The sequence below is a fragment of the Zootoca vivipara genome, chromosome 5, assembly GCF_963506605.1.
Source record: "Zootoca vivipara chromosome 5, rZooViv1.1, whole genome shotgun sequence".
Lineage (NCBI taxonomy): Eukaryota > Metazoa > Chordata > Lepidosauria > Squamata > Lacertidae > Zootoca > Zootoca vivipara.
The window spans coordinates 6,602,003-6,703,087 of NC_083280.1; the positions used below are offsets into that span (position 1 = coordinate 6,602,003).

The 101,085-nt window shown below is 45.0% G+C and overlaps 1 protein-coding gene across 1 annotated transcript; it reads left to right on the top strand.

The window, feature by feature from the left end:
• Positions 1-19,364: 19,364 nt before the first annotated feature.
• LOC118093816 (cytochrome P450 2J1) lies at positions 19,365-69,807 on the top strand. Its single transcript, XM_060274302.1, has 18 exons — positions 19,365-19,616; positions 24,837-24,999; positions 28,136-28,285; positions 28,488-28,648; positions 31,152-31,328; positions 32,835-32,976; positions 36,684-36,871; positions 37,319-37,460; positions 40,148-40,311; positions 50,205-50,306; positions 54,297-54,459; positions 54,735-54,884; positions 55,857-56,017; positions 57,917-58,090; positions 64,242-64,383; positions 66,964-67,151; positions 67,488-67,629; positions 69,574-69,807. The coding sequence occupies exons 1-18, from the start codon at positions 19,449-19,451 to the stop codon at positions 69,777-69,779; spliced, it is 2,883 nt and encodes a 960-aa protein (XP_060130285.1). The 5' UTR covers positions 19,365-19,448; the 3' UTR covers positions 69,780-69,807.
• Positions 69,808-101,085: the final 31,278 nt, after the last annotated feature.

Below are 101,085 nucleotides of genomic sequence, written 5' to 3' on the forward strand. Positions count from 1 at the left end.
TCTTATCCTTTTATATTCTATCTATATCTTACTTCTTAATAAATTTATAAACTTCTAACTATACTTTTCTCTTACCATTGTATTATTTACAACCTCTAATTTTCTCCCTCACTTCCCTTATTCCTTATCTACTATACCCTTATTCTTTAAATAAATTTTAAATTTCATCCAATCTTCTTCCGCTGCTTCTTCGCTCCGATCCCGGAGTCTCCCGGTCAATTCAGACAGTTCCATATATTCTATCAACTTCTTCTGCCAATCATCCACTGTTGGTCAGTTACACAATCTGGTCTCTGAATCCTGTTGAATTAATCTCTATATTATTAATAATTATGTCATGTTTGATGCACACATCTTAGAGATTTTATTTTTGATTCAGCAGTTTATAAAGGGCAGAATTCAATGCACTTGTTCCATCAGCATAAGCACTTTTGTTGCACAGATAAAGTGCTTCCCCTTAGATTGGTCTGGAATATGCAGCTGGTGCAGAATGCTTTGGCTAGCTTGTTGAATGAATAACATACACCTCTGCTGAGGTAGTTGATGAGCTACCAGGCCATGTTCAAGGTCTTATTCTTAACCTATGAAGCCATGAACAACTTGAGACCAAGTTAACAGAATGAGACTCTGTAAGGTCTGTAAGGTCACTTACACTTATTACAGAATGCAATCGGGTGAAAATGAGCTTTTTTATTCTTGTTCCTGGGTTGTGGAATGCTCTTCCCTCTGCCATATGTGAATCATATGTGTAGTTTTGTTTCGTTTCTGTATTTCACGTAACACACACTGCTAAGAGATGTTTAAAACAGCAAGCATTTTAGAAACACCGTATTTTTCGCTCCATAGGACGCACCTGACCATAGGATGCACCTAGTTTTTAGAGGAGGAAAAGAAGAAAAAAAATTGCTTTCTTGAATTGTCCTAGGCTTCTTTTGCAAAGGGGGAACGCTCCATTTTTTAGGATCAGATCAAAGTTGCTGAGTTTCCTTGCAAAGGGAAAAATCCTGTTTTTATGGGGTTCAACTCACAGTTCTGCAGTTTCTCTAGGAAAGGGACCCATTCATACAGTTTCCAGACAGATAATCTAATCAGCCAGTCACATGTCTCCCTCTGCAGACAACAACTGAGGCCTAGGCAAGGGGCCGGGAAGGGAGCTAGCTCGCTTATCTCCCTCCCCAATCTCTTGCAATCAGCTGCTGAGCAGGTTCCTTTCCACGTGCTCATTCCCTCTTGTTAGCCTTTAGCTCTTTCTTTTTTAAAAAAAGCACGACCTGCCTTTAGCCCCTGGGCAATTTGGCTCCAGGGACCACGCATTCGCTCCATAAGACATAATTTCCTCTTACCATCTCAGGACTATTTAATTGCTCATCCTCTAACATTGTGTATGCCATCAAATGCCAACAGTGCCCTTCAGCTCTCTATATTGGACAAACAGGCCAAACCCTACGCCAAAGGATAAATGGACATAAATCTGACATCAGGAACCAGAAGACAGAAAAACCAGTAGGAGAACACTTCAATCTCCCAGGACATTCTATACAAGATCTCAAAGTAGCTGTCTTACTACAAAAGAATTTCAGAAATAGACTGGAAAGAGAAGTTGCTGAATTGCAACTTATCACCAAGCTCAAAACCATGGAGGGACCTGGTTTGAACAGAGATATCGGATTCTTATCTCATTATACATGATAAGCGATCTTCAGCCATCTCAACCCTTGCTTTTTCATGCAAAACCATTTGCAGTCGTTTGCGGTCATCAACAGCTATCAGTCAGTCAATCACCCATTTCCACCACCCTTCTGAGTGATCCCCCCTCCCCATCCCCACCCCTCCCCACCCCTTCTCTACATAAGTGCCTGGAAACTTCCATTTCACTGTATCTGAAGAAGTGTGCATGCACACGAAAGCTCATACCAAAATAAAAACTTAGTTGGTCTTTAAGGTGCTACTGAAGGAATTTTTTTTATTTTACTTAGGAGGAAAAAAGTGTGTCTTATGGAACGAAAAATAAGGCACTTTTAAAATACATACATACATACAAGCAAGGCATCCTGAATACCAATGCTCATGCTGTGTACAGGGATTTCAGGGGAAGAGCATGGAACATTGGTGACTGGTCTCCTCTCCTTCCCTCAGACCTTCTCCTTGCTCCTTGGTTTCTGCCCCATGTTTACACACATACATTACTGCTTTCAGATTTTAGACCATTTTATTCCTCAAGGAGGGATTTGAATGAGGAGAGGAAAAGAAAGGAGTAGAATAAGGAGTAGGGAAGGCATTTTAAAGCTTGGCAAGCAGCATGGTCAAAGGAAAGAACAGAAAGATGCATAAAGGGTTAATTGCTTGCCACGGGTGTAGTGGTCAATCCAAAAGTCCAGGTTCCCTTCATGACAACCCCCAAACCATGCCCCTTCTACAACTCTGCAACAAATATGAAATACTGATCAAAGCACAGATTATGACTTCAATAAGAAGCCACCATTTTCCTTCTCCCCCACCCTGCCTATCCTTGGTGCCGCTTTGCTGAACGTCCAGCCTGGAAGAGTTCTGGCGGACTCCCTCTCTCCCTCCCAAAAAATTTTTTGGCCATGATAAAGGGACTCTGGAATCGTTTAAAATATAAATGTCAGCCTGGAACATTGCTGCTGCTGCTGCTCTGCCAGGGAGTGTTTGGGAGGACTGCTCCCCCTGAAGCCCACTTCCACCTGGGGCTTGGGGCGGGTCCCCCACTCCTCCACAGCTTTTGAGGCTCCTGGGAGGCCTGGAACATCACTGCTGCTGTGAGTACTGGAAGGACTGCTCCCCCTGAAGCCCACTTCCACCTTGGGCTTGGGGCGGGTCCCCCACTCCACCACAGCTTTTAAGGCTCCTGGGAGGCCTGGAACATTGCTGCTGCTGCTCTGCCAGGGAGTGTTTGGGAGGACTGCTCCCCCTGAAGCACACTTCCACCTGGGGCTTGTAATTCTGATGTGTTTGTAACTTTTATTGTTTTTGGTTTTTGTTGTTTATCGTTTAGTTTGTTAGTTTGTTTTCTGTATTGGTTTTAAATTCGATTTTAAGGGGAGGGGTTAATTTTAGTTTGTAATTTTCTGTCTTTGTTTGTATTGTTTTATTGTATTAGTTTGTTTTCTGTATTGGTTTTAAATTTGATTTTAAGGGGAGGGGTCAATTTTAGTTTGTAATTTTCGGTCTTTGTATTGTTTTACTGTATTTTTTTATTTACATAGGTTTTAGGGAGGGCTTTTTAGTTGGGTGTGGGAATCTGTTAAATTTTAGTGTATTTGTAATTTTTATTGTTTTGGGTTTTATTGTGTTTTTTGTGTTTTTCTTTTGTTCTGTTCTTGCTGTTTTTTACAGAGGTTTTATTTTGTTTTTAAGGGGAGGGGTCAGGGCTGCCCGGGAGGGGGTCCCAGCAAGCAAAATGGCTGGGGCAGATTCCACAGGGGGTGATGCACTGGGACAACCGATCTCAGTGGTCACGGGTAGGAGGAGGAGTTACGCTAAGACCAGACCATGTCATTACCGAGGAGGCAGACTTAGTCGTTGTCTGAGGACTATCCCTGCCTCCGGGTCTGGTCCTGACCGGACGGATATTGGAATCAGCAAGGGATACCCACATGACCTGAAGGTGCTGCTGTGCAATGCCAGGTCGATGACGAATAAGACCACTGCCATTCACGACCTGATTGTGGATGGAGGATTTGACCTGGCATGTGTGACAGAGACCTGGTTGGATGAAGCCGATGGGCCCGTTCTTGGCGCTGCTTGCCCACCAGGTTTCTCTTATGCACAGCAACCCAGGCCATCTGGGCGGGGAGGGGGGGTTGCAGTGATTTTTAGGAAGTCATTAGTTTGCACCAGGCGTCCTATTGGTAAGACTGAGTTTTCTGAGTGCATGTTCTGGAAGTTGGGCAATAGGGGCAGTACAGGATTCCTTTTGGTGTACCGACCTCCCCGCTGCACCAAGGATTCCCTGCCCGAGCTGCTTCAGGTCGTGTCGGATGTGCTCCTGGAGACACCTAGCTTGGTTGTCTTAGGGGATTTTAACATCCATGCCGATACGACCTTACAAGGTGCCGCTCGGGACTTCGTGGAAAGCATGGCCACCATGGGGCTGTCCCTGAATAAGTCTGGCCCAACTCATAGCCGCGGACATGCCTTGGACTTGGTGTTTACCTCTATGGATGTTGGTGATCTGACATTAAGTAAAAGCGAAACAAAAGAAGTGCCATGGTCAGATCACTTTCTGGTGCAACTGGACTTCTCCACAACCCTTCCCCTCTGCAGGGAGGTGGGACCGATTCAGATGGTCCGCCCCCACTACTTAATGGATCCAATTGGCTTCCAGAGAGTGGTAGGGGATGTTTTATCCCATGTCGATGGCCTTTCAGCTGATTCCCTGGTGGCCCGCTGGAATGCGGAGTTAACCAGCGCTATTGACTGTCTGGCTCCGAAGCGCCCTCTCAGATTGCATGGAGCCCGGACAGCCCCGTGGTTTTCCCCGGCGCTGAGGGCGATGAAACAGTCATTGAGACGGCTAGAGCGCCGGTGGCGTAAAACTCATTTTGAATCAGACCGGACACGGGCTAGAGCTCAACTTCGAGCCTACCAAGTGGCAATGGCGACGGCGAAGAGGACCTTCTTCACCGTCTCCATCGCATCTGCAGAAAACAGCAGCAGGAGACTCTTCCAGGTGGTTCGCAATTTAGCGGAACCACCTGCTCCATCCGGGCCCAGTACGGGCCACATGATCTCCTGCAATGATTTTGCAAAGTTTTTTGCAGATAAAGTCGCTCAGATTCGGGAAGAGGTAGACTCCACCGTGGGAGCAGGGCCGGGGCGGGGGAGTGCTAGAGTCCTGTCTAGTCAAGTTTTGTGGGATCAATTTCAATCTGTTACCTCCGAGGATGTGGACAGGCTGCTTCGACGAGTGAAACCAACCACCTGTCTCCTTGATCCTTGCCCATCCTGGCTTATAAAAGCTAGCCGGGAAGGGCTGGGCGATGGGCTTCGCGGGTTGGTAAATGCTTCTCTCCGTGAGGGAGCCTTCCCAGACCCGCTGAAAGAGGCGGTTATTAAACCGCTTCTTAAAAAACCATCTTTAGATCCGGCCAATATGGCCAACTATCGCCCAGTCTCAAATCTTCCATTCTTGGGCAAGGTGATTGAGCGAGTGGTTGCTGAACAACTTCAGGCACGCCTGGAAGAAGCGGACCATTTGGATCCCTTCCAGTCAGGATTCAGGCCTCATCATGGGACTGAAACTGCCTTGGTCGCACTGGTCGATGATCTCCGGCGGGCTAGGGACAAAGGTAAGAGCTGTTTCCTTGTTCTGCTGGATCTCTCAGCGGCTTTTGACACCATCGACCATAACATCCTTCTGGACCGTCTAGAGGGCTTGGGAGCTGGGGGCACTGTCATGCAGTGGTTCCGCTCCTTCCTCCTGGGCCGTGTTCAGAAAGTGGTGGTGGGGGATGAGTGTTCAGACCCCTGGGCTCTCACTTGTGGGGTGCCTCAGGGTTCTGTCCTCTCCCCCATGCTTTTTAACATCTATATGCAGCCGCTGGGAGAGATCATCAGGGGGTTTGGGCTGGGTGTCCATCAGTATGCTGATGATACCCAGCTCTACCTCTCTTTTAAATCAGAACCAGTGAAGGCGGTGAAGGTCCTGTGTGAGTGCTTGGAGGCGGTTGGAGGATGGATGGCGGCTAACAGATTGAGATTGAATCCTGACAAGACAGAAGTACTGTTTGTGGGGGACAGGAGGCGGGCGGGTGTGGAGGACTCCCTGGTCCTGAATGGGGTAACTGTGCCCCTGAAAGACCAGGTGCGCAGCCTGGGAGTCATCTTAGACTCACAGCTGTCCATGGAGGCACAGGTCAACTCCGTGTCCAGGGCAGCTGTTTATCAGCTCCATCTGGTACGCAGGCTGAGTCCCTACCTGCCCACTGACTGTCTCTCCAGAGTGGTGCATGCTCTAGTTATCTCTCGCTTGGACTACTGCAATGCGCTCTACGTGGGGCTACCTTTGAAGGTGACCCGGAAACTACAACTAATCCAGAATGCGGCAGCTAGACTGGTGACTGGGAGCGGCCGCCGAGACCACATAACACCGGTCCTGAAAGACCTACATTGGCTCCCAGTACGTTTCCGAGCACAATTCAAAGTGTTGGTGTTGACCTTTAAAGCCCTAAACGGCCTCGGTCCGGTATACCTGAAGGAGCGTCTCCACCTCCATCGTTCTGCCCGGACACTGAGGTCCAGCTCCGAGGGCCTTCTGGCGGTTCCCTCACTACGAGAAGCCAAGTTACAGGGAACCAGGCAGAGGGCCTTCTCGGTAGTGGCACCCACCCTGTGGAATGCCCTCCCACTAGAGGTCAAAGAGAACAACAATTACCAGACCTTTAGAAGGCATCTCAAGGCAGCCCTGTTTAGGGAAGCTTTTAATGTTTAATGGATTTCTGTATTTTAATGTTTGATGGATTTCTGTATTTTAGAATTTCTGTTTTGTTGGAAGCCGCCCAGAGTGGCTGGGGGAACCCGGCCAGATGGGCGGGGTATAAATAATAAATTATTATTATTATTATTATTATTATTTAACACGTAGCCAGTGTAACCCACCTTTTCATCTACTTAGATGAGTGGGTGATTTTCTCTTTGAGAAATTCTTCATTATTCGGCATGCAGAGGGCTGGTGAAGAGGTCCCCAGCAGACACCATCATTGCCCCTGTTGTGAAATAATTGCCCGAGCCTCATCTCTGCCTCTTCATGTTCCACTACATGACTGATTACAGGTAGGTAGCCGTGTTGGTCTGCTGTAGTCGAAACAAAATAAAAAAAAAATCTTTCCCGTAGCACCTTAGAGACCAACTTAAGTTTGTCATTGGTATGAGCTTTTGTGTGCATGCACACTTCTTCAGATACACTGAAACAGAAGTCACCAGACCCTTATATATAGTGAGAGGGTGGGGCGGGGTATTACCCAGAAGGGTGGTGGGAATGGGTGATTGGCTGGTAGGTGTGGTAAACCTGTTGGTTTGAGCCTCCTGGATGTAATCAGGATGTAATTTGATGACAGCTCCACTCTTGTTAATTATAATGTCTGAGTTGTTCCTGAGATTATCTATGGCTCTCCTTTCAGCTTGGTTTATATTTTGTTGTAAGCAAAACAAAATCTAAACCATGCTGAGTACAAAGGCAAAAGAGGAACCCTGCTGGATCAGGCAAGAAAGGCCCCGTCTAGTCCCCCAAAAGCCTCCAAACAGGAAACTGAATGCAACAGCAATATCCTCACTTACAATTTCCAGAAAGTCATATCCCTAGCCACAGCATAGGCAGAACATAGCCCTTGTGGTTTGTACCCATTGATAGTTTTACCCTCCATGAACCTATCTGATTCTCTTTCTGAGCCATCCAAGTTGATTGGAATCACTACATCTTCTGGGATCAAATTCCATAGTTTAATGGAATTTGCTACCAAGGAGTGTGGTGGAGTCTCCTTCTTTGGAGGTCTTTAAGCAGAGGCTTGACAGGCACATGTCAAGAATGCTTTGATGGTGTTTCCTGCTTGGCAGGGGGTTGGACTGGATGGCCCTTGTGGTCTCTTCCAACTCTATGATTCTATGATTCTAATTCTGCAGAAATGCTGTAATGGTCCGAATTTAAGCCACTCCCAAGTATTGACTGCACACCAAAAATGAGATCTCTGGAACCATGACGTCTCTACCTCTAAGTGTGTGATTCTAAGGCACAACCAAGTTTTATGCTAGCCAGATTTGAGGGTGGGCACTAGAGCATACATATAATGCCCAGGGCAAAGATGGTGTTTTCAATTCCCTTTTCACTCAGTGCACTCTGCCTATGCTCAGAGATTTAGAGAAACCTTTTTAAATGATTGTTTGGGAAGTAATTGGGTTGCTTGGTTTTTTTGGGGGGAGGGTTAGGATAAAAGGTCATGCTGCTTCTGCTTGAGCAAGATTTTGGTGCTGTGGGTTAAACCACAGAGCCTAAGGCTTGCCAATCAGAAGGTCGGCAGTTTAAATCCCCGTGACAGGGTGAGCTCCTGTTGCTCAGTCCCAGCTCCTGCCAACCTAGCAGTTCGAAAGCACGTCAAAGTGCAAGTAGATAAATAGGTACCGCTCCGGCGGGAAGGTAAATGGCGTTTCCGTGTGCTGCTCTGGTTCGCCAGAAGCGGCTTAGTCATGCTGGCCACATGACCTGGAAGCTGTACGCCGGCTCCCTCGGCCAGTAAAGCGAGATGAGCACCGCAACCCCAGAGTCCTCCGCGACTGGACCTAACGGTCAGGAGTCCCTACCCTGGAGTATAATGTGAATTTGAAGTTGACTGGGAAGTTAAGGAGGAGGAGGTTAAATCAGCCATGATTGAGTGGGCTCAAGACCTTGGCTATTCCATTGAGATGTCCCAATGGGAAAATCTTTGGAAGGTAAATTGGAAGTTTACCGCCTGCTATTCCACAAGAGAAAACCTGCAAAAAATGCTGTATCTCTGGTACTTGACACCGCATAAGCTTTCAAAAATCTACAGGAATGAGAAGCAGTGGCACTATGTTTCATATATGGTGGACTTGCAGGAATGTTAAAGGGTTCTGGAATGATATTCATCTAGAACTTTAAAAAATGGTCAGTGTAAATTTCCCTTAAAAACCAGAATCATTCCTACTGGGCATCACTGGTACTGATATTCCTAAGGATATAAGAAAAGTTTTTTTGTATGCAACCGCTGCCGCGAGAGTGCTTATCTCTGGAAAAATAACAAAATCCCTACTAGAACCGAATGGCTTTTTGAAACTGAGAGAATACACAGAGTTAGATTCCCTCTCTGAAAGAATTAGAGATAAGCCCATACAGGAGTTCATATTAGAATGGGATAATTTTAAGAAATATCCGGAAAGTAGCTGCTATAGTCTAAAGATGGTACAGTAATAGCCTTTGAATGATTTCTGTAATCAATGCTGGTGAAGGAAAAAGACTTTAATATAGCAATGATGGTTTATTAAGTAACAATGACAAAATTATGTAATATGTGTAATTAAAAGGATAGCTGTATGGAGAGGATGGGAAGTCACAGGTTCATGAAGAAAATACATACCGGTAGTCGAAATTGAATGTAACTTTGGTAATCAACGATATGTTTATTTGATTGAACAAGACGATTATGATTTCATGTTGTACATTGGTATAAATGAACAATAAAGCAAAATTTTAAAACAAAGGGGGGAGGGAAGAATTGTGATCCTGTACAGTACATTTCCCCCAATTAATTTGAGGATAATCCAGTAAATGGTGAAAAAACCTCCCCCAAATCACTGCACTTTGGGCAGCGGATGCTTTGCATTGGCGGTGGGAGGTTTTCTGGCAGATGAACCAGACTTCCACTACTACACTCCTTTCTATGCCCCCTGGATCCCACTGTACCCTTTGGGTTCCAGAGAAGCTTGTGGCAAAATTTTTGCTCTCTTTTCTTCTTCTCATTTGGATGGGATTTCCATGCTCTGAAGGAATACTACTTGCTTCTGATAACTTCTTTGATGTTGCTTATTAAACATGCTGGCTGGCACCTTCTGAGCCCTGGTGGTACCTTTGCTGATCTGTGGTATACATTCTAGCTGAGCACCTAATATTGCAGTTTGAAAATAACTCCCTAGCATTCTGAAAATAGGATTTGGCCTGATGCCAAATTAGATCATTGTTCCATCTAGCTCAGTATTATCTACACTGACTGGCTGTGGCTATCCAGAACCTCAGACGAGACTGTCTCCCAGTTGTACCCAGAGATGCCATGGATTGGACACAGTACTATTTTTCTAGAAAAATAGGTGCCAGAACTCACCCAAACTCCTCCCTCCTCCTCCTCCTCTTCCTCCCTCCTCCCTCCTCCTTTCTTCTTTAGAGAACATGCCCAACCCAACCTTGAGATGCTGGGTCTTTTGCATGTACAATAAATGTCCTACCACTGAGCAACAGCCATTTCTCTTTCTTGGGCAGTGGCTGCTACTTTAAAAAATAATAATTTTATTTTTTATTTTGACAAAGTGATAATAATAAATACATAAGAATAAAAATGTGCACCCTGTTAGAAAATTCAACAGTTTAACTGCGCTGCAGAAAGCGTGCTGGGGAGACTACACGTTTTGGAAGTAATCAAAAAGAACATAAAAATATCTTCCGCTTGGTTTTAATTACAAAAACAACAGAAATTACATTAACTCTACAAAACATGACCCACCCACCTGGGTACTGAGAGAGGTACACAATGCTCTTAATATACTATACCCAATTGCTGACAGAGCTTAATTAACACAAACTTAAAAGCGCCTGCTTTACTGCCTCATAGCTGTAAAACTAGGTCATTATATTTACTCTGGCCTTTAATGAGATACACACCTTGTGAAACAATAAGGAACCTTAAGACTTAAACCATTCAACACACCCTACTCCCAAGACCATTCCATTGTAACTATCCAACCTCCCAAAATTTCAACACCTCTTATGATAGTTTGACCCCTTTCTGTTTTAGCAGCACAAATTCTACAAACACCTTCCGTATCTCCTGCATATTCCCCATCTTACCTTAATAGCACATGTTAATTTATCATTAATAGCTATATTAAGGGCTATTGCCATGAGGTCCTGGCTGAGGTCTTCATATGGGCATTTGCACTGGGCCTTTGCCATATGCAATTTAATTTCATAAATGTATGATACATATTTTTTCCAATGTTTCTGGCAGAAATCAGTCTTACACTAGCCAGAATTCTAATTGCAATTCATATTAATCAGATTTAAGGAATTAGCTTTGGTGGACAGAGTGCTTGAACAACTATGGATGGAGGCTCGTAACATTATACAGGAGGCAGCAACGAAAACCATCCCAATGAAAAGGAATTGCAAGAAAGCAAAATGGCTGTCCAAGTAGCGGGGGAGAGAAGGCAGGCAAAATGTGAGGGATATAGTGAAAGATACAGGAAATTGAATGCAGATAAAAAAAAAATAGCAAGGAGAGACAAGAGGGCCTTCTTAAACGAGCAATGCAAAGAAATAGAGGAAAACATCAGAATAGGAAAAACCAGAGATCTGTTCAAGAAAATTGGAGATATGAAAGGAACATTTTGTACAAGGTAAAGGTAAAGGGACCCCTGACCATTAGGTCCAGTCGTGACCGACTCTGGGGTTGCGCGCTCATCTTGCATTATTGGCCGAGGGAGCCGGCGTATAGCTTCCAGGTCATGTGGCCAGCATGACAAAGCCGCTTCTGGCAAACCAGAGCAGCACATGGAAACGCCGTTTACCTTCCCGCTGTAGCGGTTCCTATTTATCTACTTGCATTTTGACGTGCTTTCGAACTGCTAGGTTGGCAGGAGCTGGGACCAAGCAACGGGAGCTCACCCCATCACAGGGATTCGAACCGCCGACCTTCTGATCAGCAAGCCCTAGGCTCAGTGGTTTAACCACAGCGCCACCTGGGTCCCTAGATATGAAAGGAACATTTTGTACAAAGATTACCATAATAAAGGACAAAAGTGGAAAGGACCTAACAGAAGCAGAAGACATCAAGAAGAGGTGGCAAGAATACACAGAGGAATTATACCAGAAAGATATGGAGGAAGGTCTCGTACACCCCAGGTAGTGTGGTTGCTGACCTTGAGCCAGACATCTTGGAGAGTGAAGTCAAATGGGCCTTAGAAAGCACTGCTAATAACAAGGCCAGTGGAAGTGATGATATTCCAGCTGAACTATTTAAAATTTTAAAAGATGATGCTGTTAAGGTGCTACACTCAATATGCCAGCAAGTTCGGAAAACTCATCAGTGGCCAGAGTATTGGAGAAGATCAGTCTACTGTTGAGAGATTCATTCCCCATGTGCAGAGGCCCACGACCTCAGTTCCAGCAGAGGACCAGCAGGTGGAACTGCTAAGGTTGAGGCAGTGCAACTTTTGTCCTGTGAGGTTTGGACTGAGTTCAGAGGCAAAGACTTTTGGACACCAGCTGCAACGGCCACGGCCACCGGCAGCGAAGAGCAAACTCCTTGGGGTGCATAGCACCAGGGCTGTGGAACTGAAAAGTGTTTTGTTGTTTAACGTATTTTTCATTCCAGGTCATGAAGCCCACCTGATACAGCATGGCTTGTTCTGTTTCAGGTCATAAACAGAACGCACCATCCAGAAGAATGAAAGCATCATTGTGAATGGCTTGTTCTTTACCATGTTGTGATGTGATACATGGGTGTGTGTGTGTGTGAAATGGTTGAAGAGACATGTGATGTTATGTCTGCTAACCATTTTTTTTCATGCAGGTTGTACGCATGAGGCTCCCAGAGTGCAAATGTCTGCCACAATTTATGGTCAGGTGTACCAGTGGTCAGAACAATGCAAAAGGGGGGGAAGAGATAAGGGTATCTCACAGAGGCACCTTCTTGGTAATGGAGATGGTGATGTTGACAGTGACAGAGTGTACCTGGAAAAAGTCAAGATGCCAGTGACAGGGTCTGACATGTGGGTTCCAAAGTCACACAGAGCGAAATGCTCAGCAAACATAGCAAGGTTTTCCCCTGGATAGGAACTGTGACAAACCCGGAAAAAGCCATGACACCAATGGATGGGTCTGACATGTGGGTTGGGGTGTCACGAGGCAGGAAGCATAGATTCTTCCTGTGGTATGAAGGCATGTGTTGTTGTTTAGTCGTTTAGTCGTGTCCGACTCTTCGTGACCCCATGGACCATAGCACGCCAGGCACTCCTGTCTTGCACCGCCTCCCGCAGTTTGGTCAGACTCATGTTGGTAGCTTCGAGAACACTGTCCAACCATCTCGTCCTCTGTCGTCCCCTTCTCCTTGTGCCCTCAATCTTTCCCAACATCAGGGTCTTTTCCAAGGATTCTTCTCTTCTCATGAGGTGGCCAAAGTATTGGAGCCTCAGCTTCACGATCTGTCCTTCCAGGGAGCACTCAGGGCTGATTTCCTTAAGAATGGATAGGTTTGATCTTCTTGCAGTCCATGGGACTCTCAAGAGTCTCCTCCAGCACCATAATTCAAAAGCATCAATTCTTTGGCAATCAGCCTTCTTTATGGTCCAGCTCTCACTTCCATACATCACTACTGGGAAAACCATAGCTTTAACTATACAGACCTTTGTCGGCAAGGTGATGTCTCTGCTTTTTAAGATGCTGTCTAAGTTTGTCATTGCTTTTCTTCCAAGAAACAGGCGTCTTTTAATTTCATGACTGCTGTCACCATCTGCAGTGATCATGGAGCCCAAGAAAGTAAAATCTCTCACTGCCTCCATTTCTTCCCCTTCTATTTGCCAGGAGGTGATGGGACCAGTGGCCATGATCTTGGTTTTTTTGATGTTGAGCTTCAGACCATATTTTGTGCTCTCCTCTTTCACCCTCATTAAAAGGTTCTTTAATTCCTCCTCACTTTCTGCCATCAAGGTTGTGTCATCTGCATATCTGAGGTTGTTGATATTTCTTCCGACAATCTTAATTCCGGTTTGGGATTATGAAGGCATGAACAGAGTACTAAAGCCTCATACGGAATTGATTTTACTCACTAGGGATGTTGAGTGCACTGCAGGATGGGGAGGAATTCTATGTGTTTTCCTAGGCCACCCCTATGCTGGAGACTTACATAGTAAGGCTTTCACTGTTATAAATAGCAAGTATGCTCAGGTGATTTTCCACTGATACAGTGAAGGACATGTGCCAGGTGCGCAACTTAAAAAGAGCTACAAAGGGTGAAAAGCCCACCAAGTATGCTCAAGAGTTTACTAACACTAACACGCTGTTGCAGATTTACAGTATATTCCTGCGTATAAGACTACTTTTTAACCCAGGAAAATCTTTTCAAAAGTCGGGAGTCGTCTTATATGCCGGGTCGTTTTATTAATACAGCGAGTATATCCCAAACTCTATATTTTAACTGGAAAAGTTGGGGGTCGTCTTACACGCCCAGTCGTCTTATACGCCAGAATATATGGGTACCTGTGGTTAGTGGCTCAACACATGTCTTAAATCTCACGGTCCAGAGAAGGGTACAGAGTTTGTCCTCAAGAGACGGTAAACTATGCCCATAGGCTGTAAGGGTAGACACCATTTCCCTGAAGAAGGAAACTGGACCACGTCCAGAGGCCATGTGTGCCAACATTGTTTCCTGAGAGAGGAACGTGGCTAGGGTTTAAGTCCCAACAAAGCCAACTGTGTAATTTCCTGATAGTCAAAAAGGCTATGACGCCAAGACTAGTCAGAAGTGCACGATGGTAAGGCCCAAGGCCAATCAAGTTGCTGGTAGTTCCAAAGGTTCATAAATCGGGGGGGGGGGGGTGTTGAGAGATTCATTCCCCGTCTGCAGTCATAGGATTGTTGTCTGTCATATGACTGTATGTGTTTTCATTCCACAGAGTGCAAGTGACGTAGGCAGGATGTTTGTCTTATTGTGTTCCTAAGTGGAACTGTTGTTCCTTTGTTCTTTCTCTTTGCTGTCTGTGAAGCTAGAGAGAGAGAGCCATGATGAAGAGCTCCATGTGTGTTTGTATGTAAATAAAGTAGATTAGCAAACATGCTGTGCTACTGAGTTCTGTTACACTACTGTGCAACCTCTGCGGATCCCTAAAGTGTGCTGGTGTCTTCTGGCACCAGTCGCTGTGATGTTTGGGCTGGAGAATGCTTATGAAGCTCCTGAACCATTGCCCAGGAAGGGGAGAACATGCCAGCTGGGCACATGTCTCTGCAAGGGTCCTTCTCATAAGTAGGCCTTTACCTGACATCTACATCCCAATCCCAAAGAAGGGCAGTGCCAAAGAATGCTTCAACTACCACACAAATGCGCTCATTTCACACGCTAGCAAGGTTATGCTTGAAATTCTACAAGGCAGGCTTAAGCAGTATGTGGACCGAGAACTCCCAGAAGTGCAAGTTGGATTTTGAAGGGGTAGAGGAACCAGAGACCAAATTGCAAACATGCGCTGGATTATGGAGAAAGCTAAAAGCTAGAGAGTTCCAGAAAAACATCTACTTCTGCTTCATTGACTACGCAAAAGCATTTGACTGTGTCGACCACAGCAAACTATGGCAAGTTCTTAAAGAAATAGGAGTGCCTGATCACCTCATCTGTCTCCTGAGAAATCTCTATGTGGGACAAGAAGCTACAGTTAGAACTGGATATGGAATAACTGATTGGTTCAAAATTGGGAAAGGAGTACGACAAGGCTGTACAGCCATACCTCGGTTTAAGTACGTTTCGGTTTGAGTGCTTTCAGTTTAAGTACTCCGCAGACCCGTCTGGAATGGATTAATCCACTTTCCTTTCAATGGGAAAGTTCGTTTCAGGTTAAGTACAGACTTCCGGAACCAATTGTGTACTTAAACTGAGGTACCACTGTATGTTGTCTCCCTACTTATGTAATTTATATGCAGAATTCTTCATGCGAAAGTCTGGACTGGATGAATCCCAAGCCGGAATTAAGATTGCCGGAAGAAATATCAACAACCTCAGATATGCTGATGACGCAACTTTGATGGCAGAAAGTGAGGAGGAATTAAAGAACCTTTGATGGTGCTTTGATGGTGTTTCCTGCTTGGCAGGGGGTTGGACTGGATGGCCCTTGTGGTCTCTTCCAACTCTATGATTCTATGATTTTAATGAGAGTGAAAGAGGAGAGCGCAAAATATGCTCTGAAGCTCAACATAAAAAAAAAAAAAACTAAGATCATGGCCACTGGTCCCACCACCTCCTGGCAAATAGAAGGGGAAAAAATGGAGGCAGTGAGAGATTTTACTTTCTTGGGTTCCATGATCACTGCTAGGGCTGTCTCAAGCCGGTCGGGCGCCCTGGCGCCGTGGCACGGAGATTGCTCCGGCGCCCCCGCCCTGGTAGGTGGGCGCAGCATGGCTTCCGCGCGGCTTTGCCGTGCAGCGCCCTCCTGCTGGCCTGGTGCCCTGGCACCCTGCGCCACCGAGACTATCCCTAGAGCCGGGCCTGATCACTGCAGATGGTGACAGCAGTCACGAAATTAAAAGATGCCTGCTTCTTGGGAGAAAAGCAATGACAAACCTAGACAGCATCTTAATAATAATAATAATAATAATAATAATAATAATAATAATAATAAAATATAATTTTTATTCATTTCCCATTAATAAAAAAAAAGAAAAAACATCATAGGCAAATTTTACACATTTACATCCAATAAAGAAAAAAGAGAAGAAAATATAAAAAGAAGAAAATATAAAAAAGATAAAAAAGATAAAAAAGATAAAAAAGAAAAACATGAACGGAAAAAAATTCTCTTGATTCTAACAATTATCATAAAAATTTGGACTTCCCCAACTCCCCCCCCCCCCCCGGGTTCCCTAATTATTATCATTAAAGCAGTTTTCACATTATTTCAATACATCCATTTAAATTTATGACTTTACACATATAATCATATATTTATTTATTCATTTTCTACTCTTCCAAATCCTCAACTTAATCCAATTCTAACTTATCATTCTTATATCTAATATTTCTTCTCTTAACTTATTATTTTTTACCAGGAATGTAATATATTTTGATTCTTAAATAATCTATCCTCCTTCCTTTTAATTATTTTATTTAAACTCATCCCCCCTACTTCTGAAACTGAATCTCCCGGACAATTCACTGAATTCCATTTGTCGTACCCAATTCAAACCATACATATCCATCCATTAAAAATAATCTTTACATAATCATCCTACTCCCACCCTTTCCCACATCCAACACCTATATTCTTTCCACAGCTTCTGCCGCCCCTTTCTTGCTGCACCTATTGCCCAACCCTTCCCCTCTTCCTTTGCACTCTCTTTTTGCTCTATATCACGAAACCATTTCTTTTTTCCCCTTTCCCAGTGCCCTCCCTGAACCCCCCCTCTCACTGGGAGTTCAGCACTGACCACTGTCTCTTTTTTGAGGTCTCCTTGAAGTATAACTATGTCCTGCCCCACATCTGCCACTTGTGGGGTATTGTGTTCTTCATATTCCTCTTCTTCCAGAATTTGTATTAATTCATCTTTCATTTCTTCATTGTTTTTCGAGTTAAATCCTTCCTCATTTCCATTTTCTATAATGTCTCTATCTCTCCATAGTCTGTTGATCTCTTGCAGCTGTTCTTTGTTTTCCTTTAGTTCCTGTTTAATATCTGTAAGCACTGAGAAAATCTTTTGCAAAACAAGTTCTTGTGCTGTTGCTGTGGCGACGTCCTTCTCCTGCATCTCAAATTTCATACACATCCAACGAGTTAAGCGACCGGAAATGGCAGGGATCAAATTCCAACACAAAATTCGTCATTTTTTAGGCTGAACTGGGTGCACTCTTCTTCCATTTTTTATACATATTCCACAAAATCCCCAAATCCAAATCAATAATTTCCACTAGTCAATATAAAAGTCCAATTCTTTATTAAATCCAAATACTTTCACTGAACCATCCAGGGACTCAGGTCCAGCTTTTAGAGGGACTTTCTTTTGCCAATGTCACTATTTTGCAGGCAATCCAATTTAAATCAAACCTCTCCCCTGTGCCTGCTACAGAGGAGCTCTTAAGTCCACTTCCTGATAAATTGAAGGTTTCCGTCCCTTTTGACAGCTAAGAGCTAATTGACTGCTTCGCTGTCTCTCAGAGGGTGGCAATCAACTTCCTTTTTAAATTGCCCCGTCTCCAATTCTTCTTTTCAAATCAAAGTTTTTTCCACAGGCTTTACCAAATAATCAAATTCTTACTTTAAAGGAAGAATCCACCGCTCTCCTCTGCCGGCTCAGAGCTTCAGCCCGTGAGGGAAAAAATGACGCTCAAAATGGCTCCTGCGTCGCCTGGCTCTACTCTCTCCGGGGCTCTTCTCGAACTTACCGGGAGGTAAAGGGGCCGCAAATGGAGCACCGCTGAGCTCTTCATCCCGAGAACGCACAATCTGGGGCTCTTTTGGGGGGCTGCGTCACCCTCGCGGCTCTCCCCCCCCTCACGGAGCCAGGCTGCCTCAGAGACTGCTTAAAAAGCAGAGACATCGCCTTGCCGACAAAGGTCTACATAGTTAAAGCTATGGTTTTCCCAGTAGTGATGTATGGAAGTGAGAGCTGGACCATAAAGAAGGCTGATCACCGAAGAATTGATGCTTTTGAATTATGGTGCTGGAGGAGACTCTTGAGAGCAGTACATGTGAAAAGGATCTAGGAGTCTTGGTAGACCACAAACTTGACATGAGTCAGCAGTGTGATGCAGCAGCTAAAAAAGCCAATGCAATTCTGGGCTGCATCAATAGGAGTATAGCATCTAGATCAAGGGAAGTAATAGTACCACTGTATTCTGCTCTGGTCAGACCTCACCTGGAGTACTGTGTCCAGTTCTGGGCACCACAGTTCAAGAAGGATACTGACAAGCTGGAACGTGTCCAGAAGAGGGCAACCAAAATGGTCAAAGGCCTGGAAACGATGCCTTATGAGGAACGGCTTAGGGAGCTGGGTATGTTTAGCCTGGAGAAGAGAAGGTTAAGGGGTGATATGATAACCATGTTCAAATATATAAAAGGATGTCATATAGAGGAGGGAGAAAGGTTGTTTTCTGCTGCTCCAGAGAAGCGGACACGGAGCAACGGATTCAAACTACAAGAAAGAAGATTCCACCTAAACATTAGGAAGAACTTCCTGACAGTAAGAGCTGTTCGGCAGTGGAATTTGCTGCCAAGGAGTGTGGTGGAGTCTCCTTCTTTGGAGGTCTTTAAGCAGAGGCTTGACAGCCATCTGTCAGGAATGCTTTGATGGTGTTTCCTGCTTGGCAGGGGGTTGGACTGGATGGCCCTTGTGGTCTCTTCCAACTCTATGATTCTATGATTCTATGATTCTATGAGTCCCATGGACTGCAAGAAGATCATACCTATCCAATCTGAAGGAAATCAGCCCTGAGCGCTCACTGGAAGGACAGATCGTGAAGCTGAGGCTCCAATACTTTGGCCACCTCATGAGAAGAGAAGACTCCCTGGAAAAGACCCTGATGTTGGGGACGACAGAGGACGAGATGGTTGGACAGTGTTCTCAAAGCTACCAACATGAGTCTGACCAAACTGCGGGAGGCAGTGGAAGACAGGAGTGTCTGGCGTGCTCTGGTCCCTGGGGTCAAGAAGAGTCGGACATGACTAAACAACTAAACAACAACAATTAATCAGACTTCCTCTCATCTGAGTCACACATGTAAGAATGATTAAAGGGTTTGACTGTGGCACATGACTTGGGATCACATTCCAAGGCTACTTGGATATGATGTCAGAACACTTGTCGCTTATTTCTTTTTAATGAGAGAGTATATAAAGAGAGAGAAATGTCGATTTCTCTGAGGAAAGCAAAAACTCCTTAGAGAAAGAGAGCTGAACCTAACCAGGAATCCCAAAAAGTATCAAGGAGAAAGAGAGAAAGCAAGGGAAGGATGGAAATAGGGGCATTTTTAATAGTTCTGCTGGTGGTTCTTCTGATTCTGCGCTTCCTGAAACAACTCTGGTCAAACAGGCACTATCCTCCTGGACCTCTCCAGCTTCCTCTCATTGGAGGCCTGTGGCGGATTGGGGTGAAGCTTCATGATGATACTTTAATTAAGGTACTTATTTCTAACTCAGTCTAATATGAACAATTGTTTTACCTATTTCCCTTCACAATTATGATATTTAAGCTTAAAGAATAGTAAGGATTAAAACAGGAAATGTCATGGCTACAATCAAGCACAGAATAAAGTGTGATGAAACATTTACTGAAACTGGATTTAATTAAAAATCACCCAAGGTTCCATTGCGAGAGAAACGTCATTCATATTCAGGTCACACAGAATTTTTATGAACTATTTTCATGTGTAGTAATGTCAAGTAAAAGGTGGCTAAATAAAAATTTAATAAATGAAAAATTCTACAAAATAAACAATTCATTTATTTTTGAATAAAATCAGTGAACTAGGTAATCTGAATTTGTTCATTCCAGGCACTGCTGCTATGTTACATACAAGGGTGTTAGTATAAAACCATACAAAAGTTGAAAATGTGCATTCAAAAATTACCAATTGTTATAGGAATTCTATTGTTATAGGAATTCTACTGTCCAACCACTGTCTGGTTGGACAGTGTTCTCGAAGCTACGAACATGAGTTTGACCAAACTACGGGAGGCAGTGCAAGACAGGAGTGCCTGGCGTGCTATGGTCCATGGGGTCACGAAGAGTCGGGCACGACTAAACGACTAAACAACAAATAGGAATTCTAAAGTCTAAAATATAGAATAAATGTTGATAATTGCACAAGGTAAACACACATACGTAAGTATATAAACCACATGTCTAAAATAGTACAGGAGAGCAATCCCAAAGCCATCTTGGCTCTCCTAAAGAATCTCAATATTTCCTCTGCCTCCTTAATCCCCCTTGCTTGAGAACATGTAGGCAGATAGCAGTCAAGAGATGTTCCTGAAGGGATTCCTCTCCTATATCAATGAACCTCCTTTGTATTAATTGTCATTGTTTGCCCAGATGCTCTGCATTGAGGAATGTCTGACGGGCATCCACATTGTCTTATCAAATGCTAATGTTTTGTGTAAACTGTGTCTGGAACTATGTAAAACTTGCTAAATACTCAGGAATATCACATCTTGGCTTGCCTGAGCCACAGTAACCCCACCTTGTGTGTAATGCAATTTCTGACTGTGTAGAGGGCATAGTTTGCATGTCGACCACAGCAAACTATGGCAAGTTCTTAAAGAAATGGGAGTGCCTGATCACCTCATCTGTCTCCTGAGAAATCTCTATGTGGGACAAGAAGCTACAGTTAGAACTGGATATGGAACAACTGAGTGGTTCAAAATTGGGAAAGGAGTACGACAAGGTTGTATATTGTCTCCCTGCTTATTTAACTTATATGCAGAATTCATCATGCGAAAGGCTGGACTAGATGAATCCCAAGCCGGAATTAAGATTGCCGGAAGAAATATCAACAACCTCAGATATGCAGATGACACAACCTTGATGGCAGAAAGCGAGGAGGAATTAAAGAACCTTTTAATGAGGGTGAAAGAGGAGAGCGCAAAATATGGTCTGAAGCTCAACATCAAAAAAACCAAGATCATGGCCACTGGTCCCATCACCTCCTGGCAAATAGAAGGGGAAGAAATGGAGGCAGTGAGAGATTTTACCTTCTTGGGCTCCTTGATCACTGCAGATGGTGACAGCAGTCACGAAATTAAAAGACGCCTGCTTCTTGGGAGAAAAGCAATGACAAACCTAGACAGCATCTTAAAAAGCAGAGACATCACCTTGCCGACAAAGGTCCGTATAGTTAAAGCTATGGTTTTCCCAGTAGTGATGTATGGAAGTGAGAGCTGGACCATAAAGAAGGCTGATCGCCGAAGAATTGATGCTTTTGAATTATGGTGCTGGAGGAGACTCTTGAGAGTCCCATGGACTGCAAGAAGATCAAACCTATCCATTCTTAAGGAAATCAGCCCTGAGTGCTCCCTGGAAGGACAGATCGTGAAGCTGAGACTCCAATACTTTGGCCACCTCATGAGAAGAGAAGAATCGTTGGAAAAGACCCTGATGTTGGGAAAGATTGAGGGCACTAGGAGAAGGGGACGTCAGAGGACAAGATGGTTGGACAGTGTTCTCAAAGCTACGAACATGAGTTTGACCAAACTGCGGGAGGCAGTGCAAGACAGGAGTGCCTGGCGTTCTATGGTCCATGGGGTCACGAAGAGTCGGACACGACTAAACGACTAAACAACAACAACAACAGAGGGCATGTCCTCCTTCTGCATGCCAAAATGCAAATCCATAAAAGAGATGTTTCTTTTTGGTTCTGGTCAATCTTGTCTCCTTACAAGGAGTGGAGGGAACTCTGTTGCAATGAAAAAAATAAATATCTGCCTTGCTTTCACGGCATCCTGCCTCCATCCATTCATCTCTTACCCATCATAGACTTAGGGGACTCAGTCCCTTGGGGAGTTGGGCAGCAAAAGCCAACCACACCTATTTTTTCTATATCACAATTGAAAAGATAAGTTGTTGTATACTCAGTTGCGGAAAACCCTCTTTGTCACCTGGGACGATACGCCGAGGGGCGCATGGACGCCGTGCGCGAGTTGCAGCTCGTACCGATGCCGCGAGCGGCACCCATACTGACCGCTCCACAGCTGGGGGGAGGCAGCGGCCCATCTTGTCACCCCCCCATGGTGGCACCTGGGGTGATCCGCCCCCTCCGCCCCCCTCTTCGTACACCACTGAGTATACTGTTACATGTTATGTGCTTCCTCAGCGTATGTTTATAACCAATCAGAGAATTAACATGAAAAATCTTTACCTCCCTTCTTTCAAATCTTCTAGAGCCATCACTTCTGGTGTATATGAACATTATATATATATATATAAACCCACAGCACTGACCACAAACACATAAGAAAATGCATTTTTAAAAGAGTGAGCACAAAGATTACTCTGCATTCATGGCAACACTTCAACAGATACAGACCTGCATATGCTATTCCAGCTGTTAAGCCTGAAAAAGTCTTCATCTTGTTCATTGGAAATGCAAACACTTAAAAAAAAAGCCATTCAAAGACTAATATAGCAAATTGCATCTCTGCAGTAAATGCTAATCTCCAGGTAACACTCCCAGCAAGAGCAAAAGGTCAGTTCTGTGAAATCAGCATCAGAGAGTCATTTCAAAGCACCAGCTGCAGCTGTGAGACTAATGGCACTGAGACAGGAAGGATGCACAGGATTTCATCTTCATTAAAAGGTTCTTTAATTCTTCCTCACTTTCTGCCATCAAGGTTGTGTCATCTGCATATCTGAGGTTGTTGATATTTCTTCTGGCAATCTTAATTCCAGTTTGGGATTCACCCAGCCCAGCCTTTCGCATGATGAATCCTGCATATAAGTTAAATAAGCAGGGAGACAATATACAGCCTTGTCATACTCCTTTCCCAATTTTGAACCAATCAGTTATTCCATGTCCAGTTCTAACTGTAGCTTCTTGTCCCACATAGAGATTTCTCAGGAGACAGATGAGATGATCAGGCACTCCCATTCCTTTAAGAACTTGCCATAGTTTGCTGCATAGCTGCCAAGTTTTCCCTTTTCTCGCGAGGAAGCCTATTCAGCATAATGGAAAATCCCTTAAAAAAAGGGATAACTTGGCAGCTATGGTTTGCTGTGGTCGACACAATCAAATGCTTCTGCGTAGTCAATGAAGCAGAAGTAGATGTTTTTCTGGAACTCTTTAGCTTTCTCCATAATCCAGTGCATGTTTGCAATACTTTCATATTAGTTTCTATATTATTATGTGTGTTGTTTGTATCTGCCAGATGAAGGACACTTATCTCTGAAAGACACTGCACAAAACAAGCAGCTGAGCTAATGAAATAGTTTATTGCAATATACTCTGGAGTTTGTCCTCCCACTCTTTCCATGTATGATGCAACATGGCCTAGAATGCTATGCACTTCTCCTCTTCTAACAGATTAATGGACAACAAGTTCACCTGGCAGTGTAGCAGGAGATCATTCCCAGGAAAGCCATGGGACTTTTGTAGCTCATATGTGGAAAGACACGAGACAATATTTTATTTTGTTTGTTTGTTTGTTTAATACACACACACACACACACACACACACACAATAATAATAATTTTTATTCAATTTTCCAATTAAACAAAACACACATACACACAAACATACACAAAAATAAAACTTATTAATTCCACCATATATTTCTCATCTAATCTCCTTTTGCTCCGCCGAGCTGTGACTTCCCTCCCTCCCTCCATACGGCTTTGTTATTTTACTCTTATCTCGCAGTTTTTTGCAAACTCAGTTCAATTTCGTAGGATTAATTTCAGTCCTGCAAGTGTCTTTAAACTTGTACAGTTTTTCTCCATATAATCAATGAATTTACTCCATTCTCTCTGGAACTTTGTCTCTCCCTGGTTTCGGATCTCACAGGTCAACTTTGCCAGTTCAGCATAGTCCATCATTTTTGTCTGCCACTCTTCAATAGTCGGTACATCCTGCGTTTTCTACTTTTGGGCTAGTGTTTAATACATTTATAAGCCAAATTACTCAGACATGTATTTCTTAATTCCTTACCACTTAATTCCATCCTCTTTTTATTTCCTCACCACATATTTGTATAGTGGCTCAACAACTTTGGACTACCCTGCCTAAATTTCCCTAAAAATTTCAATGTGTGGGTGACAAAAGAAATTCCACATCAGGTACGACCTTACCTTGCTACGCCTCTGCTGCTGTGACCCACCGTGGGTCATAAACCTGACCCAGTGCTCTAGCCAAGCTTATACCAACCTGATGTGCTCCAGACTACAATGCCCACCTGCCCCAACCAGTATGGCCAATGGTCAGGGATGATGGGAGTTGCAGCTTTACAGCATCTGGTGGGCTACAGTTTCCACATCCCTGCAGAAAATGTTTTTATGATGATGATGATGATGATGATGATGATGATGAAGAAGAAGCCTCTGGCAATGACTGGCTCATCTACTTGCCTGTCACCAGATGGCTGGAGACTATGAAGTGCCTCTCTGCTGCTCTGATCCCATGCAGGGAAAACACAGGCAGGAGGGAGTAAAACAAAGGGGTTGGAATGAAGGAAAGAAAGAAAGAAAGAAAGAAAGAAAGAAAGAAAGAAAGAAAGAAAAGGAGATGATGGCAAGAGAAGAGAACATAGTGAGATCCTGCAGAGGTGAGGAAGGCTGAAGCTCACATATTAAGTTGAAATAACTATCTGAACATAGTATTCCTCTTCTCTCTTTTGACCCAAATGGTAGATGGCAAAGCAGTATGGAAACATTTACACCATTTGGGCAGGATATCAACCCTTCATAATACTGTCTGGATTCCAAGCAGTGAAAGAAGTGCTCATTGACCACTCTGAAGAATTCGACGATCGACCACAGACTCCTTTCCTTATGGATATAGCAAAAGGAAAGGGTAAGTAGTGAAGAACGAGAAATTCTGCTGGTACTTTCCCCGAAGAAAACATTTAAGTGGCTGTCTGGAAAAAGAGAACAAAGGTTTTCTATTAATGTTGTACTCAACAGGAAAGGGGTTCTATGCAGTGCCAGTTCTTATCAGAGAAGACCCACTGAAATTAATGGGCATGGCTAATGTGGGTCTATTAATTTCCATTAGTCTACTCTAACAAGTGCTTTATGGAAGTCAGAATTGTACTGCACTGTGGTTAGATTGAACTGCAGGTAGAAGCTTGTTTCCAGTTGCTTGAACTCTCCGCTCTTTCTGCTGATGGCTTTGATGTCTACATCAGATCAGTACATTGCCAAGGCACAGCTTACAAGGTGTAACAAGTATAATAAGAGGTAATAGACACACAGCTAAATGCTAGCTAAGATCAGTGTTTCCCAACCTTGTGCCTCCAGCTGTTTTCGGACTACAATTCCCATCATTCCTGACCACTGGTCTTGCTAGCTAGGGATGATGGGAGTTGTAGTCCAAAAACAGCTGGAGGCACAAGGTTGGGAAACACTGCTAAGATGTTGATCCAACTAGTGGTAAGTCCCCCCCCCACTTCCTTTTGAAGATTGAGGTGGGTGACTGGAGTCCAAGGAATGGGAAGCAAGTGGGCACTCCTTCAAATGGGTTGGGCTTGCAAGGTGTGTTCATCCCTGGCATCTCCATGTCCTTAATGAAGGAGACATTGTTGGTGCCAGCTTGGCACCCAGTTCACTCTTAGCCACCTCCTCGGAACAGAGAGGCTGCTCACTGGCAATTCTCACTGGCAATACTGCCGAACAGCTCTTACTGTCAGGAAGTTCTTCCTAATGTTTAGGTGGAATCTTCTTTCTTGAAGTTTTAATCCACTGCTCCGTGTCCGCTTCTCTGGAGCAACAGAAAACAATCCTTCTCCTTCCTTCAAATATATGAAAGGATGTCATATGGAGGAAGGAGAAGGATTGTTTTCTGTTGCTCCAGAGAAGCGGACACGGAGCAATGGATTAAAACTTCAAGAAAGAAGATTCCACCTAAACATTAGGAAGAACTTCCTGACAGTAAGAGCTGTTCGGCAGTGGAATTTGCTACCAAGGAGTGTGGTGGAGTCTCCTTCTTTGGGGGTCTTTAAGCAGAGGCTTGACAACCATATGTCAAGAATGCTTTGATTGTGTTTCCTGCTTGGCAGGGGGTTGGACTGGATGGCCCTCGTGGTCTCTTCCAACTCTATGATTCTATGATTCTATGATTCTATGATTCTATTTTGCACAGTGGTTCTGATCCTCTCTCCAGGTCAGTTTCATAGAATAGAACTGGGTGATGGTATTTCAACCCCTTGGCGGTTATGCTCTGGTTTCTCACAGGGTACCATTTGGTCCCCAATGCTGTTTAACTTCTACATGAAGCCTTTGGCAGCAGTGATTAGCAGATTTGGGGCAAGATGTCGTCAACACACTGATGACGTTCAGCTCTATTACTCTGTAACATCTGAATCGGGCAAACCCATGCAAGCCCTGGATGGGCTGGATAAGGTGGTGGGTTAAATGAGGACCAATAAAGTGAGTCTGAATCCTGGTGGAAATGGAGGCATGTTAGGTGGGTGGTTCTCTAGATAATTGATCACTTGCCTGCTATGGATAGGGCTGTACTTCGCCAGAGAGAACCGGCTCATAGTCTAGAGGTCCTCCTGGATCCATCTTTGTTGCTCGAGGCCCAGATGATCTCAAGGCCGTCTACCACCTTCATCAGGCAAGGCAGCTTTGGCTAGTAAGATAGCTAAGGTAATTTCTGGACCAGCAGAGCCTTACTGTCATCCATGTGTGGCAACCTCCAGGCTGGATTACTGCAATGTGCTGTATTTGGGGCTGCCCTTGAGGTTAGTTGGGGTGAAAAATGCAGTGGATCAATTGTTCATGTGGGCAGGATATAGCCAACATTTTAGCCACTGTTGAAAAAATTCCACTGGCTGCCAATTAGCTACTGGGATAAGTTCAAGGAGGTGGTTTTGGTGTAGAAAGGCCTATACAACTTGGGATCAAGATACCTGTAAGACCATCTCATTCCCTTTATATATCATCAATCACCATACTCCACAGGTGATGGTCTTCTGCAGACACCATCTTATTAAGAGGCTAGGGTTGCCATATTTGGAAGAGCAAAAAAGAGGACACATTTGCCGACTTCTGATCAGACTTTTAACCCAACATATGGCAAGCTAGCTTAGGTGCCCTCCAGTAAACTTTGTATTGACCATTCATAATGATTTGTGCTCAATACTTTCAAGGCGGTTATACCCAACTCCATTTTCAATTGTGCCTGCAAAGAATTTGAGGTTGTCATACTGGCTAATTTCTATTCAGCCATATCGCTTAACTTCCTGATGAAAACCTCAAATGCACAAACTTTACATTTGTACAGTATTGTACAGTATTGCCCTGCTTTCACTATTTTATAGCTTCCCCACAGAGTAATAATGTGGTAGCATTCAGGAAGCATCACAGAACTAACAAAGCAGAATAAATTGACCATCAATGTACTACTGTCATGTCAAGAATATGCTGCAGAATACATCCTCAATAAAATACCATTCTGGCTTGGCCAGTAGAAAAATACATCACACATCAGCCAAATTATATCTTTAAAAACAGTGTGGAAAACTTAGCTTAATTGGGGTTGTGACTGAAAATAACAGCAGGTGTTTACTGTTATGAGAAAACTCATGTGATATCTGCAGGTTCAGTCTTTATGGCAGAAATTGGCAGAGCTGTCCAGAAATCTCTCATTTTACGCAGGAACTTCTGGGACCACCTGATTTCTGTTCTATTATCCAGCCAAAACGTTTGGGTGAATAACAAATGAATTTCTGAATGACAACAGGAAATAGAAAGTGAGATTCTGTTAGGCATTGTGTGAAGCAAACAGTGCTGGCCTATATTGCAGGGATACCTGCGAAATACACTGAGACAGACTTTGCATCGTCTTGAAATTGTTTGCCTCGGAGATACTGAATAGCTTGCACATTCCAGGGCATGAACTTCAGTAAACAAAGTTTCTTCTTGGCTGGTAACTTAATTGTAACATTAATTTCTGTAAGGAAGAATTTCTCACTGATTTTTCATAGGTATTGCATTATCAAATGGTCACACCTGGAGGCAACAGAGACGGTTTGGAATAGTTACTATGCGGAAGCTGGGGCTGGGGAAGAAAGGCATGGAGCACCAAATAGCAGAGGAGGCCCATCAACTCGTGGAGGTTTTTGCACGTTCAAAGGGTATGTGATGAAGGGTGATGGTGCTGAGCTGGCATATGAAGATATATTTGTGTACTACCTCTGTCCATTTTAGAAAGGAATGTGATATGTTTTTCTTTGTTCCAAATGGAGATCCCAGCAGTTTCTCTTGGCCACCATGAAATCCCACTCTCAGTATGAACAGGAGCAGCTGAACTCACATTAGTATAACTTTATTTTGCAGGTCAACCACTAGACCCCTCCATGCCCATCGCTAATTCAGTCTCCAACGTGATATGTGCTCTGGCTTTTGGGCATCGGTTTGATCTTGAAGATGAAAGGTTCCAGAAGCTGATAGAAGCCATGGATTTTTCCCTAAAATTTCTAGGAAGCATCGTTCATGCTGTGAGTAGTCGTTTTCATTCCTGCTGATTCAGAGAGGTCTCCCGGGGACCTTATATTCCCCACTCAGCATTCTGGAATCCATTATGATAGAGGATAGAGTGTTGGAGAAGTGAGACTAGGTTTAAATCTAATCTGAGATAAGGGCTATTTTAACAGCCTAATCAATTTCTTACCATGAATATAAAAGAGAGAGTAATGAGGCTATGTCCACCAATTGGGACTCTTGGGAGGAAAGACAGGATAGAAATGGGACAATGGCCTTCAGAACAAGTCATCAACAAAATTATTCTCTCAGGAAGGGAATTACACTATGGCATAGCGTGGGCAGAGCCATGCAGCCTGTTGCCCTGGACATGACCAGATGCTACTATGACAGGCTCCCTCATGATGTTGGAGCCGTGAGAAGGCAAGGCATCAGATGATTTCCCCTCTTTCCTTTCTCTTTCTTTACTATAATGTGTTTCTCTGTCCCATTTTCTTCTGCTGGCTGCAAGGAGCCACCAAAAGGCAAACTTTAACACTTCTCCTTCCCACCCTGCTGTGCTCCACATCCCTCCCTCACCAGCTTCTGTTAAAATAAGATTTTTTTACCTGCCAAACAAAATCTCAAGCGGAACTGTGTTGAGAGGCATGCTTTGCCTTCCTCCTCCTGATCAATTTCACCCAGAGCCTTGTCAAATTCACCACATTCTTCTTCTTGAAATGTCCCCTTCAAACCTCGGTATGCAGAAATGAATTAGCGATTGCCTCCCCCTTCTCTCTCTCCTGCCTCTTCCTTGCCTCCTCCTTCTCATTACTCTGAGATCTCTTGGCTAGCATTTATTTATATGGCGATCGGCTCTTTTCTCCACCCTCTCACCTCGAATTGCCATGATGCAAACCCAGGATATGTATTTGTATTATTTAATATTCTTTGTTATTGGGAACAAAGTTCTTCTAAGGAAAGGCAACGGAAAACACCCAACCTCCAAAGTGTTTGCTACAGAGGTATATTCAGAAAATGTAAGTACAGTGGTACCTCGGGTTACAGACGCTTCAGGTTACAGATGCTTCAGGTTACTGACTCCGCTGACCCAGAAATAGTACCTCGGGTTAAGAAATTTGCTTCAGGATGAGAACAGAAATCGTGTGGCAGCAGCGGGAGGCCCCATTAGCTAAAGTAGTACCTCAGGTTAAGAACAGTTTCAGGTTAAGAATGGACCTCCAGACATACCTGCCAAGTTGCTGTCAGAGAAATAAGGGACCGGGCCAGAAATAGCAGACCGGAAGTAGCGCTGCCGCCATTTTGGAACTGGGTGGAGCATGCTCAGAAGTGACTTTTGTTGCTGCTTTGCCCAGTTCCAAAATGGCCACCGTGCCAGAAGTCGCACTGCAGCCATTTTGGAACTGGGCAGAGCAGCATCAAAAGTCGCTTCTGAGCATGCTCCGCCCAGTTCCAAAATGGCCGTTGCGCCAGAATAAACAGGGAAAAAACAAAAAAATCTGTTTTTTCAGCCAGGAACAGCTGGAAAAACAGGGATTTCCCGGGGAAAACGGGATACTTGGCAGCTATGCCTCCAGAACGAATTAAGTTCTTAACCAGAGGTACCACTGTAATTTATCTTTAATGAGAAAACTAGGAAATAGGAAACGCTCCCTTCTTAAAGGTTTAATTTTTTGAAGGAAGAGATGGGCATTACTTGACTGGGGAACTGGGGAATTTAATAAATAAAATAAAATAAAAGAAAGAAAGATAAATTTAAAAACTGCATTGCGAGATTTGGAGAACTGCACATTTCAAAGGATGGCTGTGTTTCAATTTGCAAATTAGGCAAATTCAGTTTTAAATGTGGAATTTGCTGCCAAGGAGTGTGGTGGAGTCTCCTTCTTTGGAGGTCTTTAAGCAGAGGCTTGACAGGCATATGTCAAGAATGCTTTGATGGTGTTTCCTGCTTGGCAGGGGGTTGGACTGGATGGCCCTTGTGGTCTCTTCCAACTCTATGATTCTATGATTCTATGAAATGTCTCCCCATCCGTATTCTCCAGCCCCCCTCCCAACAAATGACCTGGGATTGTGCCCCGTTTTGGAATGAAGCCTGGGAGCTAGAAAAATACTTTGACCCCTAGTTTTCTTTCACATATTTGGCAAGAGATATTTCCCAGAACCAGTCACTGTGGGATTCAGGAGAAGCTGCAGACACCTACCTTCTTCTCAGTGAGACTCAAACTAATGTGCTAGCTCTGAAGAATAATCCGGGCCATGTTTTAAATACTAATTCAAATGAGAATCATAGAATCATAGAGCTAGAAGAGACCACAAGTGCCATCCAGTCCAACCCCCTGCCAAGCAGGAAACACCATCAAAGCATTCTTGACATATGCATGTCAAGCCTCTGCTTAAAGACCTCCAAAGAAGGAGACTCCACCACACTCCTTGGCAGCAAATTCCAAATTAAATGACTCATGAACTGTATGGCCAAGCTTCCTCATGGTAATGGCAGCATTATTGCTATCTTTCCTTTAGCTGTATGAACTTTTCCCGTGGCTCATGAAACATCTCCCAGGGCCCCACAAGAAGGCCTTGTCCTACACAGAGATGGTGCTTTCATTTGCAAAGGAGGAGATAAAGAAGCATAAGGAGAATCAGTCTCTGCATGAGCCACAGGATGTCATTGATTTCTATCTGCTTCAGATAGAGAAAGTAAGTATCTGCTTTGAAGCCGAATGACGCTCATACAAGGAATCATTATATTCCCTGTTATAAGTGAATACTAAGCTCTTCCAAGGACACCAATATTTTTTTCCTGAATCTCAGTTGAAAATGACATTGATTTACTTTCCCCCAAATTTATTGGGTTATTATTTTCTTAGTGAGTTGTGCAAACCACTATTCTGAATAATGTTTTTTATTAGGGATGTGGGCACTGGAGATGGATCCAACAGCGCAGTGGGCAAGAACGTTTGAAAACCCCTGTTATTCCTCATGGGAACATGCTCACCACTGAAATGTTGCCCATGGTGCCCAAACAGTAAGGATGACCAAATAGTATGAATGGCCAACTCACCAAGTGGATGGTGGCAGATGTTTCATTACACATTACAATGCAAAGCAAAAGGGAAAAATCACTCCTCACTTTCATCAGCAGGGGAACAAACAAATCCTAAAGAAAATGTTCCTAAACTAAATATGACTTCAAACTACTGCCTCATTTATTCCTTCACTAGACAGGTCAAAATATATTTTCATCTTGCCTTCTTTGAACAATTTTTGAACACTCTGTGGTGACTAAAGAATGGTTAAATATATTTAGTGGTAAGTAATGTGAATCCCCGCAACGGAGGGAGCTCTCTTTGCTCGGTCCCAGCTCCTGCCAACCTAGCAGTTCGAAAGCACATCAAAGTGCATGTAGATAAATAGGTACCGCACAGCGGGAAGGTAAACACCATTTCCGTGCGCTGCTCTGGTTCGCCAGAAGCGGCTTAGTCATGCTGGCCACATGACCCGGAAGCTGTACGCCAGCTCCCTCGGCCAATAAAGTGAGATGAGCGCCGCAACCCCAGAGTTGTCCGCGACTAGACCTAATGGTCTGGGGTCCCTGTACCTTTACCTTTAATGCACATTTTGAATATCTGCTCCCAGAGAGAGTCTATTGGATACCTCTTCACCTGCCAGTGTTGGCTTATTACCCCAACCCACAGATCCTCAAATGCAGCACCAGCAGCTACTGCTGTGTACACAGGAATGTGTGCATGGATCTCTTGTCACAACCAGCTACGAAGCACAGGGCTGGCCCACCCATGATGAGGCAGGCAGAGGTAGCTGCCTTGGGCAGTGGAATGCCAACAGGAGGCATCCCTGTGGGTGTGTTGCCTAGCCAGCCGCTAGTGGAGAAGTGGAGTGGTGGCAGCTTCCTGCAAGATCTCACCAAAAGTTTGCAAGATCTCACTCACCTCACTGTTGTTGTTGCCACATTGTGGGCACTGCTGTGTGACCAAAGTAAGGGAGGTGGCAGTGGCAGTGACAGAAGGGCAGTGGAGGCGGCACCTTCCTATTTCACCCCAGGCAGTGTAAGAGGGCACCCCACCCCTCATGAAGCATGTGTTGGTGGTTTGCTAATAGGAGCAGAGGGCGTAAGATAAAATAATAAGTGCTGAAGGACAGATTGTAATGCATGTCAATGAAATGTCACCCCGTTTTTAAAACCAGAGCAAAAACGACCCAGAGTCCACCTATGATGAAGAAAACTTGGCTCAGTGTATTTCTGACCTCTTTGTAGCAGGGACAGAGACAACCACCAGTTCTCTGAAATGGGCACTTCTCCTCCTGGCAAGTCATCCAGATATCCAAGGTGAGAGATGGAGCCCTGTGCAATGGGAGCGAGGGTTTCTTTTGATCTCTAGAGTGGACTGCAATTCTTGTGCCAATTAATTTTTATTGATTTTTAAAAAAAATTAAGAAATTGACAGAAAATTAATTTGTATTTACAACAAATGTAAAAGTGGATTCTCACCCACTCCCTGTTCAAGATGTTAGCAGCAAAGGAATGAGAGAAAAGAAACAATAACATACTTTTTCTTCATTTCTGTTAATTTTCAATCCTTTCCTCAGTTTCCACTGGCTGTGCATATTTCATTTCCTACTTAGATTTTCATTTAACTATAACATTTTCCCAGTTATTTAAGGAGAGTTATTCTTCCTTTATCTAACCATATAATCATCAATCATAGTTTCAAATCGTATTTCCTTCAATACAATTTATTTATCTTCCTTTATGCGTTCTCAAAAAGGGACGCAGGTGGCGCTGTGGGTTAAACCACAGAGCTTAGGGCTTGCTGATCAGAAGGTCGGCAGTTCGAATCCATAGCTGCCAAGTTATCCCTTTTTTACAGGGATTTTCCCTTATGCTGAATAGGCTTCCTCGCGAGAAAAGCGAAAACTTGGCAGCTATGTTCGAATCCCTGTGACGGGGTGAGCTCCCGTTGCTCGGTCCCAGCTCCTGCCAACCTAGCAGTTCGAAAGCACGTCAAAGTGCAAGTAGATAAATAGGGATCGCTACAGCGGGAAGGTAAACGGCGTTTCCGTGTGCTGCTCTGGTTTGCCAGAAGCAGCTTTGTCATGCTGGCCACATGACCTGGAAGCTGAACACCGGCTCCCTCGGCCAATAATGCGAGATGAGCGCGCAACCCCAGAGTCGGTCACGACTGGACCTAATGGTCAGGGGTCCCTTTACCTTTACGCGTTCTCAACACTCTGAATGGTAATTATATAATCTTCTTTAACACTAGCATTCTCTTCAAACTTCACAATCCACAGAATCATTCATGAAGACTCCTTGTCTTCCTTGTTATGCTGTTCCTTTCAGCAAAAAAAAGAAAAGAAAGCAAGCTTGCAAATATCCATTTTCCCAGACAGGATCTTCCTGCTACTGCTCTGGCCCCCTTAACACTATCCCTACTAAGTACTGGAGGAAGAGTGAACCTTATACCTGTGGAACTTTAAAATGTTATCCTTAATACATTCCCCTCCCAATATTCAGCTAGGACCATTCTTATCCTCTTCTGTCCTTCATGTTACCAGATTCATTCTTCTTTATGATGAAGCATATTCAGTTTTTATAATGTATCAACAACATGAAATTCAGAGTTACTTCTTCCTTTCTCTCTGAATGTTTTGGATGCTGAGAGAACATTCTCATGCCATACCAAGGACTCAGCTACATTAGACAGAAAAGTATTGAATGCATTATTATTTGTCAATTTCCTTTTAAAACTGGGGTGCCCAGAACTGGACACAGGACTCCAAGTGTGGTCTTACCAAAGCAGAAGAGAGTAGGACAGTGGACTATGACTTCCTTATACTTCTTATTCCGTGAACTACCCTGAGACACGCAGGTATAGGGCGGTATATTGTTGTTGTTATTGTTTAGTCGTCTAGTCGTGTCCGACTCTTCGTGACCCCATGGACCAGAGCACGTCAGGCACTCCTGTCTTCCACTGCCTCCCACAGTTTGGTCAAACTCATGTTCGTAGCTTCAAGAACACTGTCCAACCATCTCATGCTCTGTTGTCCCCTTCTCCTAGTGCCCTCAATCTTTCCCAACATCAGGGTCTTTTCCAGGGATTCTTCTCTTCTCATGAGGTGGCCAAAGTATTGGAGCCTCAGCTTCACGATCTGTCCTTCCAGTGAGCACTCAGGGCTGATTTCCTTCAGAATGGATAGGTTTGATCTTCTTGCAGTCCATGGGACTCTCAAGAGTCTCCTCCAGCACCATAATTCAAAAGCATCGATTCTTTGGCGATCAGCCTTCTTTATGGTCCAGCTCTCTATGGTCCCCTTCATGGATCAATGCCTTGTCGTGGCGAAGGGGCTTGAATAACTCAGAGAAGCTATGAGCTATGCCATGCAGGGCCACCCAAGATGGACAGGTCATAGTGGAGAGTTTTGACTAAATGTGATCCATCTGGAGAAGGAACTGGCAAGCCACTCCAGTATCCCTGCCAAGAAAACTCTATGGACAAAGACAACAGGGCGGTATATAAACTCAGTTAACAACAACAAGAACAACAACACTGATGTAGCCTAGAATAGCATTGGCCATTTTTGCTGCTGCATCGTACTGTTGACTCATGTTGAATTTGTGACCCACCAAGACGTCTAGATCCTTTTCACATGTGCTACTGGCTTTAAAATGATTTTTGTGTATCTAGGGGGGGCACTGCCCCCCGGCTTTGCCCATGCTCAGAGCGAAGGACAGGAGCCCTGGACTGCCGTCTTTTCTCTCTCTCAGCAATCTATATATCACATCAGATCCAAAAGGGGCCAAATCCACTATCCATAAAGGGTTTCTGGAGTCACAGTGAAAAACTTTCTGGAGAGTGTCGTTCTCATCTGGCAATGGAAAAAAGCTCCATTCAATCTTAATTTGAAAGGCATGCATGAATGAAACAGCAGGAAGCATAATGTGTGAATGTAGCATGGAAACATGTAGAATGTTCTTCTTGTCACATGCACACATGCCATCACAGAACTAGAGAATTAACGCAAAAGGGCAACTCAGTGATGAAGGGAGTGCAGCGTGTTCCAGAAGACAAGTGGCTGGTGCTTAAAAAAAAAAAGCAGAGAGGATGAGCCTAGAGGCACAACAGAAACTGCTAAAACTGCATTGTGGGGGAATATATATTTTCCTCTCCTATTTGTATTTTCCTCTCCTATTAGCCGGGGATGCAGGCAGGGAGATGGTGCTTGCCGATGCTTTGCCGCTCGCCGCTCGTGCCGGCATTGGCTTGGGAGTCGTGGGGGTGGGCCCCCCGGTGGCCCCCCCACACCAAAACTCACCCCCTACAGGATGGTACCTGGAGCGGTGCGCCCCCTCCCTACACCACTGCCAATAACTCAGCTACATTAGACAGAAAAGTTTTGAATGCATTATAAATATGCAACACCAGATGGCGCCAGAGACAAAAAGAAATTTCTATGCAATTTTTACATAGCGTTTTTCTTTTCTTTTGTTATAACAATTTAATTACTGACTTATTTATAGTGGTCCCTCCACCCTGTGTGGTAGATCCACCCCAACAATTGGTGAGGCTCCTAATCTTCCTTGTTATGCAGTTCCCTTTAAACAAAACAAACTTTGGATTTTCTGTTTTCCATTTGATCTTCTGGCTACCGCTCTAGCCCTTTAACACTGTCCATGCCAAGTACTGGGGGGAGAATAAAGTTTATATCTGTGAAGATTTAAAACTTTATCCTTGGTGCGTTCCCCACCTTTAATCAGCCAGAATAATACATATCATGTTCTGTCCTTTGTATTGGCAGATTCATTCTTCTTTACAAAGTGCATGAACAGCTTAAAGTTCATAACTCCTTCTTCCTCTCTCTCTCTCTCTCTCTCTCTCTCCTTTAGTTAATAAAAATAGCATTCTCATTCCACACAGATGCTTTAATACACTTGACTTTATATCCAGTTTCTATGAATGTAAGAAACTGGGGCTCATTCATGGGAAATAAATTCAATATTCAAAATAAACCTTCTGTTTCCATAATTTTCTTCAGATAAAGTCCACAAGGAGATGGAAGATGCTTTAGGTTCTTCTCACACAATCTGCTATCAAGATAAGAAGAAACTGCCCTACACCAATGCTGTGATTCATGAAATACAGCGCTTTAAATATGCCTTGCTTTTCGGGGTTCCTAGGCAATGTACAAAGGATGTGAAGATACGTGGTTTTCTCTTTCCCAAGGTAATGAAGAGTGATACAACTGCACGCCTGTATCCCAAGAGTCTATGAGGAGGTTGCATATTCAGAGATGCCTCCAGCCATGCAGGAACTTCCTGTGATAGTCTAAAACAGGAGTTCCATCTGCAGACATGTTTCACTAGCGCTATTCCTTGGGCCATGTGGCACCTCAGAGGAGCATGTAATGGCCAAAGGTCTCAGCAAGGCCTTTTTGAAACAGGTGTTGGGGGAGGCCCTGCTGCGTTTCTGCTTGTATAGAAATATTTTTTAAAACAGAAAAATGTTGAGGATGAATATGGCCACTATTAAATACCCACCTGTCCCCCCACCAAAAAAGCTCTGAGTTTCAATTCAATTTGAACTCTGCAAAGATTAGTCCTGGGAGAGTGAGGGAGAATCCTGGAATGTGTTGATCTGAATGCATTCTGATTCAATTGTTTCTCCTTTCAGGGGACTGCTATTATTCCTGATCTGCGCTCTGTTCTTCTTGATCCGACACAATGGGAGACTCCTGCAGAGTTCAACCCAAATCAATTCTTGGCCAAGAATGGACAATATTTGGCTAGAGAGGAATATCTGCCATTTGGTGCAGGTGAATGCAAAAGTCCAAGCTGAGTTGTGGTCTATAGGCATGCTTATTGGTTTGCTTCCAGGAAATGACATCACCATCAGCAAGAGAGTAGGGCAGAATGGATGCAATATCCCTTTGGCAGGAGTGGCACTGCTGGTCAGCAGGATGGGGCAAGGCTGTTGTGTCCAGTTCTGGGCACCACAGTTCAAGAAGGATACTGACAAACTGGAACGTGTCCAGAGGAGGGCAACCAAAATGGTCAAAGGCCTGGAAACGATGCCTTATGAGGAACGGCTTAGGGAGCTGGGTATGTTTAGCCTGGAGAAGAGAAGGTTAAGGGGTGATATGATAGCCATGTTCAAATATATGAAAGGATGTCATATGGATGAGGGAGAAAGATTGTTTTCTGCTGCTCCAGAGAAGCAGACACGGAGCAATGGATTCAAACTACAAGAAAGAAGATTCCACCTAAACATTAGGAAGAACTTCCTGACAGTAAGAGCTGTTCGGCAGTGGAATTTGCTACCAAGGAGTGTGGTGGAGTCTCCTTCTTTGGAGGTCTTTAAGCAGAGGCTTGACAGGCATATGTCAAGAATGCTTTGATGGTGTTTCCTGCTTGGCAGGGGGTTGAACTGGATGACCCTTGTGGTCTCTTCCAACTCTATGATTCTATGATAATTTAGGGAATATGTGGGTGGCTGATTTTGGACTCACAGGTACCCAAACCCTTATGGGGCCCCCATCACTGGCAATCTGGACGTCTTCACACTTGCCACCCCATTGCCCTGTCCCTGAGAGAGGTAACACTGCCAGCACCAGGGTGCTGTTGCTCCCTGTCACACGTCACTGCTGGATGCCATCCAACTTCTTTTCAGGTGACAGGGCTAAAGCTACCCCACCTCTTTTTCATGGAATGTAATTTAGCCTGCTATGAAACTATAGTTAGAACCGAGTCTGCAGTTAAACTATCCCACTTCCTTACTTCTTGCACTCTGAACTGTAAAGGAGGCTGGTGTATGTTCAGGTTTCAATTTTCAAAGAACAAAGGAATCATTTTGCACCCCCTGTGTCAGGAGCCAGGCATTGTTGTCTGTTTCATGCCGTAAAATATTCCGCCTGCCAAGTATTCAGCAGACATCCTCACTGCTAACTTACAGGCTCCTGTTGAATTTTTAATACAAAGAATTATGCCGATTCAATTGTTGATGATTATGTTATAAATTAAAGATGAACCAGTCATTTTTTAAAAACGATTATACAGTATTATTTAACAAGTTCTTCTTGTTGGTTGTCAAGGCAAAAATAGGTGTATAGAAAGGAGAATTCCTTGGCTGCCATGCGGTCTGAGCTTGGAGCAACCAGCTCAGACCTCTTTACACACTTAGCTTCTCAGATGGGCTGGAGGAGAGCAATAGGCCTGATTACCAGTTATTCCTAAGGTGAAGGAAGTCTGGCAGGACAACTTACTTTACAGTCTTAACCCTTTTATGTGTTAAACATACTTAAGCATGTTGGCACAGGAGGCATAGAAACCAGGCTCTGCTCCCTGCCTTCCCAACCCTTTCAGTTCTTCCCCACTATTGCTGATCTGGACAATTTCCACAGTATTGACCAAAACTCGTCTTTCATAATGAACTGTTCAATGTTGGCACTCGCCAGGCGAGGAATTAGCAGTTGAAGGATGGATGGCGGCTAACAGATTGAGGCTGAATCCTGACAAGACAGAAGTACTGTTCTTGGAGGACAGGGGGCAGGTGTGGAGGACTCCCTGGTCCTGAATGGGGTAACTGTGCCACTGAAGGACCAGGTGTGCAGCCTGGGAGTCATTTTGGACTCACAGCTGTCCATGGAGGCGTCAGTCAATTCTGTGTCCAGGGCAGCTGTCTACCAGCTCCATCTGGTATGCAGGCTGAGACCCCCTACCTGCCCGCAGACTGTCTCGCCAGAGTGGTGCATGCTCTAGTTATCTCCCACTTGGACTACAGCAATGTGCTCTACGTGGGGTTACCTTTGAAGGTGACTCAGAAACTGCAATTAATCCAGAATGCGGCAGCTAGACTGGTGACTGGGAGTGGCTGCCGAGACCATATAACACTGGTCCTGAAAGACCTACATTGGCTCCCAGTCCATTTCCAAGCACAATTCAAAGTGTTGGTGCTTACCTTTAAAGCCCTAAGGGTCTCAGCCCAGTATACCTGAAGGAGCATCTCCACCCCCATCATTCAGCCCGGACACTGAGGTCCACCTCCAAGGGCCTTCTGGCGGTTCCCTCACTGTGAGAAGTGAGGTTACAGAGAACCAGGCAGAGGGTCTTCTTGGTAGTGATGCCTGCCCTGTGGAACGCCCTCCCAGCAGATGTCAAGGAAATAAGCAACTATAATACTTTTAAGAGACATCTGAAGGCAGCACTGTTTAGGGAAGTTTTTAATGTTTAATGGTATATCATGTTTTTAATATTCGGTTGGAAGCTGCCCAGAGTGGCTGGGGAAACCCAGCCAGATGGGCGGGGTATAAATAACAAATTATTATTATTATTATTATTATTATTATTATTATTATTATTATTAATCAACCTATTGATTATTTCACTTTCCCAACAATGTCTAGTTCTCCAAAGTTTTATATAGCATGTTTTATAGCTGTGAAGTAATTGACACTGAAAAGTAAATTATTACTCAGTTGCTGACTTTCCCATGTCTCCTCTTCAGGGTCTCGTGTATGTGTGGGAATGCAGCTGGCAAAGATCGAAATCTTCATCTTCCTGACCAGCCTGCTGAGAACATTCAGCTTCCAGCTGCCAGAAGGAGTTAAAGAACTCAATCAAGAGCCTATACTAGGGGCTGCAACACATCCTCATCCTTATAAACTCTGTGCTATTCCTCGCTTCAAGGCATAATAATATATGGAAGTACTAGGAGCTGCGCCCCTTCGTCCTCCATTCACCAACAACCCCTTTGGGATTCCTGACACATTAATCTCCTAGAGCAGTGTTTCTCAACCTTTTTTGGGCCAAGGCACACTTGTTCCATGAAAAAAATCACGAGGCACACCACCATTAAAAAAGTTAAAAAATTTAACTCTGTGCCGCCCTATATTGACTATATAATTATGACTGTAAGAAACACTTGCCAATTGCTGTGTTGGTTGCAATCTCCTGTAATAAGGCTTCACAAGCCGCTGATTTCTCTGCCAGCACAAACCTTTGCTCAGCAAGTTTCAGGTTGAGCTCATCCAGCCAGCTTCTTTAAGTTTGTCTAAAACCACCCTCCCGTGATGGTGGCTGTTGAGAGCTGTGCTCGCTCCGCGTCGTGAACCGGCCGGCTTCCTTTCCGGCGGGTCAGCGCTGTGTATTGGCGGCTGCCAGGCACGTGACAATGCAAATCGCCCTTCTCGTTGCCGCACGTCGCGGCACACCAGCCAGCGTCTCGCGGCACACTAGTGTGCCGCGGAACAGCAGTTGAGAAACGCTGTCCTAGAGCAGTGGTTTTCAACCAGTGTGCCATGGCACCCTGGAGTGCTTTGAGTTATGGTCAGGGGCGATGTGGGCACTCTTTCTTTTGGTTTAGTTTGGTGTAGTGGTTAAGAACGGTAGTCTCGTAATCTGGGGAACCGGGTTCGTGTCTCCGCTCCTCCACATGCAGCTGCTGGGTGACCTTGGGCTAGTCACACTTCTTTGAAGTCTCTCAGCCCCTCCCACCTCACAGAGTGTTTGTTGTGGGGGAGGAGGAGAAAGGTGATTGTTAGCCGCTTTGAGACTCCTTCGGGTAGTGATAAAGCGGGATATCAAATCCAAACTACTACTACTACTACTACTATTCTTCTTCTTCTTCTTCTTCTTCTTCTTCTTCTTCTTCTTCTTCTTCTTCTTCTTCTTCTTCTTCTTCTTCTTCTTCTTCTTCTTCTTCTTCTTCTTTCCTTCCCTGCCTCCTCGGATGCCCTCTTGTGTGTCTGCCTCCCAAAGGCTTGCACAGCTGTTTGTTGCAGCAGCCCTGGCAACAAGCTCCCCAGGGACAGTGGGAGGAGGCACCTCTCTTTAGGACGGGGCGAAGGCAGCTCAGAGACCACCATTTCCCTTGCCAGTGGTTCTCATTTCTCACACCCATGCTATACCACTGGTGATGTGCAGCCTGCCTTCACTTTTCTTCCTCTATAAAACCCATAGCTGCTAAGTACCCCGTTTTGCCCGGGGAAGCCCCATATTTTCTTACCATTTCCTGCTGGTCTTCCGAATGGATTTATCTCCTGAAAATCCTCTGGAAAGCAGCTCCTGCTGGCGGCCATGTTTCTGGTGCCGCTCTGCCCATTTCCAAAATGGCCGCGGTGCCAGAAGTCACTTCTACACATGTCCGGAAGTGCGTAGAAGCGACTTCTGGCACCACTCTGCCCATTTCCAAAATGGCCGCAGTGCCAGAAGTCGCTTCTATGCACTTCCGGACATGCGTAGAAGTGACTTCTGGCGCCGTGGCCATTTTGGAAATGGGCAGAGCGGCACCAGAAGTTGCTTCTATGCATGTCCGGAAGTCGCGTAGAAGCCACTTCCGTTGCTGCGCTGCTGCTGGTCCCGGATTTTTCAATCCGGAACTTGGCAGCTATGATCTCACCCTGATTTATGCAAAGCCAGGATTGTGATGTGGCACTATAAATCTTCCAATGGAGGTTCCAAAATGACAACCTTAGATTTGTATGTATTATATGTTGAATTATATATTTTTCTCTTGTTCCTTTCCATTGAATCTGATGATCTGCTTGACTTGCTCAATTCATCTGAAAAAGTGATAGGTGCATAAGAAGAGCTGTTGCTGGGGAAGGGAGGGGAGGGGCTCAGAGTAAGCAACATCACTATGGAGAGAAGAAGTACTGGATTCCTGCCTTGCTCCACTATTACTGAATAAAACCATAAATACGAATTTATTTGATCCTTGATGCTACCGGGGGAGGAGAGGATCCCTTGAGTCTGAGACACGCTGATGAATTTGTCTGTTTCAAAATATTACTGCATCAGTATTACTCAAGCAGTTACTATCAGTTGGCACCAAACTTTCTACTAGTTAGTGATCAGGCATTCCCATCCAAAACGTACTGCACAGCTAGCTGATAGCACCTAATATGCCATCAAAGTAGGTGGAACAAAACAAAGAGTTCAAGTTGCTCTGGATGCTGTCTTGCTGTTGCAATATCACTTTTTGTGTGGTGAAATATACCCCAGTTGCTGCTAAACCATCAAACCAAGTCTTCCCACCTCCTTCCAGCAGATCCTCTGGCACAGCTCACAAGCTCGCCCTAATGAAGAAGGAAGAAACGTGTGGACTAGAGACAAGCAGAACAGGGCTCTTTCCAACCTGTTCCTTCTCATGGCCCTATCAGACTATAGATAATTTTTGTATACGAATGCATCTACATTAGTGCCAATAAGTGCATTCATTTGTGAAAATAACCTACAAAAATGCATTCAATAAGAAGAAATAGCTTGAAAATATGTGTGTATTAGTCAATACCAGGAAGGGAAGAATACCCAGCCAGTTTCGCAGCCCACTAGCAGTGATAGCCCATTGCAGAGTTTCCTCATGCAAAATAGGCATATTTCACTATTTCAAGTAGCATGATTGGTCTGCACATAAGTGAATTTGCTACCAAGGAGTGTGGTGGAGTCTCCTTCTTTGGAGGTCTTTAAGCAGAGGCTTGACAGGCATATGTCAAGAACGCTTTGATGGTGTTTCCTGCCTGGCAGGGGGTTGGACTGGATAGCCCTTGTGGTCTCTTCCAACTCTATGATTCTAAGTCTAGCACTTTCACTCATTCTGCGTACTGTCTTACTACAAACCCTGTTATTTTCTCGTTTATATATATGTAAAAACCAGAATACAGTGGTACGTCGTGTTATGGATGGGATCCGTTCGTTCCATAAAATGAAATGCCCACAACTTGAAGTGGTGCGTCTGTGCAGGCGCATGGTGCGATTTGGCGCTTCTGTGCATACACGAAGCACAATTTAGCGCTTCTGTGCACGCAGGAGTGGCAAAACCCGGAAGTAACCCAACTTCCGGGTTGCCGTGGGACATGATGCAACATGAAGCGGACGCAACATGAGCTATGACTGTATAAGCCTTGTTTGTTACTACATGAAGCAGGAAGCTAATCAATAAATAATCCAATTTCAGAGTCCTCCTACTCAGCATAGTTTTCCCCCCTGCACACTACATATGATTCATTGGGATGTGGCAGTTTTGTAATACTATGAAAAATGTACGCCTTTAGTAATAAGGCTGCAATCCTATACTGTACAGTGGGAGCAGGTAAAATTTCTGTATATATCAGATGGAGGAGGATAATAGTCTTCTTAGGCATATAACACAGCAGTATCCCAGAACACTCGACACCTTCCACATGCACTGTGTCAGGAAGATTTAGGGCCTCATATGACAGGACAGAGTCTCAAACAAAGATGTTCTCTTCCAAGCCCATAAAGTTACAAGCTTTGCTCCCTTCCCTTGTATGTGGAAGATGGGCAAGAAGATTGCTGGTGGGAAGAGAAGCTGTGATATCGTCCATATTACGCAGCCCAACATCCTCATAATCCTGAATTAATCTAGATAAAATGGATTAGGTTCGCCATATGTTCACTAGACATCCATGAAGATATTCTGGGTTGGTGATGGTACTGCCCAAAGGCAATGGGAATCCTGTAGAGATAATTGCTTTTATATGTTATTAATAAATATGGGTAATTTGCATGTTTTGGGAGAGCCATACACTAAATACCCATGTTCCCACAAATACTATAGAACCAGTAATATGGGAGAGAGTGATTTGTTCAGCTGTCAAATTTTCATTTACAGCTTCTACTAGAATAAACTAGTGGATACGGGAATCAGAAAAAGGTGTTACCCACTGAGCTCCAAGATACCTGGATGCCAGCAGGTTAGGAAAGGCTGATCTCAACCATGATACCCAAAAGGCAGCCAAAAGAAGTTGGGTCATGGAACATGTTACTGGGCTTCTTCATGGTAATTACTGGTTTTTGTTTTATATAATCTGCAAAGCTCCATGAAATGTTCCCTTGGATCCTTAAGCGTCTTCCAGGGCCACACAAGAAGGCCCTGTCCTCTAGGGAGTTTGTGCATTTATTGGCAAAGGAGGAGATGAAGAAGCATAAAGAACAGAATCTCCTACATACATAAGCCACAGGATTTCACTGATTTCTATCTACTTCAGATGGCAAAACTACCAGTAAGTATCTGTTTTGTATGTGAACATGGTTAATTCAAAGAGTCATTGCATTCCCTGAAAGGATTTTAGGGCCACCACCAGGATTTTCTGGGTTGCTGACAATATTTGCATTCAGTCCCCCCTCAATGCCACTTCCCAGAGATTATTGTTAGCTAGTAAAGTGGATTACAAACCCCACATGTGCCTGCATTGAAAATAATGACAAAACAAAGTTTTCATAAATTTGATGGCAAATATGATTGAATGGCCAAGGGTTCAAAATGGCGCCTAATGTGTGTTAAAGGATATTCTTGGTTTAATTATTAGTGTAAGGATTAGTCTCTGTTCCAAACTGAAACATCTTACACTACTCAGTTGCAGAGGAAGGGGGCAAGAGGGGAGGGCTGCCCCGGGTGCCATCTCTGAGGAGGGGTGACAAGAAGGCATCCCATGGGCGGTTCGCCCCACCACTGCCGGGCACAGCGGCGCAAGCCGCCGCCATTGCGCTGCCGCCGCCACATGCAGATGATCCTCCGCTTGCGGCTGCACCCTCCTTTACTGTCCGTACAGCGCTTGAGCGGCGCCATAGGCAAACCTCCTGATGGCGCACGCGCACGCGCAGCGCCGTTTGAGCACCGTATGGCGTACCCTAACCGTCCGCCTCCACTGCAGCCGTGAGTGAAGGATCCCTCCGATGCCGCTGCAGCTACAAGCAGAGGATCCCTCCACCACCGCTGCAGCCGCGAGCGAAGGATCCCTCTGACGCCGCTGCAGCCGCGAGCAGAGGATCCCACCACCATACGTATAGCGCGCGTGCATGCACGGTACATAGAGGCACACGCGCTTGTGCCGGCAGCGGGTTTGCCCTGCCCAACACCCCGGTTATCCTTCCTTCACCACTAACACTACTTGTACTTTATCTAGCTCAGGAAGCCAGGAATTTATCCAGAGAGCCTTAGATGAGCAGAAGGAGATGCTCACTTTTTAAACTTGCATCCAAAGACTTATCTGGAGGATGTAGACCCCCCTGCCCCTGGATAAATAATAATAATTTTTTTATTTATACCCCGCCCTCCCCAGTCAAAAACCGGGCTCAGGGCGGCTCACACCAACAGAATTACAATAGAACATAAAAACAATTAATTAAAATATAGATTAAAATACAGTATTAAAATTTAAAGTGCAGCCTCATTTCAAGTAGTCCATAAATCCAAGCCATGAGGGAGGAAAACACAGGGGTCAGGCTGAGTCTAACCCAAAGGCCAGGCGGAACAGCTCTGTCTTGCAGGCCCTGCGGAAAGATGACAAATCCCGCAGGGCCCTGGTCTCCTGGGAAAGAGCATTCCACCAAGTTGGGGCCAGTACTGAAAAGGCCCTGGCTCTAGTAGAGGCCAATCTAGCCATCTTATGGCTCGGGATCTCCAGAATATTGTTGTTTGTGGACCTTAAGGTCCTCCGTGGGGCGTACCAGGAGAGGCGGTCCCGTAGGTACTAGGATGGAGAATATATAAGCTTACTTATCTACTTATTCCAAGAGTGAAGAGTACATTTGTGCTCATGTTCTTCTTGTGGGCTTCCCTTAGACATCTGGTTGGTCTAATCCAGTGGGGCTCTTATTTTACTTTATTTAGCAAGTGTGTCTGGGTGATGTGATATTAAAATGTTGTTGTTTAGTCGTGTCAGACTCTTCGTGACCCCATGGACCAGAGCACGCCAGGCACTCCTGTCTTCCACTGCCTCCCGCAGTTTGGTCAAACTCATGTTCGTAGCTTCGAGAACACTGTCCAGCCATCTCATCCTCTGTCGTCCCCTTCTCCTTGTGCCCTCCATCTTTCCCAACACCAGGGTCTTTTCCAGGGAGTCTTCTCTTCTCATGAGGTGGCCAAAATATTGGAGCCTCAGCTTCACGATCTGTCCTTCCAGTGAGCACTCAGGGCTGATTTCCTTAAGAATGGATAGGTTTGATCTTCTTGCAGTCCATGGGACTCTCAAGAGTCTCCTCCAGCACCATAATTCATTAAAATGTATGTTTTGTTAATATTCTAGTGTTGCAGCATCTCTTGCTCTATTTCTAACTGATACACCCAAAGAGGCTATTAGTACTCCCTGCAAAAGAATGACTTCTTCACATCAGATATATTTTTAATTAGTCCCTGCAATAGAGTATAAATCTGTTTTATCTATGTTGTGGATCTCAGTGAATAGGTTGCTCCATCTCTTCCCTCATTGGCTTCATCAGTATTTGAAGACCAAAATTCTCACTGTCATCAGTTGAAGGAGTTTGAATTAAACAGTAGCCTGAACATTTAACCTTCTCCTTGGGTAACTAACATCTCTCCTGCCCATTGTTTCTTGCTTAGAAGAAACTTTTCCGCGGAACTAAATGCCAGAAACTTTAATCATTCACCAGGGAATTCACCATGGAAAAGGTCCTCTCCTCTACCTTTTCCTGTATGATAAGCAGGCATGGTTATTTACCAAATGTTAAATATGTAAATAAAATGATTTTTTTTCTCGAATCCCAAATTCTTTAAATTCTTTAAATGATATAAAAGTTTACTAAGTTTTTGCTTTTATACAGAAACTTCAAAAGAAGCATGTAAGATTTATTTCTTAAAAGGAAATGTGGTGATGTGGACTTTTGTTTTGTTCTATAAAAAAAGTAAACTTTTCTCCTGCAATTACCTATCCTAGTGTTTAGTTTGACTTCAAAAAGTTTGTTTTCTTTCCTCATGGGCAGGATAGATATATGCCCTCATATTACAGTCCTCTGTTTGAAAGGCTATCCAGACCAAATCCAGTTTGTATATAAAAAAGAACCTGAGGAAGAGATAATAATAATAATAATAATAATACCTTTTTGTCATTGTACAACCTGTGTACAATGAAATTAAATGAGCCTCCCCCCCCCAAAAAAACACTCAATCTTCTATCAAACAACACACCACCTCGCAAGTCAATTTCGCTATATTAGAGAGCAATCACTTCACCAGCAGCCAGCTCCTGACAGCAGACCAAAACAGGCACACAAGTCACAGTCTTCTTCACTTGATTGAGATGTATTATATTCAAATTATAGTAATTATTTCCGAACTTGAATCAAATTTCCCCTCCATCCTACCCACAAAAGTCTTGTGAAATAGTTTATGCTGAGGGATGATGACTGGTCTAAAGCCTAGTGCAGCGTTTCTCAACCGCTGTTCCACGGCACACTAGTGTGCCGCGAGACGCTGGCTGGTGTGCCGTGACGTGCGGCGACGAGAAGGGCGATTTGCATTGTCACGTGCCTGGCGGCCGCCAATGTAGACCACTAACCCACCGGAAAGCAATATTTCTCTTCCTCTTTCCCAAAGCTCAGTGCAAACGAGCCTGCTGGCCACCAATACGCAGTGCTGACCCGCCGGAAAGCAATATTTCTCCTCCTCTTTCCCAAAGCTCAGTGCAAACGAGCCTGGTGGCCGCCAATACACAGCACTGACCCGCCGGAAAGCAATATTTGGCAAGTGTTTCTTACAGTCATAATTATAATATAGGGCGGCACAGAGTTAATTTTTTTAAACTTTTTTAATGGTGGTGTGCCTCATGATTTTTTTCACGGAACAAGTGTGCCGTGGCCCAAAAAAGGTTGAGAAACACTGACCTAGTGAGCTTTCACTTCTACTTGCACTTTGACGTGCTTTCAAACTGCTAGGTTGGCAGGAGCTGGGACCGAGCAATGGGAGCTCACCCCATCGCGGGGATTCGATCCGCCGACCTTCTGATCGGCAAGCCCTAGGCTCTGTGGTTTAACCCATGGCACCACCCGCGTTCCACTAGTCCTGCAACAACCTGAAAAAGGCAGACACTGCTTCTGTTTCCATGGATGCTGGGGTTTTTGCTCTCTAGAATGCTTTCCCCCATCTCACCTCAACCCTCAAGTAACTTGAGAGTAGATTGCTTATTCCCTTGGGATCGGCGTGGGGACAAGACCAGTTATTTCAGCTGCAATAATAATAATAATAATAATAATAATAATAATAATAATAGGTAAAGGTAAAGGGACCCCTGACCATTAGGTCCAGTCGTGACCGATTCTGGGGTTGCGCGCTCATCTCGCATTATTGGCCGAGGGAGCCGGCGTATAGCTTCCAGGTCATGTGGCCAGCATGACAAAGCCGCTTCTGGCAAACCAGAGCAGCACACGGAAACGCCGTTTACCTTCCCGCTGTAGCGGTTCCTATTTATCTACTTGCATTTTGACGTGCTTTCGAACTGCTAGGTTGGCAGGAGCTGGGACCGAGCAACAGGAGCTCACCCCGTCACAGGGATTCGAACCGCCGACCTTCTGATCAGCAAGCCCTAGGCTCAGTGATTTAACCACAGCGCCACCTGGGTCCCAATAATAATAATAATAATAATATATTATTTAAACCCCACCCATCTGGCTGGGTTTCCTCAGCCACACTGGGCGGCTTCCAACAGAAAATGAAATACCGTTAAATAATCTATTAACATTAAAAGCCTCCCTAAACAGGGCTGCCTTCAGATGTCTTCTAAAAATCGGGTAGCTGTTTTTCTCTTTGACATCTGATGGGAGGGCGTTCCACAGGGCGGGCGCCACCACCGAGAAGGCCCTCTGCCTGGTTCCCTGCAACTTGGCTTCTCGCAATGAGGGGACCGCCAGAAGGCCCTTGGTACTGGACCTCAGTGTCCGGGCAGAACGATGGGGGTGGAGACACTCCTTCAGGTATACTGGACCGAGGCCATTTAGGGCTTTAAACTGTGCTCGGAAACGTACTGGGAACCAATGTAGATCTTTCAAGACCGGTGTTATGTGGTCTCGGCGGCTGCTCCCAGTCACCAGTCTAGCTGCCGCATTCTGGATTGGTTGTAGTTTCCGGGTCACCTTCAAAGGTAGCTCCACGTAGAGCGCATTGCAGTAGTCCAACTGGGAGATAACTAGAGCATGCACCACTCTGGCGAGACAGTCTGCGGGCAGGTAGGGTCTCAGCCTGCATACCAGATGGAGCTGATAGACAGCTGCCCTTAACACAGAATTGACCTGCGCCTCCATGGACAGCTGTGACTCCAGAATGACTCCCAGGCTGCGCACCTGGTCCTTCAGGGGCACAGTTACCCCATTCAGGACCAGAGAGTCCTCCACTCCTGCCCGCCTCCTGTCCCCCACAAACAGTACTTCTGTCTTGTCAGGATTTAACCTCAATCTGGATTGAAACACTGTTTTTAACATTCTTAAGGACCGCAAGTGCTGTTGCAATCCTTACAAAGTGAAATACATTCCGAGAACTACCGTAATTAAATACTGTTCGATGCAATAAATCTTGCCACACACATCTTCAGTGTAGGCTATATAAAAGGCTGTTGGTGAATGAAGAGAGACAAGTAACAATATATTTGAAGAGAAGCAACATTCTATTGGGAAATCTACGTTCCAGTGCATGCAGCTGTACTAGCAAAATAAATTGGCAGAGAAAACATAACAACAGGAGAATGGCTGGGATTTTGGAAATTTTGGTTTTTGTGCTGGTGGCTTTTCTGATTCTGCACTTCCTGAGACAGCTTTGGTCACACAGACGCTACCCTCCTGGAACTTTCCCACTTCCTGTCATTGGAGGCCTGTGGCAGATTGGGAGAACACTTTCACAAGATACTTTCCTGAAGGTACATCTACTAGTTGAGTAAGAAGTTGGTTTAATAGAACTGCCGATTATTTTATTTTTACAGCGATTGGGGAGTAAAGTGTTGTGTTGGTAAAACCTCCTGGAAAATGGAAGTGGTACATTCAGTGCAACTTGACAATTGGCTTAATGGAAATTGTTAGTTAAATATTTGTTCCTCTGTTCATCAAAACTGCAATTTGTTCTACAGGTATTCTGCATACTAAAGGTAAAAGGTAAAGGACCCCTGGACAGTTAAGTCCAGTTGAATTCGACTATGGGGTGTGGCATTCATCTCCGCTTTCAGGCCAAGGGAGCTGATGTTTGTCCACAGACAGTTTTCTGGGTCATGTGGCCAGCATGATTAAACCACTTCTGGCACAATGGGACACCATGATGGAAGCCAGAACGCACAGAAATGCCGTTTACCTTCCCGCCACAATGGTACCTACTGTATATATCTACTTGTGCTGGTATGCTTTCAAACTACAAGGTTGGCAGGAGCTGGGACAAAGCAACAGCAGCTCACCCCGTCATGTGGATTCGAACTGCTGACCCTTGATCAGCAAGCCCAAGAGTCTCGGTGGTTTAGACCACAGCGCCACCTGCATCCCTACTCTGCATACTATAGCAACTTTAGATGTACACATGATAAGTTCAATTAAGTGTTTCAATTTTCTCATCATAACAAATCTTATCTGGCTTGTTTACATCACCAGTAATCATTTTTACATATAATACCAAATTGATTGGCTGTATGATTTAGATTTTCCGAATCCAGGGAGGGTTTCTTATAGCCCTTATAATTCTTTATATATTGCTTAATATGGATAATTTTGTTTTATGGGAGACATTTTGCCCCACATACATATATAGAATATTACATTGTATAGACAAATATAAAGGCATTCCATGTGTAAAAAAAGAACGAAACTCATTCTATATATATATATGTGTGTGTGTGAAATTGCAGCCAAGATAAAGTACTGTATACATAAAGTTGTTCTTTTCTTTTCTTATGTATCCCTGAATAATGTATATGTGTTTGTCCCACAAGATCATAGGAGACATTAAATACAGGGCTATTATCGGACAGCTGCTAATTTTCCTTTCTTGGGCAAGGTTCTTCTTTTTCTTCTTTTAAATAATTGGGCAATGTTCTTGAGCAGGTGGTTGTGGATCAGATCCAGGCTCTCCTGAAAACACACACACAAATTTTCTAGATCATTTCAATCTGTGTCGTTTCAGGCCCAGTTTTGGCCCAGAAACAGCTTTAGTTATCCAGTATGATAGCCTCTGTAAGGAGAGAGACAGGGGAAATGTGTCCATATTACAGTAATTCTCCTTAACCTCTCAGCAGCTATTGATACCATGGCCATGGTATCCTTTGGGAGCGGCTGTCCGAATTAGGGATGGGTTGCACTGATTTATTATAGTCCCAGTCCTACTTCAATGGTCACTTCCAGAGGGTTAGTTTTGGAGAGTGCTGCTTGAGTCCATGGAGACTTCAGTGTGGGGGTTCACTAGAGTTCAATTTTATCCCCTGTTTTATTTAATATCTAGGGGATGCGGGTGGCGCTGTGGGTTAAACCACAGAGCCTAGGGCTTGCCGATCAGAAGGTCGGTGGTTCGAATCCCCACGACGGGGTGAGCTCCCGTTGCTCGGTCCCTGCTCCTGCCAACCCAGCAGTTTGAAAGCATGTCAAAGTGCAAGTAGATAAATAGATAAATAGTAGATAAATAGATACCGCTACAGCGGGAAGGTAAACAGTGTTTCCGGCTTAGTCATGCTGGCCACATGACCTGGAAGCTGTACGCCGGCTCCCTTGGCCAATAACGCGAGATGAGCGCTGCAACCCCAGAGTCGGTCACGACTGGACCTAATGGTCAGAGGTCCCTTTACCTTTTACCTATTTAATATCTACATGACACCACTGAGTGGGTTCATCTGGAGTTTTTGGAATGCATTGTCAGCAATATGCTGATGATGCACAGCTCCTTTACATCTGAAGCTGTGGCAGTGGATGTGCTGGACTGATGTCCTGCCTTGGTAATGGATAAGAGCTCAATCCAGATAAGACCGAGGCTCTGTAAGTGGGTGGTTCCCTGGATCAGATGGATGGGAGGTTGCCTGCTCTTGATAGAATTACATTCCCTCGGAAGGAGTGAGTATGCAGCTTGGAGGTCCTTCTGGATCCATTGCTGTCCTGTGAGGCTCAGATGGCATGGAAGTGTCTTTCATCAGCTTTGGCTGGTGGCTCAGCTGCACTCCTTTTGGGTCTGGTAACCTCCAGGTTAGATTACTGCAATGCATTAATGTTGGGCTGCCTCTGAAGATGGTTTGGAAGCTTCAGTTGGCCAGGTTGCTCACTGGTCTAAGGCAGTTTGAGCAGATAACACCAATCCTGGCCCAATTGCACTGGCTGCCAATTTATTTATGGGCCCAATTCAAAGTGCTGGTTGTGACCTATAAAGTGTTAAACAGCTCAGGACCACTGCTCAAGGACTGCCTCTCCCATATGAACCAACTTGAACCCCTGAAGCCCTTCTTCATGTGCTCCCTCCATGAGAGGTCCAGAAGGCATCCCCCCTGTTTGCGGAATGCAATCCGCAGGGATGCTCTCCTGATCCCTTCATCACATATCTTTAAGTGCCAGGCGAAAATGTGGCTGCATAAGGAACTTACACATGAGCCGAGAGGTAAGAAGGGCATGTATTAAGAAATGGAATAATTGAGAAATCACGAAGGAAAAGAATGCATGCTTAGCCAACAGTTGCAAGGAGGTCAGGTGGGCCAAAGATCAGAATGATCTCAGGCTTGTATGAGAGGTTAAATGTTATCCCCAATGAATAAGGTATAAAACTCCCCAGGGAAGGAGAGTCCACCATGTGTCATGAGAGTTGTTGAACAGCTCTTACTGTCAGAAAGTTCTTTCTGATGTTTAGTTGGAATCTCCTTTCTCATAATTTGAATCCATTTATTCAGGTCCTATCCTCCAGAGCAGGAGAAACCAAGCTTGCTCCATCCTCCATGTGACAGTACTTGAGACATTTGATGATGGCTATTATAGCTCCTCTCAGTCTCCTCTTACCTAACATACCTAACTCCCTCAACCGTTTCTCATAACAATTCCTCTTCTGCACAGCTTGTCAATATCCTTCTTAAATTGTAGTGCCCAGAACTGGACACAGGACTCCACGTGTGGTCTGACCAAGGCAGAATAGAGTAAGACTATTACTTCCATTAACTAAGACTTCTGTTGATGCAGCCTAGAATAGCATAAGCTTTTCTTTTTTCTTTTGCATCAGGCTGTTGATTCATGGTAAGCTTTTGATATGCTTGGTTCTTCCCATCTTGGGTGATGTTCTCAGTGGGTCTTCTCAGTTGCCACATGCCCTGCTTCTATTTTCTCCTTGTCTGATCTAGCCCAGTTAAAGGCATGTCTCCAAAAAGACAGAACTATTCAACAAGAAAAGATAAAGGCAGTGAAATTTCAGCAGGTTAAAGATTCCCACACCCACTTCTTGCAACAATTGGGCTGCCTTGAAATATACTCACTGCGAGAAGCAAAGCTACAGGGAACCAGGCAGAGGGCCTTCTCGGTAGTGGCACCCGCCCTGTGAAACACCCTCCCATCAGAGGTCAGAGAGATAAAAAAAAACTACCTGACATTTAGAAAATACCTAAAGGCAGCCTTGTTTAGGGAAGTTTTTAATCTGTGATATTTGATGTATTTTAATGTTTGTTGGAAGCCGCCCAGAGTGGCAGGGGAAGCCCAGCCAGATGGGCGGGGTATAAATAAATTATTATTATTATTATTACTACTACTACTACTACTACTACTACTCTCTGGTGGTGAGGAAGAAGGCTTTGCCACTAACCAGCTCCCTGAATGCCTGTCACAGTGGCAATGGGCTGTAGTCACAAAAGCTTGCAATAATATGCTATGTTTTAACATGACAGTTCTCTTTTCTACTTTGATGCTAATGGCAGCTGGCTAAGCAATATGGAAACATTTACACTGTATGGATCGGACATCAACCTATGGTAGTACTGTCTGGATTCCAAATGGTGAAAGAAGGCCTTACAAACCCACCAGAAGTCTTGTCTAAACGACCGGTGACCCCTTTCATGGAAGCTGCTCTTAAAAAAAAGGGTAAGTTGTTGAGAAGGCTGATGGGTTTTGCTGGCGCTATCTCAAGAGAAGAGTATAAAGTTGAAATCTGAATTGCCCATCATATCCATGTGACCACTTCAATAACATTATGAACACAAATAATCATGAATGCACCATAAAAAGGATATCGGGGCATTTCAGAAATGCACAGGTATGATCTGCACTAAATTTGGCCTCATCTTGGTTGGCTGACAATTTTAAAAATATGGCATTTTTGTGAGTAATGTTTTCTCATTGATTCCTTCCTGTTTTAGGTTTGGTATTTTCAAATGGTCACACCTGGAAGCAGCAGAGACGGTTCAGTGTCATTACTATGCGGAAGTTGGGTCTGGGGAAGACAGGCATGGAGCTCCAAATACAAGAGGAAGCCCATCGTCTTGTAGAGGTCTTTGCATGTGCAAAAGGTATGTGATATTACCGTATTTATATGAATCTAATGCACCCTCAAATCTAATGAACAACTCAGTTTTGAAAACCTTGAAACCAAAAATGTATTTGCTGGCAAATGCAAATGCGCCATCAAATCTAATGTGCACCCTAATTTTTACAATGTAATTTAGCCAAAAAAGGTACACATTGTTGTTGTTTAGTCGTTTAGTCGTGTCCGACTCTTCGTGACCCCATGGACCAGAGCACGCCAGGCACTCCTGTCTTCCACTGCCTCCCGCAGTTTGGTCAGACTCATGTTGGTGGCTTCGAGAACACTGTCCAACCATCTCGTCCTCTGTCGTCCCCTTCTCCTTGTGCCCTCAATCTTTCCCAACATCAGGGTCTGTTCCAGGGAGTCTTCTCTTCACATGAGGTGGCCAAAGTATTGGAGCCTCAGCTTCAGGATCTGTCCTTCCAGTGAGCACTCAGGGCTGAATTCCTTCAGAATGGATAGGTTTGATCTTCTTGTAGTCCATGGGACTCTCAAGAGTCTCCTCCAGCACCATAATTCAAAAGCATCAATTCTTCAGCGATCAGCCTTCTTTATGGTCCAGCTCTCACTCTTTCCTTCTTGGATCACTGCCTTGTCATGGCGAAGGGCCTTGAATAACTCAGAGAAGCTATGAGCTACGCCGTGCAGGGCCACCCAAGATGGACAGGTGATAGTGGAGAGTTTAGACTAAACGTGATCCGCCTGGAGCAGGAACTGGCAAGCCACTCCAGTATCCCTGCCAAGAAAACTCCAAGGTACACATTACAGTACATTCACGTAAATATGGTAAGTAATGATGCTAATACCTCTCCCAGGTTGCAGAGATCTTTATGCATAATCTCTGCACATTTTCGAATGGAATTTCATACATTTTCACTTGTATTCAAATATTTTTAAAATAGCAATTGATCCTAGCAGCTTTCCGAGATATAACTGTAAATGATTTCATTTGTAGGGCAGCCACATGATTATTCACTCCCCATCACTAATGCAGTGTCCAGCTTGATATGTGTTTTGGCTTTTGGATACCGATTTTCTCTTGAAGATGAAAAATTCCAACAATTGATCAATGCCATTGATTGCCTCTTGAAAAATGGAAATACCTTACTTCACCTGGTGAGTAGTGTTTTGATTCCCAGAGGCCCTAACTCAAATAAGCATTCACAGAACATTATGATAGTACTCCTAAATTTTAGGGGTTCATCTACACTTCCACAGCCCCCCCCGAAAACCTGCTGTTTACCACTGAATTGGAACAAATGCCTGTTGCTTTTTCTGTGAGTTGATTTTTCAATTCAGTGATAAACAGTGGGTTGTCCTGGGGAAAGTGGCAGGAAAATGAAAAACCATTTGGATCCATGTCCATGAGCCCTCAGAGTACTTGATTCATTGGAGGGATATGTGAATTTAAATCCGGGTTGGATGGCCTGTCTTGTATGCCTCCTTCCAGCAACTTCTGCAGCCAAGCTGATGCCAAGGAAGGAAAGTTCACAACCTCCCGAGGGAGTTCCATTCCATTGTCAAAGAGCTCTTACTGTCAGAAAGTTCTTCCTGATGTTCAGTCAGAATCTCCATTCTTCAAAACTAAAGCCATTGGTTCAAGTCCTACCCTTTGGAGCAGGGTATAATGATAATGATTGATAATGATAATGATAATAATTAGCACTATTCTAGAAAAAAGGTCAAAGGCTTTTGCATAGTCAATGACTGTGTCGACCACAGCAAACTATGGCAAGTTCTTAAAGAAATGGGAGTGCCTGATCACCTCATCTGTCTCCTGAGAAATCTCTATGTGGGACAAGAAGCTACAGTTAGAACTGGATATGGAACAACTGATTGGTTCAAAATTGGGAAAGGAGTACGACAAGGTTGTATATTGTCTCCCTGCTTATTTAACTTATATGCAGAATTCATCATGCGAAAGGCTGGACTAGATGAATCCCAAGCAGGAATTAAGATTGCCGGAAGAAATATCAACAACCTCAGATATGCAGATGACACAACCTTGATGGCAGAAAGTGAGGAGGAATTAAAGAACCTTTTAATGAGGGTGAAAGAGGAGAGCGCAAAATATGGTCTGAAGCTCAACATCAAAAAAACCAAGATCATGGCCACTGGTCCCATCACCTCCTGGCAAATAGAAGGGGAAGAAATGGAGGCAGTGAGAGATTTTATTTTCTTGGGCTCCTTGATCACTGCAGATGGTGACAGCAGTCACGAAATTAAAAGACGCCTGCTTCTTGGGAGAAAAGCAATGACAAACCTAGACAGCATCTTAAAAAGCAGAGACATCACCTTGCCGACAAAGGTCCGTATAGTTAAAGCTATGGTTTTCCCAGTAGTGATGTATGGAAGTGAGAGCTGGACCATAAAGAAGGCTGATCGCCGAAGAATTGATGCTTTTGAATTATGGTGCTGGAGGAGACTCTTGAGAGTCCCATGGACTGCTAGAAGATCAAACCTATCCATTCTTAAGGAAATCAGCCCTGAGTGCTCCCTGGAAGGACAGATCGTGAAGCTGAGGCTCCAATACTTTGGCCACCTCATGAGAAGAGAAGAATCCTTGGAAAAGACCCTGATGTTGGGAAAGATTGAGGGCACTAGGAGAAGGGGACGACAGAGGACAAGATGGTTGGACAGTGTTCTCGAAGCTACGAACATGAGTTTGACCAAACTACGGGAGGCAGTGCAAGACAGGAGTGCCTGGCGTGCTATGGTCCATGGGGTCACGAAGAGTCGGACACGACTAAACGACTAAACAACAACAACAATAGTAAGGGTTGCAGTCATCTAAGTAGTGCGTGAATGCCCAATTCACTGCCAGCTGAAGTGATATAAAAGCACTTTGCTGCATGCCATCCACTGGGTCAAAGAGCGCCCACAGATATTTAGCCACAGCCTCAATAATAATCCAGGCCATGATTCTGAAGTGCCAGTCCAAATGAGTTTGTGATAGACCTTGTTACCAAACCAATTTGTGGTAGTGACAGGTTTTTGCTTTCTTCTCGCCTGCAGCTGTATGAAGTCTTCCCATGGCTCATGAAACATTTCCCAGGGCCTCATAGGAAGTTATTTGCCTCCGCAGACTTGGTACTTTCATTTGCAAAGGAGGAGTTAGAAAGGCATAAAGAGCAACGAAAGGATGAGCCGCAGGATTTCATTGATTTCTATCTACTTCAGATGGAGAAAGTAAGCATCCGCTGTCAGCTCGAGGCACTTGGGGCCTGTCCACACTACAGTGCGTGTTTGTGTCTCAGTTCCCACTTACCGGTACTTTGTGTAGTCCAGATGACATTACCCTCAAACAGCACCTGTCTTGATTCTTTCCCTCTGTAAATTTGGGTGTACATGATACAGGGATAATATGATGATTTAGCTAATAATTCAAATTTAGCTAATGCCGCAGAAGACAGAATTAGGATTCAAATGACCTTAACAGAGAACTTGGCTGAAACCACCAAAATGAATTTCAATAGGGACAAATGTAAGGTTCTGCACCTAGGCAGGACTAACCAGATGAACACATGTGAAAAGGATCTGGTGGTCTTAGTAAACCACAAACTTAACATGAGTTAATATTGTGATACAGCAGCAAAAAACCCTAATATTATTCTAGGCTGCAACAACAGAAGTAGAGTGTCCAGAACAGGGGAAGGAATATACTGCTCTACAACTCTATAATTCTATGATTCTAAGATAAATTGGGGGAAATTGGGCACCAAACATTTTGGGTTACAGATTATTTATTTTGGTTGTTTTGGCTGCTCCCATATCAATGCCCAGTACTTCCTGAATGCTTTACTGTAACGACTTTTCTTGTTGGCGCAGCACTTTGGTTTTTTGGAAAAGTCAAGCTTTTTGTAAGCTTCTGCAAAGATATTTACGGTAGGATGGTTTGAAGGTCATCCTCTGAGTGTGCACACACACTAACTTGTCATCAGCATACTGAAGCTCTATGATGGACGTTATGGCAATCTTACTCTTTGCTTTCAGCCTGCTCAGATTAAAGAGCTTTCCATCTGTTCAATACATGATTTCTACTCCAGAGGGGAGTTTTGAAAAAGTGTAGTATCATGGCAGTGAAAATAATGAATATAGTTCGAGCGATAACGCAACCCTGTTTAACACCTGATCCCACTGTGAATGGTTCACTTTGAGAGCGATTGTTATCTGTGAGTGTTGCTGTCATATTATCATGGAGGAGCCGAATGATGTTCACAAATTTATCTGGGCAGCCAATTTTCAGAAGGACAGTCCACAGGACATTACAATTTTCAGTGTCAATGGCCTTAGGTCAATAAACGCCATATACAGGGGTTGGTTTTGCTCTCTGCATTTTTCTTGAAGCTGTCGAGCAGTGAAAATCATGTCCATTGTCCCCCTAGAAGGCCGAAAATCATTTTGTGATTAAGGAAGGGTTGCCTGGGATATTGTTAAGAGACAGTTTGTTAAGATCCTTCCAATAATTTTGTTGGCGGCAGCTAATAGAGAGATATCTTAGTAGTTTCCTCAATCAGGTCTGTCACCTTTTTTTAAAAAAAAAGAGATTGATAATTTTGTCATCCCTAAAGTCTGCTGGGATCTCTTTTCTCTCCCAGATTTTTTTCGATGAGTTTGTGAAGTTGTTGTGTAATTTCAGTTCCACCCACTTCGAAGACTTTGGCAGGTATCCCATCAGGTCCGCTGGCTTTCTGGTTTTCATGTGGTTAATAGCTGTACACAACTATCCCAGATTTGGAGATACTGCAAGCTCATCTCTAACTTGGTTTTGTGGCATTTGTGAGAGAACCTCAGCAGCTATGGGCGAGTTGCTGTTAAGGAGATGTTGATAATATTCTTTCCACTGCAGTGCAATAGCTTGTTTATCTTTTAGAAGTGTGATACCGTCTCCTGAGCGTAGGAGGCATATGCCAAGATTTATTGGCCCATAGATGTTCTTTGTGGCTTTAATAAAACTCTGTGCCTCATGAGTGTCAGTTAAGCGCTGGATCTCTTGAGCTTTTTTTTTATCCACCAGGTGTTTTTTTTAGTTCTCTGGTTCTTCTATGAACCTTAGCCTTAGCGTTGGCAAACGTCATTTAGCATTGGCAAACGTCTTTTTCTTAGTGGGACAGTTTCTGTCTCTTTGCAAGATCTGAAAGGCCTTCCTTTTCTTGTTAATAATGTTAGTTAATTAGTTAATTTCACTGTCATTTTCATCAAACCAGTCCTGGTGTTTCTTGGTTTGGTATCTAATACCAGGTGGCGCTGTGGTTAAACCACTGAGCCTAGGGCTTGCTGATCAGAAGGTCGGCGGTTCGAATCCCTGTGACGGGGTGAGCTCCCGTTGCTTGGTCCCAGCTCCTGCCAACCTAGCAGTTCGAAAGCATGTCAAAAATGCAAGTAGATAAATAGGAACCGCTACAGCGGGAAGGTAAACGGCGTTTCCATGTGCTGCTCTGGTTTGCCAGAAGCGGCTTTGTCATGCTGGCCACATGACCTGGAAGCTATACGCTGGCTCCCTCGGCCAATAATGCGAGATGAGCGCGCAACCCCAGAGTCGGTCACGACTGGACCTAATGGTCAGGGGTCCCTTTACCTTTACCTTTTAGTTTGTTTACAGGCTGCAATAATGGATGTTTTTAGCTTAGTCCAGTGTTCCTCAATGTTAAGGGAATTCCTTAAGAGTCGTTTGGAAGCAGTCCCACTTGATAGGCTCTTGAAGGGCTTGAGTGTTTATTTTGTGCCTTGCTTTCCTTCCTTGAAGCCTGCGTTGAGGTATAATCTTGATAGCCATCGTGGAATGTATTAATCAGTGCTCTGTCCAGCAGTTGTCGGCACTCATCATAACTCTGGTAAGGAGCACATTATGGTGATCTTCAGCTCGGAGAATTACATAGTCTAAAAGGTGCCAATGGTTTGGCTGAGGGTGCCTCCAAGATGTTTAAATTTATTTATTTATTGTCAAAAGGGTGTGTTGGTAATATGGTTGTGCACTGCACATATTGTCAAAAGTAAGATTCTGTTCTGGTTGCTGTTGCCAATTCTTTCCCATTAGTCTCAGGCCACAGATCAAAATCTTGCCCAACTGTTGCATTAAAAACACCCCCCTTAGGAATCTCTGATAACGTCTTCATCGGCATCCAGTGCTGGTACATAAGCACTTAGAATAGTAGCCTGTTGGTTTGGGGCGAGTTTTATTTGAAGGGTTGAAAGTTACTTATTAATACCAGTAGGGACTTCTGATAAGAGCACCACAAAATTGTTCTTGATAGCAAAGCCTACTCCATGTATTCAACATTCTTGTTCAGGTAGACCTTTCCAGAAGAATGTGTAGCCTCCTTTTTCTTCCTTCAGTTTTCCCTCATCTGCTCTTTGAGTTTCATGAAGTGCTGCAATATCAATGTTAAAATGTCACATCTCTCTTGCAATGATAGCAGTTCTGCGTTTGGGACGTTCATTATCTGTGTTATCCAACAAAGTCAGTATATTCCATGTTCCAAAGTTCAATTGTCTTTTACGACTGCTGGGCAGTGACCCCAATGGGTGTGGTAATCCAGTCGTGGAAAAAGGGAGGCAGGCTATGTTTAGGGCACTTTTTCTAGCCCCTCCCCCTTTTCAGGGTAAACACAGTGGATCCAAAGTCATGGACTCAGTTGCTGAGCTGCTCAACTGCCTCATTTCTTCTGTCAGAACGAATGAATCTGTATCCACCACCCATGTGCCAAATTCATGACTAGGGGCTTCCTGCCCCTGTTACCATTTGCCGGCCATGGGACTTTTTTCGGTTTGGGTTTGGGATGGGTTTTTGGGAACACGCCTGTGAGTGAATTTGTTTTATGTGTGTAGGTCAGTGCACGCTGACCAATGCACAGTCTTCGCAGTAAGGCTTTGTTCCCATGGCATGTGTAGTCACGATGACCGGTAGATTCTTATCTGCTGCAGCCTTCATCCGCCTTCACAGCCGTTGTAACATACCGCTTGTTATCACCCGCCTGTTCTGCCATTGAGGACTTCTTTGATCATTCTTTGTCTAGCTCCTCCCCATTGACCTTACTGCCTTGAGTGACCCTGCCGGGAGTATAAGACTCCTGATGGCTTCGCTCACAAGGGTCATAGGCATGTGCAAGTCCATTCACCACGACAAGGTGATGATCCAGCGAGTGAGGATCCTTTCCTATACCCTTTATAATGCTGTGTTACGAGTTTGAGGGGGAGTAGGCTGAATGCCGATACCCTTCTAATGCCTCGGCCCTGCTTCTAATTCTTGGGATAGCCAGACTAGCTTCCTGGTGAGAAAATGGGTGTTTAAGGTAACAAAGGAAGTGGGTCTGTGCAAGATGGGAAATGGGGGGGGGCTCCTCCAACTCACAGGTAGTTAGAAAGACAAAGGCCAGGGTTGGGAGCAGAAAGTGAAGTGATGAGCTTGAATGCTAGAGACAGCAAGCTGGGAAGCAAGAGAAACAACAATGTTTGATTTGAATCCAAGGCTGTGGCTATGGGGGAAACAAGGCCATATTGGGATGCTGGTGCTGTGAACTCCTCCATTGTAGGCCCAGGCTGTATATGTGTGTAAGTAAAAGTATCATAAAGACACAATAGTCTCCGTTGTGCCTCATTCTAAAGGAAACATGAATCCTGGGTAAGTGCCTGGAACTCTTGGAATCTTGCACCACTTGGAGATTGGGGTGGCGAGCAACAGGCAGTTTAGACGACTACTCCAGTCCATGACTGTGTATAATAATAATAATAATAATAATATTTATACCCCGCCCATCTGGCTGGGTTTCCCCAGCCACTCTGGGCGGCTTCCAACAGAAAAATAAAACAAAGCCTCTCAGATGTCTTCTAAAAGTCTGGTAGTTGTTTTTCTCTTTGACATCTGATGGGAGGGCGTTCCACAGAGCGGGCGCCACTACCGAGAAGGCCCTCTGCCTAGTTCCCTGCAACTTGGCTTCTCGCAACGAGGGAACCGCCAGAAGGCCCTCGGTGCTGGACCTCAGTGTCCGGGCAGAATGATGGAGGTGGAGACGCTCCTTCAGGTATACTGGACTGAGGCCATTTAGGGCTTTAAAGGTCAGCACCAACACTTTGAATTGTGCTTGGAAACGTACTGGGAGCCAATGTAGATCTTTCAAGACCGGTGTTATGTGGTCTCGGCGGCCACTCCCAGTCACCAGTCTAGCTGCCGCATTCTGGATTAGTTGTAGTTTACGGGTCACCTTCAAAGGTAGCCCCATGTAGAGCGCATTGCAGAAGTCCAAGTGAGAGATAACTAGAGCATGTACCACTCTGGCGGGACAGTCCACAGGCAGGTAGGGTCTCAGCCTGCGTACCAGGTGGAGCTGATAGACAGCTGCCCTGGACGCAGAATTTACCTGCGCCTCCATGGACAGCTGTGAGTCCAGAATGACTCCCAGGCTGCGCACCTGGTCTTTCAGGGGCACAGTTACCCCATTCAGGACCAGGGAGTCCTCTACACCAGGGAGTCCTGTCCCCCACAAACAGTACTTCTGTCTTGTCAGGATTCAACCTCAATCTGTTAGTCGCCACCCATCCTCCAACTGCCTCCAGGCACTCACACAGGACCTTCACCGCCTTCACTGGTTCTGATTTGAAAGAGAGGTAGAGCTGGGTATCATCCGCATACTGATGAACACCCAGCCCAAACCCCCTTATGATCTCTCCCAGCAGCTGCATGTAGATGTTAAAAAGCATGGGGGAGAGGACAGAACCCTGAGGCACCCCACAAGTGAGAGCCTAGGTGTCTGAACACTCACCCCCCACCACCACTTTCTGAACACGGCCCAGGAGGAAGGAGCGGAAACACTGTATAACAGTGCCCCCAGCTCCCAACCCCTTTAGGCGGTCCAGAAGGATGTTATGGTCGATGGTGTCAAAAGCCGCTGAGAGATCCAGCAGGACTAGGAAACAGCTCTCACCTTTGTCCCTAGCCTGCCGGAGATCATCAACCAGTGCGACCAAGGCAGTTTCAGTCCCATGATGAGGCCTGAATCCCAACTGGAAGGGATCCAAATGGTCCGCTTCTTCCAGGCGTGCCTGAAGTTGTTCAGCAACCACTCGCTCAATCACCTTGCCCAAGAATGGAAGATTTGAGACTGGGCGATAGTTGGCCATATTGGCTGCATCTAAAGATGGTTTTTTAAGAAGCGGTTTAATAACCGCCTCTTTCAGCGGGTCTGGGAAGGCTTCCTCACGGAGAGAAGCATCTACAAGTATCTTCCTGCAAATTCACCTGTAAAACAAAGCATTAGGTGTTGTGCTAGGAAGACCACCCTTCCCCCCCAAGGTCAGATACGATTTCGTGTGGACATTTCACCTTTTCCATTATCGTCAACAGAGCAAGGATGACCCCAACTCTACCTTTGATGAAGACAACCTGGCAGAGTGTGTTCTTGACCTCTTTATCGCAGGGACAGAGACAACTGCTGCTACTCTGCAATGGGCACTGCTCCTCATGGTGTCTTATCCAGATGTTCAAGGTGAGGGAGAACTTTGCAATGGAAGCAAGCACCTCTCTGGATCTCTGTAGAGAAGAGCTTAGATTTATTTGCTTTTTAGTAGCAGATTGTAATTCTTCCAAGGTTTCATATTGGGTGGATGACAGATATTTATTCATGGTTGCACCCAAATGGTACAACCTTTCCTCATGGGGTGTTACTCCAACCCCATAATCATGTGTATTGCCCTTTTCTGAACCTTTTATATAAAAGTAGTTAGTATGATGGAAACAGGCAACTCACCCAAAACCAGTTTCTCTGTTGTGAATGTGTTTTATTGTCTTTGTGGTGACTGTATTGTTTTGTTTTAAGATTGCTGGACTTCCAATTCCAAACAAAACGTTTTATTATTTCTTAAAAAGGTAGAACACTGCTAGGCGTAAGACTGCAAACTTAGGCGTTGTTTCCTTCTGCTCAGTCACCAAGATCTGCTGACTTGTTTCATCCAGTTCTGACTAACATTTGCGCTCCAGTGCTTAAAACAAACAGCAACCTATTCCCACAGTAATCAAGAGATCATTCCCAGAAAACTGGGAATGTCGTTTGGTTCCAGAATTTCTAGTAACTCTAGGATTTCCTTACAAACAGGTATAGAGTGTGCCATTTCCCTGTTCTATGTGGGAATGCATAAAGGTTCCATAAATGTGCTTTTATTTTGGAATTTTGTTTGGCATTTAACCTCTAGGCCCCTCTATATTCCAACAGACTCCAGAAGAGAGGCCTGTCTTCAGGGAAAGGGGATTCTGCCCAATCTTGCTGACAGGCTGATGGTACACAAAACCCCTATAAAAAGAACCCCTTCAAAAACTTGGAATGGGATGTCAATCCACATGGAGGAAGCCTATGACTTGAATTCATTTCAGGGTTGGTCTGCTTCCTAGATATGCTTCAGCTCCTGGGCAGCATCTGCTTCGCTCTCAGAAATAGGCAGCTTTGCCAAGAGGAGAAGCCTCCATTTTGTCTTTGCCTCAAGGGATAGCTGCTAAGGAGAGGAGGAACACAGAGCTGCCCTTACTTTACCTTCTGTGGTCTCAGTGCTTGGTCTTTTGTCAGCCGCTAACTCTTCTCCTCAGCGTGGCACAGTGGTTAAGAGCGGTAGACTCGTAATCTGGGGAACTGGGTTCACGTCTCCGCTCCTCCACATGCAGCTGCTGGGTGACCTTGGGCTACTCACACTTCTCTGAAGTCTCTCAGCCCCACTCACCTCAGAGTGTTTGTTGTGCGGGAGGAAGGGAAAGGAGAATGTTAGCCGCTTTGAGACTCCTTAGGGTAGTGATAAAGCAGGATATCAGATCCAAGCTCTTCTTCTTCTTCTTCTCAAGAGGGAAGGGAAGAAGCAGCTGCTCTCTCAGGAGAATAGGGAGCCAGAGCTCTCTAGAATCCCCTCATTATACTTAATTCCTAACAACCATTTTAAGTACCACCGCACGAAGTTGCTTGTTTTCCCCCTCACACTCCATCCACTGGGAGGCAACGCCCCCCCCCCTAATATGAACCCCCCAATTAAGCAAGTGTGCTACTAATTTTCACTTTTTAAAAACCGCACTTGCTAGGTCTCAGTCATGCTGTTAGGCTGTTAGCCATCCTTCTCCCCTTTCCAGCTCTGTCTCTCTGGCACTGAGAGGAAAAGGCAGGCCGGAGTTACCAGGCTGCTATTGGTAAAATTCCTGAGGTAAAAGAAAAAGGAAGAGAGGCCCCAGAGGACTCTGTGGGGCACCTTCACTCCTCCTTTAGTATCTGTGGGCTCTAGTTGTGGCCAAATGCCATTTTGCTGCTGCAGCAAGCTGCTTAATCCCTGCTGCTCCTGCCACCTCCTTGGCGTTTTCTACATTGCCTCCAAAGATGGCAGCAGCAGGAGGGTTTGTTGGCCCTCAATCTGACTCAGGAGCATCATCGCCAGCTCTCCTCCTCTGCAACACGCTTGTGCCTGCTTTGCAGATTTCACCACAGAGGTGTTTGCCTTGGGGTTTGGCTGAGCAGGGCACAGTGTGGGTCACCACTGTGGCCAAGCAACCACTTTGCCAGGAGGAAGACAGGGGGAAATGGGCAGCCATAGAAGTGTGCTAACTAGCCTCCATGCACTGGCTGCAATTCTGTTCTGTGTGGGAGAGAAGCCAGGCATACTTCCAGCATTAAAAACTAGGCGCTGAGTTTCAGCAAGGGCAGAACTGAGTGGGTGAAAGAAACATTTGATCTGGCTCCTGATGAAATAGACTTCCCAGAGAGTAAGGAACTCCCCTTTGAATTTGTGGAAACACGAGAAACTGGCTGCTACTGAGTCGGGGCCAGGGTCCATCCAGCTCAGTATTGCCTACACTGGCTGCCATCAGCTCTCCGGGATTTCAGGGAAGGAACATTCCCAGCCCTACCTGGAGATTCTGGGAATTGAATCACGGACCTTCTGCATGCAAAGCAGATGTTCTACCACAGAGGAATATACCTTTTCCACATGCAGCTGCATTTATTTAATTGTTAACCCTATACAGCTTGATTGTCAGAAGTTTCTCAGATTTAAACCAGGGTATTTTAAAATAAAGCTTCATTTCCCACTTTTCCCTGCAGATAAAATCTACAAGGAAATGGAAGATGTTTTTGGTTCCTCCCTTTCCATTTGCTATGAAGATCGAAAGAAACTGCCTTACACCAACGCGGTGATGCATGAAATTTTGCGTGCAAAATATCCCTTATTAATTGGGATCCCCAGACTAAATGCAAAGGATTTGGAAATGCATGGTTTTCATGTTCCAAAGGTACAGGATATAGATAAGGCAGCAGTTGTATATTTTGAGAGCAAAGAGCACTTAATAGTGGCACTTTAAATGCACACATGTAGCACAAAATCTGAGGGAGAAAGATCTCCCCTCTCTCGAAAAGAAATCTGAAGATTAATAACCTGAAAATTAATAAATTCTATTATGAGAAATACATGCTATCTTCTGCTGCACCAAATCAGAATTTGAATCAAATATTGTTTGTATTGACTGTATCTCTATATGTGAGAAATGTGTTAAGATTTGGGGCAGTGAATGGCAAAACTTTTTCTGCTGGTCCAGATGCGTTCTGAGACAGCTGTTTCTTCTTTTCAGGGGGCATTTGTTGTTACAGATCTGAACTCTGTCCTTGTTGATCCCACACGATGGGAAACACCTGAAGAGTTCAACCCACACCACTTTTTGGACAAGGATGGAAATTTTAGGTCTAGAGAAGAATTTCTGCCATTTGGAGCAGGTAAACATAGAAATAATTTATGGTCATGTTTAGTAGCTTGTTTCAAACAAACTGATGGTCAATGTTGATTAAACAGAGTGAGGGCCATGAATGGATCCCCTGTGGTTTAAAAATCAGGTTGGGGTCATCATAGGTGCCTTCTCACACTGAAGATAGTAGGTGCCTGCAATGAAGGACTTCAACTTTGCCCATTGACTTTGTGGGGGCCCTGCCCCACAAATACATTATTGTGGGTGCTGAAGCATCCCTTGCCCCCTGGAGTTAGCTCCAGTGGGGGTCATAGTGCTGATAGAGCAATGGATTTAGCACTCTTCTTCCACGCCGTTTTTCTAATCTGAATTCTCCCTCCTTACAGTAGGAGTAACGATCCAGATGTTGTTGTGCAGACAACCATTAACTCTGCTGCAAATTGCATTCATAATATTTTTTTGTGTGTGGCTATTGCAGGAGGTGACCCCAGAACAAACAGTTGCTCGAGCTTCTTCCCTCTCTCTTTCCGTCTCTCTTTCCATTTTTTCTTTTTGTTTTAGCTTCTGTTATCTCCATCACTGTTGCACTTGGTAGATGCCATTATTGGCCACCAGGTGTCTGCTCTGAGATTCACACACAGGCAATGTGTGATTAAATGCACTTTGATTTATTCCTTCTCTTATGCCCTTCTGGCAGTAGTTAGACCTGCTTTCCCAAAGTACTACATATAGTGAGTGATACAACCATGACCTGTATGCTCCATAACCAAATGCTCATGCTGCTTTCAATCTTCCTTTGGGAACTGCAGCCACTCAAGGTCAGCTTCCAGTATTTCCTGGAGCAAAGCCAGCACCCTCAGCATGGGCGTAGGCAGGGGGGCAGGAGGGGGCAATTGCCCCCCCTAGAAGCAGGGCCACTGGCCAGCCTGCCCCACTGCCCGCCCGGTGCCGTCTCCCTTCTCCCTGGCTGGCTGTGGGGCGGGCGGCGGGAAAGCACCAGAGCCGCGCAAAGCGTTTGGCTGGCTTTCCCTCCCTCCGCCCCACAGCCAGCAAGGGAGAAGGGAGACGTCCCTTCTAGCCGGCTGGCTGTGGGGCGGGCGGAGGGAAAGCCAGGCAACCGCTTTGCGCGGCTCTGGGGCTTTCCCTCCACCTGCCCCAGCGATTGCAGAGGGGGAGGAGGGAGTCGGAGCAGCCCGATTTCGGGCTGATCCTGGCTCCCCCTCGTCCCTTCCTATCGCGTAGGGGGGGGGAGGGAGTCGGAGCAGCCCGATTTCGGGCTGATCCTGGCTCCCCCTCGTCCGTTCCTATCGCGGAGGGGGAGGAGGGAGTCGGAGCAGCCCGATTTCGGGCTGATCCTGGCTCCCCCTCGTCCCTTCCTATCGCGGAGGGGGAGGAGGGAGTCGGAGCAGCCCGATTTCGGGCTGATCCTGGCTCCCCCTTGTCCGTTCCTATCGCGGAGGGGGAGGAGGGAGTGGAGCAGCCCGATTTTGGGCTGATCCTGGCTCTCCCTCGTCCCTTCCTATCGCGGAGGGGGAGGAGGGAGTCGGAGCAGCCCGATTTCGGGCTGATCCTGGCTCCCCCTTGTCCGTTCCTATCGCGGAGGGGGAGGAGGGAGTGGAGCAGCCCGATTTTGGGCTGATCCTGGCTCTCCCTCGTCCCTTCCTATCGCGGAGGGGGAGGAGGGAGTCGGAGCAGCCCGATTTCGGGCTGCTCCGATGTGGCCCCGCCCCTTGGCCCCGCCCCTTGCTCCCCGCCCCTTGTCCCCCCCCCCTGATTTTCATCCTGGCTACGCCCCTGACCCTCAGGATGTCAACCCAGAGAATTAAAGGGAGATGTGTTGGGAGTAGCTGTTTTCCAGCTTTCTGTTGTTGTTGTTGTCATGGCTAAAACTACTTGTTGAGCAAATCAGATGAACTGGAGAATAGATGGAGTTGGCTATGACTCACGTGCTGCTTTCCCCTTCTTTCCTTTGCAGGGGCCCGAGCCTGTGTGGGAGAGCAGATGGCCAAGATGGAGATATTCATCTTCCTAACCACCCTGTTGAGGGCTTTCTGCTTCCAGCTGCCAGAAGGAGTGAAAAAACTCAATAAAAAGGCTGTTTTGGGGCTGACATTGCACCCCTATCCTCACAAACTCTGTGCTATTCCCCGCTGCAGTGCATCAGGAAGCCTATCAAAATAATTACTGTAGTTTGTTTATTTATTGCAATAAATTCATCCATCATTCTTTTCCCCTTGGCTTTCTCAGTTCTACTATCACTGGATCAACAAAAGTCTCCTTCATTTGCAGTTTCTGCATACGTACTCAGGACTGAATTCTCTCTCTGATCTTACATATTTTTTACTCTGTGCCATTCAAAGATGAAAAGGGAGCCTATTTGTTGAATCTGCTCTATGGTAGTATTTATTTTCTCAGCTTATGAAGTACTGTACATGGTATGTTCTCCACTAAGTAGTGCAGGGGTTCCCAACAAAATTTTCTTGAGGACCCCTCATCGAGCCGCTATTGTGACAAGGACCCCCATTAATTCCTAATCCTAAAATTAAAAAGTGAGAGCCAAATTAAGTGTCTTTTTATATTTTATATTTATACGTTTTTTACAGTTACAACAGAGTACTCCATCAGTATACAGTTTTAATTTTCAGTTCTTAATGAGATGAACCACTTTTTAACGAACGGTCCATTTTTAACTACGCGAACTGTAGCTTCCGCGAAAAACAACGCTTTGTTTACAAACACTACTGTTTTGCAAAGAGGCAGCGCACGCCAAGGAGGAGGGAGGGGAATGGAGAAGCTACCTGCACAGTAGCGCACAAATGAAGCCGACGCGCGCAAAGCATCTTGGGGAGGTGAGTGTTAGTAGAATGTGTGCGCTGCCTCTTTGCAAAACAGTAGTGTTTGTAAAGCGCCACCTAACGGCATACAGCAGAACTACTGCCTCTATCTAATTCTAGTTTTGCGCTAGACTCTGCTCATGCAGGAAGCGGCCCAAACAAAAAATCTGTTATCATACGAAATATATTTAATATATTTTTTATTCTAATAGCATCTTGCGGACCCCTCTGGCATAGCTCGCAGACCCCTGGGGGTCCCCGGACCACCTGTTGGGAACCACTGAAGTAGTGAATAAGACATTTAAAAGGGAGAATTACATGCTGAGACGGCTCCATAGTGGAATTTTGTGCTGTGTTGACATGCTAACCTTATTTGTAGCACAAAAACATAGCTTTTTTCGATCCAGAATCGTTCATGCTTACCCTCAACACACTGCTTTCAAAGTAGGCTGATTCTAGATTCTTCTCTCACCTCATATGGCCCAAGCTGCTCTCGCTGAGCTGCTTCTCTCATGGCTGCAGTGCACCTCCCCCTGTATTCAGTAGCTCTTGAAGTAACACTTACACCCAGGTATCAATCGACCTTTTTTTCTGAACAAACGTAGGAATGTGTTGTGTTTTTAAAGTATCCCAAGGCTCTTCATTGAAGCTGCAAGATTAACAGGGCAATGTCTCTGGAAATAAATGATGTACTGTAGTACCTTATTGCTCACTTAAGTGTGGATTTAAGATACTACAAAACCAAAAGGAAGACGATTTTCCTTGGTTTGTTTTTATTAACCTTTTTTATTAACCTCCTCTTTGCTTTCCTCTTTGCAAAGTGCTGAGAAAAGGAGGCAACACATCGACCAATTCTTGGGCAAACTGTTTTAATCTGTGGTAAACCATAAACCAGACAGTGATCCAGGGTAATCATCTGTTTCGGTTAATGCTTCTTCAGTTTTATAACTAAAATAAATCAAATAAATATAAGTCAATAATCATGTCATACATACTATTAAATAATACATTATAATCAGGTCAATAGCCGGCATGGACACGAATCTATACAGTCCATATTATTTTTCCTCTTTGCAAAGGGCTTGGAGAACTTTTAATATGCCTCCAGAATAAGGCCATTGCTGACTTTTCACACACACCATTGCCTGGCAAAACAAAGCAGAAGCAGAGAGAGAAAGAATGCAAACCACCATAAGTCTCACCTTTCCCCTGGGATGCCCTTTCCATGAGAATTACGCCCTCCCATCCCTGTGAATAGTTAAGGAAAACATGAGGTGGAGCTGCCAGCTGCCATGTCTAGTTTGGTCCTGACATTGGCTCTTGGTGGCAAGCCACTTTACCTGTGTAGGTGGGGGAAATGCCGCTGTAAAGCAGTAAAGAGGAAAAGGAAATATTGGGGAAACCTGTCACCTGGAAAAGAGCTTCCTAGATGCTTCTCCCCACACCCTAGCTAGCAACAGCTTTACTTCTGGTTTAACCTACAAGTTTCCCTATCTCCCTGCCTGACAAGGGCATTTTCTATACTTAGTATGCATAGAAAGTGGGCTTTTAGTACCGCAGCTCCAGCCGCCTGGAATAAGTTGCCAGCCAAAATCAGAAAAGCACCTAGTATTTTGATATTTAGGCACCTTATTTAAAAAAGGCTAATTCATGTAACCCTATCATTTTACTCAATAACAGCTGTATGATTTCAGAAATGGTTTTATACAATGGTATACAAGCAAGTTTTGCTCAGAAATGGCCCATTCAAATTAAGGGCCCTAACTCAGTCATGTCTATTAATTTCAATGCTTGTACTCTGCGTAAAACTTAATTGAATATCCAGGGCCAACTTCAGAGGGTGGCAAGTTGGGGACGTTTGGCAGGGACCCAAGGCCAAGAGAGGACCCAGAAGTCTAACAATGTTTTATTTAAACTTTATTTATTTAATATTTCTTTCCTCAAACCAGAATTGTTCATGTTTGACTGCTTTCATTGTATGCTGATTCTAGATCCTGCCATCCACAAGTGGCAACTTAATATGTGAAAACCCTCCTCATGATTGTGTTTTTCATGCCTTTCCTCTGTGCACATGCCCTAAATCAGTGATGGGCAACTTTTTGAGCTTGGTGTGTCAAAATTCGCCAAAAAACCGAGCATAATACGGTTTGTCACTTCGAGAAAAAAACCATAATTTCACGATATTTATGGTTTAAATGACAAAAATGTATAATTGTAATATATAACTGTATTTAATAAACCAAAAACTAATTATTTAACCAAACCAAACCAAAAACCCCTTATTTATCACAAAGTGCCCAGAGTTGTTGGGATTTTTTGGGGGAGTTGCTGACCAAAGTTTTGGAGGTTTTTTTGGGGGGGGGGGTGCCTCAAAGCTGCTGCGCTTTTTTGGGGAGAAAGAGAACAGAAATATATGACGAATAATACCTTCGCTGGAACTAACACGCAGCACCGACATAGTCTGCCAAAGTGCCAAAAAAACCAGCACAGAACGGGTTCAAAAACGCACGCTGTTACACCCAATCATTGTCTGCCAAAGTGCCAGAAAAACAGCACAGAAAGGGTTAAAAACCAATCTCTGGCTACCAGCAACAACAATAACAACAAAAAGGACCAGAGTTTTAACAGCGGAGACAAGCTCTAGCAAAGACAAGCTGTAGGAGGAGTGGGAGAACAAATGGGGGCAAAACAACAACAGCAGCATGAATGGGGCGCGTGCCAGCAGTGAGGGCTCTGCGTGTCACGTCTGACATGCGTGTCATAGGTTCGCCATCACTGCCCTAAATGAATCAAGAAGGAAATGGTGATTGTGATCATGCTATATCACCCTTCCACAATGCCACTGGTCAGGAGTAGATACTTCCTGTGCCACCATTGCTGGGATAGTCTATATCTGTTTTCAAATGGACACACTGTAGGGTAACTCAACGTAGGGCTGGGAAAGATTCCCTCTTTGAAAGCTGCAGAGCTGCAGACAACAAAATTACATTATTAGTACAAAATGGCTGCCAGGAGAGCAGCATGGCAGCAAAAGATAGAACAAGACAACTTCAAGACAAAAGCGCAAGTGAGAAAATGGCTGCGTGACTCGGCTCTTTTGTGGAGTCAGCCAGAGCCACGTCCATCTCCCAGGTCACATGCAGGGGGAGGATGATCCAGTCAGTGGAACAGGAAGTTACACTGAGTGGATGTTCCCCTGCCTGTGCCCACTCTAGGGAAATAAGGAATGTTGCATTTGACTGTACCAATGGATTACATCCAACAGGTTGCCCTGTATGATGACCTCTGTCAGCAGAGAGACAGGAAAAATGAGTCCCTGTTAATTTTCCTCGACCTCTCAGTGGCTTTTGATACCAATAGTAGTAGTAGTAGTAGTTTTTATTACGGCCATTGGCCCATATCAAAACAACAATAACAACAATACATCATGTAATCATTTACCGATATAATTTGAACAATTTTCCAATTTAAAACGGCCTCTATATATACATATTTCCAATTAATTAAGACAATTTTATTCATCCATCCATCCATCCTTCTAAAACATAATTTAAGTTCTATCAAATAAAATTGTAATTTTACAACTAAATTTTGATTCCCATTAATGGTTATTTGTTTTAGTTGAGCTATCGAAATCATAAAGTGATCCATTTCTCTTCTTATAAAATAAAACATTAATCAAAAATCTGGCGACCATGAGGGATCTGCTCGACTCTACATCATTCAATAAGTAAGTTTATTGGGCTTCCTTAGTTTTGTCCACAATTTGCGATAAAAATGGACACAGAAACCTGGTCCGTGCAGCCAGATGTAATGGGCAACAAAAGATTATATGGTTCAAAGATTCTATAGAACCACTGTTACAGTCGCATAGAAGTGAAATCTGGCCGTTGGAGAGTCTATTACTTATGACATTTGATGGGAAAGCATTGAATCTGGCCTTTATGAAAGCATACCTGTATGTTGCAATGGATAGAGTAGGCTTTTGATACCATTGACCATGGTATCCTTCTAGAGCGGCTGTCTAAGTTAGGTGTAGGTGGCACCGCTTTGTGGTTGTTCCAGCCCTACTTGGATGGTTGTTCTTAGAGGGTGTTGTTTGGAGAGTGATTCAGTCCCATGGGGTCTTCACCGTAGTGGTCCATAGGGTTAAATTCTATCCACTATGCTTTTAAACCCCACTGCTGAGCATAGCTGCCAAGTTTTCCCTTTTCTCACGAGGAAGCCTATTCAGCATAAGGGAAAATCCCTGTAAAAAAGGGATAACTTGGCAGCTATGCTGCTGAGTGAAGTCCCTACCGGCCATTAATGAGTGACCCTCAACCCTTCGAATAAAACTCACCAAAAACTGACAGGCTACTATTATAAGGATGCTGATGAAGACATTAAAGAAAAGTTTTACTCTCAGTTGGATACCTTCCTATCAGAGACACCTAAGGAAGATAAAATTATCCTCCTGGCTGATTTTAATGCAAGAGTTGGGTGAGATTTTGATCTGTGGCCTGGGACTACTGAGAAAGAAGGAATTGGCAACAGCAACCAGAACGGAATCTTACTTTTGACAATATGTGCAGTGCACAACCTTGTTATTACCAACATACTCTTTCGACAGAAAAATAAATTTAAAACTTCATGGAGGCTTCCTCGGTCAAACCACTGGCACCTCTTAGACTATGTTATTGTCCGTGCTAAAGAGTGCCATGATGTGCTCCTTACCAGAGCTATGACGAGATAGAAACTGTGCCACTAAGAAATAGACCTATGCCAACGCTAAGGCAGAGGTTCAAAAAAGAACCAGAGAACTGAAAAACACCTGGTGGATAAGAAAAGCTCGAGAGATCCAGCACTTAGTCGACACTCAAGATGCATAGAGTTTCATTAAAGCCACAAAGACCATCTATGGGCCAATAAATCATGGCATATATGCCCCCTACGCTCAGCAGATGGTACCACACTTGCACTGGAAAGAATATTACCGACATCTCCTTAACCGCAAGTCTCCCATAGCTGCTGAGGTCTTCTCACAAATTCTGCAAAACCAAGTTAGAGATGAGCCTGCAGTATCTCCAAATCTGGGAGAGTTGTGTACAGGTATTAACCACATGAAAACCAGAAAGCCAGCGGACCTGATGGGATACCTGCCAAAGTCTTCAAAGTGGGTGGAACAGAAATTACACAGCAACTTCACAAGCTCATTGAAAAAAAAACTGGGAGAGAGAAGAGATCCCAGCAGACTTTAGGGACGCTATCAATCTCTTTAAAAAAGGTAACAGACCTGATTGCAGAAACTATCGATATATCTCTCTATTAGCTGCAGCCAGCAAAATTCTTGCAAGGATCTTAACAAACTGTTTCTTAACAATTTCCGAGGTGACCCTTCCCAAATGTTTTTGGCCTTCTAGGGGGACAGGGGACATGATTTTCACCACTCGACAGCTTCAAGAAAAATGCAGAGAGCAAAACCAACCCCTGTATATGGCATTTATTGACCCGACTAAGGCCTTCAACACTGTAAATCATAATGTCCTGTGGACTGTCCTTCTGAAAATTGGCTGCCCAGATAAATTTGTGAACATCATTCGGCTCCTCCATGATAATATGACAGCAACAATCACAGATAACAATGGCTCTCAGAGTGAACCATTCACTCAGAGATCAAGTGTTAAACAGGGTTGCATTATCACCCCAACTATATTCATTATTTTCACTGCCATGATGCTACACTTTGTCAAATGGAAACTCCCCTCTGGAGTAGAAATCATATATCGAACAGGTGCAAAGCTCTTTAATCTGAGGAGGCTGAAAGCAAAGAGTAAGTTTACCATAACTTCCATCATAGAGCTTCAGTATGCTGATGACAAGTTAGTGTGTGTGCACACTCAGAGGATGACCTTCAAACCATCCTAAATATCTTTGCAGAAGCTTACAAAAAGCTTGACTTTTTCAAAAAACCAAAGTGCTGCGCCAACAAGAAAAGTCGTTACAGTAAAGCATTCAGGAAGATTCCATCAATGGAATGGTGTCAAAGCAATGATTCTTCAACATCAACTTCATTGGACTGGTCATGTTGTGCAGATGCCTGATTATCATCATACAAAGCAACTACTATATTCTGAACTTAAAAATGGAAAGTGTAAAAATGGTCAACAAAAGAGGTTTAAAGACTGCCTCAGGGCAAATTTTAAAAAATGTAGTATAAACACCCACAATTGGGAAACACTTTCCTGCAAGCGCTCCAATTGGAGAACAGCCTTTACCAAAGGTGTCATAGGCTTTGGAGATGCTCAAACTCCGGACAAATGGGAGAAATGTACTAAGAGGAAGGCATGCTTGGCAAATCCACACCATTCAACTCCCGCCCTGAAACCAATGTCCCCACTGTGGAAGGATGTGTGGATCCAGAATTGGCCTCCACAGTCATTTACGGATTCATTGTTAAAACTGTGTTTATGGAAGACAATCTTGGCTACGAATGATCACCAGAGATGAAGAAGAAGAAGAAGAAGAAGAAGAAGAAGAAGAAGAAGAAGAAGAAGAAGAAGAAGAAGAAGAAGAAGATCCGGAGGTTTGGATACATTGTCAGCAATATGTTGATGACACACAGTTCTGATTCTTCTTCCAATCTTGCCCCAATAATGAACTGGATGAGAGCCAACAAACTGAAGCTCAATCCAAATAAGAACTGAGACACTGTTAGTGGGTGGTTCCCTAGACCTGATGGCTGGAAGGTTGCCTGCTCTTGATGGGGTCACACTCCCTTTGAAGAAGCAGGTACTCCTGGATCCTTTGCTGTCACTCAAAGCTCAGGTGGTCTGAGTGGCATGGAGCGCCTTCCATTAACTTTGGCTGGTGGCCCAGCTGAGCTCTTATCTGAGCCAGGACAGTCTAACTACAGTTGGGTTAGATTATTGCAATGTGTTATACGTAGGCCTGCCGCTGAAGACGGTTTGGAAACTTCAGCTAGTGCAAATTTAAGTGATCAGGTTGCTCACCGGGGCAAGATGGTATGAGCATATTACACGGATCCCTGCCAGACTGCACTGGCTGCCAATTAGTTTCTAGGCCCAATTCGAAGTGCTGGTTTTGACCTATAAAGCCTCAAACAGTCCCAAGGACTGCCTCTCTCCATATAAGAAGAGGCAGGCCTTATAGCTGCCTCTGCACATACATACATTCCTTAGAGAAAGGGAAAGTGGATGAGTCATGCTCCAGATATTTAGTCTTGGACTGTTTCTGAGCCACCCAGTGCAGCTGGAATGCTAACTCTAACTCTAAGCAGAACCCAGACATGGAGAAGAGGCTGTTCAAGACATGCCCCAAGCACTTAGTGCAATTTCACCCATTTTTCCAAATTTCACCAACAGTCTCTTTCCATGCTAAGGGAATTGTGTGACTTTGGAAGGAACTTACAAGGGGACATTTTAAAGCTCTAACAGCCTATATTTCCACACTTTACTAGGCTGCATGTCTTGTGATTTTATGTCTCTGCTGGGGCTGTCTCATCAAATAGTATGTGAGTAATGATAATGTTGCTTTTTTACAAGAAGCCAAAATGCTGCAATTGCTAGATAACCACAGTAGATAGGGCAGCCTGCAGCTGGAATATGATTTATTTGTATGCTTCAGCAAATACAGAACTCGTTTACACCTGTTAGTGGTCAGGATGTGGTTGTAATAAGTACAGTAGACCGGTGTCAGCAGTCCAGATCGACTCACACTTGTCAACTGGAGATATTTAGAGTTTGTGGCCAGGATGTGGTTGTAATAAGTACACATTTGTCAGCAGTCCAGATCGATTCACACTTGCTAACTGGAAATGTTAGAGCTTGTGATCAGAAGGCGGCATTTTTGCTTGGCTTAGCAAGTAATTGCATAGGAATATTGACCAAATATGGGAAATAATAAATAATGTTAGCAGGGAAATTAGGCGGTCATGATAGGCTGTAAACTTTGTAGTATCCAGCTAATGGGGAGACAAGGGAGGGAACCTGCACTTTGAGGATAGGGAATATAAGCTTATGCTTTGATAGGTTTTGAGAGACAGCGGTTATATATATTCATTGGTTTTGGTTTTTGTATTAATTGATTTTATTTATGCATGTGTGAGGGGTTTTTATGTGTATGTTTTATTTGTATGTTTTGTATGTATGTTTGGTTTGAATTTCAATAAAGATTATTTAAATTTTAAAAAAATCCTACATCACCTGAGCTCTGCGAGTGCAGCTTTCCCCCGATTGAAGTAGTGTTTGAGGACCCGGACATTCGCAGGGAAACCAAAATGCTTGTTTACAAAGCTATTGTACTACCAACCTTACTGTATGCCTGTGAAACATGGACCACTTATAAACGCCATCTCCAACTCCTTGAAAGATTCCATCAACGGTGTCTCTGAAAAATTGTACACCTCACTTGGGAAGACAGGCGAACTATTGCCAGTGTACTGGAAGAAGCAAAGATCTCCAGTGTCAAAGCAATGATTCTTCAACATCAACTTCATTGGACTGGTCATGTTGTATGGCTGCCTGATTATCGTCTTCCAAAGCAACTACTCTAAAAAATGGAAAGCGTAGTGCCGGTGGTCAACAAAAGAGGTTTAAAGACTGTCTCAAGGCAAATCTAAAAAAAAAAAAGTATAAACACTGACAACTGAGAAACACTGGCCTGCGAGTTCTCCAATTGGAGAACAGCCTTTACCAAAGGTGTCATGGGCTTTGAAGACACTTGAACTCAGGACGAAAGGGAGAAATGTGCCAAGTGAAAGACATGCTTGCTAAACCTTTATCGTGATCAACTCCCACCTGGAAATCTACCATACTTTTTCGTCTATAAGATGCCCCCTCGTATAAGACACCCCCCCCATTTTGGGGAACTAAATTTTAAGAAAATGAGGGGAGATGGCCCAAAGTTGTTGAGCCTCTCCCCCCACGCAGTTGCAGGCAGGAAACACTCCCTAGATTGTTTGCTGCGTGCAGCAGCATCAAGTGAATTTGCACTCCCTCCAGCCATCCGGTTTGCAGGAGCGCAACCTCCCCGATGCCGCCACGCACAGGAAACGATCCAGGGAGTGCCTCCGGTGCGCAGCGGCATCAGGTGAAATTTTGTGTTCCCACCAAAGAGCTGGCTTACAGTGTGCAGCTTCTCTCCCCCCCCCCACGCAGCTGCGGGCAGGAAGCACCCCCCAGATCACTCCCCACTCACTGCGGCATCTGGGGAAGCCGTGCTCCCGCCAACCGAATGGCTGGTGGTGCGGTGCTTCTCTCCCCCACCCCCGCCATGCTACTATCCATGTATTGGACAACCTTAGGTTTTTTACGTGATTTTTTAAGTCAAAAAACCTCGTCCAATACACGGTAAGAAATGAAACTTCTGTTTCAGTGTATCTGAAGAAGTGTGCATGCACACGAAAGCACTATATTTTTGTTAAGTTTTAAGGATCACTCTGAGTTCCAGCAGATTTCAAGGAAGTTGAAGTCTCCTATGACTACTTTATCTATCCTTTTTGAATGTTTGGCAATCTGCTCTAAGATGACATCATCCAAGTCTTCAGTCTGACTCAGCAGTCTATAGCAGGCACCCACAATAAGCTCACTGTTGTTTCTCTCTTCTACAATTTTTGCCTAGATTGATCTTTGATTGATTCTTCCTTGTTCAATCTATCACTCATGTCATGTCATGGTTACAGAATCCCTGCTGCCTGTGGATTAAATGAAAAGGAGATTTGCAGCTACAACAAATATATAAAATATATCAAACATATAAAAGGATGTCATATAGAAGAGGGTGAAAGGTTGTTTTCTGCTGCTCCAGAGAAGCGGACACGGAGCAATGGATTCAAGCTACAAGAAAGAAGATTCCACCTAAACATTAGGAAGAACTTCCTGACAGTAAGAGCTGTTCGGCAGTAGAATTTGCTACCAAGAAGTGTGGTGGAGTCTCCTTCTTTGGAGGTCTTTAAGGGGAGGCTTGGCAGCCATTTGTCAAGAATGCTTTGATGGTGTTTCCTGCTTGGCAGGGGGTTGGACTGAATGGCCCTTGTGGTCTCTTCCAACTATGATGCTATGAGTTCATGATGTTGGTTTTGGTGTATAAAGGCATATACAACTTGGAATCAAGATACTCAAAAGAGCATCTGATTCCTTGGACTGCATGGCCCTTGTGGTCTCTTCCAACTCTATGATTCTGCGATTCTATGACAGCATACTAAAAACATTGTATTTAAGATTCTCTGGATGACTATGTACAAAGGCTTCATGTGAATATGAATCAGAATGGCAAACAGCCCTGATTCTTGCTGAATAGTATAGGGAAGTCCTTTGCAATAAGTTAATTGTCTACCAGAACCAACTTCCCATAACCTACCCATAATGTAGGTAGGGAGCCACTTCATTCCCATGTTAGCTATCATAAACCTACACAGGCAGCTGAAAAGGAAATCATGGTTGATAGTACTGATAGCCACGGAAAGGCCATAAGGAGATAGCTGGGCCTCCCTGCCTTTGTCCTTCTCCCAGTGCTAGTAAGGAGCAACAAGGAAGAAGAGGCACTTTCAATCCACAAAGCAGCTAAGAAACCACATTTAGAAGGATAAAGGAAACCTGTGCCATCCAAGAAGTCCTGTAGCTGGTGCACAGTACCTTTAATCAATCTGTGTGTGGAGACCCTTTAACCAGGCCTAGAAATAAATTCAGACAGGACTCATATTTTTGCTTTGGTATTTGGCAGAATTTAGGGCACAACTTTATTGATTACGAATCAAGTGAGTGGCTGCATAGGCTCTGGTTTGACTAGCTAGCTGCAGCCCTGCAGGCAGCGCTGACTCTGGGCACCAACCTTGGGTGAACACCTGCGACAGAGGCAGGTAGAGGTGTCTTACATGCCTCCACCCAGATGTGCCCTGAACTCAGGCTCAGGGCACAGCCCCGCACGCGGAAGACCAACCATGAGTCCTTGGATTCCTTCTTAAAGGAATACTGAAATATACTCGGAGCCGAGAGTGAATTTCATGCTCTTTATTCAGCTCATAGTCATCAAGGAGAAGAAGAGAAGAAGAATGGGGCCAATCAGTTTTTGGGCCAATCAGTTTGTGGATTGACTTCTGCCAGCAGCCTGATTGGCTGCTCCTGCAGGCCAATCAGGTTGCGGATTCACTTCTGCCAGCCGCCTGATTGGCTACTCTTGCAGGCCAATCAGGTTGCGGATTCACTTCCACCTGGAGTTGGATTGGGTGGCTTCTGCGCATAGCTGCCAAGTTCTCCCCTTTTTTAAGGGAAATTCCCTTATGCTGAATAGGCTTCCTCATGAGAAAAGGGAAAACTTGGCAGCTATGCTTCTGCGGACCAATCAGACTGCTGATTCTGGATCCTATTGTTCTATGATTCAGCTCAGTACATAACAAATACCCAACGCATAGGGATGGCTAGGCTTCCTGCCACCCCTACCCACAAGAACCAGAGCCTATCCACAACCTACACGGCAGGCCAAACCCAAATGGCACCAGCCAATCAGCCAAGTGGGGGAAATTCCTGCCGTGCCCCTGTCCCAAAGACAGGCAACACACGACGGCATGGCAAGGTCAAACGCAAGCCCTAAATATAGGGAGAGGTGGGTGGGTGTTCCAATGCACTGAAGCCCGAAAGAGGAAGCTCAGGGCCACGTGCAGTGCTTAAGTAGTGGTCCCTCGAACTGCTTTGACTGGCGTCCCACTAGCCCAATTGCTCCCAGGTTCGGGGAACCACCAATAGGGTGTTGTGGCTGCTCCAATGATCCCACCCACAACACAAGGCCTGATTGCCGGGTCCCATCGCAACGCGTGCCCTCTGTTTAGGGAGGACCGATATAGCAAATTATAATCTGATCTATAATATGCATAGCTGCCAAGTATCCCGTTTCCGCCGGGAAAACCCCTTTTTTCCTACCGTTTCCCGGCGGTCTCCCATTTAGTTTTTAATCCTGATATTCTCCCTTAAATCTGCTTCTGCCGGCGGCCATTTTTCTGGTGCCGCTTTGCCTTTCTATGGGCACCAGAAAATGGCGGCGCCGGAAGTCGCTTCCGCGCATGACCGGAAACGCGTAAAAGCGACTTCCGGTGGCGCTTTGCCCTTCTATGGGCATCAGAAAATGGCGGCACCGGCGCGGGAAGTCGCTTTTACGTGTTTCCGGTCATGCCTGGAAGCGACTTCCGGCGCTGGCGCCGCCATTTTCTGGTGCCCATAGAAGGGCAAAGCGCCACTGGAAGTTGCGTTCACGCAACTTCCGGTGTCGCGCGCTGCCGATCCAGGATCTTTCCGTCCAGGACTTGGCAGGTATGAATATGTGAGGTCAGATGAAAGAGGTGTAATGACATAATACAAGCCTCTTTCAATTGCGGAAGTGCCACTTCACAGTAAAGCAGTAATCATAGGCAAATCAAAATAATCTTATTGACACTTACTGAACCACAAAGGGGAATGAGTCAAGCACATATGATGGGCACGAGTCCCTAAACCAGAGATTAATGAGCGTTTCAATGGCATAGCTAAATACGTCAGCCAGGCACTTACAAGGGCAGGTCTTGGCTGCCCATACTCATGTAAATCAGCTTGGACTTGAAGATGGCCTTAGAACCTCCAAGGCTTAGATGTTCTGCTCTCTAATCTACACTACTAAGGTCAATCAGATTCATGAGTTTCAGTGACAAATGACCTTTTCAGTGGTGGTCCTCCACTTGAACACTGCTTGACTTACTTTCTTGCTACCCTTAAACAGTCCTTGAAAACTGTTTTATCCCAGTAATCTATAATAATAATCTATATATATAAAAATGTAAAAATCGTGAAATTCCGTTTGACACTTTTCTCCGTAACCGCTTGACCGATCGTCCTGAAATTTTGACACAACGATCCAGGCCACTCCTAGAGCGTTGTTGGGGGCAAAAATCCCTCAAATCGCACACCTGCCCAGGTGCAGACCTGCTTTTCCACCAAGTCAAACAGCGCCCTCAAGTGGCGTAGTACCCTCCTCCACCCCCTCCCTTCCTGTGAAATCTAAGCCACACCCACAAACCAAATGACATCATCATCAACCAAGCAAATCAAACCTCCAAAGCGGCCATTATCACACCACTAGGCTTTTCTTTTATGTAGGCGGGGGGGGGGGGAACCACCACTAGGCTTTTCTTTTATGTAGGCCCCTGACAGGCCGGGGGGGGGGGACTCACAGCAAACCAAGGCTTCCACTAGGGTTTTCTTTTATGTAGGCCCCTTACAGGTGGTGGTGGGGAAACCACCACTAGGCTTTTCTTTTATGTAGGCCCCTGACAGGCCGGGGGGGGGGGAACCCACAGCAAACCAAGGCTTCCACTAGGGTTTTCTTTTATGTAGGCCCCTGACAGGCCGGGGGGGAAACCCACAGCAAATGTAGGCCCCTGACAGGCTGGGGGGGGGGAACCCACAGCAAACCAAGGCTTCCACTAGGGTTTTCTTTTATGTAGGCCCCTTACAGGCGGCGGGGGGGGGGGAACCACCACCAGGCTTTTCTTTTATGTAGGCCCCTGACAGGCCGGGGGGGGGAACCCACAGCAAACCAAGGCTTCCACTAGGCTTTTCTTTTTTGTAGGCCCCTGACAGGCTGGGGCGGGGGGGAACCCACAGCAAACCAAGGCTTCCACTAGGGCTTTCTTTTATGTAGGCCCCTGACAGGCCGGGGGGGGGGACCCACAGCAAACCAAGGCTTCCACTAGGGTTTTCTTTTATGTAGGCCCCTTACAGGCGGGGGGGAACCACCACTAGGCTTTTCTTTTATGTAGGCCCCTGACAGGCGGGGGGGGGGGGAACCCAGAGCAAACCAAGGCTTCCCTATTCGCTTAGCATTCGCTATCACCATCAACAAATCACAAGGCCAATCATTACAATTCTGTGGATTATACCTAGAATCAGATTGCTTCTCACATGGACAACTATATGTTGCATGCTCAAGAGTCGGCAAACCAGATAATCTCTACATCTTCACAACAAATTGAACAACTAAAAATATTGTCTACCCACAAGTACTATCACATTAAAAAAAATTAAACAAACCCAACCCATAAACTAACAGTTCCTTCTCCAATGGTGGGGGCCAAGGTATGGAGATACATGGGGGAGGGGCCAACACTCCCCAGGCACAACAGAGGAAAGGCTATCCTACCGAAACACAGGAATGAGCTGGGGTGGAGGGAGGAGGGGCAGGATACATCATGGATCAGGACAGGATTTGGGGGGGGGGGTAGGATCACAGGAAAAAACCACAGCAACGCATGGCCGGGTCAGCTAGTAATCTATATATATAAAAATGTAAAAAATCGTGAAAATCCAGGTTCCACTTTTCTCCGTAACCGCTTGACCGATCGTCCTGAAATTTTGACACAACGATCCAGGCCACTCCCCACGCGTTGTTGGGGGCAAAAATCCCTCAAATCGCACACCTGCGCAGGTACAGACCTGGTTTTCCACCAACTCAAACAGCGCCCTCAAGTGGCGTAGTACCCTCCTCCACCCCCTCCCTTCCTGTGAAATCTAAGCCACACCTACAAACCAAATGACATCATCAACCAAGCAACTGCAACCACCAAGGCGGCTATTATCAGACAGACTAGGCCGCTTTCCAGACTAGGCCAAGTGGAGGTAGGGGGGGCGCGGATACGTAATGGGGCAGGGATACGTAATGGGTCAGAACAGGGGGGGGGACACAGGGATGAAACCTGCCCTCTCCACAATATCTCACCTCGACTCAGGGGGACTCTGAGGCTCAGGGGTATCTGAAGGGGGGCTATTACCCTCCATTTCACAGACTAACGCACAGCAACACATACAGGGCCAGCTAATAATAATAATAATAATAATAATAATAATAATAATAATAATGGCACTAGGAGAAGGGGACGACAGAGGACGAGATGGTTGGACAGTGTTCTCGAAGCTACGAACATGAGTTTGACCAAACTGCGGGAGGCAGTGGAAGACAGGAGTGCCTGGCGTGCTATGGTCCATGGGGTCACGAAGAGTCGGACACGACTAAACGACTAAACAACAACAACAACAATGATGATTTATTTGTACCCTGCCCATCTGGCTGGGTTTCCCCAGCCACTCTGGATGGCTTCCAATGAAGATTAAAAATACATTAAAATGCCAGACATTAAAAACTTCCCTAAACAGGGCTGCCTTCAGATGTCTTCTAAACGTCAGGTAGTTGTTTATCTCTTTGACATCTGATGGGAGGACGTTCCACAGGGTGGGTGCCACTACTGAGAAGGCCCTCTGAGAAGGCCCCTTTAACTTTGCTTTTTGCAGTGAGGGAACTGCCAGAAGGCCCTCGGCACTGGACCTCAGTATCCAAGCACAACAATGGGGGTGGAGACGTTCCTTCAGGTATAATCAGTTTCATTCCCTTTATATGGTTTTATTTGATGCTGGTCTTCAATTTGTGTTTTTTCGCTTGTTTTATTTTCAACATTTTTCGAGGCTGCCCAGAATCACAAACTCTATCAAGGTTCCTGACTGCAAGTGTTAGGACATTTTTCTGGATGCTGAAACAGAGCAGATCCACTTATTGTATAGGGATTACATACAAGTTAAGAAAGGCATTATAACACACATAATTAAAACAGATGATAAAAGACTATTACACTTCTAACAACAGTTACTATTACACTTCTGACAACACTTCTAACAATTAGTTATAGCTTATTCCTTTCAAGGAAATTCCAGTCCTTCAGGTTTTCTTCAAGCCTTCCTCTTTCTCTTCGCTGCACACCTCGTCACAGTTCTGCATTCCAACAACTTATCCAGTCCTCACCCATTGTAGGACGCAAGTTGGCAAACTTTCAACATATTTGAGCCAGAGGGCTGCATAACACAAAGGCCTGGCTCATTATTTCCTTTGTGCTACTGCAGCACAAAGCAGCTTTCAAACACACACCCAGTTATCAGAACAATTCCTAAAATATAATTTGTTGTTGTTTTGTCTTTTAGTCGTGTCTGACTCTTCGTGACCCCATGGACCATAGCACGCCAGGCACTCCTGTCTTGCACTGCCTCCCCCAGTTTGGTCAGACTCATGTTTGTAGCTTCGAGAACACTGTCCAACCATCTCATCCTCTGTCGTAATAAAGAAAGGACAAATCAACAGCATTTCAAAAAGCAATGACAAAACTTTCAAGAAGGATCTGTACACAGGCCCAAGTCAGTACACAATATACTGTTAACTGCCCCGTTTCTTCCATGGCAGCCACAGAAACTGTTTAGCAACCCTGCTTTCACATTGTGTCCCTCCAAATCCCAGTTTAAGCTGGGAATAACCAGCCTAGCAGTTGAGACTGTCGGAAAATGATTCCTCAGGCTCAGCAGCCGAGCAGGTTATGTGTGACGTGCTCGCTTCAGGGTTATGGTGCTTAGATACCAGTGGCACCAGGCACGTAGCTTCTGGGGCAGCCCAACTATTATGTGCAATGAAAGGCAAAGAAGAGAGGGGCGCTGGATTTTGGTGTTACAGTGAACCACTGAAATTTGTGCTTATGCAACTCAAAAGGACTGAAAGGGACAGGGAGAAGGACTGGCAAGGAAAGGAGTCAGGCTCACTGCTGGCTGAAGTGAACCTCTGACAAGGAGTAGGAGGAAAACGGCAGCAGCTGGACAGGGAATTACAGGAGCTCCTCCTGACTGCAGCCCATCCCTCCTTCTCTCACCTCATATGGCTCCCGGCTGCTCTCACTGAGCTGCTTCTCTCATGGCTGCAGTGCACCTCCCTCTGTATTCAGTAGCTCTTGCAACTAACGCTTACACCCAGGTATCAATGGACCTTTTTATGAAGAAACGTAGGAATGTGTTGTGTTTTTAAAGTATCCCAAGGCTCTTTGTTGATGCTGCAAAAAGATTAACAGGGCAACATCTCTGGAAATTAATGACATAGTACCTTATAGCTCACTTAAATGTGGATTTAAGATATAGTGGAACCTCGGTTTTCAAATGTCTCCGTTGACAAACGTTTTGGAGCTTGAATGCCGTAAACCGGGAAGTAAAGCCTTCCATTTCTGAATGCACCTCGAAAGTTGAACTTCCAAGGAGGCTTCTGTATTGAGTTTTCTGTGTTAATTTTTCTGTTTTGAGGCTTCTGTATTGAGTTTTTGGTTTACGAATGTTTTGGAAGTTGAACGGTCTTCCGGAACGGATTATGTTAGAAAACCGAGGTTCCACTGTACTAGAAAACACAATGGAAGACGGTTTTACTTGCGGTTTTTTAATTTATTAATCTCTTCTTTGCTTTCCTCTTTGCAAAGGGCTAACATGCCTCCAGAATAAGGCCATCGCTGCATTTTCACACACACCATTGCCTGGCAAAACAAAGCAGAAGCAGAGAGAGAAAGAATGCAAACCGCCATAAGCCCCACCTTTCCCCTGGAATGCCCTTTCCATGAGAATTACGCCCTCCCATACCTGTGAATAGTTAAGGAAAACATGAGGTGGAGCTGCCAGCTGCCATGTCTAGTTTGGTCCTGACATTGGCTCTTGGTGGCAAGACCAGTCCTGGTGCCACTTCTCAGTGGATTCCACGTGACCTGTGTATCATGTGGATGAGAATGGTTATCTCCTTCCAGGATGAAAGGGCAGTCTGCCAGGCAGCCTTCTCTTCCTCCTGAGCCACTTTACCTGTGTAGGTGGGGGAAATGCCGCTGTAAAGCAGTAAAGAGGAAAAGGAAATATTGGGGCAACCTGTCACCTGGAAAAGAGCTTCCTAGATGCTTCTCCCCACTCCCTAGCTAGCAACAGCTTTACCTAGAAGTTTCCCTATCTCCCTGCCTGACAAGTGCATTTTCTATACTGTACAGTGGTACCTCGGTTTAAGTAGACAATTGGTTCCAGAAGTCTGTACTTAACCTGAAGCGTACTTAACCTGAAGGGAACTTTCCCATTGAAAGTAATGGAAAGTGGATTAATCCGTTCCAGATGGGTCCGCGGATTACTCAACCTGAAGCGTACTTAACCCGAAGTATGAGTGTAATTGGTTCTGGAAGTCCATACTTAACCTGAAGCATACTTAACCGGAAGCGAACTTTCCCATTGAAAGTAATGGAAAGTGGATTAATCCATTCCAGACAGTCCGCGGAGTACTTAAACTGAAGCGTACTTAACCTGAAGTGAACTTTCCCATTGAAAGTATTGGAAAGTGGATTAATCCGTTCCAGATGGGTCCGCAGAGTACTTAAACTGAAAGTACTCAAACCAAAGTGTACTTAAACCGAGGTATGACTGTATTTGGTATGCATAGAAATTGGGCTTTTAGTACCGCAGCTCCAGCCAGCTGGAATAAGTTGCCAGCCAAAATCAGAAAAGCACCTATTATTTTGATATTTAGGCACCTTGTTTTAAAAAGGCTAACACCTTATTTTAAAAAGGCTAACACCTTATTTAAAAAAGGCTAATGCATGTAACCCTATCATTTTACTCAGTAACAACTGAAAGATTTCAAAAATGGTTTTATAGGATGGTATACAAGCAAGTTTTACTCAGAAATGGCCCATTCAAATTAAGGGCCCTAACTCAGTCATGTCTACAGTATTAATTTCAATGGTTGTACTCTGAGTAAAACTTAATTGAATATCCAGGGCCAACTTCAGAGGGTGGCAAGTTGGGGACATTTGGCAGGGACCCAAGGCCAAAGCGAGGACCCAGAGGTCTAACAATGTTTTATTTAAACTTTATTTATTTAATATTTTCCCCTCAATCCAGAATTGTTCATGCTTTTCCTCAACATACTGCTTTCATTGTAGGCTGATTCTAGATCCTGCCATCCACAAGCCTAAGGGTGGCTACTTAATATGTGAAAATATGTTTTATTTGAGAAAAATATTTAAGAAAAACATTTAAGAAAAATATTTGTACACTGGTATTCATTACAGCAAACATCCACATATATAGAATAAGAATCATATAAAAATGTAACATTGGAAATGGATTTTAAAAAGCCCCCTCCCCAGATGTGATACAGACATAGAATAGAATGTCCCTATTTTTATCTGAGGAATGTTGGATGGTATGGTGGTACACAGTCCCAAAAAGCTCAATCCCCGCACCATGCAATTGTCTGCATAGCTTTGTCTTGTGGTTCCACTAAGCTTTAGTTCAAGTATAGCTCAGGTCCTGTATACCTGAAGGAGCGTCTCCACCCCATCATTCATCCCTGAGATCCACTGAGATCCAGCCCTGAGGACCTTCTGGCTGTTCTTTGAAGTCATCTTATTTTACTTGTTATATTGTACCGTATTGCATTGTTTTAATTAGGGTTTTGTCGTAATTTTGGATTATGTGGAATGCTTTATCTGAGTGGATGTGGTAACTGAGTAATTTCATTGTTCCTGCAAGGGAACAATGACAATAAAGATTATTTTATCTTATCTCACTGCGAGAAGTGAGGTTACAGAGAACCAGGCAGAGGGCCTTCTCAGTAGTGGCGCCTGCCCTGTGGAACGCCCTCCTATCTGATGTCAAGGAAATAAGCAGCTATCCTATTTTTAAAAGACATCTGAAGGCAGTCCTGTTTAGGGAAGTTTTTGATATTTAATCATAGAATCATAGAGTTCCTGCAGTCAAACAAGTTGTGGCCTAATACAACCCAATACCTGTCTCCTGTGTCATTATTGTGGCCCTCCTGTCACCTGCCACTGCCATTATGTGCCTGCCAATGACCCTGCTCTGACATTGTGTTTGGAGAGGTTTGCTAGGTCTTGAGTCATCCACGTGGCATTATCCAACAAGCTTTACCTGCATACCATATTTGTAGGCCAATTCACATCAGATATCATAGTATAATTACAATGTTCCCAGGTTTCTTACCTATCTGATGCTACCAACTTATTATTCTTCAAGTGCACACTGTTTGGTTTCCGCTGCATAGAAGGAAATGCTTCCTTATTTATCCATGCCAAGGATGTTGGTTCATGAGCTGCATAAAGGGCATCACCTGCACCAACAGCCATGGTTTCCCCCAGAGAATAATAGGAAGTGTAATTTCTTCAGGGTGTTGAGTTGTTAAAAAGGTAAAGGACCCCTGACAGTCAAGTCCAGTCACGAATGACTCTGGGATTGCGGTGCTCATCTCGCTTTACTGGCTGAGGGAGCTGATGTTTGTCCACAGACAGTTTTTCCGGTCATGTGGCCAGCATGGCTAAGCCGCTTCTGGCGAAACCAGAGCAGCGCACGGAAATGCCTTCCCGCTGTAGCGGTACCTATTTATCTACTTGCACTTTGACGTGCTTTCGAACTGCTAGGTTGGCAGGAGCTGGGACAGAGCAACGGGAGCTCACCCCGTCGCGGGGATTTAACCGCTGACCTTTCGATCGGCACATTGACCATAGCGCCACCCGCGTCCCTTTGAGTTGTTAGAGGTCCCCTATTCCCCTCACAGAGTTACAATTCCCAGAGAGTTTTCACAATCTAGAGTCCCCCCCAGGGAACTCTAGAAATTAAAAGATATGGGGGGGGGAGTACTATAATTAAGTGTTTAAAAGCAGAAAAAATGCACTTATTTATTTTCTCCTCCTTCACAAAGATGTGGTATATATATTGCTACAAAGGTTGGGTGCCAAGTTCCTCAATCTCTGCTGAGCGAAGGCAAGATTCCAGCATGTCAGAGCTGGTTGGTTGCAGGTCAGCACAGAGATGAGCAGTGAAGTTGATTCTTTACTCAAGGAAACAGAATACAAACAGAAAACCTACAGGCAAGACTGGTCCCAGTAAAGCAGTTGTCATAACTGACAATCTGTGCCTCCTAGTTCCCCCTAAGTCTCCTCTTTGGTTGGATGTTTCCCCAGCAGTCTTAAACTCTGTCAGGGAGGGGGGCCCTGTGCTCTCTGTGCTATTGGCACTGCTACGGTACATGCAAGGCCCTCCATGTCCTTGGAGACAACGAAGGAAGAGAGTGGAATACAGTAGGACTGGCAGGCTCCTGAGAGCCAGTGTGGTGTAGTGGTTAAAAGCGGTAGACTCGTAATCTGGGGAACTGGGTTCGCGTCTCCGCTCCTCCACATGCAGCTGCTGGGTGACCTTGGGCTAGTCACACTTCTTTGAAGTCTCTCAGCCCCACCCACCTCACAGGGTGTCTGTTGTGGGGGAGGAAGGGAAAGGAGAATGTTAGCCACTTTGAGACTCCTTCGGGTAGTGATAAAGTGGGATATCAAATCCAAACACCACCATAGCTGCCAAGTTTTCACTTTTCTCGTGAGGAAGCCTATTCAGCATAAGGGAAAATCCCTGTAAAAAAGGGATAACTTGGCAGCTATGAACACCACCACCTCTTCTTCTTCTTCTTCTTCTTCTTCTTCTTCTTCTTCTTCTTCTTCTTCTTCTTCTTCTTCTTCTTCTTCTTCTTCTTCTTCTTCTTCTTCTTCTCAAGAGGGAAGGGAAGAAGCAGCTGCTCTCTCAGGAGAATAATGAGCCAGAGCTCTCTATAATCCCCTCATTTTACTTAATTCCTAACAACCATTTTAAGTACCACCGCAAGGAGTTGCTTGTTTTCCCCCTCACACTCCATCCACTGGGAGGCAACGCCCCCCCCTAATATGAACCCCCCCAATTAAGCAAGAGTGCTACTAATTTTCACTTTTTAAAAACCGCACTTGCTAGGCCTCAGTCCTGCTGTTAACCATCCTTCTCCCCTTTCCAGCCCTGTCTCTCTGGCACTGAGAGGAAAAGGCAGGCCGGAGTTACCAGGCTGCTATTGGTAAAATTCCTGAGGTAAAAGAAAAAGGAAGAGAGGCCCCAGAGGACTCTGTGTGGCACCTTGCCTCCTCCTTTAGTATCTGTGGGTTCTAGTTGTGCCCAAATGCCATTTTGCTGCTGCAGCAAGCTGCTTAATCCCTGCTACTCCTGCCACCTCCTTGGCGTTTTCTACATTGCCTCCAAAGATGGCAGCAGCAGGAGGGTTTGTTGGCCCTCAATCTGACTCAGGAGCATCATCGCCAGCTCTCCTCCTCTGCAACACGCTTGTGCCTGCTTTGCAGATTTCACCACAGAGGTGTTTGCCTTGGGGTTTGGCTGAGCAGGGCACAGTGTGGGTCACCACTGTGGCCAAGCAACCACTTTGCCAGGAAGAAGACGGGGAAAATGGGCAGCCATAGATGTATGCTAACTAGCCTCTTTTGTTTCCATGCACTGGCTGCAATTCTGTTCTGTGTGGGAGAGAAGCCAGGCATACTTCCAGCATTAAAAACTAGGCGCTGAGTTTCAGCAAGGGCAGAACTGAGTGGGTGAAAGAAACATTTGATCTGGCTCCTGGTGAAATAGTCTTCCCAGAGAGTAAGGAACTCCCCTATGAATTTGTGGAAACATGAGAAATTGGCTGCTACTGAGTCAGGGCCAGGGTCCATCCAGCTCAGTATTGCCTACACTGGCTGCCATCGGCTCTATGGGATTTCAGGGAAGGAACATTCTCAGCCCTACCTGGAGATTCTGGGAATTGAATCACGGACCTTCTGCATGCAAAGCAGATGTTCTACCACAGAGGAATATACCTTTTCCACATGCAGCTGCATTTATTTAATTGTTAACTTCTTCTTTTCAGGGTGCTGCCAGCATATATCAATAGGCTTCACTTAATATATCGGGGTCTTTTCACCCCACCCTATACAGCTTGATTGTCAGAAGTTTCTCAGATTTAAACCAGGGTATTTTAAAATAAAGCTTCATTTCCCACTTTTCCCTGCAGATAAAATCTACAAGGAAATGGAAGATGTTTTTGGTTCCTCCCTTTCCATTTGCTATGAAGATCGAAAGAAACTGCCTTACACCAACGCGGTGATGCGTGAAATTTTGCGTGCAAAATATCCCTTATTAATTGGGATCCCCAGACTAAATGTAAAGGATTTGGAAATGCATGGTTTTCATGTTCCAAAGGTACAGGATATAGATAAGGCAGCAGTTGTATATTTTGAGAGCAAAGAGCACTTAATAGTGGCACTTTAAATGCACACATGTAGCACAAAATCTTGAGGGAGAAGGATCTACAAGGAAACCACCAACTCTTCTTCTTCTTCTTCTTCTTCTTCTTCTTCTTCTTCTTCTTCTTCTTCTTCTTCTTCTTCTTCTTCTTCTTCCTCCTCCTCCTCCTCCTCCTCCTCCTCCTCCTCCTCCTCCTCCTCCTCCTGTGAAGCTGTCGCAGCCTCTGTCCCCTCATCGTCCTCCTCAGCTGCCTGACCTATGTCTGCAGTGCTTTCTGCCTCTTCTTCCTCTCTCTCACTCAAGCCTGTTACTTGTTCAGCATCCAACTATTCTGCTGCCCTTTCATCCTCTGACTTGTCTTCAGTGTCCCACCACCACTCCTCTGACTCTAAGCCTGCCTCTTCTGAGGCTTCCCTAGGGGGTTCTCCAGCTAGATCTTCCCACCACTCCTCATCGCCCAGCCACAAGGGTTCCAGGCACCCACCCAGGGTCATGTTTCTGTTGGGAGTTGAGACATGGCAGAGGCTGTAGTGTTTTATGATATATGGCTTATTTTACACATATATACAACCTTTAGTATTCCGTGGAGGGGAACACAGCCGCAGCAGCAGCCCAGAACACACCTTAAGGTAGCATCACCAGCCTCCTTTTTGCTATGCTGCCTATCTTGGTCTCCAGGGCACATGCAATCAAGATTCCTTCTCCACTTCCTGAAACCATCTCTCCTCATTCTGCTGTTCCTAAATAAGTAATACCCAGTTCTTTTGAAGAACAGTTGTACCTTGGTTCTCGAATGCCTTGGTACTCATACATTTTGGCTCCTGAATGCCACAAACCCGGGAGTAAAGTATTCTGGTTTGTGAATGTTTTTTGGAAGCTGAACGTCCAACACAGCTTCTGCTTGACTGCAGGAAGCCATTCTTTGGTTTTCAAACAGTTTCAGGAGTCAAATGGACTCCCGGAATGGATTAAGTTTGAGAACCAAGGTACCACTGTACTAATTGTTGGTTAATTGCCAACACACCCAAGAAGACTCAAGACCAGAAAGGTGGCTAACAGGTTATATTTATTAAAATATAGCAACTATAGAATTTGCAATCGGAATAATTCAACCAAATTAACCAAAACCAATGAGGTTCAGTTGGCGAGTGGATTGAAGGAAGGATATAACCTCTCCCATCTTCCTGAGCTAGCTGCCAGCCGCTCAAGACTCTAGGAAACTCCTCCCTGTTTTTTGAATGCTTGCTGTTTATTTGGTATATGAACTTGTCTTGCACAACGTGGCCCCATAGGCGAGAGTTCACCCAGATGTGCTGGAGAGACCTGAACACCACCCTGGCTCTCATATTAGTCAGAGGTGAGTATGCAGTATGGTACGAAGTGGGCTTAATTAGTCTGATCTCCATTTCTGCCCTATAGGGCAAATCACCCCATTTGGTTGCCCACATTGCCCATTTGGGAGAGTCCATCTCTCCTCTTCTTGCAGGAGAAAAGGATGTGGCAAATGTTGCAGCAAGAAGGCAAGACCCCCTGGCTTCTTCAGCAGCCTCCTTCATATCTGCCTCTTGACCTTCCTCCTTTCCAGCCTCCGCTTCTGCCTCTGATTCTGGACTGCTCCCTGCCACAGACTCCTTCTGTTGTCTCTTCAGCTGCTGATACCTGCCCCCTTTTCTTCCTCTGCCCACTCATTGTCACCCTACCACCAATCCCCTGACTCTCAGCCTTCTTTCATTGGGGGTTCCCCAGCTGGTGCCTCCCACCACTCCTCTGCTTCCAGCCAGTACATGACAGGAAAGATCTCAGCGATTTTTGCTGAGTCAAAAATCAGTCAAAAATCACCTAATAATAATAATAATAATAATTTATTATTTATACCCCGCTCATCTGGCCGGGTTCCCCCAGCCACTCTGGGCGGCTTCCAAAAAAACAGAAATTCTAAAATACGGAAATCCATCAAACATTAAAAGCTTCCCTAAAAAGGGCTGCCTTGAGATGCCTTCTAAAGGTCTGGTAATTGTTCTCTTTGACCTCTAGTGGGAGGGCATTCCACAGGGTGGGTGCCACTACCGAGAAGGCCCTCTGCCTGGTTCCCTGTAACTTGGCTTCTCGTAATGAGGGAACCGCCAGAAGGCCCTCGGAGCTGGACCTCAGTGTCCGGGCAGAACGATGGGGGTGGAGACGCTCCTTCAGGTATACCGGACCGAGGCCGTTTAGGGCTTTAAAGGTCAACACCAACACTTTGAATTGTGCTCGGAAACGTACTGGGAGCCAATGTAGGTCTTTTAGGACCGGTGTTATGTGATCTCGGCGGCCGCTCCCAGTCACCAGTCTAGCTGCCGCATTCTGGATTAGTTGTAGTTTCCGGGTCACCTTCAAAGGTAGCCCCACGTAGAGCGCATTGCAGTAGTCCAAGCGAGAGATAACTAGAGCATGCACCACTCTGGAGAGACAGTCACTGGGCAGGTAGGGACTCAGCCTGCGTACCAGATGGAGCTGATAAACAGCTGCCCTGGACACGGAGTTGACCTGTGCCTCCATGGACAGCTGTGAGTCTAAAATGACTCCCAGGCTGCGCACCTGGTCTTTCAGGGGCACAGTTACCCAATTCAGGACCAGGGAGTCCTCCACACCCGCCCGCCTCCTGTCCCCCACAAACAGTACTTCTGTCTTGTCAGGATTCAATCTCAATCTGTTAGCCGCTATCCATCCTCCAACCGCCTCCAAGCACTCACACAGGACCTTCACCGCCTTCACTGGTTCTGATTTAAAAGAGAGGTAGAGCTGGGTATCATCAGCATACTGATGGACACCCAGCCCAAACCCCCTGATGATCTCTCCCAGCGGCTGCATATAGATGTTAAAAAGCATGGGGGAGAGGACAGAACCCTGAGGCACCCCACAAGTGAGCGCCCAGGGGTCTGAACACTCATCCCCCACCACCACTTTCTGAACACGGCCCAGGAGGAAGGAGCGGAACCACTGCATGACAGTGCCCCCAGCTCCCAAGCCCTCTAGACGGTCCAGAAGGATGTTATGGTCGATGGTGTCAAAAGCCGCTGAGAGATCCAGCAGAACAAGGAAACAGCTCTTACCTTTGTCCCTAGCCCGCCGGAGATCATCGACCAGTGCGACCAAGGCAGTTTCAGTCCCATGATGAGGCCTGAATCCTGACTGGAAGGGATCCAAATGGTCCGCTTCTTCCAGGCGTGCCTGGAGTTGTTCCGCAACCACTCGCTCAATCACCTTGCCCAAGAATGGAAGATTTGAGACTGGGCGATAGTTGGCCATATTGGCCGGATCTAAAGATGGTTTTTTAAGAAGCGGTTTAATAACCGCCTCTTTCAGCGGGTCTGGGAAGGCTCCCTCATGGAGAGAAGCATTTACCAACCCGCGAAGCCCATCGCCCAGCCCTTCCTGGCTAGCTTTTATAAGCCAGGATGGGCAAGGATCAAGGAGACAGGTGGTTGGTTTCATTCGTCTAAGCACCTAGATCTCAATGAAGATCTTATCCAAAATATTGTCTATGCCAGCACCATTTCTCTGCCCCTGGCATTGGGGCGCCACCTCAGCGGCTTCCACCATCTGAGGAAATGGCCTCACCCCACCTAAAGGCTGTGCCAGCCCTGCCTGTATGCACTGTTTGGAAAAGCAAGGCTATACGACAGATACCTCAGACTTCCCTGAGCATTTGAGAGATGAAGCAGAGGAATTCATGGAAATAAAAAAGAAAGAAAGAAAACATTCACAGAACCATGATGCTACCAATTTAAATGACTTTAAAGGGATATTAGACAAGTTCGTGAAGGATATGCTACTAATGGACATCATTCATGATAATAGAATCATAGAGTTGGAAGAGACCACAAGGGCCATCCAGTCCAACGCCCTGCTGAGCAGGAAACACTATCAAAGCATTCTAGACATATGGCTGTCAAGCCTCTGCTTAAAGACCTCCGAAGAAGGAGAGTCCACCACACTCCTTGGTAGTGAATTCCGCTTTCGAACAGTTCTTACTGTCAGGAAGTTCTTCCTAATGTTTAGGTGGAATCTTATTTCTTGTAGTTTGAATCCATTGCTCTGTGTGCGCTTCTCTGGAGCAGCAGAAAACAACTTTTCTCCCTCCTCTATATGACATCCTTTTATATATTTGAACATGGCTATCATATCACCCCTTAACCTTTTCTTCAACAGGCTAAGCATACCCAGCTCCCTAAGCCGTTCCTCATAAGGCATCGTTTCCAGGTCTTTGACCATCTTGGTTGCCCTCTTCTGGACACGTTCCAGCTTGTCAGTATCCTTCTTGAACTGTGGTGCCCAGAACTGGACACAGTACTCCAGGTGAGGTCTGACCAGAGCAGAATACAGTGGTACTATTACTTCCCTTGATCTAGATGCTATACTCCTATTGATGCAGCCCAGAATTGCATTGGCTTTTTTAGCTGCTGCATCACACTGTTGACTCATGTCAAGTCTGTGGTCTACCAAGACTCCTAGATCCTTTTCACATGTACTGCTCTCAAGCCAGGTGTCGCCCACCTGTATTTGTGCCTTCATTTTTTTGAATAAGACTGGGCCCAAGACAGAACCCTGTGGCACCCCACTAGTCACTACTCTCCAGGATGAAGAGGAGCCATTGATAAGCACCCTTTGGGTTCAGTCAGTCAGCCAGTTACAAATCCACTGAATGGTAGCATTGTCTAGCCCACATTTTACCAGCTTCTTTACAAGAATATCATGGGACACCTTGTTAAAGGCCTTGCTGAAATCAAGATAGGCTACATCCACAGCATTCCCTTCATCTACCAGGCTTGTAATTCTGTCAAAAAAAGAGATCAGATTAGTCTGACATGATTTATTTTTCAGATACCCATGCTGACTTTTAGTGATCACAGCGTTTCTTTCTAGGTGCTCACAGACTGTTTGCTTAATGATCTGCTCTAGAATCTTTCCTGGTACAGTGGTGCCTCGCTAGACAAAATTAATTCGTTCCACGGGTCTTTTCTTATAACGAAAAATTCGTCTAGCGAATCCCATAGGAATGCATTGAATTTTTTTTGCCCTTAGGAACGCATTAATTGAATTTCAATGCATTCCTATGGGGAACCGCGATTCGCTAGATGAATTTTTCGTAAAACGAATTCGTCTAGCGAGGCAACCTCTGCTAGAAAAATCCTTTCGTTAAGCGGAAATTTCGTTAAGCAGGGCATTTGTTAAGCGAGGCACCACTGTATTGATCTCAGGCTGACTGGGCGGTAATTCTTTGGGTCATCTCTTTCCCCGTTTTTGAAAATAGGGACAATGTTTGCCCTCCTCCAGTGTACTGGGACTTCGCCTGTTCTCCAGGAATTTTCAAAGATTACTGCCAGTGGTTCGGAAATCACCTCTGCCAGTTCTTTTAATACTCTTGGATGTAGTTCATCTGGCCCTGGAGACTTGAATACATCTAAGCTAGCCTAGTATTCTTGTACCACCTCCTTACTTTTTCTGGGCTGTGTTTCCCCTGCTAAATCATCTGCACGATATTCTTCAGGTCGGGCATTGTTTTCTTTTTTGGAGAAGACTGAGGCAAAGAAGGCATTGAGGGGTTCTGCCCTTTCTCTGTCCCCTGTTCACATTTCACCATCTTCTCCCCTGAGTGACCCCACTGTTTCGTTGTTCTTCCTTTTGCTACGGACATACCCATAAAAGCCCTTTTTGTTGCTTTTAACCTCTCTAGCAAGCCTGAGTTCATTCTGTGCTTTAGCTTTTCTGACTTTGTCTCTACACGTGCTGGCTATTTGTTTGAATTCCTCTCTGTGATTTCCCCCTTTTTCCATTTTTTGTACACCATAGCTGCCAACTCTCCCCCTTTTTTGCGGGAAACTCTCTTATTACAAGCCACAGCTATCAACTTTCCCTTTTTTTTGCTGGAAATTCCCTTATTCCGGCACCATTTCCCGCTGCTATCCTGGATTGTTAGATATACCGCAGACTGTCCCCGGGACAGGTCAGGCTGCTGATCCCTTATTTTCAAATCCGAAAGTGGACAGGTAAGGCTGCTGATCCCTTATTTTCAAATCTGAAAGTTGACAGCTATGTTTGTACATATCCCTTTTAAATTTTAACTCAGTTGAAAGTTCTTTAGATTGCCACCCTGGCTTCTTTAGGCACCTTCCATGTTTCCGTCTCATTGGTATTTCCTGAAGTTGTGCTTTTGATATCTCCCTTTTAACAAACTCCCAACCATCATGAACTTCCTTCCCTTTTAGTATTACTGTCCATGGGATCTCACCCAGCGTTTCCCTAAGTTTTCTGAAGTCGGCTTTCTTAAAGTCTAGGATTTGAGTCTTAGTATGCTTGGTTGCTCCTTTCTGCTGAATAATAAACTCCAGAAGAGCATGATCACTCCCACCTAATGATCCTGCCACTTCTACCCCACTAACCAGGTCATCACTATTGGTTAGGGCCAGATCTAAAATGGCTGATCCTCTTGTTACTTCTCCCACTTTCTGGACAATGAAATTGTCTGCAAGGCCAGTGAGGAATCTGTTTGACCTTATGCTCTTGGCTGAGTTTGACATCCCGCAAATATCAGGATAGTTGAAATCCCCCATTACTGCTATCTCACTTCCTTTTGAATGCTTGGTCATCTGTTCCTGGAAGGCATCATCTGTGTCCTCAGTTTGGCTTGGGGATCAATAGTAAACTCCTACAATGAGATCACTGTTATTTTTCTCTCCCTTAATTTTGACCCAGATACTCTCAATTTGGGTTTGAAGTTTTAAATGCTGGATCTCTTCACAGGTATACACATCCCTGACATATAACGCTACTCTTCCTCCTTTCCTGTTTGGTCTATTTCTCTGAAATAGATTGTATCCCTCTATTTCTACATTCCAATCATGAGACTCATCCCATCACATTTCAGTGATGCCTATTATGTCGTATTTAGTTTGCTGTACCAAGAGCTCAAGTTAATCTTGTTTATTTCCCATGCTCTGTGCATTAGTATACAGACATTGAAGACCATTGATCATTCCCCCATGTCTCTTATTTAAGGATATTTTCGTCCCACCACTAGGTCTGCGTGCTGTTTGCTCCATTTGGTCCTTGACATTTGGATGATCATATTCAGCACTTGATAGACTCCTACCTTCAGGACCACTGTCTCCCTCCCCCACATAAGTCAGTTTAAAGCCCTCCTGATGAGGTTTTTGAGATTCATGGCAAAAACATTCCTCCCAACCTTTGTGAGGTGCAGCCCATCACTTGCCAGAAGTCCATCTTCAAGAAACTGCAGGTGATAATTCTCTTCCACTTCCAGGAGGGATCACAAACCATTTTAGGCACATGGACACCTTGGGAATTTGGGATTAGTGCTATGAGCACCATGCATTTGGCTCACTCTCCCAGGTGAGCCCCACCACCACCAAAGGAGGAAGAGAGAAGGAGAGAGGAGAATTTGCTCATACACACTTTGCTTTTCCAAAGTTGGATCCAGTACACATAGAGCAGAAAGAAGATGTGAGAAAGACTGTCCATGTCCAAGCTTGGGCTTGAGGGCATCCTGAGCAAGTCTGCAGATGACACCAAATTGGGAGGGGTGGCTAATACCCCAGAGGACAGGATCACACTTCAAAATGACCTTAACAGATTAGACAACTGGGCCAAAGCAAACAAGATGAATTTTAACAAGGAGAAATGTAAAGTACTACACTTGGGCAA

Coding starts and splice junctions, on each gene's coding strand:
- LOC118093816 (XM_060274302.1), top strand. CDS start 19,449: ATGGAAATAGGGGCATTTTTAATAGTTCTGCTGGTGGTTCTTCTGATT. Junction 28,286..28,487: donor GGTTTTTGCACGTTCAAAGG/GTATGTGATGAA, acceptor TTTATTTTGCAG/GTCAACCACTAGACCCCTCC. Junction 32,977..36,683: donor AAGTCATCCAGATATCCAAG/GTGAGAGATGGA, acceptor AATTTTCTTCAG/ATAAAGTCCACAAGGAGATG.